General features: G+C 52.8%; 6 protein-coding genes and 1 pseudogene across 10 annotated transcripts; 4 read left to right on the top strand and 3 right to left on the bottom strand.

The window, feature by feature from the left end:
* Nucleotides 1-5,508: 5,508 nt before the first annotated feature.
* On the bottom strand, nt 5,509-22,246 carry LOC137158774 (cytochrome P450 2F5-like; annotated as a pseudogene).
* Nucleotides 22,247-24,749: 2,503 nt separating this feature from the next.
* LOC137158764 (cytochrome P450 2F3-like) lies at nt 24,750-39,152 on the top strand. Its single transcript, XM_067556629.1, has 9 exons — nt 24,750-24,961; nt 27,750-27,912; nt 28,287-28,436; nt 28,891-29,051; nt 29,682-29,858; nt 32,351-32,492; nt 33,058-33,245; nt 34,311-34,452; nt 36,733-39,152. The coding sequence occupies exons 1-9, from the start codon at nt 24,782-24,784 to the stop codon at nt 36,912-36,914; spliced, it is 1,485 nt and encodes a 494-aa protein (XP_067412730.1). The 5' UTR covers nt 24,750-24,781; the 3' UTR covers nt 36,915-39,152.
* A 9,009-nt stretch (nt 39,153-48,161) lies between these two features.
* Nucleotides 48,162-59,496, top strand: LOC137159060 (cytochrome P450 2F3-like). The gene is made up of 9 exons (XM_067557244.1): nt 48,162-48,341; nt 51,178-51,340; nt 52,175-52,324; nt 52,769-52,929; nt 53,518-53,694; nt 55,916-56,057; nt 56,623-56,810; nt 57,885-58,026; nt 58,655-59,496. The coding sequence occupies exons 1-9, from the start codon at nt 48,162-48,164 to the stop codon at nt 58,834-58,836; spliced, it is 1,485 nt and encodes a 494-aa protein (XP_067413345.1). The 3' UTR covers nt 58,837-59,496.
* A 4,334-nt stretch (nt 59,497-63,830) lies between these two features.
* LOC137158761 (cytochrome P450 2F3-like) lies at nt 63,831-77,484 on the bottom strand. 3 transcript variants are annotated; one of them, XM_067556624.1, is made up of 10 exons: nt 77,325-77,484; nt 75,213-75,396; nt 73,565-73,727; nt 73,119-73,268; nt 72,507-72,667; nt 71,668-71,844; nt 69,077-69,218; nt 68,356-68,543; nt 65,351-65,492; nt 63,831-64,646 (listed from the first exon to the last, which is right to left on the bottom strand). In XM_067556624.1, exons 2-10 carry the CDS (start codon nt 75,390-75,392, stop codon nt 64,465-64,467), a joined length of 1,485 nt encoding a protein of 494 aa, XP_067412725.1. In that variant the 5' UTR covers nt 75,393-75,396; nt 77,325-77,484; the 3' UTR covers nt 63,831-64,464. The 3 variants fall into 3 exon arrangements, with proteins under 3 accessions (XP_067412725.1, XP_067412726.1, XP_067412727.1); XM_067556625.1 differs by lacking the exon at nt 65,351-65,492; XM_067556626.1 differs by lacking the exon at nt 75,213-75,396.
* Nucleotides 77,485-82,526: 5,042 nt separating this feature from the next.
* On the top strand, nt 82,527-100,705 carry LOC137158766 (cytochrome P450 2F3-like). Of its 2 annotated transcripts, XM_067556631.1 has the most exons (9): nt 82,527-82,706; nt 87,831-87,993; nt 88,578-88,727; nt 89,184-89,344; nt 89,795-89,971; nt 92,849-92,990; nt 94,115-94,302; nt 98,759-98,900; nt 100,073-100,705. In XM_067556631.1, the coding sequence occupies exons 1-9, from the start codon at nt 82,527-82,529 to the stop codon at nt 100,252-100,254; spliced, it is 1,485 nt and encodes a 494-aa protein (XP_067412732.1). In that variant the 3' UTR covers nt 100,255-100,705. The 2 variants fall into 2 exon arrangements, with proteins under 2 accessions (XP_067412732.1, XP_067412733.1); XM_067556632.1 differs by lacking the exon at nt 89,795-89,971.
* LOC137158772 (ras-related protein Rab-4B-like) lies at nt 93,436-107,254 on the bottom strand. 2 transcript variants are annotated; one of them, XM_067556645.1, is made up of 6 exons: nt 106,647-107,254; nt 104,815-104,877; nt 104,084-104,238; nt 102,599-102,694; nt 101,699-101,840; nt 93,436-93,617 (listed from the first exon to the last, which is right to left on the bottom strand). In XM_067556645.1, the coding sequence occupies exons 1-6, from the start codon at nt 106,667-106,669 to the stop codon at nt 93,551-93,553; spliced, it is 546 nt and encodes a 181-aa protein (XP_067412746.1). In that variant the 5' UTR covers nt 106,670-107,254; the 3' UTR covers nt 93,436-93,550. The 2 variants fall into 2 exon arrangements, 1 of the variants encoding a protein (XP_067412746.1); XR_010921475.1 differs by lacking the exons at nt 93,436-93,617; nt 104,084-104,238 and having other exon boundaries at nt 101,800-101,840.
* A 2,241-nt stretch (nt 107,255-109,495) lies between these two features.
* On the top strand, nt 109,496-120,546 carry LOC137158754 (cytochrome P450 2F3-like). Its single transcript, XM_067556613.1, has 9 exons — nt 109,496-109,675; nt 111,538-111,700; nt 112,532-112,681; nt 113,056-113,216; nt 113,862-114,038; nt 116,391-116,532; nt 118,189-118,376; nt 119,435-119,576; nt 120,019-120,546. The coding sequence occupies exons 1-9, from the start codon at nt 109,496-109,498 to the stop codon at nt 120,198-120,200; spliced, it is 1,485 nt and encodes a 494-aa protein (XP_067412714.1). The 3' UTR covers nt 120,201-120,546.
* Nucleotides 120,547-127,183: the final 6,637 nt, after the last annotated feature.

The raw sequence follows: 127,183 nt of genomic DNA, 5'->3' as shown, positions 1-127,183 counted from the left end.
AACAGCGGGATTTTATTCAGGGGATAAGGCAATTTGCCGTGTTTTTTATTAATACAAAAAGAAAATATTTTAAAAAGCAGTTGCCTAAAATATACTCTTACACACACACACGCAGAGTGAGTTCTGCAGGAGGGATATAATTACCATCCTCTGTGTTGGCTGAGCTGAATCACTGGCCAGGTGACTCAGACACAAGGATGGAGCCAGGCTCTGTCATTCGCAACATGATGCTCCTGGGGGTTTGCAGAACAAGCCCAAAGTCCAGGTTTCTTCTCCCCCTTTGCGTACATGATCTGAATGGTGCAGTTTCCAGCATGATCCATTGTTTGCTGTAATAGCTAGGAAACCTTACCTCCCTTCAACAAGTGATCTGTTAAGATCCTGCCAATCCAAGCCAATGTCAATTGAGAAATTGGCAGGTTCTGCAGTTACTACTATTTGTCTTTTTTCTGCTTTGGGGAGGTAGTAGGTATGGTTTCCTGTATAAATCACACTGACATTACATTTGCATTTATTTACAGGTGGGTGGCTAACATTTTCATTTTCCCAATACACCTTTTTTCATGAGGTTACACAAGCATATATACCATTACACAGTACTTGAGTTACATTTTTCAATTTATCTCATACACAGGTTTCCAATGACATATCTTTGCTGCATGGTTCAGGAGCAACAGGCAGGGAAGAGTACACCCACTTTTGAGGGTCCCAAATAATACATCCCCGGGTATCTAATAGCTTTCCCTCCCTTCCTGCCCACTGGCTAGAAATACGAGGTAGCCAAAATGATCCCATGTGCAAGATTGGGATCCTTGTGGCAGATGCTGGAATGTATATAGTTGGTCCCGAAAAGTGAATGCAAATCGGTCATGGGAATCTGGGTGCAGAGGTATAGCAAAGAAACAGTTAGCTAAATCAATCACTGAAAAATATCTGGACGTCGCCTGTACTCGCTGTATAACCTGCGTCATGTCAGCCACAATTGGTGCCATGGGTACCATCCCTTTATTAATTCTCCGGTAATCAATGGTCAGGTGCCAGGACTTCCTGTCCGCTTTTAAGACCAGCCATATCGGAGAATTAAATGGGGAGTTGGTTTTCCTAATCACTCCTTGCTCTTCCAGATCCTTTCTGATCTGTGTCACTCTTCCTCACCTCCACTGGGGTACCTGTATTGTCGCTGAGAGGGAACCAATTCACCTACTATCTTAACACATGCATTAATTTTACCACAGTCTGTTTTCTTCCGTGTCTAGACCATAGGAAATTTAGCATGCCATTCTTCCATCTCCTCAGTGGACAGAGCTGTGATACAACCATTTTTCCTTTTTGTAACAATGCAGCTGTCGTCTTCTTGTCTCCAGTGTGGAGCCAGTCTTTCCAGCCTCCATAACCTGCCGTGGGCCAAATCAATTACAATGTTATTTTTAAACAACCAGTCCCTGCCCAGAATGACATAGTTTGTCATATTGGGTGTTTGAATCAGGTTTCCTTCTGTTTGGAATCCGTGTATTGAAAAAGGAACATTTACCCATTCCCATCCAGTGCTTTGGCTCCCCTGAAATGATGTCAAAGCTATTTTTTATATTTGGTCCCCATTGCTGGTGCGGCCTTAATCAATGATACGGCAGCCCTCGTATCATTGAGAGCTAACGTAGGGGTTTGACCTCCCTGCTGTACGTAAATGTACGGTCTCCTCCTCTGAGCCCAGGAGAGGCGACCAAGGAACCTCCATTGTTGCACCCCTACCTTCCCTGGAGGTCCTGCATCCAGTGGGCTCCACTAATGTCCGCTGGTTTCCTCTGTGGGGGGAGATGGTGGGGGAAGGGGAGCGCTGGGCACTACACCCATACCTGCCACCTCTCGCCTTATTCCTTGTAACCGGATGGCCTCCTGTAATAGCTGTTCCGTGAGTGCCCCGTTCCATTTATCTCTGCTCCATTCTGCATTAGCAGCCTCCATGCCAATCTCCGTGCTCCGCTGTTAATAGTTCTGCATTTATCTTCTTTCCCTTCTGTTGGCTTGGAATTGTTGGAATCAGAACAAACAAGTAAATCAGGGTATAACTTTCCATCCTTTTGTGGGGCTCCTCCTTTTCCCTTAGGGTGGCCCTGGAATCCCCCAAACATTCATTTGTAGATGTTTACAAGCAGGGCCCCTGGCTCCTCGCCCAAAACATGCCGCTTCGACGAGGAGCTGCATGCGATTCTTGGCGGAGCCCCCACCACGGTGCCACCACGCAGCATTGATACCTCCATTGTATCCCCGGCCAGGGATGATGAGGACTCCGTGGATGAGGATGAGGAGAGCAGGGTGCAGGAGTGGGGGTGTCCGTTCTCCCAGACAGTCAGGACCTATTCCTGATCCCGCAGCCCTACCAGTTCCGCCTCCTTCCCCGCTGAGGGTGGGCCCTGGCCCCCAGCGTGTCCCACGCTGCCCCCTTTGCTCCCCAGTACAGTGACTTTCCTCTCACCTGCTGGCATCCATCTCTGTGGCCTTCCTGAAGGGCTGGCTAGAGAAAGCCCCATAACCACCAATGTCATCGAGGTTCAACTAGACCCACTGCCTGTAGCCCTGTGCCCTGGAGACGCAGGAGCGGTGCTACGCCCCAACTCTTAAACCATCTCTTGTGGGATCCCCATCATTGCGCCAGCCCCTTAGGGGGTCCTGCCCTTCCCTTGGGCTGGGCCACAGGGCCTCAACACCTCTGAGATGGACCCTCTGGGCTGCAGCCTTCCTGTTTCGCGTGGGTCAGCGCTGCCTGGCGAATCCTGCCGAGCTCCACTCCCAGGTAGAGATTTGTCCCTTGTCCGGGATCACTGCAGCCCCCCAGGTGTTCGCGGTGATGCCTGGCAGCCTTTTCAAAGCAGAGGCGTGTTCATTAGTCCACTGGGACATCCTATGGGTCGCACAGAGCTTTTCAACCCTTTGGCAGGGTTCAAAGTACAGAGAACAACCGAGGCATATGTAGGAATCATCAAAATATCACAGAAAATTCCCTCTTCATCACACCTTGGCTGGCAGCTCCGGGTCAGACGAGGTATGAGAGGCAGGGCTGGATTCTCAGGGTGGGAAGGAGGGTGAAGCTGCTTTAATGGCTTATTTGCCTTCCCTGTGTTCTGCACCCTGTGTATCTCAGAGCAGCCTCAGGGTTACCCTAACTAGAGCTGACCTTCCCCCGCCCCGATGAAAATCTGACAAAAGGTGTGTGGGATGGTTTGAAATGAGTTATCATCAACATTTGCCCCACAAAAATATGCAGAGGGTGTTTTGGAGGAGTTGGGGGGATCCAAACCAGAAATATTTTGAGTCAGGAGTGCCTCATGGGAGTTGTAGTTCAGGTGGATCATGGCGCATGGGAGTTGTAGTTTAAGTGGCTCATGGTCCCATTCTCCACTATAGACCAGCCTCCTCAGAGGACTACATTTCCCATAACACACCCAGGTCTCTCCTCCCTGCCATTGAGAAGGAAAAGTGTCAGCCAGTTGAGACTCTTAACTCATGTTCTACCTCCCTCTGGCCCAGGGGGAAGCAGAGAATAGATATAAGGCGGTGTGGTACAGCCACATGCCCCCCCATCTATCCCCCTACACCATGGGAGGGGAGAAGGCCCACGGACTCTCTCTGCACAACAAGGGACTCCCACGGAGCCATCTCTGCCCACCTTGGATAACCCTGCTGAGCTGGGAATTTTCTGACAACTCGTTTCCTCCGCCTCTCCCCCGCAACTGAAAAATACTGATTAGTCAAAACAGTTGGTAAAAGAGGATCGTGTTTGATGGATTTCTCGACTTGGAAAAAAATATCAAGGGGGGGGGACGCAGGGTTTGAGGTTGGCGAAAAGATTTGTCATTGTCTAGGGGAACCATCAACAGTATCCAGTAGCCATGGGTCCCACAGGTTACCCTTAGAATGAGTATTTAAAATGTTTCCATTTGTCTGCTGTTGTGATTCACAAAAAAGTCTCATCCTTTGAAAAAAACAAAAAAAACCCCACCTATTTGCCACTATAATATCCAGTGGAAACATATATTTGCCTATCTGACTTAGTAACATCCTGTGGCTACACGTTCTATAGCACATCTTTGTTAATCAGCCAGGTTAACTATACTGTGAATTAAGCCTACTTAAAAAAAAAAAAAAAAAACCATGGGACCATTCTATCAGCATCACTAAGAGTTGCGTAATTTGGCCAATCACTCACTGAGTTATATTTGTCCCCATGGTGACCTGTCTTCCCCCCTCACTCATCTATGAGCCTGCAAGTCTGCAGCACAGGTGAAGGAGAAAATAATCCACCTGGTGCTATAAAACTGGTTTTAATTTAACTCAGCACAAACTACACCGCTTGCATAACATTCACCCACAGCCCCCACTGACCAACCCCACTGGACAAAAAGAGCAAAAGACGCAAAGAGACTAAAGTGGTTTTAACAGGGAGCCAGCCAAGTTGTTGAGTAATATTTGAGAAGGGCTGTGTGTACATCTGGCATTTTAGTTGTCATGTGGAGGTCATGCAACAGCTTAAAGAATCATAGGTATGATAATTACAGGATCACTTATATAACTGTCTCATAATAGGGGAGCTAAATAAATATTTATACACTTTATACATGGAGCATGTGTTTTGTTTTAGGAGGCAGCATTACCTAGTGGCTAAAGCACTGGCGTGGACTCAAGGGACCTGGATTTTAGCCCAGTTTTTCCACTGGCCTCCTGGGTGATCTTGGGAAAGTCACTACCGTCCCCCTTGCCTCAATTTCCCCATCTATTAAATGGGGATAATGATATTGACCTCAGTTGTAAAGTGCATTGAGATCTATTGCTCAAAAGCACACTATAAAAGCTAGGCATGTTGATTATATTGAACATTTATATTGTGATAACACCTACAAGCCAAACAAATTGGGCCTCTATTGTGCTAGGCGCTGCACAAACATGAATGTAGCATGAGCCCCAAAAAAGCTTAAAACAGAACCTAGGACAAGTGGTTGAGTTGAGGTCAGTCTTAGCTAGCTGGTGGGAGCTAAGGCCCCGCCTACGCTCAATCTTTTTCCAGTCCTGCTCACCTCAAAGGGTTCAAAAACCACAAAGCTGGCACCAAAAAAAGAAAAAAAGTAAGATTGGCTTAAAAAAACTGACCTTTTTATCTAGAATATATTTTCGGTTCTTTTCACTTGGCTCCTGGTTTTGCAGTTCACGCACCTCACATTTCCTAGCTCTTCTCTGCCACCGTGAAGACTAGAATTTTGCATGAAAAGAAACCCAACCAACAAAAGCTGAGCTGCCATAATCCCATGGCTCAGGGAACTGGGGATTTAAAGCAACCACCAAATGTCACAGGTCTCACCGTGAAAATCCTGAGGCTTGCTGACACTGACTCAGTGCAGTTCTGCCAATTCACACCTGCCAGGGAGCTGGCCCAGTTTCCCTTCAACTCTGAAGTCCACATTTATCAAAGTAACTCATGAATTCTCAGCGCCTCCATTTGGTGGCTGTCAACTCGTGATACTTTAAAGGGACTTTCTAGAAAGTGCGGCACATCCAGCCTATTAAAATCAGGCTCCTTTACGGTGTCTTAACTTTGGCCCTTAAATGAACAAGTCACTTTGGGAAGAGTAGGATGTGATTTTTCTCTGTAAGGCACCGATCTTCAAAAGCACCAGCTCTCCATGACTGCTGCTTAGCTCAGTGGCAGCTGAAAATGTCCATCATCCCGCTGCCCCTCGTCCCCCAACGGCTCTTTCAGCAACCTAAACACTCCAGAGATTATTTCACAGTGAAAGGGAAGGTGTTAAAAGACACAATCCCTTTAATCATCTTAACCCTGGGCGAGCTGACCGCACCACTACGAGGGAATAATTTAAACCTTCTCCTTTCACAGAGACCTGGCAAGTTTGCTCAGTGGCCATTCAAGAAGAAATAAAGATACAGAGGAAATCCAGACAGTTTCACTTTTCTGTAGCTCAACTTGGCCAAATTCTGCCCTTCTGAGAGCAAGCAGAGCAGGAGAAATGTTCGTTTTTGCCAACTTCCTTCTGGCTGATGTGTCTTGCGGTGGAAGACATCGGATATGATTGCTGCACGCGTGTCCCTCTTGGGCCACGCACTGTGAGAGCGCTCCCCAGCATTTCAGACCTAGCCAGAAACTCCCAGCACAGGAGCCTCTAAGTGATTCACTCAGATTCCCTCTTTGTTCCAAATGCTGTTCCTTACCCTGGACGCTCCTTCCACTGACCTTTCTGCTTCCAGTAAAAATATGCGTAAATTTTCCCCCAGGCAGCAATATCAAGTTTTTTGCAGTTACTCACGGAACTGCCCCAAAATAATTCCTAGAGGTGAGCTTTTAGAAAACCAGCCAGTCTTGATTTAGAAGTTGTCAGTGGTGGAGAACCAACCGTTTCCCCAGGGAGTTGGATCCCTAAATTTGTGCCTTATTTGTAACTGGGATTTGTCTGGCTTTAAATTCTAGGAATTGGTTCTGCCTTTCTCCTCTAGTTTAAAGGGCCCTTTAGTCCCTGTGAATGTTTTTATAAACTGAGATCAAGACACTGATCAATCCTGCTGATAAAATGAAGAGAGAGAGATACGGAAGCCACTCACTGCATGGTGTTTTCCCAACCCTCCCATTGTTTTGTAGCTGTTCTCTGCGCCCCGTCCAGTGGCAGCATTCCCAGCTCTGCCCCACCCAGGCCAGGATGCATAGTCACTTTAAGGACAGAAGCTTGTCCAGCCCTGAGCAGTCAACAGATCACGGGATTGACTTTAAAAATCCTGCGATTTGAGTTCGCTTTATATGCTTCTGGATTATTTACTCGAGTCGGGTCTAAACTTTTCTCTACAGCCACCAGAGCTGGAAAAAAAATGTCTTTTATTTGTTTTTAATTAAAGCTGGAACTAAGCCCATCAGTCCAGGGCCCGGGGCTTTAAAAAGAAAGATCAACACCAAATATCACAGTAAAATCTCAAGAGCCAGCAATGCCACAATCATCCCGAATAGACTCTGCAACTGATGAGGCCTGCGAATTCATCTCACATGTGTGCTTGTAACTGGTAGCAAACGCCACAGGACAAAAGGCTATGAAAGGGGGAGCAGAGGAGGGATGTGGTGGGCGGCAGCTCAGTCAGCGAGGGACGGCATGGAATTCATAGGGGCGTGGCACAGTCCCCAGGCCGCTCATCAGGGGTGAGATATCGATTTCCTCTGGGCGGGTGAGGGGTGTGAGAGTGAAGCGCTGCAGGATGGTGGTGAAGAAGATGAAGAGCTCCATGCGGGCCAGACCCTTGCCCAGGCAGATCCGCTTCCCTGGGGAAATAAAACACAGTGACTTCTGGGCCGTGCATGGGGCGAGATGCGTTTCAGGATCCATTGCACCCCAAGTCTCAGTTATCCTCCCTGCCCTTGGGCTCAGGTGCCTTTAAGATCCTTTTCATGTTCCCTATATTCAAGGGACCAGCCTCCAGTGTCAGTTACAGCAGCCTTGGGGCTGCTCTAACTCCTGCTCCATCCCCTAGGAGTCCTGGTGCGCAGGGAATAGCCACAGTGCAGTGCACCCTGGCCATGCCACTGATCAACCCGCTCTGGGCTTTGCGGGTAGAGAATAGCCACAGAATAGTTCACTCCAGCCATGGCCCTGATCCGCCCCCTATGCTAGAGGCTGGGGCAGGGCCCCTACACCAGCTCCACAACAATAGGGAGGCCCCTGGACTCTCCGGGGGTTATTTCCGTCCCACAGCGGCACAGAGCACCCTGATTGTGGTTGACAATCGGCGCTCCCTCCTCGCCATGGCCAAGGGGCCAAATCCCCAGGCCATGCACGTGACAGCTCCGCCGACTCCATGGAGCCTCCTTGATTTACTCCGTCTGCGGCCGGGACTGGACCACGCAGTGACTTCCACCGAGGCCAGTGCTGGAGCACACTCATAAGGGGAGAGTCAACCTTTCTCCCCTTGGCTTCCAGCCCTTGTCCTACCCGCCCCAGACCCCCAGCCCAGGGAGGCCACACGCACCCACGGAGAAGGGCATGAAGGCGTCGTTTTCCGGAAACCTCCTCTCTCGTCCAGGAAGTGGGCCGGGTCAAACCTGGCCGGGTCTTTGAACTGGGTGGGGTCTTTGTGGACAGAGAACAGCAGCGGGATCACGTTGGTGCCCTGGGCAGGGGAAAGGCACAGCTCCGGTGCACGCGTCCAGAGAATCTCTCTGCCCATCCAGGTGTCCCTCTGTCTGTCTATCAGTCTATCCGTTCACCCACTGTCCATCCCTCTCTGTCTGTCTATCTACCTATCCATCCATCTTGATATCCCTCTACCTTTTAATTCACCCATCAGTTTCTCCAACCATCTGTCTTTCTGTCTGTCCATCCATCCCTCCTGTCTATCTTGGCAATCCATCCATCTCTCCCCATGCATGACTGGGCAGCCATCTGTCTGGAATGGTTTGGACACAACAAATCCTGCATCCTGGGAGGGGGTTAGACTAGATGACCCTTGAGGTCTCTTCTTACCCGATGGTTCTATGAGTCTACATCCATCTTGCTCATCCACCCAGGCACCAGCCTATCCACACATCTCTCTGTCTCCCCATCCATTGACTCCTCCATCCCCCTGCCACGCGGGTAGCCATCCAACCATCTCTTCTAGCCATCCGTCTTTCTCTCAGCCTGTCTATCCATTTATACAACGATTCACTCTCTATCTACTTAACCTATTTGGATTATTTTCTTTCCTTCTACCCATCGGTCCATCTGGATTGCCCATCCACCCATCTTTCTTCCGTCTATTCCATCCAGCCAGCTACTCACCATCTATCAGTGAACTTGTCGATCTCCCCATCCATATATCTACTTGCCGTCCTACTTATTCAGTCTGTCCGCCTGTCCCTCTCTCTACTTACCTACCTACCTATCTATCCCAATACACCCTGATCTATCTATCCATCCATCTGCACACCATTCTGTCTAGCCACCCATTCATTCTGACCGTCTATCCATCCATGAAACCCACTGGCCAGTCTATCCAACCACAGCTCTAGCCGTCTGTCCGTCTGTCCCTCTCTACTTCCCCTTTGGAAGCTGAGATGCAATCTGAGAACAGGTGAGGGGGAGACATCATGGATCCAGATCTCAGCTCCCCTGAGATCAATCCAGAGTCACCCACTGGCTGCAATGCGCTCAGGACCGGATCCTGATCTCAGCTTCCCCAGGGTGAGTCAAGAGGGGATATTTAGCCGAATGTGGGAAGGAGGAAATTCTGTTACCTCTGGAAGCAGGAAACCCCTGAACTGGGTGTCCCGGGTGACCGCGTGAGGGAGCCCAATCGGGAGCACATCACTGAACCTCTGGACCTCGTGGATCACGGCGTCAGTGTAGGGCATGTGCGACCAGTCCTCTACACAAGGGCTGCGGTGCCGGCCAATCACCCAGTTGATCTCAGCTTGGACTTTGGCTGCAGAGAAACAAGCAGGATGGAAAGCGGGTTATGACTGGGAAGGGCAGCTGGACATCACAGCTCTGTGAAGCAGCCATTGGCCAAGGAGGCAGCAAGGACACCCTAGATCTGGAGCTGGTTACATCTGAGACTTGGCTGGAGATTTTGATCCCTGCCATTTTGAAATAGAGACAGTGGCTTGGATTCTGATCTCAGCTGCCCTGGGGTCAATCCAGAGTCACCCCCAAACTGCAAAGGAGTCAAGGTCAGAACTAGCTTCAGCTCCAACTCTGCCACCGACTCACTGTGCGACCTTTGGAAAGTCACTTGACATCACATCCGACTCAGTTCCCCTCTGCACAGTGGGGTAATGATCCTTCATTCGTCTGTCTGTTGTGTTTATTTGGGAACATGGGGAGGCAAAGAAGTCTCTCACTCCGTGTCTCCGCAGCACCCAGGACATGGGGACCCTGGCTCCCATCTGGGAGTCAGCACAGCCCCCAACTCACATGGGATCCCGCATTAGGAATAACTATAGAAAAAGTGTCTCCGCTGTTTCTCCCCCCTGCCCCCTGCCACTCACCCTGTATCTCCGGGTACTTCATGAGGATGAGGAAGCCGTATGTCAGGGTGGTGCTGACAGTCTCTGTACCACCAAACAACAGGTTGTGCGTGGTCATCAGCAGAGTCTCTGTGTGGAAGTAGCTCAGTGGGTCCCGGTTTTCCTGCAGAGGGAGGTGTACACAGCTCCTCATTGGGTGCCTCCCCCCGCAGAATTCGAACCCACAGTGTTCATGTAAGTCACCCCAGAAGAGGAGACTGTCTCCCCCTAGTGGCTGCCCCACAGATGCAGTTTATGTGTCTACTGCTGCTGCTGGGTGTGGGAGCTAATCCCTTAGCTCTAGGAGCAGAATCAGATGTTGTTAACCCAGAGTATCCCTGGTTCAAACCACACGGCTGGTAACAGCCTCTCTGGACAGCCAGGGCTGAAGTAATGCTGGACTTTCAGGGCAGCTCTACTCATCCCCTGTAATATTCAGCAGAGGCAGCGTGCACTTCTCATTAGCACAGGGGGGGCTGGGAGTCGGAACTCCTGGGTTCTAGCCCAGCTGGTATAAAGCAGTGGGGTCTAGTGGTTAGAGTAGATAACTGGCCTTCAGAACTCCTGGATTCTATTCCTGATCTGCTGAGTGACCTTGGGCAAGTCACCTCCCTGTCCCATGCCTCAGTTTCCCCAGTTCTAAACTGTCCTGCCTCCTAGAGTGGAGTGTCACGAGACTTAAGTCATTAATTTTTCTGTCATTGTTAACCCCTTTTGGGTCGAGGAGTTTGTGACAACTCCAGGGACTTGTGGGTTGTTGCAGTGAGGAGGAGAAATTGCTGCAGGTCGGTTATTTCTTTGGTCCAACCCTATTTATTCACAAGGATGCACAAACTCCTGTTTCCATGATCAAAATAACTAGCCTCCTGGCTCACAGCTGCAAGCCTTGGTCAGCCGCCATCACACCCCAAACTCGCTTTCTCAGTTTATCCCAGGCTGCATCTGCTTGGCTTTTCTTAATTCTGTCTCTCTCTGACCTGCCTACAGAGCAGCTGGGACGTGATTCCCAGCGTGGGTAGACAGACTCACGCTGGCTGTGGTTGAGCTAGGGCACTAAAAAGAGCAGCGAGGCCACTCCAATACAATCCTGTCCTAGATCCTAGGTACGTCCTCGAGCGGCTCCCATGAACCACTCGCCCCGCCCCTGTTATTTTTAGTGAGCTACCTCCATCAAAGTAAGCCTGTGTGTGTCTGGGAATAGCCCCTCCTTGCTGCAGCGTAGCCCTGCCCTGTGTCTGTTTCCATGTGTGTCTCTCTCTGTCCTTATGTGGTCTCACGCACACAGACACGCAGCCCCGCCTATCCAAAGCCAACCCTCCATCCGAAGCCCCTTGGTCACATTCTTCAAATTCTCCACCAGCTTGTTCATGTGCCTGTGTTTTGGAGGCAACTGCTATTGTGTCAGCCATTTCTTCACCCGCACCCTGGGCACAAGGCAGTGGTTACACCCGACCCACAAAAACAAGTTTTAAACCAATAAACCCTAACAATACCTGTATTACTGGAGCACCTGGGAACCCCAGCCATGGGCCAGACCCTGCATTGTACCACATTCTGTAGAAACACAGAACAACACTAACTGCATTTCTCTGGCACCCAGAGGCCCCCTCTAAAAATTAGAGCCCCAATTGTGCCAGGAGATGCCAAACCAAGGGACAGTGCCTGCCCTACAGAGCTCAGCCTGTACAGGCAAAGGAAGGACCATTGTTCCCATTTCACAGATATGGAACCTGAGGCACAGGGTGGTAACACAGCAGGCCAGGAGGCAAACCAGGAATAGAACCCAGATCTCCTGAGGCCCTGTCCACTGCTCCAGCCATTCGGACATCCAGCATCCGATACTGACGCAGGCACAGTTTTAAAGGGGTCAGTTTCCCCTGGCGCCGAGCCCACAACCCTTTCACCTGCTCCATCCTGAAAAGGAAGCAGTCGATGAAGTCACGGGGGCAGTCAGGGTTGAAGGATTCCTGGTGCATCTTCATCCGCTCCGACAGGAAGAGGCGGAGGTGCTCAAAATTTTCAAAGATTCTGTTGTGAGGCCCCGGCAGGTAGGACATGGGGCTGGGGAAGAGGTTGTACATCTGGGGAGAGGGAGACGAGTCATCCCACGGCAGTGCATGAGCTCTGTGCGTGTGTCACCCTAACGAATGGAACAACAGTGCACGTACATTACCGTGGTGAGCTGTGTGTGTGTGTTACCATAACAAACAGAGAGGCGGTGTGCATTGCATTACTGTAATCAACTGTGTGCATTGCATTACCATAATGAACAGCACAGCACTGTGTTTGCATTACCGTAATGAACAGGAAAGCAGTGCAGGTCCATGCACATGACCAGACTGAACTGTGCAGCGTGTGTACTTTGCTCTATGCAGTTCATTACAGCGTGCGCACGTCATGCTACCAGAATGAATTGTGCACGTGTGTGTCACGTTACTACAATGTGCCGTGCATGGTGTGAGTGTGTCCGTGTGGATACGGGGATGTTACCGTAACAAACTGTGCAGGGCGTGCAAGTCAGTGCGTCCATTGCCATGAGTAACCTTGTGGAGCGCGTCGGGGTCGCACATCGCTGCCGACTGCTGGACGGTGTGTTTGGTTTCCCGAAGAGCAGGCTGAGCAGGGACCTGACAACGTCTCCCGATAGGGTGTTATAAAGAGGACAGAGACCAACTGTTCTCCATGTTCGCCGAGGGGGGAGACCCCTCCCAAGACACAGCCCCCCCACCACCACCAGCACCCACCTGCCCCCATGGTGAGCTGAGCAATTGGAAGATCTGGTGGATGAGGCCGACCAAGGTGAGAAAGTTCCTGTCCTCGTAGTCGAACCGGTCCCCAAAGATGATGGAGCAGATGACGTTGGAGACGGCGCGGCTGATGAGGAAGGTGGGGTCGAAGGGCGCGGCTAGTGAAGGGGAGGGAACAGGCTGTGAGCAGCAGGAAGTCGCAAGTGGGGGCTCTGGTTTGGTCACTGCTGGGCAGGAAATTTGTGGGGGGGCTCAGCAGCGGGGGAGGGTCTCCCCTTGGTGTCAGTGCAGTGCTAGGGGCGTGTGCAGCAGGAGGCGCTCTCTTCTCTGGGCTGAACCCAACGCCCCAACATGGCACTGGGCAGGGGGCGCTGGGCTGCAGGGAGCAGGGTGGGGCTCAGTAGGAGATGCTCTGCCCTGGGAGTCTGTACTGCCCCTATCCACTGTGCAGCACTAGGGGGCGCTGTTTGGCCCCCAGCAGGGATCTCGATTCAAAAGGCTGCAGCGCTACATGGATGACGTGTGGCAATAATCCCGGCTGAAGGGAAGCTGTGACCCCGGGGTTGGGAGGCTGCAGCCTGGGCCAACATCCACCCGACTGGCGCACCTTGGGTCTGGGTGAGCTCCTGCACCAGGCACCGCGCCTCCTCCTGGATCCGCTCCTCCAGGCTGCGCTTCCCCATGCCGAAGTTCCTCAGCGTCTGCAGGGCGAATCTCCGCAGGACCTTCCACTTCTCCCCGTTTGAAAAGACGATGCCTGAGGGAGGCGGGGAGGAGTGAAGAAAGGGCTCAAGGGAGCCTGGCTCCACTGTACCCGTGCCCCATGCTGGGAACGAAGGACAATAACCAACCCCTGCTCATCGACAACCGAGATTCCTGCCCCCACTGCCCTCCCAGGGCTGGGATAGAACCCAGGAGTCCTAGTGTAGCCCACTGGTCTAGCCCACGAGACCCCACTTCCTCCCAGAGCTGGGATAGAACCCAGGAGTCCCTGCTCCCAGCCAGCTGCTGCTCTAACCACTATCCCCCACTGCCTCCTAAACTGGTCACTCTCTATCTCAATCCGTACACACATATGCCAGGAATGAGGGAAACTAGGAATGCAGGTCAAGTGGAGATGGCCTGTGACACTGAGTCTTGTCTAATACTACCTCAATCTAACGCACTCTGCAGGGGAAGAGTCATTATCCCTGTTTTATAGGTGGGGAAACTGAAGCTCAGTGAGAGACCAATGAGATGCAGGTATTTGCCCATGGTCACTTAGGGAATCAGTGGCAGAGGTGGCAATTGAACCCTGATCCCTCTGGAGCCTATTACGATATAAGCAGCCAAATGGTAGGAAGGGAAACTGAGGCAGAGACTACCAGTGGGTCACCCCACAGATTACTGGGGAACCCAAGTATCTTGGCTCCCAGTCCAGTGCTTGAGCCACGAGGCCAGCTGGTCCCTCTGTGGGTCCTTCCCCACTTCCCCTGAGTCTGTAGGAGGGTTGAGGTACAGAAATCTGGGAAGGGCCGTCCACCGACACCAGATGGGGGGGGGATGATTCCTTACCATTCCCTTGGGTGAAGCGGAAGACCACGGGCACATCCCCGCGTGCACTGAACTCTTCAGCCTGGTCCACCAGGGCCTCCTTCACTGCCTGGTATCCGCACAGTATGACACAGGGCTGGGAGCCCAGGTGAATGGTGAAGACGGAGCCATAACGCTTGCTCAGCTACAAACACAGAGATCCAAGAGTCAGAATACAGGGCCCCAAGCCAAACATACAGCCCTGCAATCGTGATACCCAGCCCCCTGGGCTCTAGCCACTAGAGCCCACTTCCCCCTCAAAGCTGGGAAAAGAACCCAGGATTCCTGGTTCCCAGTCCCCCACCCCCTGCTTTAGCCCACTAGATCCCCCTCCCCTCCCAGAGCTCAGAACCGCATACAGGAGTTCAGGACAACCTGAGACCCAGGGGCTCTAAACACTCGAGATGGGCAGGGAGTTTCCAGCAAACTAGGGTTTTAATGGAAAATGCCCATAAGTCAAACGTGAAATGTTTCTGACAGAATCACCCCGGTTTCCATTCGGGAGTTTGGGGGGCAGAGCTTCTAGGCAGGCCTGCTCTGGACACAGCCCTGGAGCCAGGGCTTCCAGGCCTTCCACACTGCTGGATTTTTGCACCCTGTTGAGCCAGGTCTCCCAAGAGCCAGGCAGCCCAGGAGTCAGTGGAAGCTCTGGGGTCCCTGGCCTGGGGCCGACCACCTGGCAGAAGAGCTGCAGACCAGGTACTGTCAAGTGAGATGGACATGGCTGTTGTCAGTTTCACTGCTGCTGTTCAGTGAAGCAAGTCAGCCTGAAACCGACAAGAATCACGTCCATTTCATTCAGCTGGTTTCATAGATTCACAGATGTCAAGGGAAGGAGGGTCCCTTGTGACCATCTCGTCTGCCCTCCTGTATCACACAGGCCAGAAAATGGCCTCAAAGTAATTCTTACAGCAGAGCTTTCAGACAAATGGCCTGTCTAGGTTGCAGATAAACAATGAGAAACAAATCAAAACCGTGTTTTGAAAACAAACGTTTTTTGGAATTTCCAGCTCTCAGGGGAAATATATTTTTTAAATTAAAAATTGGAACAAAACCAAAATTTCAAAACTTCCCACAAACCAGAAATTCCAAGTTTCAGCTAGTTCTTGTTGGTATGGTGGGAGTGGTCAGAGAGCTGGGCATCAGGTCACCTGGGTTCCATTCTGGGCTCTTCCACGTAGATCCCTGTGTGATCTTGGGCAGGTCACGGCCACTCCCTGGGCCCCAGTTTCCCCATCTGTAAAAGGACTGGGGTAAACGCACTTTGAGCTGCTCTGACCCAAGGTGGCAAGGGTTGCCCATCCTGGGTGATCCCAAAATTGCACTAAGATGAGTCATTAGCAGGGCTGCCCCTGCCACGTTCTCCTACATCCCCAGCTATTCGTGTTAAGGACTTTGCATAAATTCATTTGCCTCCTGTGTCTCAAACCACGGTTTAATGCTGTGCAAACCTCCCCTCAGAACTGTCCCCATCATAGTAAGTGTTAATAGAGCATGAGCAGGGAGATGCTCCCAGTGCAACCTCACCGAAACCGTTCCACCAGGCAGTGAATCCTTTAGCTTTAATACGGCCCTTGCCCCAGTGCAGTATTCACCAGCTGTTCCCAAGGCAAATCCCCCCTTACCGTGAGAAGAGATTTGACCATGTCCTTGGTATCCACCTGCAGCAGATTCCCCAAAAGGGGCAGCGGGCACGGCCCCGGGGGCAAATACCCTCTATTCTTCTGGCCCTTCCCATTGAGGAACAAGAGCAGACAGGAGACACAGATTACCAGCAAAATCAGCGTGGTTGCACCAATATCCATGGCCCTGCATAACACAAACCAGAGAAGCCAGGCTAAGCCAAACGCAGAGGTAACATTTGTATTTGTATTTAATGGCTTTGGGATGATATAATTCCTGATTGCTCAGGAGGGAAAGGGGCAAGTCTCGAAGCTGAGTCACTCGAGGGGCAGGCAGGCTGGGTGGCAAACATAGGCACAGCCTGAGGCTATTCACCAGCTGCTCTCAAGCTCAGGGGTGTCTCTTGTCCAGGTGAGCTCTGGCCAGGAGGCTAAATGCAGTGACACAGCCATGTCACATGCCCACTTTGAACCTAGACGCCTATTAGGCACCCGCTCATGCCTTCAGATTGTAAATTCTTTGGCACATTCTCCCCCTGTAAGCACTGACAGTCCTGGCTTCCTGGCCTAGCCGCTTGGCCACGCTCCCTCAGAGGTAGAGCAAAGGGCTCCTAGAAACAGGTCTGGAAAGGCTCATCTAGCCCAGCCCCTGCACTGAGGCAAGGCTCAGTGTAACCCCCTAGACCATTCCTGACAGGTGTTTCTCTGACCTGTTCCTATAAACCTCCAGTGACAGAGTTTCCACAACCTCCCCAGGAATTTGTTCCAGAGCTTCACCACTTGGGCACTTCGGAAGGTTTTCTTAATGTCCAACCTAAACTGCCACCAGATAAAGAAACAGATCTTAAGACGTTTAAAGAAAACTTTGATAGATTCTGTCTGGCAAGGAATCACTTATCAACAGTCGTGGATGTAAAATTTACACTTATTGTATTGTCTTGTGGTTCCACTCTGTCTATTCTTTATCAGAATGATTTCTGTCTGATTTCTTATAGTTTCAGGCTGTTGCATAATTAATTGTGCAATATAAATCAGCTATGGTGGTGGGGTGTGATTGATTAAAGGAAGTTTCATAATGCCTTAGGATTGATGTTTTGTGGCACTTTAGTTTGAAATGATTGGTTCAGGTCTAGCTAAGCAGGACCCAAGTTTTAGCCGTATAAACTGGGGTCCACAAGGAAGTTCTTTGAAACCTAACTCCAGGACACAGCCCAAGAGAGTTGCCAGACCTCACACCTGGCCAAGTGTATTTACAGAAGCTGAAGTCCCCAGATGACCTGATCCTCATTGGCCACCAGGCGAAGTTTGTCTGCTCTGTGGCAGTGGTGAATAGTGCTTACCATGTGTAGTGTGTGTTGGTAATTGTTAACAAACAGAGGTTAAGGATATTACTTTGAAAGGCTCCTTCACTGGTAAAACATCCTGCAAACGCACAGAGAATTACACCCGGAGCTCTAAGAACTGGGAACGGGCAGGTACTTCAATTAACCAGGTTATGCCCGGAGCCCTATGGCCTGGGAACGGGTGACCCTGCCCCAGAGCAGTTGTTCTCAAAATAATTTTTCTGGTGGTTTCAGCATGTGGCCACCAACTCTTGCTGGTGGCTGCATTGACAGTTTTTCCGAATATCCTCAGTTAACGTTAAGAGAATCCAATCAATACACCCATAGACATGTCAAATCATGAGTTCTGGGTTTTGATGCATCAATTGTGTGGATCAGAGAATTAGCAGAAGTTCTGGAGCTCTTTGCATGGAAAAGCTGCCTCACTTGCATGACCAGCTGCAGCTCCTGCCAGGCGGCTGGAGGAGTTACTTGTTGTGCCCTGCAGAGCAGTCAGTCCGGCTCCATGTGCAGCAACTGCCCTGAGCCACCTGGCAGGAGGCAGGGAGGAGACTGCTGGGGTCACTAGCAGGGCTGGGGGGACGTGGGGGATGAGTGGGTGAATACAAGGACCCTGAGAGCAATCCAGCGGCTGGTAGGGAGGAAAGCGGGTGGGAGTCGGGATACCAGGCACTGGCGGCAGCCCGTGGATGGCAGGGAGGGGTGTCACTCTGAGGGTGGGGGGTGTTACTTACCTTGGCACTGCAGTCCGGCGGCGGAAGGTGCTTCGCAGAGGCAAGAGTCAGCAGTTATTCGCCCTGCGGAGGCTGCTGCTCCCAACAAGTCCCGGCTTGTTGTGATCAGGTGAAACCTGGCTGGGCCGGGCGGACTGTGAGTGGCTGGGGGGAGGCAGAGCTCCATCCTCCCCGCCCCCTCCGACAACGGGCCCTGCCCCGCGCTGAGCCTCCACCCCCCACCACGCAACAAAGAGGCTGTTTGCTGGCCTGGAGTGTGTGTGGGGCGGTGCATCCCCACCCTGCCCTGTGGAGGTTATTCGGCAGATGCCATGGGGGGCTTTGGTGCTTTTAAAGGGGGTGTCTGGGGATGTGGGGCTCCGTGTGCCCCCCCCTCGGGGGTGGATTGAGAATTGACAGCAGAATGCAATGTGGGTGCTGCAATCTCCCCCCTCCAGTTTTCCCCCCATCTCTCCTTTGTAAAAATCCTATTTTGAGTACAAAAAGCCACGCTGTGCAATGTAATGTATCTATCTAATTGTGAAAGACACTGTCAAAAATGAAATAAGGTTTGCTTTAAGAATAATATGTAAGTTCTTCAGCTAGGAGTTGGCCCTGAGTGATTAAGTGTGAATGGCCGAGCAATTGAGTTGGGTGTAGACAGGGAGAGTGATTGAACAATTGTTCTCGGTGAGGGATATCGAAACAGACGTGAAGAAAACACCAGCCTCACCTAAAAGGCTTGTGGAAAGAAGAAAGGAGCGAAGATGTGAACTCTGTGAACTCTGGAATATGTGAACTCTGGAGCGCTGGGGACAGCACCGACTGCAAAAGGGGAGCGTCCCCTCCTGAGCCCCCAGCCCTGCTGCTTGCAGCACAACACCCCCTTGCGCTGCCCTGGGGCGCTGTGGTCAGCACCCATTGCGGGGGGAGAGAGCCCCCACTTCGCTTTCCACAGCTCCCTACTCGAAAGCTCTCGATCCCATTGGACTCCGCCTGGCTGCAGTGAGATTGAAGGACACTTTCATACACTAAAAACAGGTGCCATGGCAAAGCAGGGCAGCCTGAGAAGGGCTGGGGAGAGGACATCCTTCTGCCCCACATGGAAAGGATCAAACCCCTCTCCCCCCAAACACCCCCCCCCCCCACAGACCTTGGCTCGTTACCATTCTCCTGAGCGAAGCTGGAGGCTTCCAAGAAGGTCACTTCCCGGTCCGCATCCAGATCCTTCTTGTTCCCGCAGAGGATTATGACTATGTTGGGGCTGGCAAGAGTCCGGGCGTCTGTCAGCCAGTTGGTCAGAGCGTTGTAGGTCTCCCGGCTGCAACACAGGAGGCAATGGTGGGGGGACAGCCGGAACTCACACACTTCTCGCAAATCCCAGTTTAGGTACTCACTTCAACCCCCCACCGCAGATGAAGGGCTCTCCCGCAAGACTGGGGTACCCCATGGCTAGTCCCAGCTCTCCTAAACCCCAAGGTACAGGGCTCACTTCCATCTCATCCCTGCAGCAGGGTTGGGATGGCCAGAATCACATCTGAAGCCTGCCAGAGGAATAAGCAGAGCAGGGCCGAACGCATCAGAAAGCTGGAAGGCTTTTCTATGTGGGGAAGTCGATGAGCAGAACTGGACCTGTCACACGCGGCCTCTATGGTTGCACTGGTACAACTCCCCAAGCCGATGCTCATCCAGAGACAAGAGGGGCTTGTTCTGGTTCAGCGCCTTTTGTTTTAATCTAGTTCTGTCTGTCTATCTCCCCGGGATGCAGAGACCTCGCTCTGTCCTTGGAGCCCCAGGGAAGCAGGGGGTCCCCAGTGCCGTTCACTCTGAATGACAGCCAGGAGATCTCTCCGGTTCATCGCCACCCCCTGGCTGGTGTCCCCGTGGGCGGGAGCTGCTGCAGACACTCACCTGGTGATGTCATACACTAGCAGCGCTCCAGCAGCGCCACGGTAGTAGCTCCTTGTCACCGACCTAGAGGGAGAGGAAAGAGGCTCAAACACTGGCACAAGCAGGCGCCGGGGAGCTCCCTGGGACACGCATGGCTGGGGACGCCTCCCTTCCGAAGGGCTCTCAGCACCAGCTGGAGCTCCCAGCCCCTGCCACTTTGACCCCTAAATCCCACTCCCCCCCAGAAAACCCAGGAGGCCTGGCTCCCAGCATTCCTCCCTCCACCCTCCCCCCCCCCGACTCTAACACACTAGACCCAGGGACATGACTCGGTTGATATGAACTTGCGCCCCACCTCAGAGGTGGCTGCATCTCAGCGCTGGGCGAGGGGTCCCTGTATTACCAGTCCCTGCGCCCCACCCCAGAGCTGGCCACATCTTAGCAGCACTGCGGGGCCCCGAGATGTCCCAGGTGCTGGAGAAAGGCCCCCAGGCAGCAGCAAGGTGCCTCCTTCTCCCGCCCAGTGCCCACCCCGGGCAGCAGCCCCATAGATTGGCTGACACAAGGTGGGAGCCAAGCCCCCACTGGAGATGCAGGAAGGCGGAGGGAGGGTTGGGAGAGCTTTTCCTGGTAAACGTATATCGGATGGCAGGCCTGGCTGAGAGTCAGCCTCCTTCCCCCGCCTCCCCAGGCTCTGGGCTGGGGTTCAGGCATGGGGCAAATGGGTCCCTTACATGGGATGGGGGGGTTCCTTGCCCACTGTCCCAGCTGGAGCTATTGAGACATGGTGGGGTGGGGAGGCAGGCATCAGGTTTCCCTCATTTCCCTGTATAAATAGCCCTTGTGCCCCTCCCAGAGGTGGCCACATCTCAGCACCAGGCAAGGGGTCCCCCCCCCATTTAGGGGGCTGATTCACACACTCACTCACACACTCACACACACACGGGACCTTTGCCCTTTTAAAGGCTGCAAACAACCCTACCCCACCCCCTTGGAGTTGCTGGGGTGGGGGCTCTTGCTTGGCCTCCGCCATTGAGGAATCCCAGGGTGGCATGTCCGGCTGGGGAGGGCTCCTGTTCTCTCCCCCGGGCTCTCAGCCAGCTGGTTCAGGGGTAACCTAAGGCCAAGACCAAGGCCCTGCTGGCTGGAGCAGGCAGGAGCTGGCTCCCAGCCCCCTGACTCCTCTAACCACGACACCCTCCCACCCCCCAAGCTGCCCCCTCTCTGCAGCCTTCCTGCTCCTAGACCAATACCCAGGAGCCCTGCCAGTGCAGCCACTTCTGGGGTGAGGTCAGAGAAGGAGTCAGCAAACCCGGATTCTATCCCCAGCTCTGGGAAAGGAGTGGGGGGCTAGTGGTTAGAGCAAGGGGGGCTGGGACTAAGGTGCCCGCATACACCTGAGAATCTGGGCCCAAGGGTCTGGTTCGGAAGAAACGCTTGGCTGGGCAAGGGCAAGATGCAGACCCAAGTTTGCCCAGGCTGCTGGCTCTCTAAGCCTGTGAGGGTGGCATTAAGCTGCCCTCACCCAGTCAGAGAAATGGGGCCATTAAGCTACTGAAAACACCATGTGAGCCACAGACAGAAGGGCTGGCGACAGCCAGACCCCAGCACTCACCAACTGTGTGCTGAGCTTGCAGCCCTGCCATCCATGCAGCCCCTAGCCCAGCTGTTAGCACCCAGCTGAGATGGGGAAACTGAGGCAGCACACAGCAGAGACTTGCCCAAGGACACATGGAGAGTCTGTGGCAGAGCTGGGGATAGAATCCAAGAGCCCTGACTCCCAACCCTCCCACCCCTGTTCTAAGCACTTGACCCCTCACCCCTCCCAGAGCTGGGCAGAGAACCCAGGAGTCCTAGCGGCCAGAGCGGGGCTCTCACCTTGGTCCTGCCGTTGATGACATAGCCGCCGAGGCGGCCAGCGCACTGCAGGATCAGCTGGTCGATCCTGGCCATGAGGCTCCAATGTTTTGGCAGCCGGGCTCGTGCCCCTCCACCCAGGCGATCTGGTCCCCGCGGATGCTCTTGATCCGTCCTTGACGCAGATCCCAGAGTAGCTCGTGCAGGGCACCACGTAGTCCAGCGCCAGGCGGCCAGCCGGCCCCTTCCTGCCACTGCAGCCTGGCCGGCTCGCCCGCCTCCGAGTCCACCTCCAGCCGCCTCCGCTTGGGCCCAGGCTCCCCGTGCCCGCCGAGCGCCAAGAGCAGCAGGCTGCGGTCATCGTCCGCTCCTGGCAGCCGCTTGGGGAGCAGGACGGCGGCGCCTTCGCTCTGCAGCCGGCACAGCTCCCCGCACACACCCCAGGCCAGCAAACAGCCGGTAACATGGAAACAACACTCCGCCCTCTTCTGAAATGCGAGTCTCCCCAGCCCCGCCCATCACCTTGCGCTGCTCCGTGCACCGCGCCGAGCTAGCTGCGCGCTGCGCCCGCCCCTGGCCTCTTTGTTGCGCGGTGGGGGTGGAGGCTCAGCGCGGGGCGGGGCCCGTTGGCGGAGGGGGCGGGGCGGACGGAGCTCTGCCTCCCCCAGCCACTCACGGATCCGCCCGGCCCAGCCAGGTTACAGCTGATCTCAGCAAGCCGGGACTTGTTGGGAGCAGCAACCTCCGCAGGGCGAATAACGGCCGGCATTTGGTTCTGCGAAGCACCTTCCGCTGCCGGACACAGTGCCAAGGTAAGTGACACCCCCTTCCCCCACCCCCGCGTGTCTGCCTCGAGGTCGCACTCCTGCCTGCCAGCCACGGGCTGCCGCCAGTGCCTGGGATCCCGACTCCCATCCCCTTCCTCCCTGCCAGCAGCTCGATTACACCCAGAGTCCTTGTATTGACAACCCCCCCGTCCCTGGAAGTGACCCCAGCAGTCCCCTCCCTGCCTCCTGCCAGGTGGCTCAGGGCAGTTGCTGCACATGGAGCCGTTTGGCTGCTCTACAGGGCAGAACAAGTAACTCCTCCAGTCACCTGGCAGGAGCTGCAGCTCGTCATGCAAGTGAGGCAGCGTTTCCATGCAAAGAGCTCCAGAACTTCTGCTAATTCTCTGATCCACACAATTGATGCATCAGAACCCAGAACTCATGATTTGACATGTCTATGTGCGTATTGATTGGATTCTCCTAACGTTAACTGAGGATATTCGGAAAAACTGTCAATGTGGCCACCAGCAAGAGTTGGTGGCCACACTCTGAAACCACCAAAAAATTATTGTGAGAACAACTGCTCCAGGGCAGGGTCACCCGTTCCCAGGCCATAGGGCTCCGGGCATAACCTGGTTAATTGAAGTACCTGAACGTTCCCAGTTCATAGGGCTCCGGGAGTAATTCTCTGTGGGTTTGCAGGATCTTTTACCAGTGAAGGAGCCTTTCAAAGTAATATCCTTAACCTCTGTTTGTTAACAATTACCAACACACACTACACATGGTAAGCACTATTCACCACTGCGACAGAGCAGACAAACTTTGCCTGGTGGCCAATGAGGATCAGGTCATCTGGGGACTTCAGCTTCTGTAAATACACTTGGCTAGGTGTGAGGTCTGCCAACTCTCTTGGGCTGTGTCCTGGAGTTAGGTTTCAGAGAACTTCCTTTTGGACCCCAGGTTATACAGCTAAAACTTGGGTCCTGCTTAGCTAGACCTGAACCAATCATTTCAAACTAAAGTGCCACAAAACACCAATCCTAAGGCATTATGAAACTTTCTTTAATCAGTCATACCCCACCACTATAGCTGATTTATATGCCCAATTAGTAATGCAATAGACAGAAACAATCAAGGAATCAGACAGAAATCATTCCGATAAACAATAGACAAGGGGGAACCACATGACAAAACAATAAGTGTAGATTTTACAACCATGACTCTTGATAAGTGATTCCTTGCCAGACAGAATCTATCAAAGTTTTCTTTAAACATCTTAAGATCTGTTTCTTTAGCTGGTGGCGGTTTAGGTTGGACATTTGGAAAACCTTCCGGAGTGTCCGGGTGGTGAAGCTCTGGAACAAATTACTAGGGAGGTTGTGGAAACTCTGTCACTGGAGGTTTATAGGAACAGGTCAGACAAACACCTGTCAGGGTTGGTCTAGGACAGTGGTTCTCAACCGGTGGTACGTGTACCACCGATGGTACTTCGAAGAAGGCTGGGTGGTACGTGAGCCGTACCGCGCCACCGAATCCGCCGCCAAAAGTCCCCCCTCCGCCACGAAACCCCGCCACCGCCGCCAAAAGTCCGTCCCCTCCCCCACCCCCCAACCCCACCAAACCCTGCCCCCAAAAACGGGCAAACAGCGGCAGGGTTTCGGCGAAAAAAAAGGTTGAGAACCGCTGGTCTAGGGGGTTATAGTGAGCCCTGCCTCAGTGCAGGGGACTGGCCTAAATGAGCCTTCCCAGGCCTACGTTTCTAGGAGCCCTTCACTCTACACCTGAGGTAGCGTGGCCAAGCGGCTAGGCCAGGAAGCCAGGACTCCTGGGTCCACTCCTGTCTCTTAGAGGGGGGTGAATGTGCCAAAGAACTTACAACCTGAAGACATGAGCGGGTGCCTGACAGGTGCCTGGGTTCAAAGTGGGCATGTGACATGCTCGTGTCACTGCGTTTAGCCTCCTGGCCAGAGCTCACCTGGGCAAGAGACACCCCTGAGCTTGAGAGCAGCTGGTACATAGCCCCAGGCCCTGCCTACGTTTGCCACCCAGCCTGGCTCCCTCTCGCGTGACTCAGCTTCGAAACCCGCCCCTTTCCCTCCTGAGCAGTCAGTAATTATATCATCCCAAAGTCATTAAATGCAAAGGCAGCCAGCAGCCCCCCCCCGGGGCTGTTACCCTGCGTTTAGCTTAGCCTGGCTTCTCTGGTTTGCATTACCCAGCGGTGCTGCACCCGGCGCAGGGCCATGGATATTGGTGCGACCACGCTGATTTTGCTGGTCACCTGTTTCTCCTGCCTGCTCCTCTTCCTCAACGGGAGGGGCCAGAAGAACAGAGGGCTTTTGCCCCCAGGCCCGCGCCCGCTGCCCCTTCTGGGGAATCTGCTGCAGTTGGATACCAAGGACATGGCCAAATCTCTTCTCACGGTAAGGAGGGATTTGCCTTCCAAGATGGGGGGGCGTGTGAACAGTGGGAAATGTCTGCACCATGCTGGTGAATTTCTGGCTACTATTTGTTGTTGTGGATGTTGCTAAGGGGGGTGGGAAGGATAATTCCACCCAGGCGGTGTTATACTTGTAAAAGAAAAGACTAGCGGGATCTCATTCACTGGGAGAAGGCAACATGCCATGTCTATTGTACATGTAAGAATATCAAAAAGCAGTCACATTCACACAGTCATAAAGTTTGCAAGCTGGTGTGATATAATTACCAGTCTTTTTATGCGTTGCTCGAGCCAGCCTAGTAACCAACTAAGCTGGGCGCCAGAAGGGAGCCAGGCCTCTGTCAGACGTGAATCCGATGCTCCAAGATGACAATTGCAGAATGAAACCCAAAGTTTCCATGTTTTTACCTATCTTTTATACTTGCTGGCTCTCATGTAAGTCTATGGCCTTGCTGTGTCATGCTGCCTCTGGGTTCAGTATAGTTGTTAATCGCCAGCTAATTGAAAGCAGGACGATTCTTTTTGTTCCCAGGGTGGATCCTTCTGTACTTTAGGGTCATTGACAGGTATTCTTCGCCCTTCCGGGTTAGGAGGGCAGTTGGTGTCTTTACTCCCCTTTCTATTGTCAGAGCGGTTTCGGTTGGTGTCTCTTGATGCCCTGCCCATACATTCCCCACTCACACACAGAATTTATCAAGATATTTTTAGGTTCAGTAGTACAAGTTTCAGGAAAGAGCTCACTTCAAGAAACGAACAAGATGGAGTCCACTTATGCCACACTAAACAGCGCTATAGCATTGTCAGAACAGTAAAGGGAACATTTCTCTCTCTCTCTATCTCACTTATACAATAGAACAAGGAATCTACATCTGATTTGTTTGCACAGCTCCTGGGGAGGGCTCACAGCAGGTCTGCAGCCCTTCTAGCAGATGGGCCGGCTTGAGATTTAAGCATAGCCAGAGCCTGATCCCACCTTGTGCTGTTGTTCACCCAAGTCCTGAGTGCAGCTTCATGGATATATGTACTTGGTCAAATGACAGCACTAGCACAGGGGACTCCACTCCCCTGGGCTTCCTTATTATAGCACCTGGAGACCCCAGTTGAGATCGGGGCTCCCTTGTGTTGGGTGCTGCAGCTTCCCCAAGGAATCAGTGGCAGAGCCATCAGTAGGGATAGGACCCAGGAGTCCTGGCTCCCAGACCCCCCCCCCCCCGGCTCTAACCACTGGACTCCACTCCCCTGCCAGAGCTGGGGATAGAACCCAGGAGTCCCAGCTCCCACCACTCCCTGCAGCTACTGAAGTGCATGATAGTTACGATGAATAACATCGAACGCAGAACTACACCGGGGCAACGGCTGTATTAAAGTAAAAGGATTCACTGCCCGGTGGAAAGGTTTTGATGAGATCGCACTGGGAGCATCTCCCTGCTCGTGCTCTATTAACATTTACTGCGATGGGGACAGTTCTGAGGGACAGGTTTGCACAGCATTAAACCCTGGCTGGAGACACAGGAGGCAAATGAATTTATGCAAATTCCTTAACAGGAATAGCTGGGGACATAGGAAAACGTGGCAAGGGCAGCCCTGCTAACGACTCATCTTAGTACAATTTTGGGATCACCCAGGTTGGGCAACCCTTGCCACCTTGGGTCAGAGCATCTCAAAGTGCGTAACCCGAGTCCTTTTACAGATGGGGAAACTGAGGCCCAGGGAATGGCCGTGACCTTCCCAACTTCAGGCAGGCAGCTAGGTGGAGGAGCCCAGAATGGAACCCAGGTGTCCTGATGCCCAGCCCTCTGACCCTTCCCCCCATGCCAACAAGAACCAGCTGAAACTTGGAATTTCTGGTTCGTGGGAAGATCTGATATTTTGGGTTTTTTCCAATTTTTAATTAAAAAAAAAAATTTCCCCTGAGAACTGGAAATTCCAAATAAAGTTTGTTTTGAAAACACGGTTTTGATTTTTCTCATTGATTATTTGCGACCTAGATGGGCCATTTGTTTGAAAGCTCTGCCCTAAGAATTACTTTGAGGCCATTCTCTGGCCTGTGTGATACAGGAGGGCAGATGAGATGGTCACTAAGGACCCTCCTTCCCTTGATATCTATGAAACCAGCTGAATGAAATGGAGGTGATTCTTGTCAGTTTCAGGCTGACCTGCCTCACTGAACAGCAGCAGTGAAACTGACAACAGCCATGTCCTTTTCACCTGACAGTGCCAGGGTCTGCAGCTCCTCTGCCAGGTGGAGGGCCCCAGGCCGGGGACCGCATGGTTTCCATCTGGCTCCAGAACTTCCTGGCTCTCAGGGCAGCTGGCTCAACAGGGTGCAGAAATCGGGCAGCCTGGAAGGGCTGGGGGCTGTGGCTCCAGGGCTGTGTCCAGGGCAGGCCTACCCAGATGCTCTGGCCCCCAAACTCCCGCTAGGAGACCAGGCAGATTCTGTCAGAAATATTTCACCCGTTTCACTCATGGGCATTTTCAATTAAAACCCTGCTTTGCTGGAAATTCCCTGCCCAACTCGAGTGTTAATAACCCCTCGGTCACAGGTTGTCCTGGACTCCTGGCTGTGTTTCTGAACTCTGGGAAGAGAGGGGGGTCTAGTGGGCTGGGGCGGGGGACTGGGAACCAGGACTCCTGGGTTCTTTTCCCGACTTTGAGGGGGCAGTGGGGTCTAGTGGCTAGAGCAGAAGGGGCTGGGTATCATGATTTCAGGGCTCTGTCTTTGACTTAGGGCCCCATATTCTGACTCTCGGGTCTCTCTGTGTTTGTAGCTGAGCGAGCGCTATGGCCCTGTTTTCACCATTCACCTGGGCCTCCGGCCCTGTGTTGTACTGTGCGGATACCAGGCAGTGAAGGAAGCCCTGGTGGACCAGGCCGAAGAGTTCAGTGCACGTGGGAATCTGCCCACGTTGTTCCGCTTCACCCAAGGGAACGGTGAGGAATCATCCCCCCCACCTGGTGTCAGTGGACGGCCCTTCCCAGATTTCAGTATCTCAACCCTCCTACACACTCGGGGGAAGTGGGAGAGAGCAGGATGGGGCTGGGAGCCTGGACTCCTGGGTTCTATCCCAGCTCTGGGAGGAAGTGGGGTCTCGTGGGCTATACCAGTGGGCTACACTAGGACTCCTGGGTTCTGTTTCTGGTCTTGGGAGGACAGTGGGGGCAGGACTCTCGGTTGCCGATGAGCAGGGGTTGGTTATTGTCATTCGTTCCCATCATGGGGCAGGGGTACATGGGGGAAGCCCAGCTGAATTCAGTGGAGCCGGGCTCTCTTGCTCCCTTTCTCCACACCTTCCCCCCTCCCCCAGGCATCAGCCTTACAAACGGGGAGAAGTGGACGGTTCTGCGGAGATTCGCCCTGCAGACGCTGAGGAACTTCGGCATGGGGAAGCGCAGCCTGGAGGAGCGGATCCAGGAGGAGGCGCGGTGCCTGGTGCAGGAGCTCGCCCAGACCCAAGGTGCGCCAGCCGGGTGGATGCTGGCCCCAGCTGCAGCCTCCCAGCCCCAGCGTTGCAGCTTCCCTTCAGCCGGGATTATTGCCACAGTCACCCATGTAGCGCTGCAGCCTTTTGCGAGATCCCTGCTGTGGGGCCAGACAGCGCCCCCTAGTGCTGCACTGGGGATGGGGGCCAGTGCAGACTGCCAGGGCAGAGCGCCCCCTACTGAGCCCCCCGCCCTGCTCCCTGCAACCCAGCGCCCCCTGCTCACTGCTACGCTGGGGCATTGGGTTCAGCCCAGAGAAGAGAGCGCCTCCTGCTGCACACGCCCCTAGCACTGCACTGACACCCAGGGGAGACCCTCCACCGCTGCTGAGCCCCCCCCCCCTACAAATTCCCTGCCCAGCAGTGACTGCGCTGGAGCCCCCACTTGCGACTACCTGTTGCTCACAGCCTGTTCCCTCCCCTTCACTAGCTGCGCCCTTCGACCCCACCTTCCTCATCAGCCGCGCCGTCGCCAACGTCATCTGCTCCATCGTCTTTGGGGACCGGTTCGACTACGAGGACAGGAACTTTCTCACCTTGATCGGCCTCATCCACCAGACCTTCCAGCTGCTCAGCTCAGGGTGGGGGCAGGTGGGTGCTGGTGGTGGGGGGGCTGTGTCTGGGCAGGGGTCTCCCACCTCGGCCAACATGGAGAACAGTTGGTCTCTGTCCTCTTTATAACAACCCCATCAGGAGACGTCTGGTCCCTGCTCAGCCTCCTCTTCGGGAAACCAAACGTCCAGCAGTCGGCAGCGATGTGTGACCCCAGCGCACACTCTACACGGTTCCTCATGGCAATGGACGTGCTCACTTGCACGCCCTGCACAGTTTGTTACGGTAACATCCCCGTATCCACACGGACACACTCACACCCTGCACGGTGCATTATAGTAATGTGACACACACCTACACAATTCATTGTCGTAGCATGACGTGCGCATGCTGTAATGAACTGCATAGAGCAACGTGCACATGCCGCACATGCCCCTGCACTGCTGTCCTGTCATTACGGTAATGCAAACATAGCGCTGTGCTGTTCAGTATGGTAATGAACGCACATAGTTCATTACAGTAGGCAATGCACACTGCCCCCGTTTGTTATAGTAGTGCACGCACAGAGCTCACCACGGTAATGCACGTGCACTGTTCCTCTGTTCCTTACGGTGACACGTGCACAGAGCTCCCACGCTGCCTTGGGGTGACTCATGTCCCTCTCCCCAGATGTACAACCTCTTCCCCGGCCCCATGTCCTACCTGCCCGGGCCTCACAACAAGATCTTTGAGAACTTCGAGCAGCTGCGGCTCTTCCTGACCAAGCGGATGAAGATGCACGAGGAATCCTTCGACCCCAACTGCCCCCGCGACTTCATCGACTGCTTCCTCCTCAGGATGGAGCAGGTGAAAGGGTTGTGGGCTCCAAGTGGGGGGAGACTGACCCCTTTAAAACTGTGCCTGCGTCAGTATGGGATGCAGGGTGTCCAAATGGCTGAAGCAATGGATGGGGCCTCAGGAGATCTGGGTTCTATTCCTGGTTTGGCTGTTGGCCTGCTGGGTGACTGCCCTGTGCCTCAGTTTCCATATCTGTGAAATGGGAATAATAGTCCTTCCTTTGCCTGTACAGACTGTGAGCTCTGTAGGGCAGGCACTGTCCCTTGGTTTGGCATCGCCTGGTATAATGGGGGCCCTTATTTTTGGAGGGGCAGAATCTGGGTGCCAGAGAAATGCAGTTAGTGTTCTCCTGTGTTTGTACAGAGCGTGGTACAATGGAGGGCCTGGTTCATGGCTGGGGTTCCCAGGTGCTCCCATAATACAGGTATTGTTAGGGTTTATTGGTTTAAACCTTGTTGTTATGGGTTGGGTGTAGCCGCTGCCTTACACCCAGAGTGCGGGTGAAGAAGTGGCTGACACAATAGCAGTCGCCACTAAAACACAGGCACATGGCCAAGCCGGCGTAGAAGTTGGAGCATGTGGCCAAGGGGCTTCCAATGCAGGCGCTGGCTTTGGATGGGTGGGGCTGTGTGTCTTGTGTCCGTGAGACCGTGCAAGGACAGAGAGAGACACACACACAGACACAGGACAGGGCTACGCTGCAGCTGGGAGGGATTATTTCCAGACACACACACCCTTGGTTTGATGGATGTACCTCACTAAAAATAATGGGTGGGACAAGTGGTTCAGGGGAGCCGCCTGAGGACATACCTAGGATCTAGGACAGGATTGTATTGGAGTGGCCTCGCTGCTCTTTTTAGTGCCTTAGCTCAACCACAGCCAGTGTGAGTCTCTCTACCCATGCTGGGAATCACGTCCCAGCTGCTCTGTAGGCAGGCCAGAAAGAGACAGAACTAGAAAAAGCCAAGCAGATGCAGCCTGGGATAAACCTAGAAAGTAGGTGTGGGTTGGGATGGCGGCTGAGCGAGGCTGGGAGCTGGGAGCCAGGAGGCTGGCTCCTTTGATCAGGGAAACAGGAGTTTGTGCATCCTTGTGAATAAATAGGGTTGCACCAAAGAAATAACCAACCTGCAGCAATTTCTCCTCCTCACTGCAACAACCCACAAGACCCTGGAGTTGTCACAAATTCCTCGGCCCAAAAGGGGTAACAATGAATAATCACAGAAGAATGGAAATGTACCCCCAAATAACCCCAAGCCGTCCCTGATGGGTTTGTCCAACCTGCTCTTGAAAACCTCCAGTGACGGGGCTGCCATAAGCTCCATAGGTACCTGTTCCAGTGCTTTGCTAGTCTGAGATTTACAAAGATTTTCCTAAAATCGAACCTAAATCTCCCTTGCTGCAGATTCAGCCCATTGCTTCTTGTCCCACCTTCTTCAGTGCACACGGAGAACAGTTGATCCCCGTCTCCTTTATCACAACCATTTACAGACTGAAAATCCCTGAGCACGTCCTTGCTCAGCCTTCCCATCTCCAGATTCCTTCAACCTTTAAAGTGGTTTCAAAGGATCCAAGAACCTCTCCCAAAAACTAAACCTGCCTCTGCCTTCATCTGGCAATTTGCCTCCAGAAGCAGATGTGTTTGTTTGGGCTAATGCTAGAATGGAAGGGCTTGTGGCCCAGCCCGTGGAGCAGCACGGCACACAGACACGGAGCTGAGGTGGCCCTTGACCAGCCCCGAATCCCTCCTGGCACTTGTAGGGAGAGAGGTATTTTTAAGAAACCTGGAGACGCTCCCTGCTCCATCACCAGCCACACTGCTTCTTGCCTTTGTTGCTGCTCAGAGGTAATCTCCGTTGGCCTCTTCTTAATCTGTTGTGGGGTTGGGCAGGACAGATGCCAAGCGGTAACCCAAGCTCTGTTACATCAGGTTCTCACAGCCCTGCCTGCAGAAAAATTAATAGCTTAATTGTCTTGATGCTCCAACCCAGATGGCAGAACAGTTTAGAACTGGGGAAATTGAGCCATAGCAGAGGGAAGTGACTTGCCCAAAGTCACTCAGCAGATCAGGAGTCCTGAAGGCCGGTTTCTACTCTAACCACTAGACCCCACTCCTTTCCCCTAGCTGGGCTAGAACCCAGGAGTCCTGATTCCCAGTCCCCTGTGCTAATGAGAAGTGCAGACTACCTGTGCTGAATATTACAGGGGATGAGTAGAGCTGCCCTGAAAGTCCAGCATTACCTCAGCCCTGGCTGTCCAGAGAGGCTGTCACCAGCCGTGGGGTCTGACCCAGGGAGACTCTAAGTTAACAACTGACTCTGCTCCAAGAGTTAAGGGATTAGCTCCCACGCCCAGCAGCAGCAGTAGACCCATAAACTGCATTTGTGGAGCAGCCACTAGGGGGAGACACTCCCCTCTCCTGGAGTGACTTACATGAGTCCTGTGGGTTCGAATTCTGCAGGGAGGCACCAATGAGGAGCTGCGTACACCTCCCCCTGCAGGAAAACCAGGACCCACTGAGCTACTTCCACACAGAGACTCTGGTGATGACCACGCACAACCTGTTCTTCGCGGGCACAGAGACAGTCAGCACCACCCTGAGATATGGCTTCCTCATCCTCATGAAGTACCCGGAGATACAGGGTGAGCGGCTGGGAGCAGGGGGGAGAAACAGCGGTGACACTTTCTCTATAGTTAATCCTAATGCAGGGTCCCTGGAGGCTTGGGGCCGTGCCAACCCCCGTCCGAGATCTGGTCTCCCCATGTGCCGGGTGCAACGCAGACACAGAGCGAGACACTTCTTTGCCTCCCCATGCTCCCATCTAAACACAACAAACAGACAAATGGAGGGTCGTTATCCCCACTGTGCAAAGGGGAACTGAGACGGGAGAGATGTCAAGTGACTTTCCAAAGGTGACACAGGGAGTCGGTGTCAGAGTTGGAGCTGATGTTAGGTCTGACATTCACTTCTCTGCAGTTAGGGGGTGACTCTGGATTGACCCCAGGGCAGGTGAGATCAGAATCCAAGCCACTGTCTCTATTTCAAAATGGCAGGGATCAAAATCTCCAGCCAAGTCTCAGATGTAACCAGCTCCAGATCTAGGGTGTCCTTGCTGCCTCCTTGGCCAATGGCTGCTTCACAGAGCTGTGATGTCAGGCCGCCCTTCCCAGTCATAACCCGCTTTCCATCCCGCTTGTTTCTCCGCAGCCAAAGTCCAAGCTGAGATAGACCGGATGATTGGCCGGCACCGCAGCCCTTTGGCAGAGGACCGGACGCACATGCCCTACACTGACGCTGTGATCCACGAGGTCCAGAGGTTCAGTGACATAGCCCCGACGGCGCTCCCTCACGCGGTGACCCAGGACACCCAGTTCAGGGGTTTTCTGCTTCCAGAGGTAATGGGGTTTCCCTCCTCCTCACATTCAAGCAAGAAAACAAATATCCCCCCGGATTGACCCTGGGGGAGCTGAGATCAAGATCCGGCCCTGAGCCCATTGCAGCCAGGGAGTGACTCTGGATGGAACCCGGGGAGCTGAGTTCCGGCTCCATGATGTCTCCCCCTCACCTATTCTCAGATTGCATCCCAGCTTCCAAAGGGGAAGGAGAGAGGGACAGACAGAGAGACAGCGAGAGCTGTGGATGCATAGACTGGCCATTGGGCTTTATAGATGGATGGATGGTCAGGATGAATGGGTGGCTAGACAGAGTGGTGTGCATTGGGATGGGTGGGTGGGTGGGTGGGACAGCAAGCTAGATCTATGGATGGGGAGATCGACAAGTTGACTGAGAGATGGGTGAGTAGCTGGCTGGAAAGATAGATGATTGGAGAGACTAATGGATGTGTCAGTAGATGGGTAGACGGATGGACGGACAATCCAGATGGACGGATGGTTAGAAGGACAGAAAATAATCCTGATAGATTGCGTGGATAGAGAGTGGATTGTTGGATAAATGGATAGACAGGCTGAGAGAAGGACAGATGGCTAGACGAGATGGATGGATGGCTACACAGGTGGCAATGGGACGGAGGAGTCAATGGATGGGCAGACAGACAGATGTGTGGATAGGCTGGTGCATGGGTGGATGAGCAAGATGGATGTAGACTCATAGAACCATTGGGTAAGAAGGGAACTCAAGGGTCATCTAGCCTAACTCCCTCCCAGGATGCAGGGTTTGTTGTGTCTAAACCATCCAAGACAGATGGCTGCCCAGCCATGCATGGGGAGAGATGGATGGATAGACAGAAAGACAGATGTTTGGAGAAACTGATGGGTGAATTAATAGATAGAGGAACATCAATAGGGATGGATAACCAGGTGATGAATGGATAGGTAGATAGACAGACAGACGGATGGACAGATGGGTGAATGGATAGACTGACGGATGGATGGAGGGACAGCTGGATGGGCAGAGAGATTCTCTGGATGTGTGCGCTGGAGCTGTGCATTTCCCCTGCCCAGGGCACCAACGTGATCCCGCTGCTGTTCTCTGTCCATAAAGACCCCACCCAGTTCAAAGACCCGACCACATTCGACCCGGCCCACTTCCTGGACGAGAGAGGAGGCTTCCGGAAGAACGACGCATTCATGGCCTTTTCCACGGGTGCGTGTGGCCTCCCTGAGCTGGGGATCTGGGGCGGGTAGGACAAGGGCTGGAAGCCAAGGGGAGGAAGGTTGAATCTCCCCTAATGAGTCTGCTCCAGCACTGGCCTCGGTGGTAGCCACTGCGCGGTCCAGTCCCGGCCTCAGACGGAGTAAATCAGGGAGGCTCCATGGAGCCGGCGGAGCTGCTACGTGCACAGCCTGGGGATCCAGCCCCTTGGCCATGGCGAGGAGGGAGCGCCGATTCTCAGCCACAATTAGGGTGCACTATGCTGCTGTGGGACAGAAATAACCCTCAGAGAGTCCAGGGGCCTCCCCTGTGTTGTGGAGCTGGTGTGTAGGGGCCCTGCCCCAGCCTCCAGCATAGGGGGCGGATCGGGGCCGTGGCTGAAATGCACTACACTGTGGCAATTCTCTACCCACAAAGTCCATAGCGGGTTGATCAGTGGCATGGCCAGGGTGCACTGCGCTGTGGCTATTTCCTGCCCCCCAGGACTCCTAGGGGACGGAGCAGTAGTTAGAGTGACGTGCCTAAATGCCGTGTTTTGAATTCACCCAAGTCTTTCTGGAGACAACAAGGTCGCCAGGGGCAAACGGCCTCCAAAATTACGGGGGCAGGTTGAAGGGTGCCCAAAGACACTAAGGCGGTTCGTATATATCCCTTTTAAGACAGAGTGTGAGGCTTGGAAACGCTAACTTAGAAAAACATGGCAAACTTCCTAGAAAAACTTGGCAAACTACTTAGAGTCTTAACCATCTAATAGTTTTTATTTATCAACTTACTAGTACAGCTATGTGACTAAGATTTTTCTTTTACTGATTCATTTTTATATAGTTACAGACAACAACACTTGATTACAATGATTGCAATTTAAGGCTCAAAACTAACACCCAAGTCTTTCGAAGGACTTAGCCTTCGCGGCGAGTCTTAAGACTCGAAGGGTGCCCGCAAGATGTTACGACAAATCATCTATTCTAATTTACAAATTCTTAACACACAAATGAAACTTAAAAAACAACTAAGAATTACAAAGCAAGTGCAAAAAGCAGTTATTCCAACAATTATAGCCACAATCACTCCTGGAATACAAGCAGCATTATTGCTAGTTTACATTTACTACTCACCACATGTAGAGATTAACTCAGTAGCAGCAAAGATAACAAATAGTTTATGACCTGGTCTTTCTTATTTAGCACTGACAACGAGAGTTCTGGGGCATTTTAAAGACCAACAAATGTAATATTTGCAGACATAAGCTTTCAAGAGACTTCAGCTCTCTTCTTCAGATGCAGTAGGTCTGCAAATATTACATTTGTTAGTCTTTAAAGTGCCCCAGAACTCTCGTTGTCTTTGCTGTATACAGACTAACACAGCTACCCCTCTGGAATTATTTAGCACTAATTTTCATCCAGGTGGAACCTCTATCGTATTCACACCCAGGTTATCATCCGCGGGACAAGTCCCAACGGGTTATCGGCCCAGTTACCTGACTATTCTAATGCAATGTCGAAGCGACGGGTTGGAGACAGGCGTGACGGCTGATCAGACCCTCTACGCAGTGCGATTCTGGTGCACCCCTTTCTTGATGTGTGACTCTCTGATTTGGGCTTGCCTGACAACCCCTTTTATCTCTACTCCAGCCTGTACGTCCACCAAACCAATTATGGGCGTTTTCTACGTCACTTTGTCGGTCTCTCCTTGGGGAGTCCCCAGGCCAGAAGTTCATTCTTGACCAGGTGTAACTTAACGAATAAAAGTTGCAGTGACTGCAAACTTCCAAATTTGGGCCTGGGAACTGCTGTGCTTGCAAGTTCCCCCTATTTTGAGTTCAGCCGGTCACTTTTCGGTCAGGGTTTTGCTGCCCCTGAGTTTCCCTCCCCAGGTGACTTACAACTCCTACCTCCTTATCTATTACACAAGATTAACGACTTTCCTTTATTTATTACAAAAATAACTAGGACCAATTATAAGAACAGATGGTCCCAAAACCTTGAAGCACAATTAACAATCTTCAATGAATTTTTCTATGTCTCTTTCTCAACATGGACTCGGGGCACACACACAATACAATGATTTTAATCTGTTACGACAGAGCAGCCCCAAGGCTGCTGTAACTGACACTGGAGACCGGTCCCCAGAATACAGGGAACATGAAAAGGGTCTTAAAGGCATCTGAGCTCAAGAACAGAGTGAGGGAAACCAAGATTTGGGGTGCAATAGGTCCTGAAAAGCATCTCGCCCCATGGATGGCCCTGAAGTCACTGTGTTTCATCCCCCCAGGAAAGTGGGTCTGCCTGGGCGAGGGTCTGGCCCGCATGGAGCTCTTCATCTTCTTCACCACCATCCTGCAGCGCTTCATTCTCACACCCCTCACCCACCCAGAGGAAATCGATCTCTCACCCCAGATGAGCGGCTTGGGGAATGTGCCGCACCCCTATGAATTCCGTGCTGTCCCTCGCTGACCGAGCTGCCCGCCACCACATCCCTCCTCTGCTCCCCCTTTCGTAGTCTTTTGTCCTGTGGTGTTTGCTACCAGTTACAAACACGTGTGAAATGAATTCACAGGCCTCATCGGTTGCAGGGTCTAATTAGGATGAATCTGGTGTTGCTGACTCTTGAGATTTTACCGGGATATTTGGTGGTGGTCTTTCTTTTTAAAGTCTTGGGCCCTGGACGGATGGGCTTAGTTCCAGCTTTAATTAAAAAGAAATAAAATATTTTTTTTCCAGCTCTGGTGGCTGTAGAGAAAAGCTTAGACCCAACTCAGGTAAATAACCCAGAAGCAAATAAAGGGAACCCAAGTCTCAGGATATTTAAAGCCAATCCCGTGATCTGTTGAATGCTCAGGGCTGGACAAGCTGCTGTCCCTAAAGTGACTATGCATCCTGGCCCGGGTGGGGAAGAGCTGGGAATGCTGCCACTGCAGGGGGCGCAGAGAACAGCCACAAAAACAATGGGAGGGTTGGGAAAATGCCTTGCAGGGAGTGGCTTCCGTATCTCTGTCTGTTCAGTTTATCAGCAGGATTGATCAGTGTCTTGATCTCAGTTTATAAATACATTCACAGGGACTAAAGGGCCCTTTTAGCTAGCTGAGAAAGGCAGAACCAATTCCTGGAAGTTAAAGCCAGACAAATCCCAGTTACAAATAAGGCACAAATTTAGGGATCCAACTCCCTGGGGAAAGGATTGATTTTCTACCATTGGGAACTTTTAAATCAAGACTGGCTGATTTTCTAAATGCTCAGCTCTTGGAATTATTTTGGGGCAGTTCCATGACCAGATCACTTCCTGGAAGATGCTTTAGTTAAACTCAAGTTATTGGGCTCAGTAAAGGTCAAATTAGATGATCATATTAGTCATTATTGGCCTTAAAAATCTCTGAATGCCAGTTTTCCTGGAACGATCCCAGTTTCCCATGGGACGTCCTGGGAAATTCTTTCAGGACACCTGAAATGTCCCAGTTTTCCAGTTCATCCACCCAGAATGTTTGGCCTTTTTACTAACTGCAAAAAACTGATATTGCTGCACAGGGCAGAATTTACACATATTTCTACTGGAAGCAAAAAGATCAGCGGAAGGAGCGTCCAGGGTGAGGAACAGCATTTGGAACAAAGAGAGAATCTGAGTGAATCACTTAGAGGCTCCTGTGCTGGGTATTTCTGGCTAGGTCTGAAATGCTGGGGAGCGCTCTCACAGTGCCTGGCCCAAGAGGGACACGCATGCAGCAATCATACCCGATGTCTTCCGCTGCAAGACATGTCAGCCAGATGGAAGTTGGCGAAAAAGAACATTTCTCCTGCTCTGGTTGCTCTCGGAAGGGCAGAATTTGGCCCAGTTGAGCTACAGAAAAGTGAGGCTGTCTGGATTTCCTCTGTATCTTTATTTCTTCTTGAATGGCCACTGAGCAAACTTGCCAGGCCTCTGTGAAAGGAGAAAGTTTAAATTACCCCATCGTAGCGGCACTGTCAGCTCGTCCATGGTTAAGCTGATTAAAGGGATCATGTCTTTAACACCTTCCCTTTCGCTGTGAAATAATCTCTGGAGTGTTCGGGTTGTTGAAAGACCCGTTTGAGGGGGAAGAGGGAGGGGCAGCAGGATGATGGACATTTTCAGCTGTCACTGAGCTGAGCAGCGGTCAGTGAGAGCTGGTGCTTTTGAAGATCAGGTGCCTTGTAGAGAAAAATCACCTCCTAGGTTTCCCAAAATGACTCATTCATTTAAGGACTCAACTTGAGACACTGTAAAGTGACCTGATTTTCATAGGGTGGAGGTGCTGCACTTTCCAAAAAGTCCCTTTAAATTGTCACGCATCGACAGAACCCAAAATGGAGGCGCTGAGAATTCATCAGTTACCCTGATAAATGTAGACTTCAGAGTTGAAGGGAAACCAGGCCAGCTCCCTGGCGGGTGTGAATTGGCAGAACTCCACTGACACACCCGTGCAGTGTCGGCAAGCCTCAGGATTTTCACGGTGAGACCTTTGACATTTGGTGGTTGTCTTAAATCCCCAGTTCCCTGAGTCATGGGATTATGCCAGCTCAGCTTTTGTTGGTTTGGGTTTTTTCAAGCAAATTTCTAGTTTTCACGGTGGCAGAGAAAAGCTTGGAAATGTGACGTGCGTGAACTACAAACCAGAAGCCAAATAAAAAGAACCCCAAATGTACCGAAGATAACAAAGGTCATGGGTTTTTTAAAGTCGACTTTGCAATTTTTTTTGGGGGGGGGGGGCTGCCAGCGTCCTGATTTTTTTAACCCTTTCAGGTTATCAAGACTGGAAAAAGATTGCGTGTAGGTGGCATGTGAGCTCCCAACAGCTAGCTAAACCTGACCTCAGCGCAACCACATTTCCTAGGTTCTAGTTTTTTAAGCTTCTTTGGGGCTCATACTACATTTATGTTTGTGCAGCGCCTAGCACAACAAGAGCCCAATTTGGTTGGCTTCTAGGTGTTATCACAATATAAATGTTCAATAATAATCAACATGACTAGCTTTTAGAGAGTACTTTTGAGCAATAGATCTCAATGCACTTTACAATGGAGGGCAATATCATTATCCCCATTTCATAGGTGAGGAAACTGAGGCAAAGGGGCGGAAAAGCAACTTGCCCAAGATCATCCAGGAAGCCTGCAGAAGAACGGGATAAAATCCAGGTTGCTTGAGTCCAATCCATTAGGCAACACTGCCGCCTAAGACAAAAAACATATACTCTATGTATACAGGGTATAAATATTTATTTAGCTCCGCTATTGCAAAGACACAGTTGTATATGTGATCTTGTATCGCACCTATGATTCCTTATGCTGTTGTGTGACCTGCACAACACAGCTGAAACGCCAGATATACACACGTCCCTTTTCAAACATTAGTCAATGTCTTGGCTGGCTCCCTGTTAAAACTGCTTTAGTCTCTTTGTGGCTTTTGTCCAGCTGGATTGTTTATTGGGGGCTGTGGGTGAATGTTGTGCAAGCGGTGCACTTTGTTCTGAATTAAATAAAAACTAGTTTCACCGTGCCTGATTAATTATTTTTGTCCTTCACCTGCACTGCAGAATTGCAGACACATAGATTAGTGAGGGGAGAAAACAGGTCCCTATGGGGAGAAATATAACTGACTGGATGGTAGGCCGAATTATGCAACTCCTAGGGATGCTGAGTGATTCCATGCTTTTAAAAAAATAGACTTTATTCTCTGTATGGTTAACCTGCTTGATTAACGAAGACGTGCTATAGAACACGGAGCCATAGGATGTTACTGAGTCAGACAGGCGAATATTTGTTTCCAATGGATATTATAGCAGCAATTAGGTTGGGTTTTTTTAAAGGATGAGACATGTTTGTGAATCGCAATGGCAGACAGATGGATAATAATTTTATACTCCTTGTAAAGTTAAACTGGGACTCATGGCCACAGGATACTGTTGAGGGAAACCGGTGACATTACTGGAAGCTGGAATAACGATAATAATACATAGAGCTTTTCATCCGTAGCTTTCAAAGTGTTTTACAAAGGAGGCTGGTATCAATATCACCATTTTCCAGATGGGGAAAGTGAGTCACAGAGCGGTGAAATGACTTGTCCCAGCAGAGCCAGGACTAGAATACAGATCTGTAGAATAATATAAAGAAGGCTGATGGCAGATGTTCTTATTTACAGAAGAGGCTGATCCTTCTACTAAAAAGAAATCTGGCCAACCTCTTGATTTCAATAATATCCTGTGGGGCTGAAACTAGACTTAAATAGCGGCCAGGCCACATGGGGAGAATTGGACAGGACATAATTTTCCCCTCAGTGAATATTTTTGAGAGTTTGAAATATTTTCCCCTCTCTCAAATCGGGATGAAAAGTCGAAAACTCAAAAGCCTTTCCCAACTGAAAAAACCAACTTGTGTTTTTCTTTTGGGTTGATCAAAACATTTTATTCATTTCGAAACACTTTGACTTTTTTATTTTCTGGGCCTGATCCACATGTATTTAGAAACGAAAATAGGAAACCCAGGATGGGTCCCCTAGAAAATGTCAAAACATTTTGCAGAGCTCAAAACTCCCCCCTCCCCTCCACCCAGGGGAAAGGTCAGGTCTAGTTAAGGTAGCCCCAAGGCTGCTCTGAGATACACAGGGCCCAGAACACAGGGAGCACAAAGAACCCACTAAACCAGCTTCACCCTCCTTTCCTCCTCCCCCCAAGCCAGAAGGGTGTGGCTGAGAATCCAACCCTGCCTCGTTATGGCCTCATCAGACCCACAGCTGCTGGCCAAGATGTGATGAAGAGGGAATTTTCTGTGGTATTTTTATGATTCCTACTGTGCCTCGGTTGCCCTCTGCACAAGGGTTGAAAAGCTCTACGTGAACCTAAGGATGTCCCAAGGGACTAATAAACCTGCCTCTGCTTTGACAAGGCTGGCGGGTGTCACCACAGACACTCGGGGGGCTGCAGTGATCCTGGATGAGGGACAAATCTCTGCCCGGGAGTGGAGCTCGTCAGGACTCGCCAGACAGTGCTGACCACGCGAAGCAGGAGGGATGCCGTCCAGAGGGTCCATCTTGGAGGTGTTGATGCCCCGTGGTCCACCCCAAGGGAAGAGCGGGACCCCCTAAGGGGCTGGCGCACTGAAGGGGGTCCCCCAAGAGATGGTTTAAGAGTTGGGGTGTAGCACCGCTCCTGCGGCTCCAGGGCACAGGGCTACTGCCAGGGGGTCTAGTTGAACCTCGATGACATTGGTGCTTATGGGGCTTTCCCTGGCCAGCCCTTCACGAAGGCCACAGAGATGGATGCCAGCAGGTGAGAGGAAGGTCAATTTATTGGGGAGAAAAGGGGGGCAGCAAGGGCCAGCCTAGGTTTCAGGGGCTCCCCTCAGCCAGAAAGGAGGCGAAACTGGTAGGGCTGTGGGATGCTCCCCAGGCAGCTGGACTCGGGCATGATGTCGATATTCGCAGGCTCCACCAGCGCCTGGAAGGTGAAGTTCTGGAGGATGCTGGTGAGGAAGATGAAGAGCTCCATGATGGCCAGGCTCTTGCCCAGGCAAACCCAATTCCCTGCAAGGGAGAGAGGCCGATGCGCTGTGCAAGTGGAGCCTGCTGGTGCGGTTACCTCTCCGGCGGCTCCATGGAAACTACACAGAGAACCATGCCAGCGCTGCCCTGGGGCGCTGTGGTCAGCACCCATTGCGGGGGGAGAGAGCCCCCACTTCGCTTTCCACAGCTCCCTACTGGAAAGCTCTCAATCCCTTTGGACTCCGCCTGGCTGCAGTGAGATTGAAGGACACTTTCATACCACTAAAAACAGGTGCCATGGCAAAGCAGGGCAGCCTGAGAAGGGCTGGGGAGAAGACAGCAGGGTTGGGATGGTCAGAATCACGTCTGAAGCCTGCCAGAAGGATAAGCAGAGCAGGGCCAAACGGATCAGAAAGCTGGAAGGCTTTTCTATGTGGGGAAGTCGATGGGCAGAACTGGACCTGTCTGGCGCGGCCTCTATGGCTGCACTGGTACAACTCCCCAAGCCGATGCTCATCCAGGGACAAGAGGGGCTTGTTCTGGTTCAGCGTCTTTTGTTTTAATCTAGTTCTGTCTGTCTACCTGCCCGGGATGCAGAGACTCGCTCTGTCCCTTGGAGCCCCAGGGAACAAGGGGGTCCCCAGTGCCGTTCACTCTGAATGACAGCCAGGAGATTCTCTCCGGTTCATCGCCACCCCCTGGCTGGTGTCCCCGTGGGCAGGAGCTGCCGCAGACACTCACCTGGTGATGTCATACACTAGCAGTGCCCCAGCAGCGCCACGGTAGTAGCTCCTTGTCACCGACCTAGAGGGAGAGGAAAGAGACTCAAACACTGGCACAAGCAGGCGCCAGGGAGCTCCCTGGGACACGCATGGCTGGGGACGCCTCCCTTCCTGAAGGGCTCTCAGCACCAGCTGCAGCTTCCAGCCCCTGCCACTTTGACCCCTAAATCCCACTCCCCTCCCCGAAAACCCAGGAGGCCTGGCTCCCAGCATTCCTCCCTCCACCTCCCCCCCCCCCGACTCTAACACACTAGACCCAGGGACATGACTCGGTTGATATGAACTTGCGCCCCACCTCAGAGGTGGCTGCATCTCAGCGCTGGGCGAGGGGTCCCTGTATAACCAGTCCCTGCGCCCCACCCCAGAGGTGGCCACATCTCAGCAGCACTGTGGGGCCCCGAGATGTCCCAGGTGCTGGAGAAAGGCCCCCAGGCAGCAGCAAGGGTTCCTTCTCCAGCCCAGTGCCCACCCCAGGCAGCAGCCCCATAGGTTGGCTCCCACCCCTTATGTCAGCCAAGCCCCCACTGGAGATCCAGGAAGGCGGAGGGAGGGTTGGGAGAGCTTTTCCTGGTAAACATATATCGGATTGCAGGCCTGGCTGAGAGTCAGCCTCCTTCCCCCGCCTCCCCAGGCTCTGGGCTGGGGTTCAGGCACGGGGCAGATGGGTCCCTTACATGGGATGGGGGGGTTCCTTGCCCACTGTCCCAGCTGGAGCTATTGAGACACGGTGGGGTGGGGAGGCAAGCATCAGGTTTCCCACCCCCAAGGGTATTTTCCTGGATCCTTTCACACAAAAAACATCCAGAGAGATTGGGAAAAATGACCCCATAGCCGGGACCCCAACAGCTAACCCCAGTCTGCCAGCTTCCCCCGCCCCACATCATGCTCCCCCCAGTCCATACCCCCCAGTCTCTCCCCCTGCAAACAGCTTCAGGGGAGACAGGATTTCCCCATAAGAATTCAGCACCAACCACAACCACATGCTAGGGGGCACCAGGTTTGGAGGTGCCAGGCTGCAGAGGTGGGGTGGGGGGCTCAGTTTGGGAGCACCTTTCCTTCCTCCCATAAACTTGGGGGGGCTCTGCAGGGGGGCTATTTAACAGCCACCACACCACACCCCAGAGGTAGCCTCATCTCAGCACTGGAAGAGGGATCCCTGTATAAACAGCCTCTGTGCCCCTCCCAGAGGTGGCCACATCTCAGCAACAGGCAAGGGGTCGTCCCCCCCCCCCCATTTAGGGGGCTGATTCTCACACACTCACACGGCCTTTGCCCTTTTAAAGGCTGCAAACAACCCTACCCCACCCCCTTTGAGTTGCTGAGGTGGGGGCTCTTGCTTGGCCTCCACCATTGAGGAATCCCAGGGTGGCATGTCTGGCTGGGGAAGGCTCCTGTTCTCTCCCCCGGGCTCTCAGCCAGCTGGCTCAGGGGTAACCTAAGGCCAACACCAAGGCCCTGCTGGCTGGAGCAGGCAGGAGCTGGCTCCCAGCCCCCTGACTCCTCTACCCACGACACCCTCCCACCCCCCAAGCTGGGGACAGAACCAAGGAGTCCTGACTCCCAGCCCCTGCCCTCCCCCGTTTTAACTACTAGCCCCCACTTCCCTCCCAGAGCTGGGATAGGACCCAGGAATCCTGAACCCCAGCTCCCCCCACATTCCTACCCATGCTACTGATTGAAGCTGTGACCTTGGTCAGGTCCTTTCCCCCTCCTGTGCCTTTATGAATCAATCCAGATTAACTTTCCTGACGGTTCAGACAAGCCCCAGCAAGCTGGCTGGCTCAGAAAGGGGGTCCAGGTGACAGCTTGAGTGAGCACATCCCGCCAGCGGCTAAGGGAACCCCACTAGTCTGGACCCGGGCCAGCTCCTCCAAAGCCTTCCCACAATTCCCCACCAGGGCACATGGGTTCTCTCAGGATGCACTGAGAGAGACCTCATACAGCAGCATGGTCAAGGCACCCAAAAGAACCTGGGATACATCCCAGAAACTCCAGCACCTCCCAGGTGGCCGCAGGGGATATTCTGTGGCCCAGCTGCTCCCACAGCTAACCCTGCCGTGCACTGGCAGCACCCACCCAGCCTCCTCTCTGCAGCCTTCCTGCTCCTAGACCAATACCCAGCAGCCCTGCCAGTGCAGCCACTTCTGGGGTGAGGTCAGAGAAGGAGCCAGCAAACCTGGGTTCTATCCCCAGCTCTGGGAAAGGAGTGGGGGGGCTAGTGGTTAGAGCAAGGGGGGCTGGGACTAAGGTGCCCACATACACCTGAGAATCTGGGCCCAAGGGTTTGGTTCGGAAGAAACGCTTGGCTGGGCAATGGCGAGATGCAGACCCAAGTTTGCCCAGGCTGCTGCCTCTCTAAGCCTGTGAGGGTGGCATTAAGCTGCCCTCACCCAGTCAGAGAAATGGGGCCATTAAGCTACTGAAGACACCGTGTGAGCCACAGACAGAAGGGCTGGTGACAGCCAGACCCCAGCACTCACCAACTGTGCTGAGCTAACAGCCCTGCCACACATGCAGCCCACAGCCCAGCTATCAGCACCCAGCTGAGATGGGGAAACTGAGGCAGCACACAGCAGAGACTTGCCCAAGGACACATGGTGAGTCTGTGGCAGAGCTGGGGATAGAATCCAGGAGTCCTGACTCCCAACCCTCCCACCCCTGCTCTAAGCACTTGACCCCTCACCCCTCCCAGAGCTGAGCAGAGAACCCAGGAGTCCTAGCGGCCAGAGCGGGGCTCTCACCTTGGTCCTGCCGTTGATGACATAGCCGCCGAGGTGGCCAGCGCACTGCAGGATCAGCTGGTCCATCCTGGCCACGAGGGCTCCAATGTTTTGGCAGCCGGGCTCGTGCCCCTCCACCCAGGCGATCTGGTCCCCGCGGATGCTCTGGGCCGGGAGGCTGTGCTGGCTCACCAGCTGTCCGTCCCGGAGCTTGCCGCCGCGCCTGAGCCCCTGCACCTCGGCCAGCACCGGGCACCCAGGGCTTGGCCCAGGAACCCGTCCTTGACGCAGATCCCAGAGTAGCTCATGCAGGGCACCACGTAGTGCAGCGCCAGGCGGCCAGCCGGCCCCTTCCTCCACTGCAGCCTGGCCGGCTCGCCCGCCTCCGAGTCCACCTCCAGCCGCCTCCGCTTGGGCCCAGGCTCCCCGTGCCCGCCGAGCGCCAAGAGCAGCAGGCTGCGGTCATCGTCCGCTCCTGGCAGCCGCTTGGGGAGCAGGACGGCAGCATCTTCGCTCTGCAGCGGGCACAGCTCCCCGCACACACCCCAGGCCAGCGAACAGCCGGTAACATGGAAACACTCCGCTCTCGTGGCCCGGGGCGGGGGGGCTCCTCTAAAATGCGGGTCTCCCTAGCCCCCCACCGGCTTCCCTTCCCCGCCCATCACCTTGCGCTGCTCCGTGCACCGCGCCGGGCTGGCTGCGCGCTGCGCCCGCCCCCTGGCCTCTTTGTTGCGCGGTGGGGGGTGGAGGCTCAGCGCGGGGCGGGGCCCGTTGTCGGAGGGGGCGGGGAGGACGGAGCTCTGCCTCCCCCCAGCCACTCACGGATCCGCCCGGCCCAGCCAGGTTTCAGCTGATCGCAGCAAGCCGGGACTTGTTGGGAGCAGCAACCTCCGCAGGGCGAATAACTCTCTACTCTTGCCTCTGCGAAGCACCTTCCGCCGCCGGACTGCAGTGCCAAGGTAAGTGACACCCCCTTCCCCCGCCGCCGCGTGTCTGCCTCGAGGTCGCACTCCTGCCTGCCAGCCACGGGCTGCCGCCAGTGCCTGGGGTCCCGACTCCCATCGTCTTCCTCCCTGCCAGCAGCTCGATTACACCCAGCGTCCTTGTATTCACAGCCCGCCCCCCGTCCCTGGAAGTGACCCCAGCAGTCCCCACCCTGCCTCCTGCCAGGTGGCTCAGGGCAGTTGCTGCACATGGAGCCGTTTGGCTGCTCTGCAGGGCACAACAAGTAACTCCTCCAGCCGCCTGGCAGGAGCTGCAGCTCGTCATGCAAGTCAGGCAGCTTTTCCATGCAAAGAGCTCCAGTCATCTGGGGACTTCAGCTTCTGTAAATACACTTGGCCAGGTGTGAGGTCTGGCAACTCTCTTGGACTGTGTCCTGGAGTTAGGTTTCAAAGAACTTCCTTATGGACCCCAGTTTATACAGCTAGAACTTGGGTCCTGCTTAGCTAGACCTGAACCAACCATTTCAAACTAAAGTGCTACAAAACACCAATTCTAAAGCATTATGAAACTTTCTTTAATCAATCATACCCCACCACCTTAGCTCATTTATATTGCACAATTAATTATACAACAGAGAGAAACAATGAAGGAATCAGACAGAAATCATTCCGATAAACAATAGACAAGGGGGAACCACAAGACAAAACAATAAGAAGTGTAGATTTTACAACCACAACTGTTGATAAGTGATTCCTTGCCAGACAGAATCTATCAAAGTTTTCTTTAAACATCTTAAGATCTGTTTCTTTAGCTGGTGGCGGTTTAGGTTGAACATTAGGAAAACCTTCCGGAGTGTCCGGGTGGTGAAGTTCTGGAACAAATTACTGGGGAGGTTGTGGAAACTCCATCACTGGAGATTTATAGGAACAGGTCAGACAAACACCTGTCAGGGATGGTCTAGGGCAGCGGTTCTCAACCTTTTTTTCCCGAGTACCACTCGGGAAAAAAAGGTGGGGGGACTTTCGGCCGCGGCAGGGTTACATGGGGGGAACAATGCCCTCCGCCGAAACTCTGCCGCCGTTTGCCCCTTTTCGGCGGCAGGGTTTCGCGGGGGACTTTCGGTGCTGGATTCGGTGGCGCGGTACAGCTCGCGTACCACCCAGCCTTCTTCGAAGTACCACCGGTGGTACGCGTACCACCGGTTGAGAACCGCTGGTCTAGGGGGTTATACTGAGCCCTACCTCAGTGCAGGGAACAGGCCTAGATGAGCCTTCCCAGGCCTACATTTCTAGGAGCCCTTCGCTCTACACCAGAGGGAGCGTGGCCAAGCGGCTAGTCTAGGAAGCCAGGACTCCTGGGTTCCACTCCTGGCTCTTGGAGAGGGGAGAATGTGCCAAAGAACTTACAACCTGAAGGCATGAGCGGGTGCCTGACTGGTGCCTGGTTCAAAGTGGGCATGTGACATGCCCGTGTCACTGAGTTTAGCCTCCTGGCCAGAGTTCACCTGGACAAGAGACACCCCTGAGCTTGAGAGCAGCTGATACAAAGCCCCAGGCTGTGCCTACCTTTGCCACCCAGCCTGGCTGTCTCTCGAGTGACTCAGCTTTGAAACTCACCCCTTTCCCTCCTGAGCAGTCAGGAATTATATCATCCCAAAGTCATTAAATACAAATGTAGCCAGCAGCCCCCACTGAGCTGTTACCCCTGCGTTTGGCTTAGCCTGGCTTCTCTGGTTTGGGTTACCCAGCGGTGCTGCACCCGGCGCAGGGCCATGGATATTGGTGCGACCACGCTGATTTTGCTAGTCTCCTGTGTCTCCTGCCTGCTCCTCTTCCTCAATGGGAAGGGCCAGAAGAACAGAGGGCATTTGCCCCCGGGCCCGTGCCCGCTGCCCATTTTAGGGAATCTGCTGCAGCTGGATACCAAGGACATTGTCCAATCTCTTCACATGGTAAGGAAGGTTTGGCTCCCAAGACCGGGTGGCGTGGGAACAGTGGGAAATGTCTGCACCGTGCTGGTGAATTTCTGGCTACTATTTGTTGTTGTGGATGTTGCTAAGGGGGGTGGGAAGGATAATTCCACCCCAGCAGTCCTGTACTTGTAAAAGAAAAGACCAGCAAGATCTCATTCAGCAGGACAAGGCAACATGCCACGTTTATTGCACATGTAAGAATATCAAAAAGCAGTCACATTCACACACAGTCATAAAGTTTGCAAGCTGGTGTGATATAATTACCAGTCTTTTTATGCGTTGCTCGAGCCAGCCTAGTGATCAACTAGGCTGGGCACGAGGAGGGAGCCAGGCCTCTGTCAGACGTGAATCCGATACTCCAAGATGACAATTGCAGAATGAAACCGAAAGTTTCCATGTTTTTATCCATCTTTTATACTTGCTGGCTCTCATGTAAGTCTATGGGCCTTGCTGTGTCATGCTGCCTCTGGGTTCAGTATAGTTGTTAATCGCCAGCTAATTGAAAGAATGACCATTCTCTGATTTCTGTACTTTGTTTGTTCCCAGGGTGGATCCTTCTGTACTTTAGTATCATTTATTTACACTTTAGGGTCCTTGATAGGTATTCTTCAGGGTTAGGACGGCAGTGGGTGTCCTCACTCCCCTTTCTGTTGTTAGAGCAATTTAGGTTGGTGTCTTTTTATGTCCTGCACATACATTCCTCACTCACACAAAGAGAATTTATCAAGATATTTTTAGGTTCAATAGTACAAGTTTCAGGAAAGAGCTCACTTCAAGAAACTAACAAGATGGAGTCCACTTATGGCACACTAAACAGCTCTATAGCATTATCATAACAGTAAAGGAAAAGTTTCTCTCTCTCTCTATCTCACTTATACAATAGAACAAGGAATCTACATCTGATTTGTTTGCACAGCTCCTGGGGAGGGCTCACAGCAGGTCTGCAGCCCTTCTAGCAGATGGGCCGGCTTGAGATTTAAGCATAGCCAGGGCCTGATCCCACCTTGTGCTGTTGTTCACCCAAGTGCTGAGTGTAGGTTCTTGGATTTATGTACTTGGTCAAATGACAGCACTATCACGGGGGACTCAGCCCCCCTGGGCTCCCTCATTATAGCACCTGGAGACCCCAGTTGAGATCGGGGCTCCCTTGTGTTGGGTGCTGCTGCAGCTTCTGCTGAGGTCACCCAAGGAATCAGTGGCAGAGCCAGCAGTAGGGATAAAACCCAGGAGTCCTGGCTCCCAGACCCCCCCAGCTCTAACCATTAGACTCCACTCCCCTGCCAGAGCCGGGGATAGAACCTAGGTGTTCCAGATCCCAGCCCCTCCCTGCAGCTACCGAAGTGCACTGTAGTTACGATGAATAACATGAAACGCAGAACTGCACCGGGGCAAGGGCTGTATTAAAGCAAAAGGATTCACTGCCTGGTGGAAAGGTTTTGATGAGGTCGCACTGGGAGCATCTCCCTGCTCGTGCTCTATTAACGTTTACTGTGATGGGAGCAGTTCTGAGGGGCAGGTTTGCACAGCATTAAACCCTGGCTGGAGACACAGGAGGCAAATGAATTTATGCAAAGTCCTTAGCACCAATAGCTGGGGATGTAGGAGAACGTGGCAGGAGCAGCCCCGCTAATGACTCATCTTAGTGCAATGTTTGGGATCACCCAGGTTGGGCAACCCTTGCCATCTTGGGTCAGAGCAGCTCAAAGTGCATAACCCCAGTCCTTTTACAGACGGGGAAACTGAGGCCCAGGGAGTGGCCTTCACCTGCCCAAGATTACGCAGGGAGCTAGGTGGAAGAGCCCAGAATGGAACCCAAGTGTCCTGATGCCCAGCCCTCTACTCCCCCCTCCCTCCCATGCCAACAAGAACCAGCTGAAACTTGGAATTTCTGGTTCGTGGGAAGTTTTGATATTTTGGTTTTGTTCCAATTTTTAATTAAAAAATGAAATTTCTGCTAAGAACTGGAAATTCCAAAAAACATTTGTTTTGGAAACATGTTTTTGATTTGTTTTCTCATTGTTTATTTGCAATCTAGACAGGCCTTTTGTCTGAAAGCTTCGCTGTAAGAATTACTTAGAGGCCATTCTCTGGCCTGTGTGATACAGGTGGGCAGATGAGATGGTCACAAGGGACCCTCCTTGCCTTAACATCTGTGAAACCAGCTGAATGAAATGGACCTGATTCTTGTCAGTTTCAGGCTGAACTGCCTCACTGAACAGCCCCAGTGAAACTGACAACAGCCATGTCCATTTCACTTGACAGTGCCAGGGTCTGCTGCTCCTCTGCCAGGTGGACAGCCCCAGGCTGGGGACCCCAGGGCTTCCATCTGGCTCCAGGGCTGCCTGGCTCTCGGGGCAGCTGGCTCAACAGAGTGCAGAAATCAGACAGTCTGGAAGGCCTGGGGGCCCTGGCTCCAGGGCTGTGCCCAAGGCAGGCCTGCCCGGAAGCTCTGCCCCCCAAACCCCTGCTAAAAAAACAGGGGATTCTGTCAGAAATGTTTCACGTTTGACTCATCAGCATTTTCCATTAAAACCCTGGTTTGCTGGAAACTCGCTGTGCAGCTCGAGTGTTAATAGCCCCTTGGTCACAGGTTGTCCTGGACTCCTGGGTGTGGTTCTGAGCTCTGGGAGGGGAGGGGGATCTACTGGGCTAAAGAAGGGGGCTGGGAACCAGGAATCCTAGGTTCTTCTCCCAGCTTTGAGGGTGGAGTGGGTTCTAGTGGCTAGAGCAGAGGGGGCTGAGTATCGCAATTGCAGGGCTGTATGTTTGGCTTGGGGCCCCGTATTCTGACCCTCGGGTCTCTCTGTGTTTGTAGCTGAGCAAGCGTTATGGCCCCATCTTCACCATTCACCTGGGCCCCCGGCCCTGTGTCGTACTGTGCGGATACCAGGCGGTGAAGGAGGCCCTGGTGGACCAGGCTGAAGAGTTCAGTGCACGCGGGGACCTGCCCACCTTCTTCCGCTTCACCCAAGGGAACGGTGAGGAATCATCCCCCCCACCTGGTGTCAGTGGACGGCCCTTCCCAGATTTCAGTATCTCAACCCTCCTACAGACTCAGGGGAAGTAGGGAAGGACCCACAGAGGGGCTGGCTGGCCTCGTGGTTCAGGCACTGGACTGGGGACCAAGGCGCTTGGGTTCCCCAATAAGCTTCTGAGTGACCCCCTCACCAGTCTCTGCCTCAGTTTCCCCTGCCATCCTTCGACTGCTCAGATCGTAATAGGCTCCAGAGGGATCAGGGTTCAATTCTCAGCTCTGCCACTGATTCCCTGAGTGACCATGGGCAAATATCTGCATCTCACTGGGCCTCAGTCTCCCCACCTATAAAACCGGGATAATGACTCTGCCCCTGCAGAATGCTTTAGATCGAGGTGGTGCTAGAGAAGACTCAGTGTCACAGGCAAGCTCCACGTGACCTGGATTCCTAGTTGCCCTCAGTCCTGGCGTGTGTGTGTGTGTGTGTGTGTGTGTGTGTGTGTGTATGGAGTCAGAGAGAGTGACCAGTTTAGGAGGCAGTGGGAGGTAGTGGTTAGAGCAGGAGCTGGGCTGGGAGCAGGGGCTCCTGGGTTCAATCCCAGCTCTGGGAGGAAGTGGGGTCTCGTGGGCTAGACCAGTGGGCTACACTAGGACTCCTGGGTTCTGTTCCTGGCCCTGAGAGGACAGTGGGGGCAGGACTCTCGGTTGTCAATGAGCAGGGGTTGGTTATTGTCATTTGTTCCCAGCATGGGGCAGGGGTACATGGGGGAAGCCCAGCTGAATTCAGTGGAGCCGGGCTCTCTTGAGCCCTTTCTTCACCTCTCCTTTCCTCCCCCAGGTATAGTCCTGAGCAATGGGGAGAAGTGGAAGGTCCTGCGGAGATTCGCTGTGCAGACACTGAGGAACTTCGGCATGGGGAAGCGCAGCCTGGAGGAGCGGATCCAGGAGGAGGCGCGGTGCCTGGTGCAGGAACTCGCCCAGACCCAAGGTGCGCCAGCCGGGTGGATGCTGGCCCAGGCTGCAGCCTCCCAGTCCCGGGGTCACAGCTTCCCTTGAGCCGGGATTATTGCCACACGTCATCCATGTAGCGCTGCAGCCTTTTGCAGCGAGATCCCTGCTGTGGGGCCAGACAGCGCCCCCTAGTGCTGCACTGGGGATGGGGGCCAGTGCAGACTGGCAGGACAGAGCGCCACCTACTGAGCCTGCAGCCCAGCGCCCCCTGCCCAGTGCCACGCTGGGGCGTTGGGTTCAGCCCAGAGAAGAGAGCGCCTCCTGCTGCACACGCCCTAGCACTGCACTGCCACCAAGGGGAGACCCTGCCCCGCTGCTGAGCCTTCCTCCCCCACACAAATTCCCTGCCCAGCAGTGACCGAGCCGGGGCCCCCACTTGCGACTTCCTGCCGCTCACAGCCCGTTTCCTCCCCTGCACTAGCCGCGCCCTTCGACCCCACCTTCCTCATCAGCCGCGCCACCTCCAACGTCATCTGCTCCATCGTCTTTGGGGACCGGTTCGACTACGAGGACAGGAACTTTCTCACCTTGGTCGGCCTCATCGACCAGATCTTCCACCTGGTCAGCTCAGGGTGGGGGCAGGTGGGTGCTGGGGGGGGGGGGGGCTGTGTCTGGGCAGGGTCTCCCCCTTCGGAGGACATGGAGAACAGTTGGTCTCCGTCCTCTTTATAACAATATATATATAATAATAATATCGGGAGACGTTGTCAGGTCCTGGCTCAGCCTCGTCTTCGGGAAACCAAACACACCGTGCAGCAGTCGGCAGCGATGTGTGACCCCCGACACACTCCGCACGGTTCCTCATGGCAATGGACGCGCTGACTCACACGCCCTGCACAGTTTGTTACGGTAACATCCCTGTATTCACACGGACACACTTGCACCCTGCGTGGCGCTTTATAGTAACGTGACACACACGTGCACAATTCGTTATAGTAGCATGACGTGTGCACGCTGTAATGAACTGCATAAAGTGTCCTGTTCAGTACAGTAATGCAATGCACACAGTTCATTGCAGTAATGCAATGCACACCACCTCCCTGTTTATTATGGTAACACACGCACAGAGCTCACCGCAGTAATGCACGTGCACTGTTGCTCCATTCATTACGGTGACATGCGCACAGAGCTCACGTGCTGCCGTGGGGTGATTCGTGTCCCTCTTCCCAGATGTACAACATCTTTCCCGGCCCCATGTCCTACCTCCCGGGGCCTCACAACAGGATCTTTGAAAACTTGGAGCAGCTGCGGCTCTTGGTGTCGGAGAGGGTGAAGATGCACCAGGAATCCTTCGACCCCAACTGCCCCCGTGACTTCATCGACTGCTTCCTCCTCAGGATGGAGCAGGTGAAAGGGTTGTGGGCTCAGGCCAGGGGGAGACTGACCCCTTTAAAACTCCGCCTCCATCGGTATGGGATGCTGGGTGTCTGAATGGCTGGAGCAGTGGATGGGGCCTCAGGAGATCTGGGTTCTATTCCTGGTTTGCCTCCTGGCCTGCTGCGTGACCACCCTGTGCCTCAGTTTCCGTATTTTTGAAATGGGAATAATGGTCCTTCCTTTGCCTATACAGGCTGTGAGCTCTGTAGGGCAGTCACTGTCCCTTGGTTTTTCATCGCCTGGCACAATTGGGGCTCTGATTTTTGGAGGGGGGGACTCTGGGTGCCAGAGAAATGCAGTTATTGTTGTTCTGTGTTTGTACAGAGCATGGCACAATGCAGGGCCTGGCCCATGGCTGGGGTTCCCAGGTGCTCTGGTAATACAGGTATTGTTAGGGGTTGTTGGTTTAATATTTATTACGGGTCAGGTGTAACCACTGCCTTACACCCAAGGTGCGGGTGAAGAAGTCACTAACACAATAGCAGTCGCCCCTAAAACACGGGCACATGGGCAAGCCAGTGGAGAATTTGAAGAATGTGGCCATGGGTCTTCTGATGGAGGGGCTGGCTTTGGATGGGTGGGGCTGCGTTTCTGTGTGCATGAGAGCACATAAAGACAGAGAGACACACACGGACACAGGACAGGGCTACTCTGCAGCTGGGAGGGGCTATTCCCAGACCCACACGCACCTGGTTTGATGGAGGTAGCTCACTAAAAATAACAGGGGCAAGCCGAGTGGTTCATGGGAGCCGCCCGAGGACGTACCTAGGATCTATGACAGGATTATATTGGAGTGGCCTCGCTGCTCTTTTTAGTGCCCTAGCTCAACCACAGCCAGTGTGAGTCTGTCTACCCACGCTGGGAATCACGTCCCAGCTGCTCTGTAGGCAGGCCAGAGAGAGACAGAATTAGAAAAAGCCAACAAGACCAAGCCTGGATAAACCTAGAAAGCAGGTGTGGGTTGGGATGGCGGCTGAGCGAGGCTGGGACGCAGGAGGCTGGCTCCTTTGATCAGGGAAACAGGAGTTTGTGCAGCCTTGTGAATAAATAGGGTTGCACCAAAGAAATAACCGACCTGCAGCAATTTCTCCTCCTCACTGCAACAACCCACAAGACCCTGCAGTTGTCACAAACTCCTCATCCCAAAAGGGGTAACAATGAATAATCACAGAACCATGGAACATCTCATTCAGCACCCTCCAGTCCCCGCTCTGGGGCAGGAGCAAATAACCCCAAACTCTCCCTGATGGGTTTGTCCAACCTGCTCTTGAAAACCTCCAGTGACGGGGCTGCCATAAGCTCCGTAGGTACCTGTTCCAGTGTTTTGCTAGTCTGAGATTTACAAAGACTTTCCTAAAATCGAACCTAAATCTCTCTTGCTGCAGATTCAGCCCATTGCTTCTTGTCCCACCTTCTTCAGTGCACACGGAGAACAATTGATCCTGTCCCCTTTATCACAACCGTTTATAGACTGGAAATCCATGAGCACGTCCCTGCTCAGCCTTCCCGTCTCCAGATTCCTTCAACCTTTAAAGTGGCTTAAAAGGACCCAAGAACCTCTCCCAAAAACTAAACCTGCCTCTGCCCTCATCTGGCAATTTGCCTCCAGGAGCAGATGTGTTTGTTTGGGCTAATGCTAGAATAGAAGAGTTTGTGGCCCAGCCCGTGGAGCAGCATGGCACGTAGACACAGGGTTGAGGTGGCCCTTGACCAGCCCTGAATCTCTCCCGGCATTTGTAGGGAGCAGAGGTTTGCTTAAGAACCCTGGAGATGCTCCCTGCTCCATCACCAGCCACACTGGTTTTTGCCTCTGTTGCTGCTCAGAGGTAATCTCCATGGCCTTTTCTTAATCTGTTGTGGGGTGGGGCAGGACAGGCACTTGTAGGGAGCAGAGGATGAGTAGAGCTTCCCTGAAAGTCCAGCATTACTTCAGCCCTGGCTGTCCAGAGAGGCTGCCACCAGCCATGGGGTTTGAACCGGGGAGACTCTGACTTAACAACATCTGACTCTGCTCCTATAGCTAAGGGATTAGTTCCCACACCCAACAGCAGTAGTAGACCCATAAATGTATCTGTGGAACAGCCACTAGGGGGAGACACTCCCCTCTCCTGGAGTGACTTACATGAACACTGTGGGTTCGAATTCTGCATGGAGGCGCCCAATGAGGAGCTGCGTACGCCTCCCCCTGTAGGAAAACCAGGACCCACTGAGCTACTTCCACACGGAGACTCTGGTCATGACCACGCACAACCTGTTGTTTGGGGGCACAGAGACAGTCAGCACCACCCTGAGATACGGCTTCCTCATCCTCATGAAGTACCCAGAGATACAGGGTGAGCAGCAGGGAGTAAAGGGGAGAAACAGCGGAGACACTTTCTCTATAGTTATTCCTAATGTGAGGTCTCAGAGAGCTGGGGGCTGTGCCGACCCCCAGCCGAGAGCTGGGCTCCCCGTGTGCCGGGTGCTGCACAGACACAGAATGAGACACTTCTTTGCCTCCCCATGCTCCCAGTCCAAACACAACAGACAGACGAATGGGGGATCATTATCCCACTGTGCAGAGGGGAACTGAGACAGGGGAGATGTCAAGTGACTTTCCAAATGTCGCACAGGAAGTCCATGTCAGAGTTGGAGCTGAAGCTAGGTCTGACATTGACTCCTTTGAAGTTTGGGGGTGACTCTGGATTGACCCCAGGGCAGGTGAGATCAGAATCTAAGCCACTGTCTCTATTTCAAAATGGCAGGGATCAAAATCTCCAGCCAAGTCTCAGATGTAACCAGCTCCAGATCTAGGGTGTCCTTGCTGCCTCCTTGACCAATGGCTGCTTCACAGAGCTGTGATGTCAGGCTGCCCTTCCCAGTCATAACCCGCTTTCCATCCTGCTTGCTTCTCCGCAGCCAAAGTCCAAGCTGAGATGAACTGGGTGATTGGCCGGCACCGCAGCCCTTGTGTAGAGGACCGGGCGCACATGCCCTACACTGACGCCGTGATCCACGAGGTCCAGAGGTTCAGTGATGTGCTTCCGATGGGTGTCCCTCACGCAGTGACCCGTGACACCCAGTTCAGGGGTTTCCTGCTTCCAGAGGTTATGGGGTTTTCCTCCTGCTTACATTCCCTCCTGCAAACACATATTCCCCTTGATTGACCCTGAGGGAGCTGAGATCAGGATCCGGCCCTGAGCCCATTGCAGCCAGGGAGTGACTCTGGATTGAACCCGGGGAGCTGAGATCCTGCTCCATGATGTCTCCCCCTCACCTCTTCTCAGATTGCGTCCCAGCTTCCAAAGGGGAAGGAGAGAGGGACAGACGGACGGACAGCTAGAGCTGTGGTTGTTTAGACTGGCCAATGGTCTTTATAAATGGATGGATGGTCAGAATTAATGGCTGGCTAGACAGCGGTGTGCACTGGGATGGATGGATAGGTAGGTAGAGAGACAGACAGACAGATTTGATTGATTGAATAAGTAGGACGGCAAGGTAGATATATGGATGGGGAGATCGACAAGTTCACTGATAGATGGTGAGTAGCTGGCTGGATGGAATAGACGGAAGAAAGATGGGTGGACGGACAATCCAGATGGACGGATGGGTAGAAGGATAGAAAATAATCCTGATAGGTTGAGTGGAGAGAGAGTGGATCGTTGGATAAATGGATAGACAGGCTGAGAGAAGGACGGATGGCTAGACGAGAGAGATGGATGACTACACAGATGGCAGGGGGAAGGAGGAGTCAATGGATGGGCAGACAGACAGATGTGTGGATAGGCTGGTGCATGGGTGGATGAGCAAGATGGATGTAGACTCATAGAACCATCGGGTAAGAAGGGACCTCAAGGGTCATCTAGTCTAACCCCCTCCCAGGATGCAGGATTTGTTGTGTCTAAACCATCCCAGACAGATGGCTGCCTAGCCATGCATGGGGAGAGATGGATGGAATGCCAAGATAGACAGGAGGGATGGATGGACAGACAGAATGGTTGGAGAAACTGATGGGTGAATTAAAAGATACAGGAACATCAAGATGGATGGATAACCAGGTGATAGACAGACGGATGGACAGTGGGTGAATGGATAGACTGACAGACAGACGGAGGGACAGCTGGATGGGCAGAGAGATTCTCTGGACATGTGCGCTGGAGCTGTGCTTTTCCCCTGCCCAGGGCACCAACGTGATCCCGCTGCTGTTCTCTGTCCACAAAGACCCCACCCAGTTCAAAGACCCGGCCACATTCGACCCAGCCCACTTCCTGGATGAGAGAGGAGGCTTCCGGAAGAACGATGCCTTCATGGCCTTCTCCGCGGGTGCGTGTGGCCTCCCTGGGCTGGGGTCTGGGGCGGGTAGGACAAGGGCTGGAAGCCAAGGGGAAGAAGATTGACTCTCCCCTAATGAGTCTGCTCCAGTACTGGCCTCGGTGGAAGCCACTGCACGGTCCAGCCCCGGCCTCAGACTGAGTAAATCAAGAAGGCTCCATGGAGCTGGTGGAGCTGTCGTGTGCACGGCCTGGGGATCCGGCCCCTTGGCCATAGCAAGGAGGGAGCGCCGATTCTCAGCCACAATCAGGGTGCTCTGTGCTGCTGTGGGGCGGAAATAAATCCCGGAGAGTCCAGGGGCCTCCCTATTGTCGTGGAGCTGGTGTAGGGGCCCTGCCCCAGCCTCCAGAATAGGGGGCGGATCAGGGCCATGGCTGGAGTGCATCGAATCTGGGTATTCTCTGCCCCCTAAGGGACAGAGCAGGAGTTAGAGCAGCCCCAAGGCTGCTGTAGCTGACAATGGCGGCCAGTCCCCAGAATACAGGGAACATGAAAAGGGTCTTAAAGGCACCTGAGCTCAAGGGCAGAGTGAGGGTAACTGAGACTTGGGGCACAATGGATTCTGAAAAGCATCTCGCCCCATGCATGGCCCCAAAGTCACTCTGTTTCTTTCCCCCAGGGAAGCGGATCTGCCTGGGCGAGGGTCTGGCCCGCATAGAGCTCTTCCTCCTCTTCACCACCGTCCTGCAGTGCTTCACTCTCACACCCCTCACCCGCCCAGAGGAAATCGATCTCTCACCCCTGCTAAGCGGCCTGGGGGCTGTGCCGCACCCCTATGAATTCCGTGCTGTCCCTCGCTGACCGAGCTGCCGCCCTCCACATCCATCTTTTGCTCCTCATTTCGTAGCCTGGTGTCCTGTGGCGTTTGTTACCAGTTACAAGTGCACGTGTGAGATGAGCTCATCGCTTGCAGAGTCTAATAGGGATGAATCTGGTATCGCCAGCTCTTGAGATTTTACTGTGATATTTGGTGTTGATCTTTCTTTTTAAAGCCCTGGGCCCTGGACTGATGGGTTTAGTTCCAGCTTTAATTAAAAACAAATAAAATACATTTTTTTTCCAGCTCTGGTTGCTATAGAGAAAAGTTTAGACCCGACTCGAGTAAATTACCCAGAAGCAAATAAAGTGAACCCAAATCTCAGGCTTTTTAAAGCCAATCCTGTGATCTGTTGAATGCTCAGGGCTGGACAAGTTGCTGTCCTTAAAGTGACTATGCATCCTGGCCCGGGTGGGGCACAGCTGGGAATGCTGCCACTGGAGGGAGCACAGAGAACAGCCACAAAACAATGGGAGTGTTGGGAAAATGCCTTGCATGGAGTGGCTTCCATATCTCTGTCTGTCCAGTTTATCAGCAAGATTGAGCAGTGTGTTATACTTATAAAATAAACAGCGGGATTTTATTCAGGGGATAAGGCAATATGCTGTGTTTTTTATGAATACAAAAAGAAAATATTTTAAAAAGCAATTGCCTAAAATATACTCTTACACACACACACAGTGAGTTCTGCAGGAGAGATATAATTACCATCCTCTGTGTTGCCTGAGCTGAATCGCTGGCCAGGTGACTCAGACACAAGGATGGAGCCAGGCTCTGTCGGTTGCGACATGATGCTCCTTGGGGTTTGCAGAACAAGCCCAAAGTCCAGGTTTCTTCTCCCCCTTTGCGTACATGATCTGAATGGTGCAGTTTCCAGCATGATCCATGGTTTGCTGTAATAGCTGGGAAACCTTGCCCCCCTTAAACAAGTGATCTGTTAAGATCCTGCCAATCCAAGCCAATGTCAATTGAGAAATTGGCAGGTTCTGCAGTTACTACTATTTGTCTTTTTTCTGCTTTGGGGAGGTAGTAGGTATGGTTTCCTGTATAAATCACACTGACATTACATTTGCATTTATTTACAGGTGGGTGGCTAACATTTTCATTTTCCCAATACACCTTTTTTCATGAGGTTACACAAGCATATATACCATTACACAGTACTTGAGTTACATTTTTCAATTTATCCCATACACAGGTTTCCAATGACATATCTTTGCTGCATGGTTCAGGAGCAACAGGCAGGGAAGAGTACACCCACTTTTGAGGGTCCCAAATAATACATCCCCAGGTATCTAATAGCTTTCCCTCCCTTCCTGCCCACTGGCTAGAAATACGAGGTAGCCAAAATGATCCCATGTGCAAGGTTGGGATCCTTGTGGCAGATGCTGGAATGTATATAGTTGGTCCCGAAAAGTGAATGCAAATCGGTCATGGGAATCTGGGTGCAGAGGTATAGCAAAGAAACAGTTAGCTAAATCAATCACTGAAAAATATCTGGACGTCGCCTGTACTCGCTGTATAACCTGCGTCATGTCAGCCACAATTGGTGCCATGGGTACCATCCCTTTATTAATTCTCCGGTAATCAATGGTCAGGTGCCAGGACTTCCTGTCCGCTTTTAAGACCAGCCATATCGGAGAATTAAATGGGGAGTTGGTTTTCCTAATCACTCCTTGCTCTTCCAGATCCTTTCTGATCTGTGTCACTCTTCCTCACCTCCACTGGGGTACCTGTGTTGTCGCTGAGAGGGAACCAATTCACCTATTATTTTAACACATGCATTAATTTTACCACAGTCTGTTTTCTTCCGTGTCCAGACCATAGGAAACTTAGCATGCCATTCTTCCACCTCCTCAGTGGACAGAGCTGCGATACAACCATTTTTCCTTTTTGTAACAATGCAGCTGTCGTCTTCTTGTCTCCAGTGTGGAGCCAGTCTTTCCAGCCTCCATAACCTGCCGTGGGCCAAATCAATTCCAATGTTATTTTTAAACAACCAGTCCCTGCCCAGAATGACATAGTTTGTCATATTGGGTGTTTGAATCAGGTTTCCTTCTGTTTGGAATCCCTGTATTGAAAAAGGAACATTTACCCGTTCCCATCCAGTGCTTTGGCTCCCCTGAAATGATGTCAAAGCTATTTTTTATATTTGGTCCCCATTGCTGGTGCGGCCTTAATCAATGATACGGCAGCCCTCGTATCATTGAGAGCTAACGTAGGGGGTTGACCTCCCTGCTGGACATAAATGTACGGTCTCCTCCTCTGAGCCCAGGAGAGGCGACCAAGGAATCTCCATTGTTGCACCCCTACCTTCCCTGGAGGTCCTGCGTCCAGTGGGCTCCACGAGTGTCCGCTGGTTTCCTCTGTGGGGGGAGATGGTGGGGGAAGGGGAGCGCTGGGCACTACACCCATACCTGCCACCTCTCGTCTTATTCCTTGTAACCGGATGGCCTCCTGTAATAGCTGTTCCGTGGGTGCCCCGTTCCATTTATCTCTGCTCCATTCTGCATTAGCAGCCTCCATGCCAATCTTCGTGCTCCGCTGTTAATAGTTCTGCATTTATCTTCTTTCCCTTCTGTTGGCTTGGAATTGTTGGAATCAGAACAAACAAGTAAATCAGGGTATAACTTTCCATCCTTTTGTGGGGCTCCTCCTTTTCCCTTAGGGTGGCCCTGGAATCCCCCAAACATTCATTTGTAGATGTTTACAAGCAGGGCCCCTGGCTCCTCGCCCAAAACATGCCGCTTCGACGAGGAGCTGCATGCGATTCTTGGCGGAGCCCCCCACCATGGTGCCACCACGCAGCATTGATACCTCCATTGTATCCCCGGCCAGGGATGATGAGGACTCCGTGGATGAGGATGAGGAGAGCAGGGTGCAGGAGAGGGGGGTGTCCGTTCTCCCAGACAGTCAGGACCTATTCCTGATCCCGCAGCCCTACCAGTTCCGCCTCCTTCCCCGCTGAGGGTGGGTCCTGGCCCCCAGCGTGTCCCACGCTGCCCCCCTTTGCTCCCCAGTACAGTGACTTTCCTCTCACCTGCTGGCATCCATCTCTGTGGCCTTCCTGAAGGGCTGGCTAGAGAAAGCCCCATAACCACCAATGTCATCGAGGTTCAACTAGACCCTCTGCCTGTAGCCCTGTGCCCTGGAGCCGCAAGAGCGGTGCTACGCCCCAACTCTTAAACCATCTCTTGTGGGATCCCCATCATTGCGCCAGCCCCTTAGGGGGTCCTGCCCTTCCCTTGGGCTGGGCCACAGGGCCTCAACACCTCCGAGATGGACCCTCTGGGCTGCAGCCTTCCTGTTTCGCGTGGGTCAGCGCTGCCTGGCGAATCCTGCCGAGCTCCACTCCCAGGTAGAGATTTGTCCCTTGTCCGGGATCACTGCAGCCCCCCAGGTGTTAGCGGTGATGCCCGGCAGCCTTTTCAAAGCAGAGGCATGTTCATTAGTCCACTGGGACCTCCTATGGGTCACACAGAGCTTTTCAACCCTTTGGCAGGGTTCAAAGTATAGAGAACAACTGAGGCATATGTAGGAATCATACAAATATCACAGAAAATTCCATCTTCATCACACCTTGGCTGGCATCTCCGGGTCAGACGAGGTATGAGAGGCAGGGCTGGATTCTCAGGGTGGGAAGGAGGGTGAAGCTGCTTTAATGGCTTATTTGCCTTCCCTGTGTTCTGCACCCTGTGTATCTCAGAGCAGCCTCAAGGTTACCCTAACTAGAGCTGACCTTCCCCCGCCCCGATGAAAATCTGACAAAAGGTGTGTGGGATGGTTTGAAATGAGTTATCATCAAAATTTGTCCACAGAAATATGCAGAGGGTGTTTTGGAGGAGTTGGAGGGATCCAAACCAGAAATATTTTGAGTCAGGAGTGCCTCATGGGAGTTGTAGTTCAGGTGGATCATAGCTCATGGGAGTTGTAGTTTAAGTGGCTCATGGGCCCATTCTCCACTATAGACCAGCCTCCTCGGAGGACTACATTTCCCATAACACACCCAGGTCTCTCCTCCCTGCCATTGAGAAGGAAAAGTGTCAGCCAGTTGAGACTCTTAACTCATGTTCTGCCTCCCTCTGGCCCAGGGGGAAACAGAGAATAGATATAAGGTGGTGTGGTACAGCCACATGCTCCCCCCCATCTATCCCCCTACACCATGGGACGGGAGAAGGCCCACGGACTATCTCTGCACAACAAGGGACTCCCACGGAGCCATCTCTGCCCACCTTGGATAACCCTGCTGAGCTGGGAATTTTCTGACAACTCGTTTCCCCTGCCTCTCCCCCCCAACTGAAAAATACTGATTAGTCAAAACAGTTGGTAAAAGAGGATGGTGTTTGATGGATTTAAACTTTCTCCTTTCACAGAGGCCTGGCAAGTTTGCTCCAGTGGCCACTCAAGAAGAAATAAAGATACAGAGGAAATCCAGACAGTTTCACTTTTCTGTAGCTCAACTGGGCCAAATTCTGCCCTTCTGAGAGCAAGCAGAGCAGGAGAAATGTTCGTTTTTGCCAACTTCCTTCTGGCTGACATGTCTTGCGGTGGAAGACATCGGATATGATTGCTGCATGCGTTTCCTTCTTGGGACAGGTACTGTGAGAGCGCTCCCCAGCATTTCAGACCTAGCCAGAAACTCCCAGCACAGGAGCCTCTAAATGATTCACTCAGATTCCCTCTTTGTTCCAAATGCTGTTCCTTACCCTGGACACTCCTTCCACTGACCTTTTTGCTTCCAGTAAAAATATGCGTAAATTTTCCCCGGGTCAGCAATATCTAGTTTTTTGCAGTTACTCACGGAACTGCCCCGAAATAATTCCTAGAGCTGAGATTTTAGAAAACCAGCCAGTCTTGATTTAGTTGTCAGTGGTGGAGAACCAACCGTTTCCCCAAGGAGTTGGATCCCTAAATTTGTGCCTTATTTGTAACTGGGATTTGTCTGGCTTTAAATTCTAGGAATTGGTTCTGCCTTTCTCCTCTAGCTTAAAGGGCTCTTTAGTCCCTGTGAATGTATTTATAAACTGAGATCAAGACACTGATCAATCTTGCTGATAAAAATGAACAGAGAGAGATATGGAAGCCACTCACTTCATGGTGTTTTCCCAACCCTCCCATTGTTTTGTGGCTGTTCTCTGTGCCCCGTCCAGTGGCAGCATTCCCAGCTCTGCCCCACCCGGGCCAGGATGCATAGTTACTTTAGGGACAGCAGCTTGTCCAGCCCTGAGCAGTCAACAGATCACGGGATTGACTTTAAAAATCCTGAGATTTGGGTTCGCTTTATTTGCTTCTGGATTATTTACTCGAGTCGGGTCTAAACTTTTCTCTAGAGCCACCAGAGCTGGAAAAAAAATGTATTTTATTTGTTTTTAATTAAAGGTGGAACTAAGCCCATCAGTCCAGGGCCCAGGGCTTTAAAAAGAAAGATCAACCCCAAATATCACAGTAAAATCTCAAGAGCCAGCAATGCCACAATCATCCCGAATAGACTCTGCAACTGATGAGGCCTGCGAATTCATCTCACACGTGTGCTTGTAACTGGTAGCAAACGCCACAGGACAAAAGGCTATGAAAGGGGGAGCAGAGGAGGGATGTGGTGGGCGGCAGCTCAGTCAGCGAGGGACGGCATGGAATTCATAGGGGCGCGGCACGGTCACCAGGCCGCTCATCAGGGGTGAGATATCGATTTCCTCTGGGCGAGTGAGGGGTGTGAGAGTGAAGCGCTGCAGGATGGTGGTGAAGAAGAGAAAGAGCTCCATGCGGGCCAGACCCTTGCCCAGGCAGACCCGCTTCCCTGGGGAAATAAAACACAGTGACTTCTGGGCCGTGCATGGGGTGAGATGCGTTTCAGGATCCATTGCACCCCAAGTCTCAGTTATCCTCCCTGCCCTTGGGCTCAGGTGCCTTTAAGACCCTTTTCATGTTCCCTATATTCAGGGGACCAGCCTCCAGTGTCAGTTACAGCAGCCTTGGGGCTGCTCTAACTCCTGCTCCATCCCCTAGGAGTCCTGGTGTGCAGGGAATAGCCACAGTGCAGTGCACCCTGGCCATGCCACTGATCAACCCGCTATGGGCTTTGCGGGTAGAGAATAGCCACAGCATAGTTCACTCCAGCCATGGCCCTGATCCGCCCCCTATGCTGGAGGCTGGTGCAGGGCCCCTACATCAGCTCCACAACAATAGGGAGGCCCCTGGACTCTCCGGGGGTTATTTCTGCCCCACAGTGGCACAGAGCACCCTGATTGTGGTTGAGAATCGACGCTCCCTCCTCGCCATGGCCACGAGGCCAGATCCCCAGGCTGTGCACACGACAGCTCTGCCGACTCCATGGAGCCTCCTTGATTTACTCCATCTGAGGCCGGGGCTGGACCGCGCAGTGACTTCCACCGAGGCCAGTGCTGGAGCACACTCATTAGGGGAGAGTCAACCTTTCTCCCCTTGGCTTCCAGCCCTTGTCCTACCCGCCCCAGACCCCCAGCCCAGGGAGGCCACACGCACCCGCGGAGAAGGGCATGAAGGCGTCGTTTTTCCGGAAACCTCCTCTCTCATCCAGGAAGTGGGCCGGGTCGAATGTGGCCGGGTCTTTGAACTGGGTGGGGTCTTTGTGAACAGAGAACAGCAGCGGGATCACGTTGGTGCCCTGGGCAGGGGAAATGCACAGCTCCAGCGTACGCGTCCAGAGAATCTCTCTGCCCATCCAGGTGTCCCTCTGTCTGTCTGTCAGTCTATCCATTCACCCACTGTCCATCCCCCTGTCTGTCTATCTACCTATCCATCCATCTTGATATCCCTCTACCTTTTAATTCACCCATCAGTTTCTCCAACCATCTGTCTTTCTGTCTGTCCATCCATCCCTCCTATCTATCTGGCAACATGTTGCCAACAAGAGGAAGATTCGGGAAAGTGTAGGCCCCTTAAGGAATGAGGGAGGCGACCTAGTGACGGAGGATGTGGAGAAAGCTGAGGTACTCAATGCCTTTTTTGCCTCTGTCTTCACAGACAAGATCAGCTCCCAGACTGCTGTACTGGGTGGCACAGAATGGGAAGGAGGCAAACATCCCGCAGTGCTGAAGGAACAGGTTCAAGACTATTTAGAAGGATTGGACATTCACAAGTCCATGGGGCCAGATGCAATGCACCCGAGGGTGCTGAGGGAGTTGTCTGAGGTGATTTCAGAGCCATTGGCTATTATCTTTGAAAGCTCGTGGCAACAGGGGGAGGTCCCTGAGGACTGGAAAAAAGCAAATATAGTGCCCATCTTCAAAAAAGGGAGGAAAGAGGATCCGGGGAACTACAGACCGGTCAGCCTCACCTCAATCCCTGGAAAGATCATGGAGCAGGTCCTTAAGGAATCCATTTTAAGGCACTTGGAAGAGAGGAAGGTGATCAGGAACAGTCAACACGGATTCTCCAAGGGAAAGTCATGCCTGACCAACCTGATTGCTTTCTATGATGAGGTGACTGCCTCTGTGGATGTAGGGAAGGCGGTGGATGTGATATACCTTGACTTTAGCAAAGCTTTTGATACGGTTTCTCACAGTATTCTTATCAGCAAGTTAAAGAAGTATGGGTTGGATGAAAGGACTATAAAATGGATAGAGAACTGGCTAGAGCATAGGGCTCAACGAGTAGTGATCAATGGCTCCATGTCTAGCTGGCAACCGGTCACAAGTGGAGTTCCCCAGGGGTCGGTCCTGGGGCCGGTTTTGTTCAACATCTTTATTAATGATCTGGAGGATGGGGTAGATTGCACCCTCAGCAAGTTTGCGGACGACACTAAGCTGGGGGGAGTGGTAGATACCCTGCAAGGTAGGGATAGGATACAGAGTGACCTAAACAAACTGGAGGATTGGGCCAAAAGAAATCTAATGAGGTTCAACAAAGAAAAGTGCAGAGTCCTCCACTTAGGAAGAAAGAATCCCATGCACAGCTATAGACTGGGGACCGACGAGCTGGGCAGCAGCTCTGCAGAAAAGGACCTGGGGGTAACAGTGGATAAAAAGCTGGATATGAGTCAGCAGTGTGCCCTGGCTGGCAAGAAGGCCAATGGCATATTGGGCTGCATTAGGAGGGGCATTGCCAGCAGGTCACGGGAAGTGATTATTCCCCTCTATTCGGCATTGGTGAGGCCGCATTTAGAATATTGTGTCCAGTTTTGGGCCCCCCAATACAAAAAGGATGTGGACAAGTTGGAGAGGGTCCAGCGGAGGGCAACAAAAATGATTAGGGGCTGGAGCACAGGACTTATGAGGAGAGGCTGAGGGAACTGGGCTTGTTTAGTCTGCAAAAGAGAAGAATGAGGGGGATTTGATAGCGGCCTTTAACTACCTGAAAGGGGGTTCTAGGGAGGATGGGGCTAGGCTGTTCTCGGTGGTGGCAGATGACAGAACAAGGAGCAACGGTCTCAAGTTGCAGTGGGGTAGGTCTAGGTTGGACATTAGGAAAAAGTTTTTTACTAGGAGGGTGGTGAAGCACTGGAATGGGTTACCTAGGGAGGTGGTGGAATCTCCATCTTTAGAGGTTTTTAAGCTGCGGCTTGACAAAGCCCTGGTTGGGATGATATAGCAGAGGTTAGTCCTGCTTTGAGCAGGGGGTTGGACTAGATGACCTCCTGAGGTCCCTTCCAACTCTATGATTCTATGATTCTATGATTCTATGATCTTGGCAATCCATCCATCTCTCCCCATGCATGGCTTGGCAGCCATCTGTCTGGGATGGTTTAGACACAACAAATCCTGCATCCTGGAAGGTGGTTAGACTAGATGACCCTTGAGGTCCCTTCTTACCCGATGGTTCTATGAGTCTACATCCATCTTGCTCATCCACCCAGGCACCAGCCTATCCACACATCTGTCTGTCTGCCCATCCATTGACTCCTCCATGCCCCTGCCACCTGGGTAGCCATCCATCCATCCATCTCGTCTAGCCATCTGTCCTTCTCTCAGTCTGTCTGTCCATTTATCCAACGATCCACTCTCTATCCACTCAACCTATCAGGATTATTTTCTATCCTTCTACCCATCCGTCCATCTGGATCGTCCGTCCATCCATCTTTCTTCCGTCTATTCCATCCAGCCAGCTACTCACCATCTATCAGTGAACTTGTCGATCTCCCCATCCATATATCTACCTTGCCATCCTACTTATTCAATCAGTCTGTCTACCTACCTATCTATCCCCATAAACCCCCATCTATCTATCCATCCATCTGCACACCCTTCTGTCTAGCCACCCATTCATTCTGACCATCCATCCATCCATAAAACCCATTGGCCAGTCAATCCAACCACAGCTTTAGCTGTCTGTCCATCTGTCCCTCTCTCCTTCCCCTTTGAAAGCTGGGATGCAATCTGAGAAGAGGTCGGGGGAGACATCATGGAGCTGAATCTCAGCTCCCCCGGGTTCAATCCAGAGTCACCCCCTTGCTGCAATGGGGGCAGGGTTGGATCCTGATCTCAGCTGCCCCAGGGTGAGTCAAGAGGGAATATTTGCTCAAATATTACCTCTGGAAGCAGGAAACCCCTGAACTGGGTGTCCCGGGTCACCGCGTGAGGGAGCGCCGCCGGAAGCACATCACTGAACCTCTGGACCTCGTGGATCACGGCGTCAGTGTAGGGCATGTGCGCCCGGTCCTCTACCGAAGGGCTGCGGTGCCGGCCAATCACCCGGTCGATCTCAGCTTGGACTTTGGCTGCGGAGAAACAAGCGGGATGGAAAGCGGGTTATGACTGGGAAGGGCAGCCTGACATCACAGCTCTGTGAAGCAGCCATTGGTCAAGGAGGCAGCAAGGACACCTTACATCTGGAGCTGGCTACATCTGAGACTTGGCTGGAGATTTTGATCCCTGCCATTTTGAAATAGAGACAGTGGCTTGGATTCTGATCTCAGCTGCCCTGGGGTCAATCCAGAGTCACCCCCAAACTGCAAAGGAGTCAATGTCAGACCTAGCATCAGCTCCAACTCTGACACAGACTCCCTGTGCGACCTTTGGAAAGTCACTTGACATCTCCCCCGCCTCAGTTCCCCTCTGCACAGTGGGGATAACAATCCCCCATTCGTCTGTCTGTTGTGTTTAGACTGGGAGCATGGGGAGGCAAAGTGTCTCACTATATGTCTGTGCAGCACATGGGGAGCCCAGCACAGCCCCACGGGGACCCTGCATTAGGATTAACTATAGAGAAAGTGTCTCTGCTGTTTCTCCCCCGCTGTTCCCCACTGCTCACCCTGTATCTCCGGGTACTTCATGAGGATGAGGAAGCCAGATCTCAGGGTGGTGCTGACTGTCTCCGTGCCCCCTAACAAAAGGTTGTGCGTGGTCATCACCAGAGTCTCCATGTGGAAGTAGCTCAGTGGGTCCTGGTTTTCCTGCAGGGGGAGGCATATGCAGCTCCTCATTGGGCGCCTCCTCCCACAATTCGAAACCACAGGGCTCATGTAAGTCACTCCAGGAGAAGGGAGTGTCTCCCCCACAGATGCATTTTATGGGTCTACTGTAATACTGCTGGGTTTGGGAGCTAATTCCTTAGCTCTAGGAGCAGATTCAGATGTTGTTAACCCAGAGTCTCCCTGGTTCAAACCACACGGCTGGTGACAGCCTCTCTGGACAGCCAGGGCTGAAGTAATGCTGGACTTTCAGAGCAGCTCTACTCATCCCCTGTAATATTCAGCAGAGGCAGCGTGCACTTCTCATTAGCACAGGGGGGCTGGGAGTCAAGACTCCTGGGTTCTAGCCCAGTGGGGGAAAGGGGTGGGGTCTAGTGGTTAGAGTAGAAAACTGGCCTTCAGGACTACTGCATTCTACTCCTGATCTGCTGAGTGACTTTGGGCAAGTCACCTCCCTGTCCCATGCCTCAGTTTCCCCATTTCTAAACTGTCCTGCCTTCTGGGGTGGAACATCACAAGAATTTAGCTCTTAATTTTTCTGCAGGCAGGGCTGTGAGACCCTCATGCAACATTGCTTGGGTTAACGCTTGCCATCTGTCCTGTCCCACCACACAATGGATTAAGAAGAGGCCACGGAGATTATCTCAGAGCAGCAGCAAAGGCAAGAACCAGTGTGGCTGGTGATGGAGCAGGGAGTGTCTCCAGGGTTCTAAAGAAAACCTCCCTCCCTATAAATGCCAGGAGGGATTCGGAACTGGTCAAGGGCCACCTCAGCCCCGTGTCTGCGTGCCATGGTGCTCCACGGGCTGGGCCACAAGCCCTTCTATTCTAGCATTAGCCCAGACAAACACATCTGCTCCTGGAGGCAAATTGCCAGATGAGGTCAAAGGCAGGTTTAGTTTTTGGGAGAGGTTCTTGGCTCCTTTGAAACCACTTTAAAGGTTGAAGGAATCTGGAGACAGGAAGGCTGAGCAGGGACGTGCTCATGGATTTCCAGTCTATAAACGGTTGTGATAAATGGGACGGGATTAATTGTTCTCCATGTGCACTGAAGAAGGTGGGACAAGAAGCAATGGGCTGAATCTGCAGCAAGGGAGATTTAGGTTCGATTTTAGGAAAACCTTTGTAACTCTCAGATTAGCAAAGCACTGGAACAGGTATCTAAGGAGGTTGAAGCGTCCCCGTCACCTGAGGTTTTCAAGAGCAGGTTGGACAAACCCATCAGGGAGAGTTTGGGGTTATTTGCTCCCGCCCCAGAGCGGGGACTGGAGGGGGCTGAATGAGATGTTCCATGGTTCTGTGATTATTAATTGTTACCCCTTTTGAGCTGAGGAGTTTGTGACAACTCCAGGGTCTTGTGGGGTGTTGCAGTGAGGAGGAGAAATTGCTGCAGGTTGGTTATTTCTTTGGTGCAACCCTATTTATTCACAAGGATGCACAAACTCCTGTTTCCCTGATCAAAGGAGCCAGCCTCCTGACTCCCAGCTCCCAAACCCACTTTCTAGGTTTATCCCAGGCTGGGTCTGCTTGGCTTTTTTCTCCTTCTGTCTCTCTCTGGCCTGCCTACAGAGCAGCTGGGACGTGATTCCCAGCGTGGGCAGACAGACTCACACTGGCTGTGGTTGAGCTAAGGCACTAAAAAGAGCAGCGAGGCCACTCCAATACAATCCTGTCCTAGATCCTAGGTACATCCTCGGGCACCTGCCCTGAACCACTCGCCCCGTCCCTGTTATTTTTAGTGAGCTACCTCCATCAAACCAAGCGAGTGTGCATCTGGAAATAACCCCTCCCAGCTGCAACGTAGCCTGCCCTGTGTGTCCCTCTGTCCTTGCACAGTCTCACGCACAGACACACAGCCCCACCCATCCAAAGCCAGCCCCTCCACTGGAAACCCCTTGGCCACATGCTTCAACTTCTGAGCCGGCTTGGCCATGTGCCCGTGTTTTAGTGACAACTGCTATTGTGTCAGTGACTTCTTCACCCGACCCATAACAACAAGGTTTAAACCAATGAACCCAAACAATACCTGTATTACAGGAGCACCTGGGAACCCCAGCCATGAGCCAGGCCCTCCATTGTACCACGTTCTGTACAAACACAGGACAACACTAACTGCATTTCTCTGACACCCAGATTCTCCCCCTCCAAAACTAAGGGCCCCTATTATGCCAGGCAATGCCAAACCAAGGGACAGTGCCTGCCCTACAGAGAACACAGTCTGCCCAGGCAAAGGAAGGACCATTATTCCCATTTCACAGATACGGAAACTGAGGCACAAGGAAGTCATCCAACAGGCCAGTAGGGAAACAAGGAATAGAACCCAGATTTCCTGAGGCCCCATCCATTGCTCCAGCCATTTGGACACCCTGCCTCCCAGGCGCAGTTTTAAAGGGGTCAGTCTCCCCCGGCCCCGAACCCACAACCCTTTCACCTGCTCCATTCTGAGGAGGAAACAGTCGATGAAGTCACGGGGGCAGTTGGGGTCGAAGGATTCCTGGTGCATCTTCACCTTCTCTGACACGAAGAGCCCCAGCTGCTCGAAGGTCTCTAAGATCCTGTTGTGAGGCCCCGGCAGGTAGGACATGGGGCCGGGAAAGAGGTTGTACATCTGGGGAGAGGGACATGAGTCACCCCATGGCAGCACGTGAGTTCTGTGTGCATGTCAACGTAAAGAACAGAGCAACAGTGAGCGTGCATTACCGCGGTGAGCTCTGTGCGTGTGTTACCATAACAAACAGGGAGGCAGTGTGCATTGCATTACTGTAATGAATTGTGTGCATTGCATTACCATACTGAACAGCACAGCACTGTGTTTGCCATAATGACCATAATGAACAGGACAGCAGTGCAGGGGCATGCACATGACCATGCTGAACTGTGCAGCGTGTGCATGTTGCTTTATGCAGTTCATTACGGCGTGCGCACGTCATGCTACCAGAATGAATTGTGCACGTGTGTTTCACGTTACTATAACGCGCCGTGCAGGGTGCGAGTGTGTCCGTGTGAATACAGGGATGTTAACGTAACAAACTGTGCAGGGCGTGTGAGTCAGTGCGTCCATTGCCATGAGGAACCGTGCGGAGCGCGTTGGGGTCACACGTCGCTGCCGACTGCTGGACACGTGTTTGGTTTCCCGAAGAGGAGGCTGCACGGGGACCTGACAACATCTCCCGATAGGGTGTTATAAAGAGGACGGAGACCAACTGTTCTCCATTTCCGCTGAGGGGGGAGAACCCTGCCCAGACACAGGTCACCCCCACCAGCACCCACCTGCCCCCACGGTGAGCTGAGCAGGTGGAAGATCTGGTTGATGAGGCCGACAAAGGTGAGAAAGTTCCTGTCCTCGTAGTCGAACCGGTTCCCAAAGATGATGGAGCAGATGACGTTGGAGGTGGCGCGGCTGATGAGGAAGGTGGGGTCGAAGGGCGCGGCTAGTGAAGGGGAGGGAACAGGCTGTGAGCAGCAGGAAGTCACAAGTGGGAGCTCCAGCTCAGTCACTGCTGGGCAGGGAATTTGTGGGGGGGCTCAGCAGCAGAGGAGGGTCTCCCCTTGGTGTCAGTGCAGTGCTAGGGGCGTGTGCAGCAGGAGGCGCTCTCTTCTCTGGGCTGAACCCAACGCCCCAGCCTGGCACTGGGCAGAGGGCGCTGGGCTGCAGGGAGCAGGGCGGGGCTCAGTAGGGGGCGCTCTGTCCTGGCAGTCTGCACTGGCCCCCATCCCCAGTGCAGCACTAGGGGGCGCTGTCTGGCCCCACAGCAGGGATCTCGCTGCAAAAGGCTGCAGCACTACACGGATGACGTGTGGCAATAATCCCGGCTGAAGGGAAGCTGTGACGCCGGGGCTGGGAGGCTGCAGCCTGGGCCAGCATCCACCCGGCTGGTGCACCTTGGGTCTGGGCGAGCTCCTGCACCAGGCACCGCGCCTCCTCCTGGATCCGCTCCTCCAGGCTGCGCTTCCCCATGCCAAATTTCCTCAGCGTCTGCACGGCAAATCTCCGCAGAACCGTCCACTTCTCCCCGTTTGTAAGACTGATGCCTGGGGGAGGGGGAGAGGGGTGAAGAAAGGGCTCAAGAAAGCCTGGCTCCACTGAATTCAGGTGGGCTTCCCCCATGTACCCCTGCCCCATGCTGGGAACAAATGACAATAACCAACCCCTGCTCATCCACAACCGAGAGTCCTGTCCCCACTGCCCTCCCAGGGCCAGGAACAGAACCCAGTCATAGTTTAGCCCACTGGTTTACTCCACTTCTCCCGAGTCTGTAGGAGGGTTCAGCTACTGAAATCTGGGAAGGGCTGTCCATCGACACCAGGTCGGGGGGTTGATTCCTTACCGTTCCCTTGGGTGAAGCGGAAGATCATGGGCACATCCCCGCGTGCGCTGAACTCTTCGACCTGGTCCACCAGGGCCTCCTTCACTGCTTGGTACCCGCACAGCACGACACAGGGCCGGAGGCCCAGGTGAATGGTGAAAACAGGGCCATAGCGCTCGCTCAGCTACAAACACAGAGAGACCCAAGAGTCAGAATACGGGGCCCCAAGCCAAAGACAGAGCCCTGCAGTCATGATACCTAGCGCCCCTGTTCTAGCCACTAGACCCCATTTCCCCCACAAAGCTGGGAAAAGAACCCAGGAGTCCTGGTTCCCAGTCTCCCACTCCAGCCCACCAGACCCTCCTCCCCTTCCAGAGCTCAGAAGCGCATCCAGGAGTCCAGGACAACCTGTGACCCAGGGGCTATTAATACTTGAGCTGGACAGGGAGTTTCCAGCAAAGCAGGGTTTTAATTGAAAATGCCAATGAGTGAAATGGGTGAAACATTTCTGACAGAATCTGCCTGGTCTTCTAGCAGTAGTTTGGGGGCCAGAGCTTCTGGGCAGGCCTGCCCTGGGCACAGCCCTGGAGCTAGGGCCCCCAGGCCTTCCAGACTGCCTCATTTCTGCACCCTGTTGAGCCAGCTGCCCCAAGAGACAGGTAGCTCTGGAGCCAGATGGAAGCCCTGGGGTCCCTGGTCTGGGGCCGTTCACCTGGCAGAGGAGCTGCAGACCTTGGCACTGTCAAGTGAAACGATCATGGCTTTTGTCAGTTTCACTGCTGCTGTTCAGTGAGGCAGGTCCGCCTGAAACTGACAAGAATCACCTCCATTTCATTCAGCTGGTTAGTTTCATCATTCATCTTGTTAGTTTCTTGAAGTGAGCTCTTTCCTGAAACTTGTACTATTGAACCTAATCTTGATAAATTCTCTGTGTGTGAGTGGGGAATGTATGTGCAGGGCATAAAAAGACACCAACCTAAACCGCTCTAACAACAGAAAGGGGAGTAAAGACACCAACTGCCCTCCTAACCCGAAGGGCGAAGAATACCTATCAACAACCCTAAAGTGCAAATAATTCACCCTAAAGTACTGAAGGATCCACTCTGGGAACAAACAAAGTACAGAAATAAGAGCATGGTCCTGCTTTCAATTAGCTGGCGATTAACAACTATACTGAACCCAGAGGCAGGATGACACAGCAAGGCCCATAGACTTACATGAGAGCCAGCAGTAGAAAAGATGGGTAAAAACATGGAAACTTTCAGTTTCATTCTGCAATTGTCATCTTGGGGCATCGGATTCACGCCTGACAGAGGCCTGGCTCCCTCCTCGTGCCCAGCCTAGTTGGTCACTAGGCTGGCTCGAGCAACGCAGAAAAGGACTGGTAATTATATCACACCAGCTTGCAAACCTTATGAATGTGTGTGAATGTGACTGCTTTTTGATATTCTTACATGTACAATAAACGTGGCTTGTTGCCTTGTCCCGCTGAATGAGATCCTGCCAGTCTTTTCTTTTACAAGTACAGGACTGCCGGGGTGGAATTATCCATCCCACCCCCCTTAGCAACATCCACAACAACAAATAGTAGCCAGAAATTCACCAGCATGGTGCAAGTATTTCCCACTGTTCCCACGCCACCCCGTCTCGGAAGCCAAACCCTCCTTACCGTGTGAAGAGATTGGACAATGTCCTTGGTATCCAGCTGCAGCAGATTCCCCAAAATGGGCAGCGGGCGTGGGCCCGGGGGTAAACGCCCTTTGTTCTTCTGGTCCTTCCCGTTGAGGAAGAGGAGCAGGCAGGAGACACAGGTGACCAGCAAAATCAGCATGGCCGCACCAATATCCATGACCCTGCACCGGGGCAGCACCCGTGGGTAACCCAAACCAGAAAAGCCAGGCTAAGCCAAACATAGGGGTAAACAGCCCAGTGGGGGCTGATGGCTACATTTGTATTTAATGACTTTGGGACAATATAATTCCTGACTGCTCAGGAGGGAAAGGGGCGGGTTTTGAAGCTGAGTCACTCGAGAGGCAGCCAGGCTGTGTGGCAAAGGTAGGCGGGGCCTGGTGCTGTGTGCCAGCTGCTCTCAAGCTCAGGGGTGTCTCTTGCCCAGGTGAGCTCTGGCCAGGAGGTTAAACGCAGTGACACAGGCATGTCACATGCGCACTTTGAACCCAGGCACCTGTCAGGCAACCTCTCGTCTTCAGGTTGTAAGTTCTTTGGCACATTCTCACCCATCTAAGCCCAGGGGTGGAACCCAGGAGTCCTGGCTTCCTGGTCTAGCCACTTGGCCATGCTCCCTCAGGTGTAGAGCCAAGGGCTCCTAGAAACGTAGGCCTGGGAAGGTTCATCTAGGCCAGTCCCCTGCACTGAGGCAGGACTCACTATAACCCCCTAGACCATCCCTGACAGGTGTTTGTCTGACCTGTTCCTAGAAACCTCCAGTGACGGAGTTTCCACAACCTCCCTAGTAATTTGTTCCAGAGCTTCACCACTCGGACACTTTGGAAGCTTTTCCTAATGTCCAACCTAAACCGCCACCAGCTAAAGAAACAGATCTTAAGATGTTTAAAGGAAACATTGATAGATTCTGTCTGGAAAGGAATCACTTATCAACACTCGTGGTTGACAAAACAATAAGAAGTGTAGATTTTACATGTGGTTCCCCCTTGTCTATTGTTTATGAGAATGATTTCTGTCCAATTCCTTCATTGTTTCTCTCTGTTGCATAACTAATTGTGCAATATAAATCAGCTACGGTGGTGGGGTGTGACTGATTAAAGAAAGTTTCACAATGCCTTAGGATTGGTGTTTTGTGGCACTTTAGTTTGAAATGATTGGTTCAGGCCTAGCTAAGCAGGACCCAAGTTCTAGCTGTATAAACTGGGGTCCAAAAGGAAGTTCTTTGAAACCTAACTCCAGGACACAGCCCAAGAGAGTTGGCAGACCTCACACCTGGCCAAGTGTATTTACAGAAGCTGAAGTCCCCAGATGACCTGATCCTGATTGGCCACCAGGCGAAGTTTGTCTGCTCTGTGGCAGTGGTGAATAGTGCTTAACAATTACCAACACACACTACACATGGTAACAAACAGAGGTTACGGATATTACTTTGAAACGCTCCTTCACTGGTAAAAACATCCTGCAAACCCACAGAGAATTACATCTGGAGCCCTATGAACAGGGAATGGGCAGGTACTTCAATTAACCAGGTTATGCCTGGAGCCCTATGGCCTGGGAATGGGTGACCCTGCCCTGCAGCAGTTGTTCTCACAATAATTTTTCTGGTGGTTTCAGTGTGTGGCCACCAACTCTTGCTGGTGGCTGCATTGACAGTTTTTCCTAATATCCTCGGTTAACGTTAGGAGAATCCAATCAATACGCACACAGACATGTCCAAATCATGACTTCTGGGTTCTGATGCATCAATTGTGTGGATCAGAGAATTAGCAGAAGTTCTGGAGCGTTTTGCATGGAAACGCTGCCTGACTTGCATGACCAGCTGCAGCTCCTGCCAGGTGACTGGAGGAGTTACTTGTTCTGCCCTGCAGAGCAGCCAGTCCGGCCACATGTGCAGGGACTGCCCTGAGCCACCTGGCAGGAGGCAGGGAGGGGGCTGCTGGGGGTCTCGTGCAGGGCTGCGGGGACGTGGGGGATGAGTGGGTGAATACAAGGACCCTGGGAGCAATCCAGCTGCTGGTAGGGAGGAAAGCGGCTGGGAGTCGGGACCCCAAGCACTGGCGGCAGCCCGTGGCTGGCAGGGAGTGGTGTTACTTACCTTGGCACTGCAGTCCGGCGCCGGAAGATGCTTCGCAGAGGCAAGAGTCGACAGTTATTCGCCCTGCGGAGGTTGCTGCTCCCAGCAAGTCCCGGCTTGTTGTGATCAGCTGAAACCTGGCTGGGCCGGGCGGACCCGTGAGTGGCTGGGGGGAGGCAGAGCTCCGTCCTCCCCGCCCCCTCCGACAAGGGGCCCCGCCCCGCGCTGAGCCTCCACCCCCCACCGCGCAACAAAGAGGCCAGGGGGCGGGCGCAGCGCGCAGCTAGCCCCGTGCGGTGCACGGAGCAGCGCAAAGTGATGGGCGGGGAAGGGAAGCCGGGGGGGCTGGGAAGACCCGCATTTTAGAGGAGGGCCCCCCCGCCCCGGGCCACGAGAGTGGAGTGTTTCCATGTTACCGGCTGTTTGCTGGCCCCTCTCTCTGCCCCGTGGGGGTTGTTCGGCAGATGCCGTGGGGGGTTGGTGCTTTTAAAGGGGGGTCTGGGGATGGGGGGCTCCGTGTGCCCCCCCTCGGGGGGGTGGATTGAGAATTGGCAGCAGAATGCAATGTGGATGCTGCAATCTGCTCCCCCCGGACACACACACACATACCTCGTCCCCCATCTCTCCCCCCCCCCACCCCCAACTCTCCCTGCCTGACCCATGACAGCAGCCTGCTGCTCTTGGCGCTCGGCGGGCACGGGGAGCCTGGACCCAAGCGGAGGCGGCTGGAGGTGCACTCGGAGGCGGGCGAGCCGGCCAGGCTGCAGTGGGAGGAAGGGGCGCCGCTACGTGGTGCCCTGCACGAGCTACTCTGGGATCTGTGTCAAGGACGGGTTCCTGGGCCAAGCCCTGGGTGCCCGGGTGCTGGCCGAGGTACAGGGGCTCAGGCGCGGCGGCAAGCTCCGGGACGGACAGCGGGTGAGCCAGCGCAGCCTCCCGGCCCAGAGCATCCGCGGGGACCAGGTCGCCTGGGTGGAGGGGCACGAGCCCGGCTGCCAAAACATTGGAGCCTCATGGCCAGGATCGACCAGCTGATCCTGCAGTGCGCTGGCCGCCTCGGCGGCTATGTCATCAACGGCAGGACCAAGGCGAGAGCCCCGCTCTGGCCGCTAGGACTCCTGGGTTCTCTGCTGAGTTCTGGGATGTGTGAGGGGTCAAGTGCTTAGAGCAGGGGTAGGAGGGTTGGGAGTCAGGACTCCTGGATTCTATCCCCAGCTCTGCCACAGACTCACCATGTGCCCTTGGGCAAGTCTCTGCTGTGTGCCGCCTCAGTTTCCCCATCTCAGCTGGGTGCTGACAGCTGGGCTAGGGGCTGCATGGGTGGCGGGGCTGCGAGCTCAGCACACAGTTGGTGAGTGCTGGTGTTGGCCAAAATCTTGATTTTGAAAAATACATGAAAGAACAGAGCCACAAACACCGCCCCCCCCCCTACCAAAAGGCATTTCAGCCTGACACACTGAAACTTGAATCAAAAGCTAAAACCTCAAACTGACTCTTGCTCTGCTACCCTTTTAAATGTTAATTCAGGACTGTCTGTACTTTGTATAATTTTAAGATTGTTTGTAAATGTCTGTACTATGCCCACTGGCCAGTTTATCTGTTAATTTTACCTGCTTCCAATATATTTGTAAAAATCCTATTTTAAGTACAAAAAGCCACACTGTGCAATGTAGTGTATCTATCTAATTGTGAAAGACACTGTCAAAAATGAAGTCAGGTTTGCTTTAAGAATAATATGTAAGTTCTTCAGCTAGGAGTTGGCCCTGAGTGATTGAAGTGCGAATGGTTGAGCAATTGAGTTGGGTGTAGACAGGGAGAGTGAACAGTTGTTCTCAGGGAGGGATATCGAAACAGACATAAAGAAAACACCAGCCTCACCTAAAATGCTTGCGGAAAGAAAAAAGGAGTGAAGATGTGACCTCTGGAGCGCTGGGGACAGCACTGACTGCAGGGGGGGGAGTGTCCCTTCCTGAGCCCCCAGCCCTGCTGCTTGCAGCACAACACCCCCTTGCGCTGCCCTGGGGCGCTGCAGTCAGCACCCATTGCGGGGAGGAAAGAGCCCCCACTTCGCTTTCCACAGCTCCCTACTCGAACACTATCGATCCCATTGGACTCCGCCTGGCTGCAGTGAGATTGAAGGACACTTTCATACACTAAAAACAGGTGCCATGGCAAAGCAGGGCAGCCTGAGAAGGGCTGGGGAGAGGACATCCTTCTGCCCCACATGGAGAGGATCAACACCCCCCACAAATAAATACACACACACACACCCCAGGCCTTAGCTCGTTACCATTCTCCTGAGCGAAGCGGAAGGCTTCCAAGGTCACTTCCCGGTCCGCATCCAGATCCTTCTTGTTCCCGCAGAGGATTATGACTAGGTTGGGGCTGGCAAGAGTCTGGGCGTCTGTCAGCCAGTTGGTCAGAGCGTTGTAGGTCTCCCGGCTGCAACACAGGAGGCAATGGGGGGGGCAGCCGGGACTCACACACTTCTCGCAAATCCCAGTTTAGGGACTCACTCCAACCCCCCACCGCAGATGAAGGGCTCTCCCACAAGACTGGGGTACCCCATGGCTAGTCCCAGCTCTCCTAAACCCCAATGTACAGGGCTCGCTTCCATCTCATCCCTGCAGCAGGGATTTCTACTTATGGTAGCCTGAATTACAAGCTGCCCACAAAGGCCAGATTGCTGCTGCATCTTTTTGTTTTGTTCCAGAGGGATTGTACACTGCCAGATACTGGGTCAGTTTTCCTTCTAAGTCTGTTATGGTACGGACGTCTGCTAAAGCCTGTTCTGTCCAGGGGCTTGGTCCGAATTTCTGTAATATATTACTAAAATGAGAGATGTCTTTAACAAAGGACAGGGATTGGGGTTTGATGTTGGGATCGTCCCCGGAGGGTGAGGAGTTTTAGGTTGTTTCTTTCTAAACATCCTGACTCTCTGGCACGGTCCCAAATCTATCCCTGTTTAAGTACCAAGGTTTTGGGGTGCAGCTACAACGCCCTGCATGTGGCAATACATATCCATCACGTTGTCATTCTGAGGGGTCAGTAGCTCTCGTTATCTTTGGGGTATTGGGATGTTCTGGTACCTTTCTGGAATGTGCTTGTGTGAGTGTCCTGTACCTAGGCTTCGTTAGCAATGTGTGTGTGATACCAGCTCTGCTCTTGCCACTTACTGTGAACTTACAGGCAGGCTCACAGCCTGACTCTGCTAACTTGACTTTGTAACAGCAGGGCTTGACCATTGCTCTAGTTCAGGCCTCAGGCCTCACACCTGGCCTGTCAGACCAGGCCTCCTGTCTCAGGCTCTCACTTCCTACTAACTGTTTGCCAGACAGAATCTATCAAAGTGTTTTTTAAACACCTTCAGCTCTGTTTCTTTATCTGGTGCTGGTCGTTACTGTCAGGACAGTGGCACCTTCTTAGCAGCCCGATATTACTGATGAATGACAGTAGGAGGGGATGTGAAGACGTGACCACATGCTTCTTAGCTTATGGCTGCTGTCTCTGTAGTGTGGCTGCTACTGCTTAGCCAAAAACACAAGGCCTCAGACCTTACCCCAGTGGAGCAGTGACTGGTTACCCCATAGCTGTACATCCAGAGCATCTCTACAGCTGAAGCAATGCTTAATTATTAGCTCGTTATGGGTTCATCACCTAGGGGATTAAGCCAAGTATTATCTCTGCAGCACAAACACCATCGGGCTGATCCCCTGCCCCCACCCCACCCAGTGAAGTGTCAGCCACGTCCACCAGCGCTGTTGATGTCGGTGCCCTACAGTTATCACAGGGGCTGCACAGGCAGTGGGAGGGGAGGTTGGAAGTGAGTGAAAGTCGTTCCAGGGTCTGGTTCTGTTCAATAGCGTCACACCTGGTTTGGACAACGGCTCAGAGAGTGCGCTTGTAAGGTTTGAGGGTGACACCAAGCTGGGGGGTTGCAAGCGCTTTGGAGGCCAAAATGGAATTCAAAATGGTCTTGGCAGAGTGGAGAAATGGCCTGAATTAATTAAATTCAATAGGGACAAAGACAAAGTACTTCCCTTGGGAAGGAACAATCAGTTGCACAAATACAGAACGGGAAATGACTGCCTAGGAAGGAGTCCTGTGGAAGGGATCTGGCGTCACAGGGGATTTCACACTAAATAGCAGTTAACAGTGTGACACTGTGGTAAGAAAACCAAATCGCATTTGTTGCTGTGTTAGCAGGAGTTTTGTGAGCAAGACACGAGAAGTGATTCTTCCGCTCGACTCCGTGCTGATAAGGACTCAGCTAGACTCTTCTGTCCAGTTCTGGGCGCCACGTTTCAGGAAAGGTCAGGACAAATTTGGATAAAATCCAGAGAAGAGCAGCAGAAATGGCCGGAGTTTCAGAACACACGACTGACGAGGAGTGATTGAAAAAACTGGGTGTGTTTATGTGGGACGAGAGAAGACTGAGGGGGACGTGATCCACCCTCGGGTACGGAAAAGGTTGCTGTAAAGAGGAGGGTGATCAATGGCTCTCGTTCCCTCTGAGGATAGGACAAGAAGCAATGGGCTTAAATTGCAGCCAGCGCGGTTTAGGTTGGACATTAGGAAAAGCTTCCGAAGTGTCCGGGTGGTGAAGCTCTGGAACAAATTACTAGGGAGGTTGTAGAAACTCCGTCACTGGAGGTTTATAGGAACAGGTCAGACAAACACCTGTCAGGGATGGTCTAGGGAGTTACACTGAGCCCTGCCTCAGTGCAGGGGCTGGGCTAGATGAGCCTTCCCAGGCCTACGTTTCTAGGAGCCCTTCGCTCTACACCTGAGGGAGTGTTGCCAAGCAGCTAGACCAGGAAGCAAGGACTCCTGGGTTCCACTCCTGGCTCTTAGAGGGGGGAGAATGTGCCAAAGAACTTACAACCTGAAGGCATGAGCGGGTGCCTGACAGGCGCCTGGTTCAAAGTGGGCATGTGACATGCTCTTGTCACTGCGTTTAGCCTCCTGGCCAGAGCTCACCTGGGCAAGAGACACCCCTGAGCTTGAGAGCAGCTGGTACATAGCCCCAGGCCGAGCCTATGTTTGACACCCAGCCTGGTTCGAAACCCGCCCCTTTCCCTCCTGAGCAGTCAGGAACTATTTCATCCATGTCATTAAATACAAACGCAGTCAGGAGCACCCCCCGGGCGGTTACCCTGCGTTTGGCTTAGCCTGGCTTCTCTGGTTTGCGTTACCCAGCGGTGCTGCACCCGGCACAGGGCCATGGATATTGGTGCGACCACGCTGATTTTGCTGGTCATCTGTGTCTCCTGCCTCCTCTTGTTCCTCAACAGGAAGGGCCAGAAGAACAGAGGGCATTTGCCCCCAGGCCCACGCCCGCTGCCCCTTCTGGGGAATCTGCTGCAGCTGGATACCAAGGACATAGCCAGATCTCTTCTCACAGTAAGGAGGGATTTGCCTTCCGAGATGGGGTGATATGGGAACAGTGGGAAATATCTGCACCATACTGGTGAATTTCTGGCTATCTTTTGTTAGTGTGGTTGTTGGTAAGGGAGATGGGAAGGATAATTCGACGCAGGCAGGTCTCCGGCCCTTCTAGCAGAAGGGACAGGGCAGCGTTGCACTTTAGGCATAGCCAGGGCCTGATCCCATCTTGTGCCGTTGTTCACGCAAGTGCTGAGTGTAGCCTCTCTGATTTATATTGTGACCCGGCTGTGCCTAGTGTAGACCTCCTGAAATGCCAAGGTCAGGGCAGGCTGCAAAAGGAGAGCAGATTCTCCCAAACGGTGGGTAACACGGCCGTGAGACTCACCGACCAGTCACAAACAGTGTTTCTGATCTCCCACCTGGGTTATTAAGAAGCTAAAAAGAAGAATATACACAGCCCCCTTTACTGCATTCCAGTCTCTGGCCCCCATTTAGCAACTAGGTCCAGTAAAGAGAGAAGTTATTAAAACTCTGTTTCCTGTTACCAAAAATGTTGCTGTCAAAACAATCAGATACATACAAATGACTGTAAAGTCCATGTGTATCAGATCCACAGCATAGCTGTGGAGTCTGCAGGTTTGTGCAGTCCCTCTGGTGTACATCCAGTACCTGGCTGGGTCTCCATCTTTTGTTTCACAGTTTCATTTGTAGATGAGTTGATCCTGAGGTAGGACGTAGGAATGAAGACAAGATGGGGATGGTGCAGCTGCCTTTTATGCCCCTTTGCCATGTGGCTTGTCCCAAACTCAGCACATGGCATGGAAAAACCACAGAGTCCCCTGTCCCTTGGCATGTTCTTAACTTCTTACATGCCCTGGTGACACGTAAGGTGCAGCCCCTGGGTTCTGTCACTGGATTTCTTGTACCTCTGAGTTCCCTTGAGGGGCCATTAAGCAGGCTTAGTGCTGCTGGCTGCATCCTGTCCTGGGAGAGAGGGGAGAGGGGCCGTGTTCGCCCAGACACACAGCACAAGTTGAAATACAGACAGACCAGACACGTTTAGAACTTATCATACAAATTTGATATATACATATAAAGGTGCTTATCAATCTTAGTCACTCATGACGTTTCCATTGGTTCCCTGCATGGCTTCTCCTATGTGATATTTATTGCAATTCTGTAATGTTGGTATCAGTGATATTAGAAATAGTCACTCATAGGCCAGACATTGTCACACTCCCTGTGAAGAATTGATTCGGAAAGGGGTGTCCCTAGACACTGCTGATGCATCACAGGAATTTTCCCTTCTTGGTTTTGTATTACGTGTTTTGTGTGACTTGTGCAATGGGTTTTCAAAAGATCTCACACGGTACATATTTACAGTTCTTGGCATCATCAGCACATTAATCACAAGAGTTAACATTAGCATTAATATGAACATCAGAATCCTGTTTGATTAAAACTGGGTTTTCTTTTTAAGATTAGTTAGGGAGGAAACGATTTTTTATTTTTTTTACAAATATTCCCCAGGGTTCGGTTAGATCAGTAGTGGGTGGAATCTGCTCTTGCAGCATAATTTCTGCCTGATTTACGTGATCTTGCCAGGTGTGTCCTCTATGCTAACAGCTATGGGCAAATCTTTCCCCCCACCTGTCAGGCAGGTAACTTGCATCAACATACACCTTAGCTTGTTTACTAGTTTTCAAATTTTCAAGTGTTAGCAATTTCAGGGCTAGATTCTCTCTTAAAGAGATACCAACCCTTTTCATCCCCATTTTAGAAACAGGGCTCTGCTGTCCTTTCACTACCAATCTGTGATTGCACCTGGACTCAGAGGTTGAGTCCACCAAGGCCTTGTCTACACTAGAAAAATGAGTGGACCTATGTCACTGCTGCAGTGGCTGATGTCCACACTGCTCTCCGTGGGTTGGAGGAGCATGTCCGCACCAGGAGCACTTCCACCCAGCTAAGAGTGGTGGGGAACCGAGAACGTCTCTCCTCCCCATTCCCCACCTGGACCCCTCAGGAGTGGGGTCCAACTGCCCAGGCTCCCCTCTTCCCCCTCCTCCCCCTGCTGGAAGCTGGGGAGCCTTGTCATGCAAGCTTCTTGCAGCCAGGAGCCTCTCGGGGTTCTCACCCTGCTCCCCCAAGAGCAGAGACCAGCTGCTCAGCTCTCAGGGGCTTTCTTGTCATTGACAAGAATGACAGCCCCACAGCTGCATCTACATTGAGCCTGCGGCGCCCTAAGTGAGCAGCCATAAGCCCTGCCCTGCACTGCTCCTTGAAGTGGTTTTATTATGTCCACGTAGCAGGGGACTTACTTCCATTGGTGGGAGGAGCATTTTAGTCTGTGCACCTCCCCTGTAAAACGTTCTAGTGTAGACCAGCCCTAAGAGACGACCAGACATATCCAAAGTTTCCAGGGAGAGAGTTTGCTGCCATCCCCTGTAGTTCCAGGAGATCACTGCACAGCTGTCCCGCTCTGTAGATCCAGCTACCCAGTTTTCCCTCTGACCCTAAGACACAGACTGTTCATTTAAAGAGTCAACGTGGAGACATTCATGTCTCCCCAATATGCTGTGCAAACGTCCTAATTAATTTCACTCCATCTGGAACCTTTTCTAAGGGATCCACACTGGAGCTTTTTAAAACAAAGTCAGTGAAGCCAGCCATATTTGAACACCTCTGGTCGCCGGAACTGAACCGAGTCTCTCCACATATAAACTCTTGTTTGCGACAGGCAGTGACCGATTCATCCTTCCTGAGCTAATCCAACAACTTCACGTCCACACCCTGCAGCTGCAGCAAACTGTTTCCAAAAGCCACCATGAGGCGGTTTTATTCCTTCAGGAACATTTTTAAGCCACAAACCGTTTCCCACAGAAATCCTGTCCTGTCCCTGATCAGCGAGGGGCTGCTCTATACAAACATCTTCCTGAGCCACAACAGACTCTTTCTGGGTTTCAGTTAAGTCCTGAGCCAACTCTGTGACAACTGAGACAGCCTCAATCAGCATAAACTGAGGCCTGGTCTACACTAGAGAGTTTTGTCAACAAAGTCAGCTTTTGTCGACAAAGCAGTGCTGCCGCACACACAACAGTCACCTCCCCGCCAACAAAACTGTCCTGTTTGTTCGACAAAATAAAACCACCTCGACGGGAGGCGTACGGCTTTTGTCGGCAGAGCTAGGGCAACGCATTGTCACTGCAGACCCTGCGTCCCCTTAGAGCGGGGGAGGGGCTGTCATACTTGTCACTTTCACCACTCCTGGGTTCCAAAGCCATAGGTCTGTTCAGCCAGACGGACAGGGTGGAGACCGGGGATCATGAGCGGTTCAAGGGGGCTCTACTGCTCATGTTTGAGCTGACCCCGTAGGCAGACCGGAAGAGATTCTGGGCCGTGCAAAAGACTCTGTGGGTGACCTACCTGGAAACCACCACACTGATGAGAAGTTACATCTGCAAATGGGGCATTGGAGCCGGGGCTGTGAGCAAGGAGGATGTCTTTGAACTGATGGGTCTGGGACAGCTGTACAATATCTGTCCCCCTGATCACTTTCACCACTCCTGGGTTCCAAAGCCGTAGGCTCCATGTCTAGCTGGCAGCCGGTAACAAGCAGAGTACCCCAGGGGTCGGTCCTGGGGCCGGTTTTGTTCAACATCTTCATCAATGAGCTGGAGGATGGGGTAGATTGCTCCCTCAGCAAGTTTGCAGATGACACTAAGCTGGGGGGAGTGGTAGATACCCTGGAAGGCAGGGATAGGATACAGAAAGACCTAGACAAACTGGAGGATTGGGCCAAAAAAAATCTAATGAGGTTAACAAGGACAACTGCAGAGTCCTGCACTTAGGACAGAAGAATCCCATGCACAGCTACAGACTGGGGACCGATGAGCTAGGCAGCAGTTCTGCAGGAAAGGACCTGGGGTTACAGTGGATAAGAAGCTGGATATGAGCCAGCAGTGTGCCCTGGTTGCCAAGAAGGCTAATAGCATATTCGGCTGCATTAGTAGGAGCATTGCCAGCAGGTTGCAGGAAGTGATTATTCCCCTCTATTTGGCATTGGTGAGGCCGCATTTGGAGTATTGTGTCCAGTTTTGAGTCCCGCACTACAACAAGGATGTGGACAAGTTGGAGAGAGTCCAGCGGAGGGCAACACAAATGATTAAGGGGCTGGAGCACAAGACTTATGAGGAGAGACTGAGGGAACTGGGCTTGTTTAGTCTGCAGAAGAGAAGAGTGAGGGGGGATTTGATAGCAGCCTTTAACTACCTGAAAGGGGTTCCAGGGAAGATGTAGCTAGGCTGTTCTCGGAGGTGGCAGATGACAGAACAAGGAGCAACGGTCCCAAGTTGCAATGGGGGAGGTCTAGGTTGGATATTGGGAAAAAGTTTTTCACTAGGAGGGTGGTGAAGCACTGGAATGGGTTACCTAGGGAGGTGGTGGAATCTCCGTCTTTAGAGGTTTTTAAGCTGAGGCTTGACAAAGCCCTGGCTGGGATGATTTAGCTGAGGTTAGTCCTGCTCTGAGCAGGGGGTTGGACTAGATACCTCCTGCGGTCCCTTCCAACTCTATGATTCTATGTCTGCAGCTCCTCCACAAGGTGAACAGCCCCAGGCCAGGGACCCCAGGGCTTCTATCTGGCTTCCTGGGCTGCCTGGCTCTCGGGGCAGCTGGCTCAATGGGGTGCAGAAATCGGGCAGTCTGGAAGGCCTGGGGGTCCTGGCTCCAGGGATGTGCCCAGGGCAGGCCTGCCCGGAAGCTCTGCCCCCCAAACCACCACTAGGAACCAGGCAGATTCCGTCAGAAACGTTTCACATTTGACTTATGGGCATTTTCCATTAAAACCCTGCTCTGCTGGAAACTCCCTGCCCAGCTCCAGTGTTAATGGCCCCTGGGTCACACGTTGTCTGGGACTCCTGGGTGCAGGTCTTAGCTCTGGGAGGGCTGGGGAGGGGAGGGGTCTAATGGGCTAAAGCAGGGGGGAGGGCTGGGAGCCAGGACTCCTGGGTTCTGTTCCCAGTTCTGGGGGGAGAGGGATCTAGTGGCTAGAGTGGGGGGCTGGGTATCACAATTGCAGGGCTGTATGTTTGGCTTGGGGACCCGAATTCTGACCCTCAGGTCTCTCTGTGTTTGCAGCTGAGCGAGTGCTATGGCCCTGTCTTCACCATTCACCTGGGCTCCCAGCCCTGGGTTGTGCTGTGCGGATACCAGGTGATGAAGGAGGCCCTGGTGGACCAGGCTGAGGAGTTCAGCGCACGCGGGGATCTGCCCGCAGTCTTCCACTTCACCCAGGGGAATGGTAAAGGAATTGTAATAGGCTCCAGAGGGATCTGGGTTCAATTCTCAGCTCTGCCTCTGACTTCCTGCTTGACTGTGGTCAAATCCCTGCATCTCACTGGGCCTCAGTTTCCCCACCTATAAAATGGGGATAATGACTCTGCCCCTGTGGAGTGCGTTAGATCGAGGTGGTGCTAGACTAGAGTCAGTGTCACAGGCTATCTCCAGGTGACCTGCATTCCTAGTTTCCCTCAGTCCTGGCATGTGTGTGTACAGATGAGAGACCGAGACTGACCAGTTTAGGAGGCAGTGGGGGGTAGTGGTTAGAGCAGGAGCTGGCTGGGAGCAGGGACTCCTGGGTTCTATCCCAGCTCTCGGAGGAAGTGGGATCTCGTGGGCTAGACCAATGGGCTACACTAGGACTCCTGGGTTCTGTTCTGGCCCTGAGAGGGCAGTGGGGGCAGGACTCTCGGTTGTTCATGAGCAGGGGTTGGTTATTGTCATTTGTTCCCAGCATGGGGCAGGAGTACATGGGGGAAGCCCAGCTGAATTCAATGGAGCCGGGCTCTCTTGAGCCCTTTCTTCACCTCTCCCCTACTCCCCCAGGCATCATCTTTTCAAACGGGGAGAAGTGGAAGGTCCTGCGGAGATTCGCCCTGCAGACACTGAGGAACTTCGGCATGGGGAAGCGCAGCCTGGAGGAGCGGATCCAGGAGGAGGCGCGGTGCCTGGTGCAGGAGCTTGCCCAGACCCAAGGTGCGCCAGCTGGGTGGGTGCTGGCCCAGGCTGCAGCCTCCCAGCCCCGGGGTCACAGCTTCCCTTCAGCCGGGATTATTGCCACAGGTCATCCGTGTAGTGCTGCAGACTTTTGCTGCGAGATCCCTGCTGCGGGCCAGACAGCGCCCCCTAGTGCTGCACTGGGGATTGGGGCCAGTGCTGACTGCCAGGGCAGAGCGCCCCCTACTGAGCCCCGCCATGCTCCCTGCAGCCCAGCGCCCCCTGCCCAGTGCCACGCTGGGGCGTTGGGTTCAGCCCAGAGAAGAGAGCGCCTCCTGCTGCACACACCCCTAGCACTGCACTGACACCAAGGGGAGACCCTCCTCTGCTGCTGAGGCCCCCCCCCCCCACAGATTTCCTGCCCAGCAGTGACTGAGCTGGAGCCCCCACTTGTGACTTCCTGCTGCTCACAGCCTGTTCCCTCCCCTTCACTAGCCGCGCCCTTCGACCCCACCTTCCTCATCAGCCGCGCCGTCGCCAACGTCATCTGCACCATCGTCTTTGGGGACCGGTTCAACTACGAGGACAGGAACTTTCTCACCTTGGTCGGCCTCATCCACCAGATCTTGCAGCTGCTCAGCTCAGCTTGGGGGCAGGTGGGTGCAGATTGGGGGTGGGGAGGCTGTGTCTGGTCAGGGGTCTCCCCCCTCAGCGGACAAGCGCGCACATGCAGTGATGCACGGCTCATTATGGTAACGTGACTCACACGTGCACAATTCATTGTGGTAGCATGACGTGCAAACACTGTAATGAACTGCATAGAGCAAAGTGCACACGCTGCACAGTTCAGTGTGGTCATGTGCATGCCCCTGCACTGCTGTCCTGTTCATAACGGTAACGCACGCACAGCGCTATGCCAGTCATTATGGTAATGAATGCACACAATTCATTAATGTAATGCAATGCACACTGCCCCCCCTGGTCGTTATAGAAATGCAGCCAGAGCTCACCATGGGAATGCACACACATTGCTGCTCCATTTGTTACGGTGACAAACACACAGAGCTCACGTGCTGCCTTGGGGTGACTCGTGTCCCTCTCCCCAGATGTACAACCTCTTCCCCGGCCCCATGTCCTACCTTCCGGGGCCTCACAACAGGATCTTTGAGAACTTCGAGCAGCTGCGGCTCTTCGTGTCGGAGCGGGTGAAGATGCACCAGGAATCCTTCGACCCCGACTGCCCCCGCGACTTCATCGACTGCTTCCTTCTCAGGATGGAGCAGGTGAAAGGGTTGTGGGCTCTGAGTGGGTGGAGACTGACCCCTTTAAAACTGCTTCTGTGTCAATATGGGCGGCAGGGTGTCCTAGTGGCTGGAGCAGTGAATGTGGCCTCAGGAGATCTGGGTTCTATTCCTGGTTTGACTGTAGGCCTGTTGGGTGACCACCCTGTGCCTCAGTTTCCCTATCTGTGAAATGGTGCTTCAGTAATACAGGTATTGTTAGGGGTTGTTGATTTAAACCTTGTTGTTATGAGTCAGGTGTAACCGCTGCCTTGCACCCAGAGTGCAGGTTAAGACGTGGCTGACACAATAGCAGTTGTCACTAAAACATGGGCACATGGCCAAGCCGGTGCAGAAGTTGAAGCATGTGGCCAAGGGGTTTCCAATGGAAGGGCTGGCTTTGGATGGGTGGGGCTGTGTGTCTGTGAGACCGTGCAAGGACAGAGAGACACACGGACACATGGCAGGGATGGCCACAGCTGGGAGGGGTTATGCCCAGATGCACACGCACTTGGTTTGATGGAGGAAGCTCACTAAAAATAACAGTGGCGTGTGGGGTGGTTCAGGGGAGTTCCCCAAGTACATACCTAGGATCTAGGACAGGATTGTATTGGAGTGGCCGCTGTGGAATCAAAGAATTAATCATAAAATTGATTAATAGAATGCCTGGTCTGAAACTGGTCATAGAAGGCCTGGCCTGAAGTTGTAGCCTGAAACTGAAATTAGGATAAAGATGTTAAAGTCACACAAGAGGTCTCTGAACCACACCCGAGAAGCAAGTCTCTGTTATGAGCCTTAAGCCTTATTGAAGTCTGAACAGACTTCACCTGTTTTGATAAGTACCAGTACCTGCCCCCCTTTGTCTTCCTGGCCCCATAGGAACTTACTCCATACAGATTAGCATTTTAACATGTATTGTGTAGCCACCTATCTTCAGGTGATAGCCAGGGTACCTGAAACACATTGTATAATCAAATGGCTCTTTGGTCTTTCCTGTGAAAACATCTGGTGTATCCCATTGTACATATAACTGTCTTTCCTGAACTGTTAATCAAATTCCACTATACGATCAACATGTAAATGAACCTAAGCAACCCCTATATAAGTAAGTCTTTTGTATCTGGTAGCCAGGGGAAGTACATTTGCCCAGCATCCAGACATGCTGCTTGACTTCCCTATAGCCACCAGGGTTTTCCCTATGGCTATAGTATTCCCCATAGCTATGGTTATGTGATTGTGTGTGTCACAATTAAAGCTGCACCCGATCCAACTCTAAAATGTAGCACTGTGATACTTTTCCACGACATCGCGCTGCTCTTTTTAGTGCCCTAGCTCAACCACAGCCAGTGTGAGTCTCTCTACCCACGCTGGGAATCATGTCCCAGTTGCTCTGTAGACGGGCCAGAGAGAGACACATGCCGAAAAAATCCAAGCAGACCCAGCCTGGGATAAACCTAGAGAGAGGGTTCAGTTAGGATTGCCGCTGAGCAAGGCTTAGAGCTGTGAGCCAGGAGGCTGGCTCCTGTGTTCAGGGAAACAGGACTTTCTGCATCCTTCTGAATGAATAGGGTTGCACCAAAAATATACCCGACTAGCAGTAATTTCTCATCATCACTGCAACAACCCGCAGGACCCTGGAATTGTCACTAGCTCCTCGGCCCATAAGGAGTAACAATTAATAAGCACAGAACCATCTAAATGTAGCGAAGGGAGGGACTTCGAGTGGACATCTCATTCAGCCCCCTCCAGCACCCACACTGGGGTAGGACAGAGCAAATAACCCCGGACCCTCCTGACAGGGGTTTGTCCAACCTGCTCTTGAAAACCTCAGGTGATGGGGACACCACAAAGTCCGTAGGGACCTGTTCCAGTGCTTTGCTAGTCTGAGAGTTACAAAGATTTTCCTAAAATCGAACCTAAATCTCCCTTGCTGCAGATTCAGCCCATTGCTTCTTGTCCCACCTTCTTCAGTGCACACGGAGAACAATTGATCCCCGTCCCCTTTATCGCAACCGTTTATAGACTGGAAACCCATGAGCACGTCCCTGCTCAGCCTTCCCGTCTCCAGATTCCTTCAACCTTTAAAGTGGCTTAAAAGGACCCAAGAACCTCTCCCAAAAACTAAACCTGTCTCTGCCCTCATCTGGCAATTTGGCTCCAGGAGCAGATGTGTTTGTTTGGGCCTAATGCTAGAATGGAAGGGTTCGTGGCCCAGCCCAGGGGAGCAGTGCTTCAGGTTCTCATAGCCCTGCGCTCAGCGCTGAGAGCGCTGCTAGAGAACCATGTTCTGATGCCTGGTCTTGATCGCTTTCTAACCATTAACAGCCTGATTCTCATGACACTCCACTCCAGGAGGCAGGACAGAGGCTGGGGAAACTGAGGCATGGAACAGGGACGTGACTTGCCCAAAGTCATGCAGTAGGTCAGGAATAGGAGCCAGGACTTCTGAAGGCCAGCTTTCTGCTCTAACCACTAGATCCCACTCCTTTCCCCCAGCTGGGCTAGAACCCAGAAGTCCTGATTCCCAGCCCCCCCTGTGCTAATGAGAAGTGCAGACTACCTCTGCTGAATATTGCAGGGGATGAGTAGAGCTGCCCTGCAAGTCCAGCATTACTTCAGCCCTGGCTGTCCAGAGAGGCTGTCACCAGCCGTGGGGTTTGAACCAGGGAGGCTCTGAGTTAACAACATCTCACTCTGCTCCTAGAGTTAAGGGATTAGCTCCCATGTCCAGCAGCAGCAGTAGACCCATAAACTGCATCTGTGAAGCAGCCACTAGGGGGAGACACTCCCCTCTGCTGGAGTGACTTACATGAGCGCTGTGAGTTCGAATTCTCGGGTGGGAGACACCCAATGAGGAGCTGTGTACGCCTCCCCCTGCAGGAAAACCAGGACCCACTGAGCTACTTCCACATGGAGACTCTGGTGATGACCGCACACAACCTGTTCTTCGCGGGTACGGAGACAGTCAGCACTACCCTGAGATATGGCTTCCTCATCCTCATGAAGTACCCGGAGATACAGGGTGAGCGGTGGGGAGCAGGGGGGAGAAACAGCGGAGATATTTTCTCTATTGTTATTCCTAATGCGGGTCCCCGGGGGGGCTGGGGTCTGTGCCAACCCCTGGACGACAGCCAGGTTCCCAGTGTGCCGGGTGTTGCACAAACACACAGCGAGTCACTACTTTGCCTCCCAGTGCTCCCAGTCGAAAGAGAAAAGACAGATGAATGGAGGATCCTTATCCCCACTGTGCAGAGGGGAACTGACATGGGGGAGACGTCAGGTGACTTTCCATAGGTCACACAGTGCTACCCCCTACCTAGGGCACCCCACCTTTACCCCAATCCGTAGTGCTCAAGGCATAACCCGGTTAAGGCACCCCCACCCTTTCCTAGTTCATAGGGCTCTGGGCGTAATTCTCTTCGGGTTTGCAGGATCTTTTACCAGTGAAGGAGCCTTACACAGTAATATCTGTATTCTCTATTTATTAACAATTACCAAAGCAAACTACACACGCTAAGCATACAATGTTCACCACTCCCAATAAGGCAGACAAACTTCTCCTGGTAGCCAATCAGGATCCGATTATATGGGCACTCCAGCTTCTGTAAATGCAGTTGGCTGGATGCTCTGAATTTTCTTGGGCCGTGTCCTGGAGTTAAGTTTATATAATGAAACCGGAGTCCTGCTTAGCTGGGCTTTAACCAATCATATTACAAAATAATTCTTTGACCACTCACGCCCTAGCAATTGATTTAAATATTTCACACCTACTTATGAAACAATGGGAGAGCCAGACGGAAATCAGTCATATAAACAATAGAGAGGTGGGTACCATGAAGACAAACTAATAGGAAGCGTGGATTTTACAACCACAACTATTGAAAAGGGATCCCTTGTTTCTTTGTCTGATGGTGGCAGGGACTATTAGGACAGTAGCTCCGTCTCAACAGCCTGATTCCACAGTGTTGATGTAATTTCAGGAATGTGAAGATGTGATCACAGGATACTTAGCTCATGGCTGCTGTCTCTCCTAATATGGCTGCTACTGCTTCGCCCGAGGACAAGGCCGAAGCCTTCACAGAGCTGTGATGTCAGGCTGTCCTTCCCAGTCATAACCCGCTTTCCATCCCGCTTCTTTCGCCACAGCCAAAGTCCAAGCTGAGATCGACCGGGTGATTGGCCAGCACCGCAGCCCTTCGGTAGAGGACCGGGCGCACATGCCCTACACTGACGCCGTGATCCACGAGGTCCAGAGATTCGCTGACATAGCCCCGATGGGTGTCCCTCACGCGGTGACCCGGGACACCCAGTTCAGAGGATTTCTGCTTACAAAGGTAAAAGGGTTTCCCTCCTCCACACATTCGAACAAGAAAACAAATATCTCCCCTGAACTGACACTGACGGAGCTGAGATCAGGATCCGGCCCTGAGCCCATTGCAGCCAGGGGGGGACTCTGGATTGAACTCGGGGGAGCTGAGATCTGGCTCCATGATTTCTCCTCCTCACCTTTTCTCAGATTGCACCCAGCTTCCAAAGGGGATGGAGAGAGGGACAGAAGGACAAACAGCTAGTGCTGTGGTTGGATTGACTGGCCAATGGGCTTTATGGATGGATGGTCAGGATCAATGGGTGGCTAGACAGAGGGGTGTGCACTGGGATAGATGGATGGATGGATGGGAAGGTAGGACGGGTGGATATATAGATGGGGAGATCGACAAGTAGACTGATAGAAGAGTGACTAGCTGGCTGGCTGGAGAGAGAGATGGTTGAAGAGACTGATAGATGTGTGAATAAATGGGTAAACAGACGAGACATGGATGGATGGACAATCCAGATGGATGGATGGGTGGAAGGATAGAAAATGATCCTAATAGATAGAATGGATAGATGGTGGATCGTTGGATAAATGGATAGACAGGCTTAGAGAAGGACGAATGGCTAGATGAGATGGTTGGGTAGTTATTCAGGGTGGCAGGGGAAGGGAGGAGTCAATGGATGGGCAGACAGACAGATGTGTGGATAGGCTGGTGCATGGGTGGATGAGAAAGATGGATGTAGACTCATAGAACCATCAGGTTAGAAGGGACCACAAGGGTCATCTAGTCTAACAGCCTGCCAGGATGCAGGATTTGTTGTGTCTAAACCATCTAAGACAGATGGCTGCCCAGCCATGCATGGGGAGAGATGGATGGATTGTCAAGATAAACAGGATGGATGGATAGAAAGAAAGATAGAATCATAGAGTTGGAAGGGACCTCAGGAGGTCATCTAGTCCAACCCCCTGCTCAAAGCAGGACAAACCTCAGCTAAATAATCCCAGCGAGGGTTTTGTCAAGCTGCACCTTAAAAACCTCTAAAGATGGAGATTCCACCACCTCCCAAGGTAACCCACTCCAGTGCTTCACAACCCTCCTAGTGAAAAACGTTTTCCTAATGTCCAACCTAGACCTCCCCCTCTGCAACTTGAGACCGTTGCTCCTTGTTCTGTCATCTGCCACCACTGAGAACAGTCTAGCTCCATCCTCCCTGGAACTCCCTTTCAGGTAGTTAAAGGCTGCTATCAAATCTCCCCTCATTCTTCTCTTCTGCAGACTAAACAAGCCTAGTTCCCTCGGCCTCTCCTCATAAGTCCTGTGCTTCAGCCCCCTCATCATTTGTGTTGCCCTCCACTGGACTCTCTCTAACTTCTCCACATCCTTGTTGTAGTGGGGGGCCCAAAACTGGACACAATACTCCAAATGCAGCCTTACCAATGCTGAATAGAGGGGAATAATCACTTCCCGTGATCTGCTGGCAATGCTCCTAGTAATGCAGCCCAATATGCTATTAGCCTTCTTGGCAACCAGGGCACATTGCTGACTCATATCCAGCTTCTTATCCACTGTAACCCCAGGTCCTTTTCTGCAGAACTGCTGCCTAGCTCGTCGGTCCCCAGTCTGTAGCTGTGCATGGGATTCTTCCGTCCTAAGTGGAGGACTCTGCACTTGTCCTTGTTGAACCTCATGAGATTTCTTTTGGCCCAATCCTCCAGTTTGTGTAGGTCCTTCTGTATCCTATCCCTGCCTTCCAGGGTATCTACCACTCCCCCCAGCTTAGTGTCATCTGCAAACTTGCTGAGGGTGCAATCTACCCCATCCTCCAGATCCTTAATGAAGATGTTGAACAAAACCGGCCCCAGGACCAACCCCTGAGGCACTCCGCTTGTGACCGGCTGCCAGCTAGACATGGAGCCATTGATCACTACTTGTTGAGCCCTATGCTCTAGCCAGTTCTCTATCCATTTTATAGTCCATTCATCCAACCCATACTTCTTTAACTTGCTGATAAAATACTGTGAGAGACAGTATCAAAAGCTTTGCTAAAGTCAAGGTATATCACGTCCACCACTTTCCCCACATCCACAGAACCAGTCACCTCTTCATAGAAAGCAATCAGGTTGGTCAGGCATGACTTGCCCTTGGTGAATCCGTGTTGACTGTTCCTGATCACCTTCCTCTCTTCCAAGTGCCTTAAAATGGATTCCTTGAGGACCTGCTCCATGATTTTTCCAGGGATTGAGGTGAGGCTGACCAGTCTGTAGTTCCCTGGATCCTCTTTCCTCCCTTTCTTGAAGATGGGCACTATATTTGCTTTTTTCCAGTCATCAGGGACCTCCTACAATTGCCACGAGTTTTCAAAGATAATAGCCAATAGCTCTGAAATCACATCAGCCAACTCCCTCAGCACCCTCGGGTGCATTGCATCTGGCCCCATGGACTTGTGTATGTCCAATCGTTCTAAATAGTCTTGGACCTGTTCCTTCAGCACTGTGGGGTGTTCACCTCCTTCCCATTCTGTGCCGCCCAGTGCAGTAGTCTGGGAGCTGACCTTGTCTGTGAAGACAGAGGCAAAAAAGGCATTGAGTACCTCAGCTTTCTCCACATCCTCTGTCATTAGGTTGCCTCCCCCATTCTGTAAGTGGGCCACACTTTCCCTAATCTTCCTCTTGTTGGTAACATACCTGTAGAAACCCTTCTTGTTCCCCTTCATGTCCCTTGCTAGCTGCAACTCCAGTTGCGCTTTGGCCTTCCTGATTTCATTCCTGCATGTTCGAGCAGTATTTTTATAATCCTCCATAGTCATCTGACCAAGCTTCCACCTCTTGTAAGCTTCTTTTTTGTGTTTAAGTTCACCAAAGTCTTCTTTGTTAAGCCAAGCTGGACGCCTACCATATTTGCTATTCTTTCTGCACATCAGGATGGCTTGTTCCTGTGCCCTCAATAAGGTTTCTTTAAAATACAGCCAGCTCTCTTGGATTCCTTTCCCCCTCATATTAGCCTCCCAGGGGATCCTGCCCATCAGCTCCCTGAGGGAGTCAAAGTCCGCTTTTCTGAAGTCCATGGTCCGTATCCTGTTGTTCTCCTTTCTTCCTTTTGTCAGGATCCTGAACTCGACCATCTCATGGTCACTGCTGCCTAGGTTGCCACCCACTTCTACTTCCCCTACCAAATCTTCCCTTTTTGTGAGCAGCAGGTCAAGAGAAGCACGGCCCCTAGTTGGTTTCTCCAGCACTTGCACCAGGAAGTTATCTGCAACTCTATCCAAAAACTTCCTGGATTGTTTGTGCTCTGCTGTATTGCTCTTCCAACAGATGTCAGGGTGACTGAAGTCCCCCATGAGAACCAGGTCCTGTGAACTGGAAACTTTCCCTAGTTGACTGAAGAAAGCCTAGTCTACCTCGTCCTCCTGGTCTGGTGGTCTATAACAGACACCCACCACGACATCACCCTTATTGTTCTTGCTTCTAAGCTTAACCCAGAGACTCTCAACTGGCTTATCTTCAGTTTCATACTGGAGCTCAGAGCAATCATAGAGCTCTCTTACATACAGTGCACCCCTTTCACCCCTGCCTGTCCTTCCTGAACAGTTTATACCCATCCATGACAGTGCTACAGTCGTGTGAGTTACTCCACCAAGTCTCAGTTATTCCAGTCATGTCGTAGTTTCTTGATTGTGCCAGGACTTCCAGTTCCTCCTGCTTGTTCCCCAGGCTTCTTGCATTTGTGTATAGGCACTTGAGATAACTAGCCGATTGCCCTACTTTCTCAGTATGAATCAGGGGGCCTCCCCAGTTGCACCCTCAACCTTCTGCTTCCTTGTGGTGTCCCACTTCCCCGCTTACCTTCGGGCTTAGGTCTCTGTCCCCCATTGAACCTAGTTTAAAGCCGTCCTCACTAGGTTAGCCAGCCTGTCTGCGAAGATACTCTTCCCTCTCTTCATTAGGTGAATCCCGTCTCTTCCTAGTAATCCTTCTTCCTTGAACAACATCCCATGATGGAAAAATCCAAAGCCCTCTCTCCGACACCACCTGCGTAACCACGCATTTACTTCTGCAATGCGATGGTCCCTACCTGGGCCTTTTCCTTCAACAGGGAGGATGGATGAGAACACCACTTGTGCTTCGAACTCCTTTATCCTTCTTCCCAGAGCCACATAGTCCGCAGTGATCCACTCAAAGTCATTCTTGGCAGTGTCATTGGTGCCCACATGGAGAAGTAGTAAGGGGAAGCGGTCTGAGGACTTGATGAGTCTTGGCTGGAGATGGATGGATGGCGGGAGAAACTGATGGGTGAATTAAAAGACAGAGAGACATCAAGATGCATGGATAACCAGGTGCTGGATGACAGGCAGGTAGATAGATGGATGGATGGTGGGTGAATGGATAGAGTGACACATGGACAGAGGGACAGCTGGATGGGTAGAGAGATGCCCTGGTTGCTTGTGCTGGAGCTGTGCATTTCCCCTGCCCAGGGCACCAATGTGATGCCACTGCTCTTCAGTGTCCACAAAGACCCCACCCAGTTCAAAGACCCGGCCATGTTCAACCCGGCCCACTTCCTGGACGAGAGAGGAGACTTCCGGAAGCACGAAGCCTTCATGCCCTTCTCCGCAGGTGCGTGTGGGCTCCCCGGGCTGGGGACTCAGGGCGGGTGGGAAATGGGCTGAAAACCAATGGGAGGAAGGTTGAGTCTCCCCCGATGAGTCTGCTCAGGGCTGGATTAATGCAGGGGCTTTAGGGGCTGCGGCCTACGGCCTTGGACTACAGGGGGTTCCCCAAAAATAAGTCCCCGCCCCATTCTTCCCCGCCACTCTCTCTTGTGACGCGGGTCCAGCGCCCTGGCGAGGAGCCGCTCCTGGCCCCAAGCAACGCCGTGCAGTGGACACTTCCCCTTCGCAGCCCCTCTCCTTCCCAGCCCCACCCCTTCTCTCCCGTCCCTCTCCGCTGTGATGTGGGCCAGTATGAGTGTGAGTGCTGCTCAAAATCATTCCCGTGCCACATTTGGCACACGTGCCATAGGTTGCCGACCCCTGTTCTATGTTTTAAGACTGAAATGTACCCACAGATCGGCCTTATGTTAATTACAAGGCAAATTTAGTAGAGCATTAATAGCCTCCATGCCATAATTGTGCTCATTTTGTTTTAAATTAGGAAAAAGACTTGTATGGGGAGGGGGAAAGCGGGGGCCCACAAAATCTAATAGCCCCAGGCCCATAGCAGAGTTAATCCAGCCCTGAGTCTGCTCCAGCACTGGCCTCGGTGGAAGCGACTGCCCGGACCAGCCACAGCCTCAGACAGAGTAAATCAGGAAGGCTCCATGGAGCCGGCGGAGCTGCCCTGTGCATGGCTTGGGGAACCAACCCCTTGGCCATGGCGAGGAGGGAGGGCTTGATTTTCAGTCATGATCAGGCCCCTCTGTGCCTCTGTTGGGCAAAAACGACCCCCGCCGAGTCCAGAGCCTCCCCACTGGTGTGGAGCTGGTATAGGGGGCCCTGGCCCCGGCCTCCAGTGTAGGGGTAGATCAGGGGCATAACTGGAGCGCACTGCACTCTGGGTATTTTCTGACACCCCCGCCCAGGGCCCATGGGGATGGAGCAGGAGTTAGAGCAACCCCAAGGCTGCTGTAACTGACTCTGGAGGCCGGTCCCCAGAATACAGGAAACATGAAAAGGGCCTTAAAGGCACCTGACCCAACTGCAATGAGGGTAACTGAGACTTGGGGCATGATGGATCCTGAAAGGCATCTCGCCCCATGCACTGCCCCGAAGTCACTGTGTTTCCCCCAGGGAAGCGGATCTGCCTGGGCGAGGGTCTGGCCCGCATGGAGCTCTTCCTCTTCTTCACCGCCATCCTGCAGCACTTCACTCTCACACCCCTCACCCACCCGGAGGAAATCGATCTCTCACCTCTGTTCAGTGGATTCGAGACCTTGCCGCACCCCTATGAATTCTGCGCTGTTCCTCGCTGACTGAGCCGCCGCCCACCACATCCCTCCTCTGCTCCCCCTTTCGTAGCCTTTTGTCCTGTGGTGTTTGCTACCAGTTACAAGCCCACCTGTGAGATGAGTTCGCAGGCCTCATCAGTTGCAGGGTCTAATAGAATGATTGTGGCATCGCTGGCTCTTGAGATTTAACTGTGATATTTGGTGGTGGTCTTTCTTTTTAAAGCCCTGGGCCCTGGACTGATGGGCTTAGTTCCAGCTTTAATTAAAAATAAATAAAATATTTTTTTCCAGCTCTGGTGGCTGTAGAGAAAAGTTTAGACCCGACTCGAATAAATAACCCAGAAACAAATAAAGCAAACCCAAATCTCAGGATTTTTAAAGCCAATCCCGTGATCTGTTGAATGCTCAGGGCTGGACAAGCTGCTGTCCTTAAAGTGACTATGCATCCTGGCCCGGGTGGGGCAGAGCTGGGAATGCTGCCACTGGAGGGGGCACAGAGAACAGCCACAAAAACAATGAGAGGGTTGGGAAAATGCCTTTCAGGGGGTGGCTTCCGTATCTCTGTCTGTTCAGTTTATCAGCAAGATTGATCAGTGTCTTGATCTCAGTTTATAAAAACATTCACAGGGACTAAAGGGCCCTTTTAGCTAGAGGAAAAAGGCAGAACCAATTCCTGGAATTCAAAGCCAGACAAATCCCAGTTACAAATAAGGCACAACAGGGAAGCGGTTGATTCTCCACCATTGACAGCTTTTAAATCAAGACTGGCTGGTTTTCTAAAAGCTCAGCTCTAGGAATTATTTTTGGGCAGTTCTGTGACCAGATCACTTCCTAGAAGAGGTTTTAATTAATCACGAGTTATTGGGCTCAGTAAAGGTCAAATTAGATGATCATAATAGTCATGATTGGCCTTCAAAATCTGTGAATGGCAGTTTTTTTGGGACCATCCCAGTTTCCCATGGGACGTCCTGGGAATTTCTTTCAGGACACCTGAAAAGTCCAAGTTTTCCAGTTCATCCACCCAGAATGTTTGGCCTTTTTACTAACTGCAAAAAACGGATATTAAAGAAGAGGAGAGAGGTCAATCTCCCTGCCGAGGACCAAGGGCAGGTCCCAGAGTCACCCCCACAAGGGGCAGGGCACGGCCAAGCCCCAGCCCCAAGAGATTTGACAGCCATCTGCCAGGGAGGTGGGGTGAGAGTCAGGGGGCTTGGAACCTCTGAGCTGGCCACTGGAGACAAGTTTCTGCCTCTCCATTTGCCCAGCACCACGGGTTCCAGGCCCACCCCACTGCCAGGGGGCTGCAGGAGGCAGTCTGCCCCCATCCCTCGGGGCTGCAGAAAGCCTGCTCCACAGACAGTCCGTTGTTTGGGTCTGGACAATCCACCCCCGAGCCAGCGCGCACGGCTGTTTCCAGGCTCTCCCCCTGGAACAAAGGGTTGCTGCCCTCCCCAGCCCCTCAGCTCACCTGCAGACGGACCCCTGGGCACAACCTCTAGCAGCTGCATGGCTGCTTGCTCTGTGTTTGGGCCCCCGGGGCTGTCTCAGCTGGCGCAAGGAGGCGTCGCCGTACTGGATCCCAGACCCCATCCTCTCCGGGTCGAGTTCACCTAGCCAGACAGAGCAACACTCAGCAGGGGGGAAACAACCCCAGCCACCGGCCACAACCGGCTCCCCGTGCCGCCCTCCATTGAACCATCTGCCCCCCACCCAGACCGCGTGGGGCTGTCAGGGAGGAATCTTTACCAGGACTCTTCTAGGAGGACGGGCTCAGCACAGCATCTCATTCAGAGCTGGGCAACTCCCGGGCTCAGTCACTTAACAACAGACTCCAGCATAACTCCCGGCAGTTAGAGCAATACAGGAGCAGCTGGTGCCACAGGCTGGGAGCGTAACCAGAGCAAACATCAAAAGGGCTGGGAAAGTCTAACGTGCTGAGTTCCTGCAGCACCCACTGATCTCAGGGGGCGTGGGACAGCTCGGTGGTGCTGGAAAACTGCGCTTCCTGCCCTTATTTCAGAGCATGACTGGACTTGCGGCTCAGGTGCCAGAACACAGGGGTCCTGGGTTCAACTCCCAGCTCTGCCACAGATGGTCTGTGGGATCTCAGCCAATCTCAGCCGGGGCCCGCACATCGCCCAGCACAACGGGGGAACCCCCAATCTCAGCCGGGGCCTGTACCATAATCTCTCTCTAATCACTCATGATTATTATTGTTAGTGGAAACTAATTTCTCTTCCTGGCTGACACATTGAGGTTGGAAACTCTCAAAGGGGAAGCATGTGGATTTAACACAGTCTAAGTGGTGCTGCTCGGCCACCAGCCAGGGTCTCTGGTAGATCGTGCCTGCAACATCGAGCCTTCGTACCTGATTCGATTTTGTTCAGTATGGTCCTTGCACATTTTAAGAAAGCTTCTTCTACATTCTCCACGGTCAGCGCACTGGTCTCGAGGAACATGAGTTCTGCCAAGATGGAGAGAGAAACCGCATGAAGACAACCAGCGCACTGTTCAGAGCACGATTCACCCTGCCGACCGCACTAACTACGGAACATCCCCATCTGGGCATCGTGAGACAGGGAAACTCCCTGATCTGGTCCAACTCCGCCAACAAGGAACGGAATGGCTCACGGACGGACTCATTGTTCCCTTTGGATCTGGCCGGCATCTCGTCTTCTCCTCTTTGGGGCAGGAGCAGTCGGGGAGTGAGCCAGGCACTGTACAATTGGCACCGATCAAGTGCTCCTCCTCTCACACACAATCTGGTGCTGCACGTCTGTCTGACACAGAGGACTAAATACAGAGTCCAGGCTCCCTCTTGTGGCCAAATGTGCAAGTGCCATGGGGAGCATTTCCTAGCCTGGTAGTTTTCAACCTTCTTTCATGTGCGGACCGCTAAAAAATGTCAACTGGAGGTGCGGACCCCATTGGAAATCTTAGACCTCATCGTCAGACCCCTGGGGGTCCGCAGACCACAGGCTGAAAACCACTGTCCTCGGGTCAAGGAGCCCACCAGAACCGTGACCCACATCTGGGACTGCAGGAGGAAATCCCAGTTTGCCCCATTTAGTTGCAGATTGGACACTCCGTTGCTAGATGATTTCTCAAGCCAGATAAAGAGAAATGAGGACTCCGGCCAAGGGAGGCAGACACTCATCAATGGTTTTAACAAGGCATTTGTCTAGAACCCATTGCCCGAGGGCTTTGCAAAGGTCAGCCACCCTGAGACGGCCCAAACGCAGCCTGCACGAGACGATGCTCAGCAACGAAGGAGCACCGCACCTCCAAGAGACGTGTTAGGAGGCAGGATGGACTTGCCCAGGCTGGAATGAGGGCAGACCCCCCAGGGCTGATGACCCCTCTTGTGGGCCGCAGGCTTTTGATGACTGCACGGCAAGGACTTCGGTGGTACAGCTCATGTGAACGGCAGCGTCTTTAGCAACACTGTGCCCACCAGCACCGTTCTGGAGCGCTGGGGACAGCACCGACTGCAGGAGGGAGAGCGTCCCCTCCTGAGCCCCCAGCCCTGCTGCTAGCAGCACAACACCCCCTTGCGCTGCCCTGGGGCGCTATGGTCAGCACCCATTGCGGGGGGAGAGAGGCCCCACTTCGCTTTCCACAGCTCCCTACTGGAAAGCTCTCGATCCCTTTGGACTCCGCCTGGCTGCAGTGAGATTGAAGGACACTTTCATATCACTAAAAACTGGTGCCATGGCAAAGCAGGGCAGCGTGAGAAGAGCTGGGGAGAGGACATCCTTCTGCCCCACATGGAAAGGATCAAACCCCCCTTCCCCCAAACACACACACACACACACACACACACACACACACACCCCAGGCCTTGGCTCATTACCATTCTCCTGAGCGAAGCGGGACGCTTCCAAGAAGGTCACTTCCCGGTCCGCATCCAGATCCTTCTTGTTCCCGCAGAGGATTATGACTATGTTGGGGCTGGCAAGAGTCCAGGCGTCTGTCAGCCAGTTGGTCAGAGCATTGTAGGTCTCCCGGCTGCAACACAGGAGGCAATGGGGGGGCAGCCGGGACTCACACACTTCTCGCAAATCCCAGTTTAGGGACTCACTCCAACCCCCCACCGCAGATGAAGGGCTCTCCCGCAAGACTGGCTAGTCCCAGCTCTCCTAAACCCCAAGGTATAGGGCTCACTTCCATCTCATCCCTGCAGCAGGGTTGGGATGGCCAGAATCACGTCTGAAGCCTGCCAGAGGGATAAGCAGAGCAGGGCCGAACGGATCAGAAAGCTGGAAGGTTTTTCTACGTGGGGAAGTCAATGGGCAGAACTGGACCTGTCTGGGGCGGCCTCTATGGTTGCACTGATACAACTCCCCAAGCCGATGCTCATCCAGGGACAAGAGGGGCTTGTTCTGGGTCAGCGTCTTTTGTTTTAATCTAGTTCTGTCTGTCTACCTGCCCGGGATGCAGAGACCTCGCTCCGTCCCTTGGAGCCCCAGGAAACAAGGGGGTCCCCAGTGCCGTTCACTCTGAATGACAGCCAGGAGATCTCTCCAGTTCATTGCCACCCCCTGGCCGGTGTCCCCGTGGGCGGGAGCTGCCGGAGACACTCACCTGGTGATGTCATACACTAGCAGCGCCACAGCAGCACCACGGTAGTAGCTCCTTGTCACCGACCTAGAGGGAGAGGAAAGACTCAAACACTGGCACAAACAGGCGCTGGGGAGCTCCCTGGGACACGCGTGGCTGGGGACACCTCCCTTCCGAAGGACTCTCGGCGCCAGCTGGAGCTCCCAGCCCCTGCCGCTTTGACCCCTAAATCCCATTCCCCCCCCCCCCCCGAAAACCCAGGAGGTCTGGCTCCCAGCATTCCTCCCTCCGCCCCCCCCCCGACTCTAACACACTAGACCCAGGGACATGACTCGGTTGATATGAACTTGCGCCCCACCTCAGAGGTGGCTGCATCTCAGCGCCACCCACCCACCCCCTTTTAAAGGCCGCAAACAACCCTACCCCACCCCCTTGGAGTTGCTGGAGTGGGAGCTCTTGCTTGACCTCCGCCATTGAGGAATCCCAGGGTGGCAATTGCGGCTGTGGAGGGCTCCTGTTCTCTCCCCCGGGCTCTCAGCCAGCTGGCTCAGGAGTAACCTAAGGCCAAGACCAAGGCCATGCTGGAGCAGGCAGGAGTTGGCTCCTAGTTCCCTGACTCCTCTAACCACGACAACCTTCCACCCTCCAAGTTGGGGACAGAACCAAGGAGTCCTGACTCCCAGCCCCTGCCCTCCCCCCCCCCTTTAACCACTAGCCCACACTCCCCTCCCAGAGCTGGGATAGAACCCAGGAGTCCTGAACCCCAGCTCCCCCCCACGTTCCTACCCATGCTACTGATTGAAGCTGTAACCTTGGTCAGGTCCTTTCCCCCTCCTGTGCCTTTATGAATCAATCCGGATTAACTTTCCTGACGGTTTAGACAAGCCCCAGCAAGCTGGCTGGCTCAGAAAGGGGGTCCAGGTGACAGCTTGAGCGAGCACATCCCGCCGGCGGCTAAGGGAACCCCGCTAGTCTAGACCTGGGCCAGCTCCTTCAAAGCCTTCCCACAATTCCCCACCAGGGCACACGGATTCTCTCAGGATGCACCAAGAGAGACCTCATAGAGCGGCATGGTCAAGGCACCCAAAAGAGCCTGGGATACATCCCAGAAGCTCCAGCACCTCCCAGGTGGCTGCAGGGGATATTCTGTGGCCCAGCTGCTCCCACAGCTAACCCTGCCGTGCACTGGCAGCACCCACCCAGCCCCTCTCTGCAGCCTTCCTGCTCCTAGACCAATACCCAGCAGCCCTGCCAATGCAGCCACGTCTGGGGTGAGGTCAGAGAAGGAGCCAGCAAACCCGGGTTCTATCCCCAACTCTGGGAAAGGAGTGGGGGGCTAGTGGTTAGAGCAAGGGGGGCCGGGACTAAGGTGCCCACATACACCTGAGAATCTGGGCCTGAGGGTTTGGCTCGGAAGAAATGCTTGGCTGGGCAAGGGTGAGATGCAGACCCAAGTTTGCCCAGGCCGCTGGCTCTCTAAGCCCGTGAGGGTGGCATTAAGCTGCCCTCATCCAGTCAGAGAAATGGGGCCTTTAAGCTACTGAAGACAGCGTGTGAACCACAGACAGAAGGGCTGGTGACAGCCAGACTCCAGCACCCACCAACTGTGTGCTGAGCTCGCAGCCCTGCCACCCATGCAGCCCAGCTATCAGCACCCAGCTGAGATGGGGAAACTGAGGCAGCACACAGCAGAGACTTGCCCAAGGACACTGGTGAGTCTGTGGCAGAACTGGGGATAGAATCCAGGAGCCCTGACTCCCAACCCTCCCACCTCTGCTCTAAGCACTCGACCCCTCACCCATCCCAGAGCTGAGCAGAGAACCCAGAAGTCCTAGCGGCCAGAGCGGGGCTCTCACCTTGGTCCTGCCGTTGATGACATAGCCGCCGAGGTGGCCAGCGCACTGCAGGATCAGCTGGTCCATCCTGGCCACGAGGGCTCCAATGTTTTGGCAGCCGGGCTCGTGCCCCTCCACCCAGGCGATCTGGTCCCCGCGGATGCTCTGGGCCGGGAGGCTGCGCTGGCTCACCAGCTGTCCGTCCCGGAGCTTGCCGCCGCGCCTGAGCCCCTGCACCTCGGCCAGCACCCGGGCACCCAGGGCTTGGCCCAGGAACCCGTCCTTGACGCAGATCCCAGAGTAGCTCGTGCAGGGCACCACGTAGCGGCGCCCCTTCCTCCCACTGCAGCCTGGCCGGCTCGCCCGCCTCCGAGTCCACCTCCAGCCGCCTCCGCTTGGGCCCAGGCTCCCCTTGCCCGCCGAGCGCCAAGAGCAGCAGGCTGCTGTCATCGTCCCCTCCTGGCAGCCGCTTGGGGAGCAGGACGGCAGCATCTTCGCTCTGCAGCGGGCACAGCTCCCCGCACACACCCCAGGCCAGCGAACAGCCGGTAACATGGAAACACTCCGCTCTCGTGGCCCGGGGCGGGGGGGCTCCTCTAAAATGCGGGTCTCCCTAGCCCCCCACCGGCTTCCCTTCCCCGCCCATCACCTTGCGCTGCTCCGTGCACCGCGCCGGGCTGGCTGCGCGCTGCGCCCGCCCCCTGGCCTCTTTGTTGCGCGGTGGGGGGTGGAGGCTCAGCGCGGGGCGGGGCCCGTTGTCGGAGGGGGCGGGGAGGACGGAGCTCTGCCTCCCCCCAGCCACTCACGGGTCCGCCCGGCCCAGCCAGGTTTCAGCTGATCACAACAAGCCGGGACTTGCTGGGAGCAGCAACCTCCGCAGGGCGAATAACTGTCGACTCTTGCCTCTGAGAAGCACCTTCCGCCGCCGGACTGCAGTGCCGAGGTAAGTAACACCCCCTTACCCCCCCCCGCGTGTCTGCCTCGAGGTCGCACTCCTGCCTCCCAGCCACGGGCTGCCGCCAGTGCCTGGGGTCCCGACTCCCATCGTCTTCCTCCCTCCAGCAGCTCGATTACACCCAGGCTCCTTGTATTCACAACCCGCCCCCCGCCCCTGCCAGTGACCCCCTGCAGTCCCCTCCCTGCCTCCTGCCAGGCGGCTCGGGGCAGTTGCTGCACATGTAGCCAGACTGGCTGCTCTGCAGGGCAGAACAAGTAACTCCTCCAGCCGCCTGGCAGGAGCTGCAGCTGGTCATGCAGGTGAGGCAGCTTTTCCATGCAAAGAGCTCCAGAACTTCTACTAATTCTCTGATCCACACAATTGATGCATCAGAACCCAGAACTTATTTTTTGGACACGTCTATGTGCGTATTGATTGGATTCTCCTAACGTTAACTGAAGATATTAGGAAAAATTGTCAATGCGGCCACCAACTCTTGCCCTGAAACCACCAAAAAAATTGTGAGAACCACTGCTCCAGGGCAGGGTCACCCGTTCCCAGGCCATAGGCCTACGGGCATAACCTGGTTAATTGAAGTACCTGCCTGTTCCCAATTCTTAGGGCTCTGGCTGTAATTCTCTGTGGGTTTGCAGGATGTTTTACCAGTGAAGGAGACTTACAAAGTAATATCCTTAACCTCTGTTTGTTAACAATTACCAACACACACTACACATGGTAAGCACTATTCACCACTGCCACAAAGCAGACAAACTTCGCCTGGTGGCCAATCAGGATCAGGTCATCTGGGGACTTCAGCTTCTGTAAATACACTTGGCCAGGTGTGAGGTCTGGCAACTCTCTTGGGCTGTGTCCTGGAGTTAGGTTTCAAAGAACTTCCTTGTGGACCCCAGTTTATACAGCTAAAACTTGGGTCCTGCTTAGCTAGATCTGAACCAATCATTTCAAACTAAAGTGCCACAAAACATCAATCCTAAGGCCTTATGGAACTTTCTTTAATCAATCACACCCCACCACCGTAGCTGATTTATATGCCCAATTAGTTATGCAACAGAGAGAAACAATGAAGGAATTGGACAGAAATCATTCCGATAAACAATAGACAAGGGGGAACCACAAGACAGAACAATAAGAAGTGTAGATTTTACAACCACGACTGTTGATAAGTGATTCCTTACCAGACAGAATCTATCGAAGTTTTCTTTAAACATCTTCAGATCTGTTTCTTTAGCTGGTGGCGGTTTAGGTTGGACATTAGGAAAAGCTTCCGAAGTGCCCGGGTGGTGAAGCTCTGGAACAAATTACTAGGGAGGTTGTGGAAACTCCATCACTGGAGGTTTCTAGGAACAGGTCAGACAAACACCTGTCAGGGATGGTCTAGGGGGTTACACTGAGCCCTGCCTCAGTGCAGGGGACTGGCCTAGATGAGCCTTCCCAGGCCTACGTTTCTAGAAACCCTTCGCTCTACACCTGAAGGAGCACGGCCAAGCGGCTAGGCTGGGAAGCCAGGACTCCTGGGTTCCACTCCTGGCTCTTAGAGGGGGGAGAATGTGCCAAGAACTTACAACCTGAAGTCATGAGGCGCCTGGTTCAAAGTGGGCTTGTGACATGCTCTTGTCAATGCGTTTAGCCTCCTGGCCAGAGCTCACCTGGGCAAGAGACACCCCTGAGCTTGAGAGCAGGTGACACGTAGCCCAAGGCCCTGCCTACGTTTGCCACCCAGCCTCGCCGCCTCTCAAGTGACTTAGCTTCGAAACCCGCCCCTTTCCCTCCTGAGCAGTCAGGAATTATATCATCCCAAAGTCATTAAATACAAATGTAGCCAGCAGCGCCCACTGGGCTGTTACCCTGCATTTGGCTTAGCCTGGCTTCTCTGGTTTGCGTTACCCAGCGGTGCCGCACCCGGCGCAGGGCCATGGATATTGGTGCGACCACGTTGATTTTGCTGGTCACCTGTGTCTCCTGCCTGCTCTTGTTCCTCAGTGGGAAGGGCCAGAAGAACAGAGGGCATTTGCCCCCGGGCCCGCGCCCACTGCCCCTTCTGGGGAATCTGCTGCAGCTGGATACCAAGGACATGGCCAAATCTCTTCTCACGGTAAAGAGGGATTTGCCTTCCAAGACAGGGTGGTGTGGGAACAGTGGGAAATGTCTGCACCGTGCTGGTGAATTTCTGCCTATCTTTTGTTGTTGTGGATGTTGGTAAGGGGGGTGGGAAGGATAATTCGATGCAGGCAGGTCCCCAGCCCTTCTAGCAGAAGGGACAGAATTGCTATTTAAGCATAGCCAGAGCTTTATCCCACCTTGTGCTGTTGTTCACCCAAGTGCAGCCTCTCTGATTTATGTTGCGACCTGTCTGTGCCTAGAGTAGCCCTGCCTGATAATGCCAAGGTCAGGGCAGGCTGCAAAAGGAGAGTAGATTCTCCCCACGCTGATGGGTGACACTGAAGTCAGACTTCCCAACCAGCCACAAACTGTGCTTCTGATTCCCCACACTGGTTATCAAGAAGCTAAAATAAAAATATACACAGCCCCCATTACTGCATTTTAGTCTTTGGCTCCCAATCAGCCACTAGGTCCAGTAAAGAGACCAGTTATTTAAAACTCTATGCTCTTTACCAAAAAAGGTTTCTCCTGACCCCAAAGGGTCAGCCACAGTACCAGATCAATATAAGTTTGGATCTTACCCAAAATACCATGCTGCCAGCCAATCCTTTAGTAACTAAAACTAAAGGTTTATTATAAATGGAAAGAAACAAACCATAAGAGAAATAATGTTAAATGATTAAAGCAATTAGACACATACAATTGATTTGAAAGTCCATACATATCAGGTTTCTAGTAGAATTGTGGAGTTTGCAGGTTTGTATAGTCCCGCTGGTGTAAATCCAGTATCTGGAGGGGTCTCAGTCCTTTGATTCACAGCTTCAGTCTGTAGAAGAGTTGATCCAGAGGTAGGGAGTAGGAATGAAGACTGAAGTGCAGACGATGACGGAAGACAAAATGGATGTGGTGCAGCTGCCTTTTATGTCCTTTGGCCTTTGCCATGCTGCTCGTGGAAATTTCCACAAATAAGATCGAGCCCCTGATCACATGAGTATGTCTTGGTGACTCATCAGGTGTAGCCCCAGCTTCTCTCCCCAGGCCCCTTGTACCTGTGAGTTTTCTTAATGGGCCATTAAGCAGGCTAGAGCTGCCACCATCCTGTCTGGGGTGTCGCCCAGACACAGCACAATTTGAAATACAGATACATCAAACATATCCGTAACTTCCATTGCGCATATAACACATGAACATAAACATCATCATCTTACTTAGCACATTACAGCCTTTCTAACAGTACCTGACATGGCATATCTCACATGAATTATTATGATTTTGACATATTGATGTTAAATAATATAATAAATGGGCCCCCTAATCCAGCCAGCATCACAGGGACCCCAGAACTTCCAGGGTCTTGGGCCCGATGGATGCCTGGCCTGCCTGATTCTTGGGGCAGATGGCTTAATGGGGTGCAGAAATCAGGCAGTCTCAAAGGCCTGGAGCCCCTGGCTCTATGGCTATGCCCCGGGCAGGCCGGCCCGGAAGCTTTGCCCCTCAAACCCTCACTAGGAAACCAGGCCGATTCTATCAGAAACGTTTCACATTTGACTTATTGGCATTTTCCATTAACACCCTGGTTTGCTGGAAAATCCCTGCCCAGCTGGATAGCTCCTAGCTCACAGGTTGTCCCGGACTCCTGGGTGCAGTCCTCAGCTCGGGGAGTGGGACGGGTCTAGTGGGCTACAGTGGGGGGATGAGGGTCTCAGAGTCAGGACTCCTGGGTTCTTTTCCTAGCTTTGAATGGGGAGTGGGGTCTAGTGGCTTGAGGAAGGGCTGCTGTGTATTGTGATTGCAGGGCTATGTGTTTGACTCAGGACCCCGTATTCTGACCCTCGGGTCTCTCTGTGTATGTAGCTGAGCGAGTGCTATGGCCCCATCTACACCATTTACCTGGGCCTCCAGCCCTGTGTTGTGCTGTGCGGATATCAGGCAGTGCAGGAGGCCCTGGTGAAACAGGCTGAGGAGTTCAGCGCACGCGGAGATCTGCCTGTGGTCTTCCGTGTCACCCAAGGGAACGGTAAGGAATTCACTGCTCCCCACCTGTCCCACGAGGGGTGGATGGCCCTTCCTGGCTTTCAGTGGCTTAACCCTCCTGCAGACATAGGGAAATGGGGCAGGACCCACAAAGGGGCTGGCCTGCTTTCCGGCTCAGGCACTGGACTAGGAGCCAAGGTGCTTGGGGTCTCCAATAACCTGACTGGTGTCCCCATGGCCAGTCAATTCCCCTCTCTCTGCCTCAATTTCCCCCCCTCTTCCCTCCCGAATCTTTGTCTGGTTAGATTGTAATAGGCTCCAGAGGGATGTGGGTTCAATTGCCAGCTCTGCCATTGACTCCGTGCACGACCATGGGCAAGTCCCTCCATCTCACTGGGCCTCAATTACCCACCAATAAAATGGGGATAATGACTCTGCCCCTGCAGAGTGCATTAGATCGAGGAGGTACTAGAGGAGAGTCAGTGTCACAGGCCACCTCCAGGTGACCTGCATTCCTAGTTTCCTTCAGTCCTGTTGTGTGTGTGTGTGTGTGTGTACGGCATGAGAGAGAACCAGTTAAAGAGGCAGTGGGGGTAGTGGTTAGAGCAGGAGGTGGCTGGGAGCAGGGACTCCTGGGTTCTAGGAGGAGGTGGGGTCTTATGGGCTAGACCAGTGGGCTACACTAGGACTCCTGGGTTCTGTTCCTGGTCCTGGGAGGGCAGTGGGGGCAGGACTCTCGGTTGTTGATGAGCAGGGGTTGGTTATTGTCATTCGTTCCCAGCATGGGGCAGGAGTACATGGAGGAAGCCCAGCTGAATTCAGTGAAGCTGGGCTCCCTTGAGCCCTTTCTTCACCCCTCCCCCCTCTTCCCCAGGCATCGTCTTTACGAACGGGGAGAAGTGGAAGGTCCTGCGGAGATTCGCCCTGCAGACGCTGAGTAACTTCGGCATGGGGAAGCGCAGCCTGGAGGAGCGGATCCAGGAGGAGGCGCGGTGCCTGGTGCAGGAGCTCGCCCAGACCCAAGGTGTGTCACCTGTGTAGCGATGCAGACTTTTGCAGCGAGATCCCTGCTGAGGGCCAGACAGCGCCCCCTAGTGCTGCACTGGGGATGGGGGCCAGTGCAGACTGCCAGGGCAGAGCGCCCCCTACTGAGCCCCCCCCCCGCTCCCTGCAGCCCAGGACCCCTGCCCAGTGCCACGCTGGGGCGTTGGGTTCACCCCTGCGAAGAGAGCACCTCCTGCTGCACACGCCCCTAGCACTGCACTGACACCAAGGGGAGACCCTCCCCCGCTGCTGAGCCTCCCTCCCCCACACAAATTCCCTGCCCAGCAGTGACCGAGCCGGAGCCCCCACTTGCGACTTCCTGCTGCTCACAGCCTGTTTCCTCCCCTTCACTAGCCGCGCCCTTCGACCCCACCTTCCTCATCAGCCGCGCCACCTCCAACGTCATCTGCTCCATCGTCTTTGGGGACCGGTTCGACTACGAGGACAGGAACTTTCTCATCTTTGTCGGCCTCATCAACCAGTTCTTCCGGCTGCTTATCTCACCGTGGACGCAGGTGGGTGCTGGTGGTGGTGGGGGGCTGTGTCTTGGGAGGGGTCGGAGGAGAACAGTTGGTCTCCGTCCTCTTTATAACACCCTATCAGCAGATGTTGTCAGGTCCCTGCTCAGCCTCCTCTTCGGGAAACCAAACACGCGTCCAGCAGTCGGCAGCGACGTGTGACCCCGACGCGCTCCGCACGGTTCCTCATGGCAATGGACGCGCTGACTCACACGCCCTGCACAGTTTGTTACGTTAACATCCCCGTATCCACACGAAAACACTCACACCCTGCTCGGTGCATTATAGTAACGTGACTCACACGTGCACAATTCATTCTGGTAGCATGACGTGCGCACGCCGTAATGAACAGCATAGAGCAAAGTGCACACGCCGCACAGTTCAGTCTGGTCATGTGCATGGACCTGCACTGCTGTTCTGTTCATTACGGTAATGCAAACACAGTGCTGAGCTGTTCAGTATGGTAATGAATGCACACAGTTCATTGCAGTAATGCAATGCACACTGCCCCCCTGTTTGTTATGGTAACACACACACACAGCTCACCGCGGTAATGCACGTGCACTGTTGCTCCATTTGTTACGGTGACACGCGCACAGAGCTCACGTGCTGCCGTGGGGTGACTCGTGTCCCTCTCCCCAGATGTACAACCTCTTCCCCAGCCCCATGTCCTACCTGCCGGGGCCTCACAACAGGATCTTTGAGAACTTCGAGCAGCTGCGGCTCTTTGTGTCAGAGCGGGTGAAGATGCACCAGGAATCCTTCGACCCCAACTGCCCCCGTGACTTCATCGACTGCTTCCTTCTCAGAATGGAGCAGGTGAAAGGGTTGTGGGCTCAGGGCAGGGGGAGACTGACCCCTTTAAATCTGTGTCTGCGTCAGTATGGGATGCAGGGTGTGGAGCAGTGTACGGGGCCTCAGGAGATCTGGGTTCAATTCCTGGTTTCCCTACTGGCCTGCTGGGTGATTGCCCTGTGCCTCAGTTTCCCTACATAGGATTAATGGTCCTAGATCCTAGGTACGTCCTCAGGTGGCTCCCCTGAACCACTCGCCCCGCCCCTGTTATTTTTAGTGAGCTGCCTCCATCAAACCAAGTGCATGTGCCTCCCAGGTGAGGCACTGCCCTGCCTTGTGTCCGTGTGTGTGTGTCTCTCTGTCCTTATGTGGTCTCATGCACACAGACACGCAGCCCCACCCATCCAAAGCTAGCCCCTCCATCAGAAGCCCCCTGGCAAAATGGGGGCCCTAATTTTTGAAGGGGGAGACTCTGGTTGCCAGAGAAATGAAGTTAGTGTTGTTCTGTGTTCGTACAGAGCCTGGCACAATGCAGGACCTAGCCCCTGGCTGGGGTTCCCAGGTGCTCCCATAATACAAACAGGGAGAAGTGGAAGGTCCTGCAGAGATTCGCTGTGCAGACGCTGAGGACAGGATTGTATTGGAGTGGCCTCGCTGCTCTGTTTAGTGCCTTAGCTCAACCACAGCCAGCGTGAGTCTGTCTACCCATGCTGGGAATCGTGTCCCAGCTGCTCTGTAGGCAGGCCAGAGAGACACAGAAGGAGAAAAAGCCAAGCAGATGCAGGCTGGAATCAACCTAGAAAGCGGGTTTGGGTTGGGATGGCGGCTGAGCGAGGCTGGGAGCCAGGAGGCTGGCTCCTTTGATCAGGGAAACAGGAGTTTGTGCATCTTTGTGAATAAATAGGGTCGCACCAAAGAAATAACCGACCTGCAGCAATTTCTCCTCCTCACTGCAACAACCCACAAGACCCTGGAGTTGTCACAAACTCCTCGGCCCAAAAGGGGTAACAATTAATAATCACAGAAGCATGGAAATGTAGCACAGGGAGGGACCTCTAGTGAACATCTCATTCAGCCCCCACTAACTCCCACATTGGGGCAGGAGCAAATAACCCCAAACTCTCCCTGATGGGTTTGTCCAACCTGCTCTTGAAAACCTCCAGTGACGGGGCTGCCATAAGCTCCGTAGGTACCTGTTCCAGTGCTTTGCTAGTCTGAGAGTTACAAAGATTTTCCTAAAATCGAACCTAAATCTCCCTTGTTGCAGATTCAGCCCATTACTTCTTGTCCCACCTTCTTCAGTGCACACGGAGAACAATTGATCCCCGTCCCCTTTATCGCAACCGTTTATAGACTGGAAATCCATGAGCACGTCCCTGCTCAGCCTTCCCGTCTCCAGATTCCTTCAACCTTTAAAGTGGTTTCAAAGGACCCAAGAACCCCTCCCAAAAACTAAACCTGCCTCTGACCTCATCTGGCTATTTGCCTCCAGGAGCACATGTGTTTGTTTGGGCTGATGCTAGAATAGAAGGGCTTGTGGCCGAGTCCATGGAGCAGCATGGCACGTGAACACAGGGCTGAAGTGGCCCTTGACCAGCCCCGAATCCCTCCGGGCACTTGTAGGGAGGGAGGTTTTTTTAAGAACCCTGGAGATGCTCCCTGCTCCATCACCTGCCACACTGGTTCTTGCCTTTGTTGCTGCTTGGTGACAATCTCCGTGGCCTCTTCTTAATCCATTGTGGGGTGGGGCAGGACAGATGCCAAGCGGTAACCCAAGCTCTGTTACATCAGGTTCTCGCAGCCTGCAGAAAAATTAACAGCTTAATTTTTGTGATGCTCCAACCCAGAAGGCAGGACAGTTTAGAATTGGGGAAACTGAGGCATGGGAGAGGGAAGTGACTTGCCCAAAGTCACGCAGCAGATCAGGAGTAGAATGCAGGAGTCCTGAAGGCCAGTTTTCTACTCTAACCACTAGACCCCACTCCTTTCCCCCAGCTGGGCTAGAACCCAGGAGTCCTGATTCCCAGCCCCCCTGTGCTAATGAGAAGTGCAGACTACCTCTGCTGAATACTGCAGTGGATGAGTAGAGCTGCCCTAAAAGTCCAGCATTACTTCACCCCTGGCTGTCGAGAGAGGCTGTCACCAGCTGTGGGGTTTGAACCAGGGAGACTCTGAGTTCACAACATCTGACTCCGTTCCTAGAGCTAAGGGATTAGCTCCCACACCCAGCAGCAGCAGTAGACCCATAAACTGCATATGTGGAGCACCCACTAGGGGGAGACACTCCCCTCTCCTGGAGTGATTTACATGAGCCCTGTGGGTTAGAATTCTGCAGGGAGGCGCCCAATGAGGAGCTGTGTACGCCTCCCCCTGCAGGAAAACCAGGACCCACTGAGCTACTTCCACATGGAGACTCTGGTGATGACCACGCACAACCTGTTATTAGCGGGCACGGAGCCGGCCAGCACCACCCTGAGATACGGCTTCCTCATCCTCATGAAGTACCCGGAGATACAGGGTGAGCGGCGGGGAGCAGGGGAGAGAAACAGCGCAGACACTTTCTCTATTGTTATTCCTAATGTGGGGTCCCCAGGGGCTGGGGTCTGTGCCGACCCCTGGCCGAGAGCTGGGTTCTCCATGTACCGGGTGCTGCACAGACACAGAGCGAGACACTTTTTTGCCTCCCGAGGCTCCCAGTCTAAACACAACAGACAGACAAATGGAGGATCATTATCCCCACTGTGCAGAGGGGAACTGAGTCGGGGGGGGATGTCAAGTGACTTTCCAAAGGTCACACATGGAGTTGGTGTCAGAGTTGGAGCTGAAGTTAGGTCTGACTTTGACTCCTCTGCAGTTAAGGGGTGACTCTGGATTGACCCTGGGGCAGCTGAGATCAGAATCCAAACCACTGTCTCTATTTCAAAATGGCAGGGATCAAAATCTCCTGCCAAGTCTCAGATGTATTCTTATCAGCAAGTTAAGGAAGTATGGGTTGGATGAATGGACTAAAAAGTGAATAGAGAACTGGCTAGAATATAGGGCTCAACGAGTAGTGATCAATGGCTCCATGTCTAGCTGGCAGCCGGTCACAAGCGGAGTGCCCCAGCGATTGGTCCTGGGGCCGGTTTTGTTCAACATCTTCATTAATGATCTGGAGGATGGGGTAGATTGCACCCTCAGCAAGTTTGCAGATGACACTAAGCTGAGGGGAGTGATAGATACCCTGGAAGATAGGGATAGGATACAGAAGGACCTAAACAAACTGGAGGATTGGGCCAAAAGAAATCTGATGAGGTTCAACAAGGACAAGTGCAGAGTCCTCCACTTAGGACGGAAGAATCCCATGCACAGCTACAGACTGGGGACCAACAAGCTAGGCAGCAGTTCTGCAGAAAAGGACCTGGGAGTAACAGTGGATAAGAAGCTGGATATGAGTCAGCAGTGTGCCCTGGTTGCCAAGAAGGCTAATAGCATATTGTGCTGCATTACTAGGAGCATTGCCAGCAGATCACAGGAGGTGATCATTCCCCTCTATTCGGCATTGGTGAGGCCGCATTTGGAATATTGTGTCCAGTTTTGGGCCCCCCACTACAACAAGGATGTGGAGAAGTTAGAGAGAGTCCAGCGGAGGGTAACAAAAATGATTAGGTGGCTGGAGCACAAGATGTATGAGGAGAGGCTGAGGGAACTAGGCTTGTTTAGTCTGCAGAAGAGAAGAATGAGGGGGGATTTGATAGCAGCCTTTAACTACCTGAAAGGGGGTTCTAGGGAGGATGGAGCTAGGCTGTTCTCAGTGGTGGCAGATGACAGAACAAGGAGCAACAGTCTCAAGTTGCAGGGGGGGGAAGGTCTAGGTTGGACATTAGGAAAATGTTTTTCAATAGGAGGGTGGTGAAGCACTTGAATGGGTTACCTAGAGAGGTGGTGGAATCTCCATCTTTGGAGGTTTTTAAGGTGCGGCTTGACAAAACCCTCGCTGGGATTATTTAGCTGAGCAGGGGGTTGGATTAGATGACCTCCTGAGGTCCCTTCCAACTCTATGATTCTATGTAACCAGCTCCAGACCTAGGGTGTCCTTGCTGCCTCCATGACCAATGGCTGCTTCACAGAGCTGTGATGTCAGGCTGCCCTTCCCAGTCATAACCCGCTTTCCATCCTGCTTGTTTCTCCACAGCCAAAGTCCAAGCTGAGATCGACCGGGTGATTGGCCGGCACCGCAGCCCTTCGGTAGAGGACCGGGTGCTCATGCCCTACACTGACGCCGTGATCCACGAGGTCCAGAGGTTCAGTGATGTGGTCCCGATGGGTCTCCTTCACGCGGTGACCCGGGACACCCAGTTCAGGGGTTTCCTGCTTCCAGAGGTAACGGGGTTTCCTCCTCCCCACATTCAAGCAAATATCCCCCCTTGACTCACCCTGGGGAAGCTGAGATCAGGATCCAGCCCTGCCCCCATCGCAGCCAGGGGGTGACTCTGGATTGAACCCAGGGGAGCTGAGATCCGGTTCCATGATGTCTCCCCCTCACCTCTTCTCAGATTGCATCCCAGCTTCCAAAAGGGAAAGAGAGAGGGACAGACGGACAGACAGTTTGAGCTGTGGTTGGGTAGACTGGCCAATGGGCTTTATGGATGGATGGATGATCAGAGTGTATGGGTGGCTAGACAGAGGGGTGTGCATTGGGATGGATGGGACAGGACAGGACGGGACAGTAGATATATGGATGAGGTGATCGACAAGTTGACTGAGAGATGGGTGAGTAGCTGGCTGGATGTAAAGGTAGATGGTGGGAGAGACTAATGGATGTGTGAATAGATGGGTAGACAGACAAAAGATGGATGGATGGACAATCCAGATGGATGGGTAGAAGGACAGAAAATAATCCTGATAGGTTGAGTGGATAGAGAGTGGATCATTGGATAAATGGACAGACAGGCTGAGAGATGGATGGATGGCTACACAGGTAGCAGGGGAAGGGAGGAGTCAATGGATGGGCAGACAGACAGATGTGTGAATAGGCTGTTGCATGGGTGGATGAGCAAGATGGATGTAGACTCATAGCACCATCGGGTAAGAAGGGACACAAGGGTCATCTAGTCTAACCCCCTCCCAGGATGCAGGATTTGTTGTGTCTAAACCATCCAAGACAGATGGCTGCCAAGCCATGCATGGGGAGAGATGTATGGATTGCCAAGATAGATAGGAGGGATGGACAGACAGATGGTTGGGGAAACTGATGGGTGAATTAATAGACAGAGGAACATCAAGATAGATGGATAACCAGGTGATGGTTGGATAGGCAGATAGACAGACAGATGGATGGACAGTGAGTGAATGGATAGACTGACAGACAGAGGGACAGCTGGATGGGCAGAGAGATCCTCTGGACACATGCGCTGGAGCTGTGCATTTCCCCTGCCCAGGGCACCAACGTGATCCCGCTGCTGTTCTCTGTCCACAAAGACCCCACCCAGTTCAAAGACCCAGCCACGTTCGACCCGGCCCACTTCCTGGATGAGAGAGGAGGCTTCCAGAAGAACGACGCCTTCATGCCCTTCTCCGCGGGTGCGTGTGCACGGCCTGGGGATCCGGCCGCTTGGCCATAGCGAAGAGGAAGGGCCCAATTCTCAGTTACGATCAGGCCCCTCTGTGCTTCTGTGGGGTGGAAACGACCCTCTAAGAGTCCAGGGGTGTCCTCAGTGCTGTGGGGCTGGCATAGGGGCCCGGCCCCCAGCCTCCAGCATAGGTGGCGGATCGGGACCATGGCTGGAGTGCACCACACTCTGGGTATTCTCTGCCCCCAGGGACGGAGCAGGAGTAAGAGCATCCCCAAAGCTGCTGTAGCTGACAATGGTGGCTGGTCCCCAGAATACAGGGAACATGAAAAGGGTCTTAAAGGCACCTGAACCAAGGGCAGGGATGGTAACCGAGACTTGGGGCGCAATGGATCCTGAAACGCATCTTGCCCCATGCACGGCCTCGAAGTCACTGTGTTTCGTTCCCCCAGGGAAGCGGATCTGCCTGGGCGAGGGCCTGGCCCGCATAGAGCTCTTCCTCTTCTTCACCACCATCCTGCAGCGCTTCACTCTCACACCCCTCACCCGCCCGGAGGAAATCGATCTCTCACCTCTGTTGAATGGATTCGAGATCTTGCCGCGCCCCTACGAATTCCATGCTGTCCCTCGCTGACGAGCTGCCACCCACCACATCCCTCCTCTGCTCCCCTTTTCGTAGTCTTGTGTCCTGTGGCTTTTTCTACCAGTTACAAGCGCACGTGTGAGATGAGTTCGCAGGCCTCATCGATTGCAGGGTCTAATTGGGACAATTGCGGCGTCGCCGGCTCTTGAGATTTTACGGTGATATTTGGTGGTGGTCTTTGTTTTTAAAGCCCTGGGCCTGGACTGATGGGCTTAGTTCCAGCTTTAATTAAAAATATATAAAATATTTTTGTTTCCAGCTCTGGTGTCTGTAGAGAAAAGTTTAGACCCAACTCAATTAAATAACCCAGAAGCAAATAAAGTGAACCCTAATCTCAGGATTTTTAAAGCCAATCCCGTGATCTTTTGAATGCTCAGGACTGGATAAGTTGCTGTCGTTAAAGTGGGACAGAGCTGGGAATGCTGCCACTGGAGGGGGCGCAGAGAACAGCCACAAAACTGATGGGAAGGTTGGGAAAATGCCTTGCAGGGAGTGGTTTCTGTATCTCTGTCTGTTCAGTTTATCAGCTTTACAAGATCGATTTATAAGATTGATCAGTATCTTGATCTCAGTTTATAAATACATTCATAGGGACTAAAGGGCCCTTTTAGCTAGTGGAAAAAGGCAGAACCAATTCCTGGAATTTAAAGCCAGACAAATCCCAGTTACAAATAAGGCACAAATTTAGGGATCCAACTCCCTGGGGAAACAGCTGATTCTCCACCACTGACAATGTTTCAATCAAGACTAGCTGGTTTTCTAAAATCTCAGCTTTAGGAATTATTTCGGGGCAGTTCTGTGACCAGATCACTTCCTGGAAGAAGTTTTTGTTAAACTCAAGTTATTGGGTTCAGCAAAGGACAAATTAGATGATCATAATAGTCATGATTGGCCTTAAAAATCTCTGAATGCCAGTTTTCCTGGGATGATCCCAGTTTCCCATGGGACGTCCTGGGAGTTTCTTTCAGGACACCTGAAAAGTTCAAATTTTCCAATTCATCCACCCAAGTTTTACCAACGGCAAAAAGCTGTTATTGCTGCACAGGGGAGAATTTACGTTTACTTTTACTGAAAGCAGAATGATCAGCAGAAAGAGCGTCCAGGATAAGGAACTGCATTTGGAACAAAGAGAGAATCTGAGTTGTCGAGGAAAAATAAAGTCACATAGCTACATTTTAGAGTTGGATCGGGTGCAGCTTTAATTGTGACACTCACACAATCACATAACCATAGCTATGGGGAATACTATAGCCATAGGGAAAACCCAGATGGCTATAGGGAAGTCAAGCAGCATGTCTGGATGCTGGGCAAATGTACTTCCCCTGGCTACCAGATACAAAAGACTTACTTATATAGGGGTTGCTTAGGTTCATTTACATGTTGATCGTATAGTGGAATTTGATTAACAGTTCAGGAAAGACAGTTATATGTACAATGGGATACACCAGATGTTTTCACAGGAAAGACCAAAGAGCCATTTGATTATACAATGTGTTTCAGGTACCCTGGCTATCACCTGAAGATAGGTGGCTACACAATACATGTTAAAATGCTAATCTGTATGGAGTAAGTTCCTATGGGGCCAGGAAGACAGGGTGGCATGTACCCCCGATACTTATCAGAACAGGAGATGTGTGTTCACAGACTTCAAAAGGGCTAGAGTTCACAAAAGGAGTTTGCATTTAAATTGTGGTCCTGAGACATCCTGTGGGATTTTAGCATCTTTATCTCAGTCTCAGTTTGGGGCATCTTGTCAATGATTTAACCTGAGGGCTTCCATCACAGTTCAGGCTACCCAGTTTCAGGGCAGGCCTTCTATAATCAATTTCAGGCCAGGCATTCTATAATCAATTCTATGATTAATTCTTTGATTCCACAGAGTGAATCTCTTAGATGCTCCTGTGGTGCGTGTTTCTGGCTAAATCTGAAATGTTAGGGAGTGCTCTCTTATGCTTCACAGCACCTGTTATGCTTCAGAATACGTGGCCCAAGAGGGACACGGCGCAGCAATCATACCCAATGTCTTCCACCGCAAGACACGTCAGCCAGAAGGAAGTTGGCAAAAACGAACATTTTTTCCTGCTCTGGTTGTACTCGGAAGGGCAGAATTTGGCTCAGCTGAGCTACACCAAAGCCAGACTGTCTGGATTTCCTCTGTATCTTTATTTCCTCTTGAATGGCTACCGGAGCAAACTTGCCAGGCCTCTGTGAAAGGAGAAGGTTTAAATTACCCCGTCGTAGCGGTGCTGTCAGCTCGTCCATGGTTAAACTGATTAAAGGGATCGTGTCTTTAAGACCTTCCCTTTCGCTGTGAAATAATCTCTGGAGTGTTTGGGTTGTTGAAAGACCCATTTGAGGGGGAAGGGGGAGGGGCAGCAGGCTGATGAACATTTTCAGCTGCCACTGAGCTAAGCAGCAGTCACGGAGAGCTGGTGCTTTTGAAGATTAGGTGTCTTGTAGAGAAAAATCACCTCCTAGGTTTCCCAAAATGACTCATTCATTTAAGGACTCAACTTGAGACACCGTAAAGGGGCCTGATTTTCATAGGGTGGAGGTGACACACTTTCCAAAAAGTCCCTTTAAATTGTCAAATAGTCGACAGAACCCAAAAGGGAGGTGCTGAGAATTCATCAGTTACTCTGATAAATGTAGACTTCAGAGTTGAAGGGAAACCAGGCCAGCTCCCTGGCAGGTGTGATTGTCAGAACTCCACTGACACACCCGCTCAGAGTCGGCAAGTCTCAGGATTTTCATGGTGAGGTCTGTAACATTTGGTGGTTGTCTTAAATCCCCAGTTCCCTGAGTCATGGGATTATGCCAGCTCAGCTTTTGTTGGTTGGGTTTTTTTCAAGCAAATTTCTAGTCTTCACAGTGGCAGAGAAAAGTTTGGAAATGTGACATATGTGAAATGCAAACCAGAAGCCAAATAAAAAACCCAAAATGAACCCAAAGGTCATGGGTTTTTTAAAGTCAACTTTGCAATTTTTTTTTTTTTGGCTGCCAGCTTCCTGATTTTTTAACCCTTTCAGGTTATCAGGATTGAGTGTAGGTGGCATGTTAGCCCCCAACAGCTAGCTAAACCTGACCTCAACTCAACCACATTTCCTAGGTTCTAGTTTTTTAAGCTTCTTTGGGGTTCATACTACATTTAGGTTTGTGCAGCGCCTAGCACAATGGGGGCCCAATTTGTTTGGCTTCTAGGTGTTAACACAATATAAATCCTCAATAATAATCAACATGCCTAACTTTTAGAGAGTACTGTTGAGCAATAGATCTCAATGCACTTTACAATGGAGGGCAATATCATTATCTCCATTTCATAGGTGAGGAAACTGAGGCAAAGGGGCGGAAAAGCGACTTGCCCAAGATCATCCAGGAAGCCCGTGGAAGAACTGGAGCTAAAATCCAGGTCACCTGAGTCCAATCCATTAGGCAACGCTGCCTCCTAAAACAAAACATATACTCTATGTATACAGGGTATAAATATTTATTTAGCTCCACTATTGCTAAGAGACAGTTGTATACATAATCTTGTATCACACCTATGATTCTTTATGCTGTTGTGTGACCTGCACAACACAGCTGAAATGCCAGATATACACACGTCCCTTTTCAAACATTAGTCAACGTCTTGGCTGGCTCCCTGTTAAAACTGCTTTAGTCTATTTGCAGCTTTTGCGGCTTTTGTCCAGCTGGGTTGTTTATTGGGGGTTGTGGGTGAATGTTGTGGAAGCTGTGCACTTTGTTCTGAATTAAATTAAAAACTAGTTTCACTGTGCCTGATTGATTATTTTTGTCCTTCACCTGCACTGCAGAATTGCAGACACATAGATTAGTGAGGGGAGAAAACAGGTCCCTATGCGGACAGATATAACTGACTGGATGGTACGCCGAGTTATGCAACTCCTAGTGATGCTGAGTGATCCCATGTTTTTTGAAAAATAGACTTTATTCTCTGTATGGATAACCTGGTTGATTAACGAAGACGTGCTATAGAACGCAGAGCCATGGGATGTTATTGAGTCGGACAGGCGAATATCTGTTTCCAACGGATATTACAGAGGCAATCAGGTTGGGTTTTTTTAAAGGATCAGACATTTTTGTGAATCGCAATAGCAGATAGATGGATAATAATTTTATACACCTTGAAAAGTTAAACTGTGGAACTCATGGTCACAGGATACTGTTGAGGGAAACCGGTTACATTATTGGAACCTGGAATAACGATAATAATACCTACAGCTTTTCATCCGTAGCTTTCAAAGTGTTTTATAAAGGAGGCTGGTATCAATATCACAATTTTCCAGATGGGGAAAGTGAGTCACAGAGCAGTGAAATGACTTGTCCCAGCAGAGCCAGGACTAGAATCCAGATCTGTAGAATAATATAAAGAAGGCTGATGGCAGATGTTCTTATTTACAGAAGAGGCTGATCCTTCTATTAAAAAGAAATCTGGCCAACCTCTTGATTTCAATAATATCCTGTGGGGCTGAAACTAGACTTAAATAGCGGCCAGGCCATGTGGGGAGAATTGGACAGGACATAATTTTCCCCTCAATGAATATTTTTGAGAGTTTCAAACTTTTTCCCCCCTTCAAATCGGGATGAAAAGTCAATAACTCAAAAGCCTTTCCCAACTGAAAAAACCAACTTGTGTTTTTGTTTTGGGTTGATCAAAACATTTTAATCATTTCGAAACACTTTGACTTTTTCATTTTCTGGGCCTGATCCACATCTATTTAGAAACAAAAATAGGAAACCCAGGATGGTTCCCCTAGAAAATGTCAAAACATTTTGCATTGCTCAAAACTCCCCCCACCTCCACCCAGGGGGAAGGTTCGGTCTGGTTAAGGTAGCCCCAAGGCTGCTCTGAGATACACAGGGCCTAGAACACAGGGAGCGCAAAGAACCCACTAAACCAACTTCACTCTCCTTTCCTCCTCTCCCCAAGCCAGAAAGGTGTGGCTGAGACTCCAACCCTGCCTCCTTATGGCCTCATCAGACCCACAGCTGCTGGCCAAGATGTGATGAAGAGGGAATTTTCTGTGGTATTTTTATGATTCCTACGTGCGCCTCAGATGCCTCTGCACTCTGGAAAAGGGTTGAAAAGCTCTACGTGAACCTAAGGATATCCCAGGGGACTAATAAACCTGCCTCTGCTTTGAAGAGGCTACTGGGCATCCCCATGGACCCTCAGGGGCTGCAGCGTTTCTGGACAAGGGACAAATCTCTGCCCAGGAGTGGAGCTCGGCAGGACTCAACAAGCAGCGCTGCCACACGAAGCAGAAGGGCTGCAGCCCAGAGGGTCCATCTCGGAGGTGTTGATGCCCCGTGGCCCACCCCAAGGGAAGGGCGGGACCCTCTAAGAGACTGGCGCACTGAAGGGGGTCCCCCAAGAGATGGTTTAAGAGTTGGGGTGTAGCGCCGCTCCTGCGGCTCTGGGGCACAGGGCTACTTCCAGGACCTAGTTGAGCCTCGATGAGATTGGTGCTTATGGGGCTTTCCCTGTGCAGCACTTCACGAAGGCTGCAGAGATGGATGCCAGCAGGTGAGAGAAAGGTCAATTTATTGGGGAGCAAAGGGGGGCAGCAAAGGCCAGCCTGGGGATCAGGGGCTCCCCTCAGCCAGGAAGGAGGCGAAACTGGTAGGGCTGTGGGATGCTCCCCAGGCCGCTGGACTGGGGCATGATGTCGATCTCCACAGGCTCCACCAGCGCCTAGAGGGTGAAGTTCTGGAGCATGGCGATGAAGCGCTCCATGATGGCCAGGCTCTCGCCCAGACAAACCCTGCAAGGGAGAGAGGCCGATGCGCTGTGCAAGTGGAGATTGCTGGTGCGGTTACCTCTCCGGCTCTCCTGCGGCTCCATGGAAACGACACAGAGAACCATGCCAGCGCTGCTGTGTGCCCACTCTCTATCGCAGGTAGGGGGGCAGCCTACTGGGGTTGATGGCACTGACACGGCATGCTGGGGCTGCACCCCCCAACATCTGGATCAGACCCCTGGGTCCAGCCAGTGGTTTTCCTCCTCCTCCCACCCATAGGGCCATCACGCCCAGCACCCCCCCCACCTTCCCCATATCAGACCCATGAACCCAGCCAGCCAGGGCTCCCTGGGTTAGAACCCCTGCAGAAGCCATGAATGAAAAGCAGGAGGATGGAGGGAGGGTAGAAGGGGGGGGGAGGAGGTCCCCATCCTCGTGGTACAAGCTGCCTCCTGTGAACTGCAGCCCTCCTCCCCCCCAGCCTCTCTGCACAGCTGGCTCCTGGGCTGGGGTCACATCCAGGATTCCTCAGCACCATCACCAGCCCATCAGTGTTGTGCCCACAAGGCCAGAAAAAGGCTCCGGGTGAGCAGGGAGAACCAAGCCAGGGCTCCCTCTTGTGGCAAGAAGGTTTTCAAGTCCAGCTGCTCCAGCATCAGGGGGGAGGGTTCTGCCTCCCCCAGGAACAGGAGCCAGGGCTGCTGCAGCTGCCTCAGCGATCCCTCCCCCAGCTGTGCCAGCCTCAGCTTTAGGACAGCCTCGGCCAGAGAAGCCATGTCCCCTCGACCTGAGACCTGACCCCACGTGGCCCCGGCCCTGCTGCAGCGAGGGGACAGCCTGCTCCCCGTTCCCATCCAATGCTCAGTTCTCCTTGAAATCAACTGGCGTTAAGCAGGGGCTGCAGTACTCCAGTGCGGCAGGGTCCCTCTAAACACGCAGAGGAGACAGGATTTGCACTAGACGGGGACTTCGAAATTCTCTGGCACCAGAGGTAAGAACCACCAGCCTGCCCCGAGCGAAAGGCAAGACTCATTTCTCCCTCCGGACCTGCCCTCCCTGTTCACACGGGCAGGAACATTGAGCCCAGCCTCGCCTGCATCAGTCGTACCCACCCTACCTCCTGCCAGCCGGGGAGAGGAAACGCCGCTTTCTTCTCGGCAATGCACGGCAGGGACTGAAATGCCGCAGGGCTGGGGGGCCAGATTCCACACT

The sequence above is a fragment of the Emydura macquarii genome, unplaced genomic scaffold, assembly GCF_026122565.2.
Source record: "Emydura macquarii macquarii isolate MOO-44397 ecotype Brisbane River unplaced genomic scaffold, CSIRO-AGI_Emac_v2 contig_1790, whole genome shotgun sequence".
Lineage (NCBI taxonomy): Eukaryota > Metazoa > Chordata > Testudines > Chelidae > Emydura > Emydura macquarii.
Note: the sequence above shows the minus strand (reverse complement) of the source record. Positions and strands in the feature narration are given on the sequence as shown.

Bases quoted from the DNA above. Each gene is read 5' to 3' on its own strand.
- LOC137159060 (XM_067557244.1), top strand. From the start codon at position 48,162: ATGGATATTGGTGCGACCACGCTGATTTTGCTAGTCTCCTGTGTCTCC. The intron at 53,695-55,915 runs GTGAAAGGGTTG...CTCCCCCTGTAG, and splicing joins TCCTCCTCAGGATGGAGCAG to GAAAACCAGGACCCACTGAG. The intron at 56,058-56,622 runs GTGAGCAGCAGG...GCTTCTCCGCAG, and splicing joins GAAGTACCCAGAGATACAGG to CCAAAGTCCAAGCTGAGATG.
- LOC137158772 (XM_067556645.1), bottom strand. From the start codon at position 106,669: ATGTCATCAACGGCAGGACCAAG. The intron at 101,841-102,598 runs GTACGAAGGCTC...CTGTCTGGCTAG, and splicing joins ACTGAACAAAATCGAATCAG to GTGAACTCGACCCGGAGAGG. The intron at 93,618-101,698 runs GTGAGCTGAGGG...ACTTAACTCCAG, and splicing joins GCCCAGGGGTCCGTCTGCAG to GACACGGCCCAAGAAAATTC.
- LOC137158764 (XM_067556629.1), top strand. From the start codon at position 24,782: ATGGATATTGGTGCGACCACGCTGATTTTGCTGGTCACCTGTTTCTCC. The intron at 33,246-34,310 runs GTAATGGGGTTT...TCCCCTGCCCAG, and splicing joins GGGGTTTTCTGCTTCCAGAG to GGCACCAACGTGATCCCGCT. The intron at 34,453-36,732 runs GTGCGTGTGGCC...TCATCCCCCCAG, and splicing joins ATTCATGGCCTTTTCCACGG to GAAAGTGGGTCTGCCTGGGC.
- LOC137158754 (XM_067556613.1), top strand. From the start codon at position 109,496: ATGGATATTGGTGCGACCACGTTGATTTTGCTGGTCACCTGTGTCTCC. The intron at 114,039-116,390 runs GTGAAAGGGTTG...CTCCCCCTGCAG, and splicing joins TCCTTCTCAGAATGGAGCAG to GAAAACCAGGACCCACTGAG. The intron at 119,577-120,018 runs GTGCGTGTGCAC...TCGTTCCCCCAG, and splicing joins CTTCATGCCCTTCTCCGCGG to GGAAGCGGATCTGCCTGGGC.
- LOC137158766 (XM_067556631.1), top strand. From the start codon at position 82,527: ATGGATATTGGTGCGACCACGCTGATTTTGCTGGTCATCTGTGTCTCC. The intron at 87,994-88,577 runs GTAAAGGAATTG...CTACTCCCCCAG, and splicing joins CCACTTCACCCAGGGGAATG to GCATCATCTTTTCAAACGGG. The intron at 89,345-89,794 runs GTGGGTGCAGAT...CCCTCTCCCCAG, and splicing joins TCAGCTCAGCTTGGGGGCAG to ATGTACAACCTCTTCCCCGG.
- LOC137158761 (XM_067556624.1), bottom strand. From the start codon at position 75,392: ATGGATATTGGTGCGGCCATGCTGATTTTGCTGGTCACCTGTGTCTCC. The intron at 73,728-75,212 runs GTAAGGAGGGTT...CTGTGTTTGTAG, and splicing joins TTGTCCAATCTCTTCACACG to CTGAGCGAGCGCTATGGCCC. The intron at 68,544-69,076 runs GTGAGCAGTGGG...GTTTCTCCGCAG, and splicing joins GAAGTACCCGGAGATACAGG to CCAAAGTCCAAGCTGAGATC.